Source organism: Liolophura sinensis, chromosome 9 (genome assembly GCF_032854445.1).
Source record: "Liolophura sinensis isolate JHLJ2023 chromosome 9, CUHK_Ljap_v2, whole genome shotgun sequence".
NCBI lineage: Eukaryota > Metazoa > Mollusca > Polyplacophora > Chitonida > Chitonidae > Liolophura > Liolophura sinensis.
The window spans coordinates 11,387,964-11,532,142 of record NC_088303.1 but is presented as its reverse complement, the minus strand read 5'-3'; the positions used below and the strand labels follow the sequence as shown (position 1 = coordinate 11,532,142).

General features: G+C 39.3%; 5 protein-coding genes across 11 annotated transcripts in view; 1 reads left to right on the top strand and 4 right to left on the bottom strand.

Annotated features, from left to right (window-relative positions):
* Window positions 1–11,091, bottom strand: part of LOC135474733 (chloride intracellular channel exl-1-like) — a 19,182-nt gene extending 8,091 nt beyond the window's left edge. For 2 of the 5 annotated variants that reach the window (XM_064754303.1, XM_064754308.1), the window contains exon 1: window positions 5,118–5,277. The gene's annotated coding sequence lies outside the window, so the exon portion shown is untranslated. Of the gene's footprint in view, window positions 1–522; window positions 618–5,117; window positions 5,278–11,060 lie in introns of those variants that run through there. The other 3 variants (XM_064754304.1, XM_064754307.1, XM_064754305.1) reach the window with 3 other exon arrangements.
* Window positions 11,092–30,315: 19,224 nt separating this feature from the next.
* Window positions 30,316–90,111, bottom strand: LOC135475273 (speract receptor-like). 2 transcript variants are annotated; one of them, XM_064755109.1, is made up of 6 exons: window positions 90,031–90,111; window positions 70,091–70,798; window positions 48,740–48,901; window positions 35,175–35,273; window positions 34,533–34,624; window positions 30,316–30,981 (listed from the first exon to the last, which is right to left on the bottom strand). In XM_064755109.1, the coding sequence occupies exons 2-6, from the start codon at window positions 70,644–70,646 to the stop codon at window positions 30,883–30,885; spliced, it is 1,008 nt and encodes a 335-aa protein (XP_064611179.1). In that variant the 5' UTR covers window positions 70,647–70,798; window positions 90,031–90,111; the 3' UTR covers window positions 30,316–30,882. The 2 variants fall into 2 exon arrangements, with proteins under 2 accessions (XP_064611179.1, XP_064611178.1); XM_064755108.1 differs by lacking the exon at window positions 90,031–90,111 and adding an exon at window positions 79,727–79,931.
* Window positions 90,112–93,126: 3,015 nt separating this feature from the next.
* LOC135475274 (solute carrier family 25 member 35-like) lies at window positions 93,127–96,819 on the bottom strand. The gene is made up of 3 exons (XM_064755110.1): window positions 96,224–96,819; window positions 94,662–94,880; window positions 93,127–93,468 (listed from the first exon to the last, which is right to left on the bottom strand). Exons 1-3 carry the CDS (start codon window positions 96,659–96,661, stop codon window positions 93,127–93,129), a joined length of 999 nt encoding a protein of 332 aa, XP_064611180.1. The 5' UTR covers window positions 96,662–96,819.
* A 3,194-nt stretch (window positions 96,820–100,013) lies between these two features.
* Window positions 100,014–108,382, top strand: LOC135475176 (coiled-coil domain-containing protein 63-like). The gene is made up of 11 exons (XM_064754965.1): window positions 100,014–100,096; window positions 100,896–101,114; window positions 101,501–101,631; window positions 102,054–102,235; window positions 102,773–102,954; window positions 103,409–103,596; window positions 103,901–104,115; window positions 104,403–104,571; window positions 104,933–105,096; window positions 105,437–105,534; window positions 105,791–108,382. Exons 2-11 carry the CDS (start codon window positions 100,951–100,953, stop codon window positions 105,984–105,986), a joined length of 1,689 nt encoding a protein of 562 aa, XP_064611035.1. The 5' UTR covers window positions 100,014–100,096; window positions 100,896–100,950; the 3' UTR covers window positions 105,987–108,382.
* Window positions 108,383–112,484: 4,102 nt separating this feature from the next.
* LOC135475154 (nephrocystin-4-like) lies at window positions 112,485–131,457 on the bottom strand. Of its 2 annotated transcripts, XM_064754928.1 has the most exons (20): window positions 131,326–131,457; window positions 130,252–130,485; window positions 129,465–129,592; window positions 128,541–128,630; window positions 126,963–127,188; window positions 126,470–126,567; window positions 125,355–125,543; window positions 122,734–122,829; window positions 122,364–122,478; window positions 122,030–122,173; window positions 121,153–121,369; window positions 120,648–120,746; window positions 120,229–120,449; window positions 119,258–119,484; window positions 118,174–118,366; window positions 117,053–117,154; window positions 116,523–116,679; window positions 116,140–116,255; window positions 115,678–115,844; window positions 112,485–114,644 (listed from the first exon to the last, which is right to left on the bottom strand). In XM_064754928.1, exons 2-20 carry the CDS (start codon window positions 130,483–130,485, stop codon window positions 114,116–114,118), a joined length of 3,348 nt encoding a protein of 1,115 aa, XP_064610998.1. In that variant the 5' UTR covers window positions 131,326–131,457; the 3' UTR covers window positions 112,485–114,115. The 2 variants fall into 2 exon arrangements, with proteins under 2 accessions (XP_064610998.1, XP_064610999.1); XM_064754929.1 differs by lacking the exon at window positions 128,541–128,630.
* Between the last annotated feature and the right edge of the window lie 12,722 nt (window positions 131,458–144,179).

Here is a 144,179-nt window from a genome sequence, read left to right as displayed (position 1 = left end):
ACACCCTTCACTGTTCTGTCTCCACAAAGACTTAGTACTCTAGCTGTCTACCAACTTACACATACCTTCACTGTTCTGTCTCTGCACAGACCTAGTATTCTGTTTACCATATTACACACACCTTCACTGTTCTATCTCCACACAGACCTAGCACTCTGTCTACCAAATTACACATACCTTTACTGTTCTGTCTCCACACAGACTTAATATTCTGTCTACCATATTACACACATCTTCACTGTTCTGTCTCCATACAGACCTAGTACTGTGTCTACCAAATTACCTACGCCTTCACTGTTCTGTCTCCACACAGACCTAGTATTCTGTCTACCAAATTACGCACACTTTCACTGTTTTATCTCCACACAGACCTAGTACTCTATCTGTCTAGCATATTACACATACCTTCACTGTTCTGTCTCCACACAGACCTAGTATTCTGTCTGCCATATTACACACATCCTCACTGTTCTGTCTCCACAAAGACTTAAGTACTCTAGATGTCTACCAAATTACACATACCTTCACTGTTCTGTTTCCACAAAGACCTGGTACTCTGCCTACCAAATTACACACATTCACTGTTCGCTTCCACAGACCTACATGTAGCCCCACCCACACAGATTCTGCCAGAATAAATCTGCTGCCCACTGAAGTAACTCACTGACATGTGGAATCAGGCCAGGCTTTGTGAGTGGCATTCTAATTACAGGTGGGGGGCCTACCTGTACATACCTCGGGTGTGCTGATCCGAATGCCTGCATCTCAACTGCACAATCAACCTAGTACACCTTTAGAGATGGAGATAAGTATTTTTATCTGGCTGTCATTGATCTCTACACGGATACCACACCTGATAAAGAGATACCTGACCAAATCACCGTGACACAGTACCTGGCTAGCATGTCCATATTTATGGATACACCTGATGGGTCACCCTATAAAAACACAGTTGTGTTCACCTTGACATCTACCTACAATACAGGTATTCTCCTGCCTATTATACATGTACATGTATGTCATGAAGCCATTCTCTCCACTGATTAACAGAAACACAATGAGTCATGTTTCCATCCTGTTAACAATTTATGCATACAATACACCATATGTGCATCTGTCCTAATTTTTAAAAAATATGACATGTGATTTATGTCCGTGACAAAATTTCTCAGGCACAGAAAAAAAATAAAACACTTTATACAGGTAACAGAATTTCATCTGATGAGAAATTTACATGTATTTTGGGAGTTTTTCCTGAAAATGTGTAGGGCCCTAGAAGCTAACAATAACTGTTAAGTATGAGTTTTCTTCTTTTCTTTTGTTTTTGTTTGTTTTTGCTCTGTTACAAACATGATCCTAAATATGATATATGAAATGTGCAGCAGCAGGAGACGTTAATACACAGTTACACATTACCAGCAGGTAAATGCACATGCACACATGTACACATGTACAGTAATGTGCATACATCATCTACATACATGTAACACCAGGCTGCAGAACTTGAACCTGCCAGGTGTATCAAATACCACTCAATGTACATGACACAAGCAGTAAAGCACCTTGAACTAGACATCTAATTTGTACTAAGGTGTCCAAATGTAAAGTTAGACAGAGGTAATTCAATTTAATGATTACATTGTATGATATTGGAATAAGCACCATTTAGTAATAAAGGCAGGCCATGGAGTAGTCCTCTCTGCAAAGGTACAGAATTTCGCACTAATGACATGTCAAAACTGCTCCACAGCATTAAACTACAGCAAACGAATAATGACATTTCCAATATTCTCCACATAACTGAATAATAAGTAGGCACTGATTTTTTTTTAATCTATTTTTTCCAAAGAGGCTACAAGTTAGTAGTACAGATTACTGCCAGGGCAAGGTGATCCACTCTAGTGATATAATGCTGCTTTTATGCGGCATGAACAGATGGAATGTAACAGGGAGGCTTCAGGGCTGAATTAGTACAAAAGTCTGTACAGGACCATTCATAGTCCCACTCCACAAGTTACAGGTATACTAAAACATCAGCACGATCACTTGGCTGATAGAATACATGTACATCATAGGTGTAGCCAGGGGGGTGGGGTCTTTGATGCACCCTACTCTGACAAAGTTAACATGGGAAATACAGGGAAATGGGAGAAAATTGTAAATGGGATGACCTGATTTCAAATTCTTTCTAAATCTATGATGTACATGTACTTACAAATATACAAGTACAATGTGGAACGTGTACACAACAATGGAGACTTGCTTAACCAGACAGCTAAATGGGCATGTACTGTTTTAATCAATACATTACATGTAAAGTTCTAGGAATATCAGAATCACCCTAATTCTTTTAATTTTTGGGACACCTGAGCTGCTCTTTTTAACTGATAAACATGTAATTGTAGCAGGAATATTTAGTTTTCCTTTTTTTCACATGGTCAGTACATCTAATGGCCAACATAATCATATCTTTACTTTCCCAAAAACTGAGAGAGAAGTGCACTTCTTTGCTTTCAGCACTACTTATATCTGTCATAGAAATTAGAAGAAATACGGTAAGAGGACATCCTTGTATATGATTTGATTTACTCGATTGGTGTTTTACGACGTACTCAAGAATATTTCAGTTATACAACAGCAGCCAGCATGATGGTCAGGGAAAACAGAGCAGAGCCCGCGGGAAACCCACAACCATCCGCAGGTTGCTGAAAGATCTTCCCACATACAGCCGAAGAGAAAGCCAGAATGAGCTGAACATGAGCTCACGGCGACCGCATTGGTGAGAGGCTGATTGTGCCTCGTTGGTCTGCTAACCACCTTGGCCACGGAGGCCCCCCACATGTACGTGTAGAAACTGTACAAGTCTTGATGTATTGATGGGAAACATGTACGTGTAGAAACTGTACAAGTCTTGATGTATTGATGCGAACTTGGACCACATACATGCATTTTATCAGCTGGACTTGATGTTTGAGGTTGGTCTTCTGGATAGCAGCAAATGGAACATGTGAGACTTACAGGGCAAATGATAGCTTCACATGTATATGTATCACCAGACAAAGGCCTCACAATTTACAGGGTACCTAATGTTCAGGGTTTAGGCTTTGTTTTCTGAACAACGTTAAGTATTTTAAAGGTTAAATTTTATACACTGATTTGAGAATTCTGAGAACAAAGAAGAATTTCATACACTTTATAATTGCAGGCACGACAGCTGTACAATGGCTAACCTTTAGACAATGCTCCCTCTGTGTGGTGAACAATTTCACTTAGTGCTTCAACAATGCATGTGCATGTATGATACAAAGGTAAAGTACTCTTGAACCTTCTAGTTTAACAGACAACGAGTCTTTTTTTAAATATCTTTTTGAGCACTGCAGAACTTAATTTTACCCCAGTATATGTTTTCTAACAAGACAAACGTTGTACGAGTACATTTCTGTTTCCGGCGATAAATCTACATTACAAATTTTTGTCAATACATCTACATGTGACTTGTGGCGTGAGCTAACTGCTTGTCATTATCTTTAATGTTGAAGGCTTATTCATATCCCTTAGTATTTACATACATGTAAATATAACTGCCCCACCTTTATGGTAAATGTTATTAATATGGAAGGATCTTGAAAAAATCTACTATTTTTTCTGCTATTTTCAATTCTTTTCAATTTTATAGGCAGGCAGAAAACATCACTAAAATGACCTTTAAAATGGCATTTCAGATCTCAAGGACATATTAAAGACATTTTACCCAAGTATTGTTACTCAAGGAATACCTGCTAAAGCTGCGTGGTATAGCAACGATCAATCAGAAGCATGCATAATTACATGTACATGTACAGTGTATTGTTTCTTTGCAGGGTGTAATTGATGGAAAGCTACAGCCTACACGTACTTGTATGCACCTGTTTTATACAGTACTATTACTTTGTCCTCATAGCAAAACCCTGGATATGTCATTGTACATGAAGTATGCAATCACAAGTCCTCTGATTTCTTTTTACATTGCATCCTTGTAACACTGATGTTAATTTGTTCACACATAATTGAGCCCGTTTATGTTGATCTGAGGTGCAGTCAAGCGGTTAATCTGTAGTTATATCTTAATAGCTGTCAGACAGGTAAGAGCCCTAAGGCAGGCACATCTTACCAACTGTTTACACTCAGATTACAGTACACCACACACCTGTCAGCTTCTAACTACACTCACTCCTTATCATACCTTGTGTCATGCTGACAGAGGTATATTTTGATATGTATACATGTATTGTAATGATGTATATGCTAAAAAACTTCAACGTTTTAATAAAGAGTTTACAAATATACATATACACATACATGTACACCAGTACATGAATTAATACTGAACTGGGGTACAAACAATACAATACAAATTATAAAGTTATCAATGTAAATGAACATTATCATTATACATTCTCTACCAGTGTGACCTCAGTCTATCAAAACAGTAAGCCCCATGATCTAGTGATTTACACTATGCAGACTGGAGTGTCATTATCCTCATGTCTCCAATTCCCTACAGACCGTCTCCACTTATATGAAGTATTACTGTTACAACGCTATTAGAATGCTGAGATTTACTCTGCCAGACTGCAGATGTTGTTATTCTGCCAGCAGCACTGACAGACAGGGGATTGGCTTCAAATATATACAAACAACTTATCCCAGCTGTATACTTAAGAACTATGTTCTGTTTCACTATTTTTACACCTGACTGTAAGGCAGCTAGCAAACTTATCGCAAACTTGGGTACATGTACATGCATGTTCCGTGTATTTGTGTAATATCTGTACATCGAATCACACTAGACATTTAATGTAAATTTTACACACCACAGACAAAAACGGATACTACAAGGCACTACCACAGAGTAACATTAACGATACAATAGGACATGTACACAGTATTGAGAAAGATAAATTGTAACTGATATATACACAAAGGGAAACGCAAAAGCAAATAGCCTAATGCTCATAAAGTGCCACTAAAATGCTTAAATGCATTATACTTACCGGAGGTATTCTACACAAGTGCATGACAACTGATTTCTTAGCTATTCACAACACGAAGTATATTGCATTATGGATTTCACTTACGCATATGAAAACACTGGTAATCCGTGCTTCAGTCTTTACTTTAGGCTAGGCAGATAACACCTGAAATTTCTGAATTGTCACCCCTGTAATGTTCACCCTCTGTGACAGCCAGGTAAAATGTGACAACACTATATATCCAGGAGATCTGTTATATAAGATGCGTAGTCCCTACCACAGTGCTCACTACTACACGATGTGATCGCCACAGCTCATCAGGTTATATAGCCAGCCGAGAATACGGCTGACTCACACAGACCTATACACGCATCCATGCCACACCAGGCTAGGTGAGGAAGACGCAAGTACCGCCTGGGGTGGGTGGAGTCTTAAAGTGGAGGTTCTTTCAGAGAAGGTCACCTGACATAACAGATACCTCTCAACAAGGTTTAATACAAGTATTGGCAGGAATCAGCATGTTAACATAACACTACACTTTATTCAGTACCGTACTGAATGCCAGAATGTTACAAAGCTGACAGTATAATATCTGACTTTTGTATGCTTTGTCCCAGCCTGACAACTTTAAACATTCTCTATTTGTGACGTTTGAAACCAGGGTTCAAAATTAGTATAGGTCCACTGGCCTGTGGCGAGTGAAAATAGCCATCGGGCTAGTATAGTTCTGAAACCACTAGCTTTGGCTAGTAAAAACTATGGTAGACAAAATTATGGTGATAAAAGGTTCGTAAAACTATACTGGAATACTTCCAATGCGTCCTATTTTTAGCAAGCTAAACGGAAAAGATTTTGTTCTCCATTCAACAGTGTTGAATGAAACACACACATACGCACCTTTCCTTCAAACTAACATATAAGGTACATCATAGAAAAGTACGGGTCTAGGTAAGAGCTGCGCAGAACACGATAGCAACTGCCTCCATGTTTGTCGGTAGCTAGCACCATTTGCAAAGTATGAATGAAGTTCGGTTAAGCTGAATTTCGCTATGTGGTGGTTTATTCCTGTGGCTGAACCGTCAAAGAAAAAGGGGGGTTGAGGTGTACTGACATAAAATTCTCAAGATGGCTACCTCAAGTCACAACATCCAATTGCTTAGTATTGTCAGTTTGTCTTACATTTTATTCAGTGAAATCTCATTGAAAAAATAAAGTATAACAAATTTTAGAGAGCTTGAGCGTTCAGATTTCCATTGAAATATGTTCTAGCCAGGTGATGTCTTTTACTTTAACAGTATGTACTACGTGCAACTTTTGCTATTTATGTTGATTTGCATTATCATACGTAATGTATAGTTTCAACTTGGAGCATTAACAGTGAAGTATTTAATTCACAAGGTGCTATCAGGGGTGTCTTGTGAAAGAGTTCATGTGAAACATTTACTGGCTTGCAAGGTTAGAACGAAGACCCTTTAGTAGTACCACTAGGATCTCGCTACATTATTATGGTGTGTTAACTGAAATTCCAGAATTTTTGAGGGCTGGTGAAATTTGATGAGGGCTAGTAATATCTGAAGACCACTAGCTCTACCTGGCCAGTGGGTTAAAATCCTTAAATTCAAGCCCTGGAAACATGAAAAATACACATGTAGATGGAACGTATATTGTAGATTTAGTCAGGCATGTGATTTTCCATCCTAACATTAACCACAACACTGAAGTCCAGCTCACATGTCACACTGATTCAATTTGGAGAGTTAAAAACTTAATACAGGTCAACTACATCCAACCTGATTTTATCTGCTCTCACTTGATTCAGCCTATATTGGGAAGAGGTTTCATGAAGGTTTAATGTAAAAACACTAGATGAAAGATAGTCTTATTTCAGCTGAATAAGACTACTGGTAGATCAATGTTTGATCAGGCTTCGCTTGAATTGAATATCTCATTCTGACCAAAAAAAAAAAAACCTTATTTCCAACTTTGCTTGCCATGGTTGCCATAGCTTACATAAACTTACAGTAAGTCAGCATGTATTTCAGCGAGCCTGTTACAGAATTCTGAGCATTTTCGGACCTCTAACATTTACACTGACATTTACAGAATCACATGAGTATTATATCATATATGTATTTATATGTTTTCGAAACAAATAATACAACAAATAATACAACAAATAATACAGCTGTGCCTCGCTACATGTGCCTAATACAAAACTTGCTTTACTTAATTTTCAATGGTTCTGTGGAATCACGACTTCACAAATAAGGTGTACATTTCAGTTCTCCCACCTCACACCGTTCCTACTGATTAACCATATATGTACCTCTGTGTTAAACTGTTAATTACCTATGCATGTTATCATAGCTGTGATAATAGCTATAATCTCTGAATGACAGCAGTCATAGCTATCATGCTTATCCAATCATTGCATTGTGGCACTAGTTAGGTTATTTCCTTGATATAGAAAACTTGTACATTACCTTTACATGTATAAGCAGCAGAAGTTATATTATTTTTGGATATGAACAGTTAATACTACGCAATGGCATAAAAATAATCAATTCACAGGGACCAGACCCCTGGGATGTTTTATAGTCAACAAGCAGAATCTTGGCTTATGAAGAAATACCAACTTGAGACTTTAAAATCTTGCTCTCACAATTCTCATGTTACACTTGCTGTGATATAGGCTGTACTCATACACTTGCTGTGATATAACCTGTACTCATACACTAGTTGCGATATAACCTGTACTCATACACTTGCTGCGATATAACCTGTACTCATACATTTGCTGTGATATAACCTGTACTCATAGGCTTTCTGAGATACAACCTGTACTCATACACCTGCTGCGATATAACCTGTAATCATACACTTGCTGAGATATAACCTGTACTCATACACTTACTCAGATATAACCTGTACTCGTACACTTACTCAGATATAACCTGCACTCATACACTAGCTGCGATATAACCTGTAATCATACACTTGCTGAGATATAACCTGTGCTCATACACTTGCTGAGATATAACCTGTACTCATACACTTACTCAGATATAACCTGCACCCATACACATGCTGCGATATAACCTGTACTTATACACTTGCTGTGATATAACCTGCACTCATACACTTGAGATACAACCTGTACGCATACACTTGCTGTGATATAACCTGCACTCATACACTTGAGATATAACCCGTACTCACACACTTGCTGTGATATAACCTGCACTCATACACTTGAGATATAACCTGTACTCGTACACTTGGTGAGATATAACCTGTACTCATACACTTGTTGCTATATAACCTGTAATCATACACTTGCTAAGATACAACCTGTGCTCATACACTTGCTGAGATATAACCTGTACTCATACACTTACTCAGATATAACCTGCACTCATACACACACTGCGATATAACCTGTACTCATACACTTACTCAGATTTAACCTGCACTCATACACATGCTGCGATATAACCTGTACTCATACACTTGCTGAGATATAACCTGTACTAATACATTTGAGGAGCAATCATCTACAATGCATACCAACCACAGATTACAAGCTAGTACATTCACAATCTGTAACTAATACATATACTCCCCACATAAGCTAACAGGATGTATAATTCATGTGTGCAAAGAAGGATTAATTAATACAGAGGCATCTGTATACTGATGTACTACACGTACTATTACAGTGGATGCTGCAAATTTTGACAACTCAAAGACACCTTCCTTTGGAAAATTTCTGAAGCTTCTGCTAACTGATACATGTGCTTCATGTGAACCTAGGTCAACAACTACAGTAAGTGAATAAAGTGTTCAAAAGGGCTAAGATATAGTATCTGTTGAAAGATTCTTTCCAGTTTTATCATTCTTCGAGCTTCTGTTTTCGTGACTGTAGGGGATATAAAGGGGTATGTTACATAGTGAATAAAAGTCATCCAAGATATGGTCATATTGTTCAAGATTAATAACCTGCTGTAGAATGTATTCTGCAATTAATTTTTTGTTATTACAGGGCCAACTTTTACAGACAAACTTTTATTATGAAGCTTTATCCATATGTATGTATAAAAATGTCACGTCCACATATCATGGTGTCTGAATAGCCCATTTACCAAAATATCACCTTGAGAACATTCAGTGCAATGAATACATCTTAAGCAATTTTAGCTCAATGTTGATCAGATAAGATTTTGAGACATGGACTTGGCAATGATTCATGGATGTCACTCATACTGTCAGCATGCAAAGGTGTGCATATCACTCACAGGCCCTTGTATCACTCATGCTGTCAGCATGCAAAGGTGTGCATATCACTCACAGGCCCTTGTATCACTCATGCTGTCAGCATGCAAAGGTGTGCATATCACTCGTACTGTCGGCATGCAAGGGTGTGCATATCACTCATACTGTCAGTATGCCAGGGTGTGCACACCACTCATACTGTCAGCATGCAAGGGTGTGCGTATCACTAATACTGTCAGCATGCAAGGGTGTGCACATCACTCATACTGTCAGCATGCAAAGGTGTGCATATCACTCGTACTGTCGGCATGCAAGGGTGTGCATATCACTCATACTGTCAGTATGCCAGGGTGTGCACACCACTCATACTGTCAGCACGCAAGGGTGTGCATATCACTAATACTGTCAGCATGCAAGGGTGTGCACATCACTCATACTGTCAGCATGCAAAGGTGTGCATATCACTCATACTGTCGGCATGCAAGGGAGTGCACATCACTCATACTGTCAGCATGCAAGGGTGTGCATATCACTCATACTGTCGGCATGCAAGGGTGTGCACATCACTCGTACTGTCGGCATGCAAGGGTGTGCACATCACTCATACTGTCAGCATGCAAGGGTGTGCACATCACTCACAGGCCCTTGTATCAAATCAGTAGATAACTGGTAATAACACTGGTAATTATAAACAATATGTAATTATAAAAAGGACATGTTGGAAACGCCGGTCAGCCTAACCACATCTAACTACACTGAATGGACTCAAAATAAAGCATTTTGCTGCCAATTTTGACGCACATCTACTCTACTGATGATATCAGACACGTTCTACCATTTAAACATCCAATCAACTAGTATTTTTCCAACAAAACAGCTTGACTAATGTTTGATTTAAATATAAAGATGTATGATATGATTATATACCTTACAAAGTATAATCTTTGACGAAATCACTCTTGGAAGATTTGACCCCAATCATACCTACACAAATTACTGTACTGTCCAACATTCAGTAAACAAAATTATGGATAACGAACTTCTAAGACATTCCAGTCTTTCTTATCTCGGGGCCTCTGTGGCTCAGTCGGTTAGCGCGCTAGCGCAGCGTAATGACCCAGGAGCCTCTCACCAATGCGGTCGCTGTGAGTCCAGCTCATGCTGGCTTCCTCTCCAGGCGTATGTGGTAAAGATCTGCCAGCAACCTGCGGATGGTCGTGGGTTTCCCCCAGGCTCTGCCCGGTTTCCACCCACCATAATGCTGCCCGCCGTCGTATAAGTGAAATATTCTTGAGTACGGCGTAAAACACCCATCAAATAAATAAATCTTTCTTATCTTTCAAGTCTTTACGCATGAATAATCAACTCTGTAGCCTATATTGTAAATATTAACAACTCGCCTATGACTTATCCTCTAATCGCGGCCACAATGCCGGATCTGCAAACCTAGTGGCTTGGAAATCACGACTTATCATTAACCCAGAGATCTTCACAGAAACAAACAAGTCCGGAAGATTCAGTGAGACTTTGATTTTTGTCATTTGCCAGCAACAACAACATGCCAAGACTGCTGCTGCTGTTGGCTAAGTACTGCCAGTGCTACTGAACGCGCTAGCGAAAACAGACACCTGCTGGTTTCAACGCTACGCTGTTGTCTTTAACACATACCATCATGAACACTTCTTATTCAAAGCTCAAAATTTTTAAGTACGGACGATGACCTTTACAATTCTATGCGGTAATCTATAAATTTGTAAAAATGAAAAGCATACGCACCCCAGCATTTCGCCAAGCACTCGGCTTTTACCAAAAATGGCGGTATGACAGAGTGACGTCATCCTTATCGGCACCTCAGCTATTCTGATTGGCTGAAAAACTCTGCATGGTTTATGAATGGGAATCAATATGCACGACATGAAAACTATATGTAGATGGCATGAGTTTCCTTTTCATTCAGATTTACGAGTTATTGACAAATTAAACTCCCCAAAATGGATAAGTAGGCCTATTGTATACCACTGATAATACTAATTTTAATATCATTACGCTTAAAAATGATAAAATGAACGTGTCAATAAGGGTCAGAACTGTAAGTATATTTATGGGATATTTGTTCACAAGTAGGGCCTACGATACACGTGTGTTTATTGAAGAATATAGCGAAAGTATAGACCGATTTAGTCAACACTCAGCTGTTAAGCTAAAATAATAAAGTGTAGATATGAGAAAACACGTTTAGAAAACAGATGTAAATGTAGGGATTGGTACGAAACGTCAGCTTGATTAGCATGTATGCACCAGAGGGTTGAAAATTTATATCACCTGTAGGCAAATATGCTTTTTCGTCTCCTCCTGTAGGCAAATATGCATTCGTTTCCACCTGTAGGCAAATATGCATTCGTCTCCTCCTGTAGGCAAATATGCATTCGTCTCCGCCTGTAGGCATATGCATGCATTCGTCTCCACCTGGAGGCAAATGCGCTTTCGTCTCCACCTGTAGGCAAATATGTATTCGTCTCCACTTGAAGGCAAATATGCATAAAGCAGTATGACGGATATGGTAGAATGACATGAGATTGTAACAAAAATGTGAATGAGAAGAAAACATAAAAATAATGCCAAAATCAGATGAAAGAGCGGCAAAACCTGTTTGCCAGTGTGGTCTTTTGTATTTTTTTTTTAGCGACTTTTTTTTCAGGAGACAAGGGTATTTGAAGATATTTGTGTATGATGGGTATTTGGGACCATCTTTTGGTATTTAATAATAATAATAATAATAATAATGCTTTAAATAAGGATGCGATGCATGTCAGATAAATTTATTTGAATGTGAAATTATTGTTTATATCCAAACATATGCAGTTAATCTGAATTATGGTAATATTTATGAATATATTAAAATTATAGATATGATCAAAATCCCAAATGAACACAGCTGAAAAGATGAAATTCTAGGGCAAATGTATATATTAAACATGTGTTACATCCTCTTTTATAAGATTATTACACAAAGACTGTACAAAGACACCAAAAGGTGGTCACATATACCCACCATGCAAACATTTTTTGTGTCTTTTTCTCTTTGAAAAACAACGAAAACATATATACCACATTCACAACTAATTTTCCGTACGCTTTCATCTGAACTTAAATGTAATGTTTATTTTTTATACACCTTAAAGATTTGATTTATTTATTTATTTGATTGGTGTTTTACGCCGTTCTCAAGAGCATTGCACTTATACGACGGCCGCCAGCATTATGATTAGTGGAAACTGGGCAGAGCCCGGGGGAAACCCACGACCATCCGCAGGTTGCAGAGGGACCTTCCCACGTACGACCTTAAAGGTTTGACATGCATCCATGCGCACCGGGATGTACAGAATTATAGACATATAGTTACACATCTCTAGATTTGTAACATTATTCACGAATATGGGATTAGCTTGAACGTACCTGTCTGTCTCCTACGTAAATGTAGGTTGGCGGAGAGGGAGGGGAAGTTTTGTGCTTTATGAATACGACTTGCTATGCGCACCAATATCGGTAAAATTCCATGCTATGGGGGCATTAAAAGAGTTTAAACAGATTCATTTGCCATTATTAAACTTACTGTAAAATGATACCCTTAAACCAATGTGTTTTTATTTTTTAATTTAGTTTTCATTTTAGCTTAGCGGGAGACTTTGTCAGCACTGAATGGGTTAGTATGCCTGCACGTTAAATCCACGTTTGGAAGACTGAGGGGGACTTAACTCCATCCTGAAAGGGAAATACGTTTACTGGCAGGGAGTTATCTCCCATGAATTACTTTTGCATGTGTTTAGGCGAGGGTACTCAATGATCTAAGAGAGTACAAAAAGATCAACTTGATCTTAAGCTTTTTCCAGAAATCCGAACTTGCAAGCTTCAGATTCACCTAAGGTCGACTGAAAACTAAGGGCATCCTTGATCGAATCATAGTTTGCATCGTATACATGACATTTTCAAGTCATATAGCGACGAGGAGTCATTAAGTACGTGTGTGTGTGTGTACGTATATTGTGTCTTGTGATCATGCCGCCCTAGTGCTGCCGCCGCTGAAGCATCATTCCAAAGACACCAGACATGACACCCCACCCAGTCACACTATACTGACCCTGAGCTAACCAGTCATGTTTCCTTCCTCTAACCTCTCAGTACTGAGCACCAAAGCGACCATTTTGTAAAGTCTTTTTTGGGTATGATCCGAGTTTGATCCCGGGGACTTCAGACTTCGAGGCGGGTGCCCTAATCATTAGGCCAACGCTGCGATCTGTAGACATATGTAGTTATGTATGGTGGTGCTGCGATGCAATTTCATGTAAAACAATAAAGTAATATTATGTCTAGCCCAGGCCTATATTTAGATACTGTAAACAGCTCTGGGAGGGGTAGGCTACTCGCCTTCAGCACTCTTTAATTCCTAAAAAATCCGGGACATTCTCTGGCAATCCATTACTCTCCCGTGGCCATTAGATATTGGCTACTAAAATATATAGTGTGTCTTACTTTTGAGGCCTTAATTAAAACAATTACAAGTGAGTGAGTGCTCGGGGTTTAACGTCGTGTTCAACAACTTTTCAGTCATATGATGACGAAGGAATCCGCAGGTGTATGTAATGTACCTCCTTGTCGCAGGACGGATTTCCACCGCTCTTTTATCTAATGCTGCTTCACTGAGACTTACCGAAGGCAAGTAAGCTGCATGTCTGCAGGATGAAGGCGTAGACGCATCGCCTCTGAATAGCCGGGATTTCACTTCCACAGTCCTTATAGTGCCCAACATACGCTCAGACTTCCTTGACTGTTAGTATTTTTCAAAACACTCTACATAATTATTCAACTTCAAGCTATACCTTATTGATCAGCTTCAAGTTACATATAAAATTCATATGTATATGTATAAGTCATACGCATGCGTAAATGTAATGGAGTAAATTTCAAGTCGGAGTTACATACCGAAACTTGTCATGGTGCGCAACTTTCGATCGATTGGTGAGCTCCTACAACCACATCACACTAGAAGATAGTGCTTTCGTTCAACAAAAGTTATTTGTCTATAGATTACATATTTGTGCAGAGTGATTGTATATCTATTTACTGTAACCCTTCATCAATAGTGGGACATCCAACTGTAATTTATGTCAGTTCGCTTGGATTACGTAGTCTGCAAATTCCACCTATTCATAACATTTTGATGCAACTGGTTAATGTTTTATCAAAAGCATGGACATACACTAGAACAGTAGCTTATGTTGTTTCTATTGTTTGTACAATTTTCACAAAATACGATTTGTTTAATTTGTATTTTTGTGAAGATTTATGCTTGAGTATTGTTAGAAATCCTAAATACAAGCACGTTTTGGCAAGTTTCAGATTCGGTACTGCTGGCTTTATTGTTGATGTTGGTAGATTTACAAATACCCCATGTTTAGAAACAAAATGTTCTGTTCGCAGTTGAAACTTTGTTAAAGGCCAGTTTCATTTCATTTTTTGTATTCCCAGTGTACGAGGACTTGCCTCGTGAACATTTACCATTGAAATTTGTGTCGAATAGAAAAGTACACCGTTTTGTTCTACAGACGACAAACGCTTTGAGACTGATAAATGGATAAGTTCTGTTAGGCCTACCTATCTCTAGAGCGGCGCGCTAAAACCCAAGAGTCGCTTGGTGTCAACAGAATCAGGTAAAATATTGTCGCAAAGATATAAAGTGTACAGACATTTTGAGTTACAAAATCAGCCTCTGTACTCAATACTGTAAATAAGTATGTACTTAATAGTGTACGAAATACATTTGTTATATTGCTATATTTTTTTCTTCAGTGATTGTACTTAAATATTCGATTATAGCTGTTATAGAATTATAAATGGTAAACCATATTAAAAACTCGCTGTAATTCATCAACTTTGAAGACTTCAGGCTATATTCTTGTTTTGTTTAGCTTAGCAATTCAAGCCACACACATTGCTAAATCTTTGCCCGGTTTGCAGCCATACATTTTCTCAGGGCTTTTTATGTCAGGTATATGGAGGCGACGCGTGGACCAGAAATCGGTAACTAGGGCGACAGAAATTGTTGGTACATTCAGTAAAAGTCTTTGGTACATGGTGATTGATGCGCCTGTACTAGGAGAGAGAAATGGTGATCGAGTGGCAGTTTGGGGAATGGAAGGTTCGGTACCCGTGATCTCAATGCATGTAATTTATAATAATTAACGCCCTGTAGAACAAAACACGGTTGATTGTAACTACCATGGAAACATATGTCTTTAGGATGTGTCGCCATTGTAATAACTAAGAACTTTGCATAAGATTGTTTCGTAAAGCATGTCCCTAGTGTACTATGCTATACATAACGCAGCCTTCTCATTAATCAAATAGGCTTCCATTAAATTACAACATAATAGCTAAAGGCTCGTATCTTAATATGCTATTGCAGCTTTTTACTCGGAACAGAGTTCCTTCAGACGTTTTCTTCGCCCCCAGCCTGGTTAAACATAATTAATGGCAGGCAGTCTTCTGCGGCCCTTGAACGTTGTTTCGCGGCCATTTGCAGGTATTGTCAAGACTTGACGGACACCAAGACTGTATCACCCAGAGATACGCCAAGCAACAATGAAGTGCTGGTTAAAATTTGCTTTAATTAGTCCTACTGATGTATGCGTCTGGAGGAGACAATCGGTTACATTCTTCCTGTCAACAAAAGTTGATACTTTCGAGTACATATAAAAGTTTCCAGAAGCCGCAGACGCAACTCTGTTTCCATCCTTTGACCGATCAGTATATATAAATTTTATATAATCCGGATAATTAGCCTTAATTTCTGCAAAATGTTCCTGAATTATTAGAGGATTTGTATTAGATTTATTATGTGTGCGTAAATCAAATATTAATTTGGGTTGTGGAAGAAGCCAGGGAAAAGACTCCGGAAAAGACACCGGAGCTATATCCTCTAGCTTTGATGTTGTTTTCCAGAATATGATCCCGTATACGAAGGCCAAACAAAGGGATCTTCTTCGGACACTTAATAAATTTATCGAGATATAATGAGTTGAAAACACAGTCTGCGTTTGTTGGATGAGTTTTAAGCTCTGTAGTATATTGAAGGCTCAGTTTAATACGTCGATTATAAAGGAAGGCTCATTGCCTCTATGTTTAAAGTATCTACTGGTGAGGTTCTCAAAGCACCACGTCTGAGCTTCAGATCCTGGTGGTGGACATTAACCAATATTTTAAGGTACGATATCCTTGTGGAACCGTAAATGACGGACCCATTGTCTGTCATCTTACCAAAGATGGGTTTAATAAAATAGATCGGTCAACACCCCAATCACTGCTAGACACGATCTTATTTATTTCGAGAGCCTTTGTAAATTTAGCTTTAATTGTTTTTGTACGGGGTATAAAAGAGAATTTATTATCAAATATTATACCCAAATATTTAGTTTCACCAAACAATCTTAATCTGTTTAGATGAAATGTTCTTCTATTACAGAAATGCTTACCAACGGTGTAGATATTGAAAACCTAAAACCCTGCAGCTGACGTTCGATGTTATTCATATTTTTAGCGCGGTAGCGTATAAGGGAAACATCCACATGAAAACCCTCTGTGTTAGACATTAATGTTTTGGCTAAGCTATTTATTTTTATGCTAAACAATACTGGCGATAATATACTGCCCTGAGGAGCACCCATGTCATGCTCATAGGAGTCAGAAAGAATGGACTCCACCGTACTTCAAACTGACCATCAGGTAAGAATTCAGAGATAAATAGTGATAAGCGACCTTTCAGACTCATCTGAAAGATCTTTCAGAATTCCATATTTCCATGTAGTGTCGAATGCTTTTTCAAGGTCAAAAAATATCAACACCACATGCTTGTTATGAACACAACCATCACGAATAAAAGGTTCAAATCGTACAAGGTGATCTAAAGTTGATCCACCTTGACGAAAACCACACTGTACATTAGAAAGTAACTTATTGGTTTCAAGAAGTCAAACAAGTCCATCATTTATCACCCTTTTCATAGTCTTACAGACACAGCTGGTAAGAGCTATAGGACGGTAATTAGACGGATCATTATGATCATTGCCCTGTTTTGGACCCAGGACAAGACACACCTCCCTCCACGAGGGTGGAAAATTACCAGTTATCCAAATATTATCAAATACGTCCTAGTGGCCCAGGTGGTAAATGATGTAGAAGCATAAAATAAATGTTATCAGGCCCACATGCAGTATCCTGAGCCTTTCTAAATGCAGTTTTCAGTTCATCAATACTAAACAGTTTAATATAGTTTTCCATATTTTTTGAAGAAAACGACTATTTTATTTTCCCTTTGTTATGATTTTTAATCTGCTGAAACTCTGAAGAATAATTCTCAGAAGAGGGTTCTGAGATATTGTTCCAGCGAGCCTACTAGCTATACTGACAGGAGACGTATTTTTAATGTCGAACTTTAGCTCTATTATATTTGCCCTTAAGTTTCTGAACCATATTCCAGAACTTCTGCGTGGGTGTTTTTGACGTAACTCCTGAAACGAATTTCCGCCAACATTATTATTATTTTACCTTAAGTAATCGACGAGACCTGGCTCTAAAAATACGAGCCTGGCTTAAATAATTATCGGGACAATGATTGGAACAGCGCTCAGCCTTTTTTCGGTCCTTTATGGCTTACGACAGTTATTATCATACCAGAGTTTACTTTTGGATTTTGGGTTTGTCGAGGTCTTAAGGATTTTTTTTTTTTTTTTTTGATTGGTGTTTTACGCCGTACTCAAGAATATTTCACTTATACGACGGCGCCAGCATTATGGTGGGTGGAAACCGGGCAGAGCCCAGGGGAAACCCACGACCATCCGCAGGTTGCTGGCAGACCTTCCCACTTACGGCCGGAGACTTAAGGATATTTCTATGAGCAGCTCGTAAAACAGGCTCATTAAATTTTAGTACACGATCATCTGCTGCATTGAGAGTCTCTGGAGTGATCTCAAATCGATCCAATCTACTTTGTCGAATTTCCACCTAGCTTCCCGTTCTTAAGAATTAGAAGTGTTATGTTCTAGGATAAGACGAAAATGGTCACTACCACAAAGATCATCATGCACTTTCCAAGAAAAATCAGGTAGAAGTGATGGACCAGTGATAGTGAGATCGATAGCAGAAAAAGTGCCATTACCCAAATCTGAACAGGTATTTGAACCATCATTGAAATAACACAGTTCCTCCTTTGATAAAAAGTCTTTTACTATTCTGGCCTTATCATTTATATTATTACTGTCCCATGGGTTATGGGAATTAAAATCTCCCATTATTATAAACGGTTCAGGTAATTGTTCTTTTAAATTATGTAAATGGGAAGCAGACAAATGTGTGCTCGAAGGAATATACACCGAACACAATATGATTGTTTCGGACAATGAAACACGCACGGCCACAGACCGGAAGCTCCGTATCCAGAGCAACAGGACTGTGAATGATATTGTTATTTATGAAGACAGAGGAGCCGCCTGTAGCTCGCTCTTCTTCATTTAAAAGGTACTATAAAGTGAATGATTTATAAGGGTTATTTTATCTTTGTCAAATGTTTTCAGGTGAGTTTCTTGACGACGAAGGGAAATATGATTTAATGATTGGAATAGATTTCAAGAAAATGTACATTAAAATCTCGACAACTCCATCGTGTTATTTTTCCTATGTAGACATTATGGAAGGGGACATATAGGAGACTTCTCATTGTATTTGAACCATGGACGACCCTTCGGTGGAGAACGGCTGGAAGATCTCCCTGGTGAGGGTGTTGTATACATCACGTTCGTTTCGGATGTCGAAGGAACATTATCCTCCAACGATCCAAACTTATTAAAAGTTTGAACCGGATGTGTAGTGGCCTTAGAGGGAGTTATTTGATTTATCAACATTACCAGTATTAACTGTTTTAGTAGATGCTTTCGTTATAATATTTAAAGTTTCTACATATCTACGTCTGAGTAGAAATGGTGCTACGAGCAGATAACTTGGATGACGGGTCACAGGAGGGAATCGGTTTGTCTGTGCACATGGGCCAAGTTTTGGCAGTCTGGGTGCCAACAGAGGTGGACATTTTCTTGAGCACACTGGCATAGGATGCATCTAAAAGATCAACAGAGGAGACTGTCAGTGTCCGTTCTTCTTTGTATAAAATATTACATATATCGGGCAATCTCGAGAACATGCCATGTGGTCTCCGTTGCAGTTCAAACACTTCACACTGTTTCTGCAGTCGAAGCCCTTATGGCCCTCCTCTGAACACGGAAAACAGACAACCTTATTCTTGCATTGGCCCTTACCGTGTCCGAATTTCTGACATCCAAAACAAGGAGTAGGATTTGGTATGTAGGGATTTACTCGAACACTATGAAGACCAATGAGAATAGATGACGGAAGTGAAGTTTTATTGAAACTCACCATATAAGTATTGAGTTTAAAAATTTTATCATCTCATTTTGATGTAAAACGTCTGACATTAGTTACTCCTTGGGATCATAATTCCAGGCAAATTTCCACCTCTGACAGATAATCCAAATCACCATCTCTGTCCCCAGTCACTCCTTGGTTACCGTCCAAGGGGTGATACCAAGAAAGGGATATTCGTACCATTTGTCAGGGAAAGCAGATTAACAGCCTGCTGTTTTCTGTAATACTCGGTCCGCACATCACCAGAGAGAAGGTTTATGAAGTGTTTCACATCGCCAACGTAGCCTTTAATAGATTTGCCTAAGGCAATTGCTTTAATGTTAGTAGCTGGGTGGTCAGTCCTTTTCGTGGATAGTATCAAGAAATCAAGTTTTACTAATTTTGTATCTAAAATGGCATGGCTTTTCCTCTTTCTTGCATCACTTCTAGAAGCAGACTGAGAGGAATCTGTAGTAAGTATAGTTGGAACACTGGAAGATATACATCTGGAAGACATAACAAATAGAGAGATAAGAAATCATAGCGCTATGTTTCTCAGCCGCCCTGGAGTTTCAGTTTTGACGAAAATCCTTCCTGCGAGTATCCAGCAGAAAGAGAGACGACAATTCCACCTTATCCTCGATACTGTGGATTTTTCACTCATACTCGAACAGGTCGAGTTTAAAAGAAACAACCCACTCGATTGACCCTACGGCCCCCGTTCAGACATTGAAAAACGTCACCAACATGAAAATAGTAATTAAGGTCACCATGAAATTCACCAAAATGGTATGTTCATATATCTAGACTACCGTGACCAGCTGATTGATCGGAGCGGGCCCACCCCGACCGCCTGCCTGTAGAGAAGTAAGTGGAGTGTTGGGCGTAAAGGTCATGTAAGACTTACCCGTCTTCAACCACCAGGACCCCATCATCCCCTATTACCGGTTGCAACCCAGGGCAAAAAGGTCGCTCCTCGGTTGCTTCTCACACAAACCGAAAAGATATGAGCCAATTATATCCACCGGACTCACACGGGAGAGTTCTAGGTTAGTCGCTTTACACGACAAGCTTGCCTGGAGTGCTGAGGTCCTATTCTTTTCACCCCGGAGACCCCACGCGGGGAACAAGTAGTGTAAAGTCACTGTACTATCAGGCAATGTCGGTGATAGCGAAAGAGGCCGAACAACCGATTAATGTAGCCTATATGTTGTTGTTTCGACATTAAATTCTATCAAGCTTATTTTGCCCCAAAATGACCGTCCTTCCGATAATCCTTAACACGTCAATGTGCAAGGAGTTATTTTTTGCGCCATCACATCTACATCTAGTGTGAAATAAATTTATTTCATACACCGCATACTTCTCACTACAGCCACATCCCATGTTGTTTAAGGACATAATGGAAATGTGATCATTAGGTGGGTTTTGTTTATTGTGCAGAATGAATTTTAACTACACCTCTAAGTAATTTAATTAAATATTGGTTCATCATTGGATTTCTTATTCACGTAATAACCCTTGGAAACTCCATATTGGGTTTCTTGAAATAATATCATATGGTTTATTAGCTAAAAAGTTTGATCTAATGTACTCGTTTACACACCCTACGCTAGGTGACATCAAATTTTATTTTAATTGGCCAGATGACACTGTGGTACGTGACTAAGGGGATTGCACCCAGTTGTTAAGTGAATAATCTATCTTTCACTGTTCCTGTCAATATGATGGCGTCCGGAAGGCCTCTAGATACTTTCTGTTTGAACTATCTATACCTTGGTATCGGGAATGTTAGATCGGAGATGAAAGCTAAATGCTCGGTGAAAAGAGTGGTAGGAAAAGTGAGGCAAAAATAATAAAACATAATGATGGTATCATCGTATTCTTTGAAGCTCTGACTTTTTGGAATTCTTCAGATGGAGGCATTCCTTGATCATTGCTATGGAATAGCAATGAGCACTCAGTCAGCCTTTATTCCCGTCAGCTTATGTGACAATTAAACTTTGATCCAGAGAGTAAATGGACAGCAAGATCAATTATTTGACGTATTGTCAATATGTACTGTCTTACTTCTTGCCAAAATCTTCAATAACATCAATGGTAGATGGTTCTAGTATGCTAATAGTACATTCTCTTCCCGTCTTTTTTTACGCTTGGTTAAACGTGTATAAGAATTCATTCTCCCACCCAATGAATACCACTGCAGATTTATTACAGGGTCAACCATGTAAATCCCCCAATTTCTTCTGGCTGCATAGAATAATTTAAGTTCATTTATAGATGTCATTTTTAATAACCTTCCAAGGACGTCTCAATTTTTCCTTTCTAAAACTGCTAAACGTGTGATCAAATAAATGCATTTTCCTGAGGAGAGATGAACTGGCACTTATTCTATTTTAAACATTGCCTGTAGCTACTTGCTTGTCGATCAAATCGTGGTTATATAAGGCCAACTTATCGAACGACTGAACAAAAGATCATCGACCAGTCATTAAAAATAAGATGATCAAAGGATCAAGCAATCAATAATATAGACTGATTTCACCCTACGTGTTAAATTGGCATTTTTTTTTAGCGATATCATATTATCATTTAGCAAGACCACAGTTTGCTAGTGAACAAATAAAACGAAAATTTGGTTTGTCATTTTTTAACAATACTGACAAACAATACTCGTGAGTTGGACAGTTCAAGGGCGGAGCTGTGTGAAGCATTTTCTTTACTCAAGGTAACACATTTGGTGGCGGATGGCAGCTTTCTATGGAAGCTTACAACTCGCTACCTCGTTACCTCGGCCTTTCTAACATAGGGCGAGACAGCGAGATAAAGACGTTTTAAAACTCGGTCGGCTAAAGATTATTCAGTTGAATTCATGGGTATTGGGTTGTTGTTTGAGCGCTTAACACTACACTTATGTCACAATAACGCACTTACTAAAGTAGGACAGTGTATTGTTTCGGGTGAACTGTCCGGGCTGTACGACACAAAACACGGTTCTCTTAGGCCTAAGACAAATGCCATTCTGACTTTACGTGATTTAGACAAACCTCAACACATCGAGCTTCGCCAATCGCCATTTCGTACCATATAACAGCTTGCGGTGCTCTCCCTCAAAACAGAAGCATTTTTTTTTATCCGCCAGCTAGAAATCAAAGCGTCAGGGGGAAAACGTGTACGCGCATTCTTCAATAAAGGTGACATGGTACCTGTCTATTATTTATCTATTTATTTGATTGGTGTTTAACGCCGTACTCAAGAATATTTTACTTATACGACGGCAGCCAGCATTATGGTGGGGAAGAAACCGGCCAAGGCCCGGGTGGAAGCCCATGACTATCCACAGGTTGCCTGTCTATTAACACTCGGGGTATGAGTGGGTACTAGTTGCATCTGGTTCATTATTTAAAACAAGATGAAATCAAAGATCCGACACCTTTGTGATGTTTATGGATACCCATTGCCATGTACTTTGTAGGGTAATGACTTCCTTTTCTTTTTTCCACTTCTTTTCTCTCCCGGTCCCTGACCAAATTCCTCCTCAGCTCAGTTCAGCTTCCACGGGAAATCTGTCGGATTCGCCTGTCATTACAACAGTATACATGTAGCTGACTGCAAGTACAATTTTCAGACCCAAGTTAGCGTGTTTGTAGGCTAATAAAACCGACAAGTGGGCGCACCATTCATATTAGAACTGAGCCGTATAATAATTATAACATAATAAAGATCTCGTGCGCAGGACGTAATAAAGTTCTCGAGAGCACAAGATAAATGATGTATAGTGCACACGACTTAACAATGATCTCATACTCACTACTTAACAAAGATCTCGTGCCCATGACATGATTATGCATTTCTATTGGCCAGTTATCTCGTGCACACGAGGTCTTTACGAGTCGAGCAAACAACTTACTTCAAAAAAAAAAAAAATAATAAATAGTAATAAAAAAAATAAAAAGCTGTAAAATTTGTGCTGTTATTTTTTTTCTATATTTACCTTTTTTTTAATCATGTCACTTTCACGGTTTCGAAAGTATTTATTGGTGAATGTAACCGTTTTTTTATGATTGGAAATCCACTCGTTCATCATTTTCCAGGCGATGCGGAATTCAGCCGATTCGGACTAAGCATCGGCTGTAGATGCCACGAAAAATATTTGTGTTAATCCTAAGATAATGATAATTTTTATGTCATACTGACGGATGTCTCAAATGATTTCATACGGACCGGTTTCCGTTTTCAATCTTCTGTGCGATAGTTCATGTAGGCTGTGTCGTATGTTGTATGGCATATCGGCAGAAGCCGGAAGTGGGAAGCCCGAAGTGTCATTTCAGTGACACTGCACATTCCACATTAGTGTCAACAGCGCGACATCACATTGGGTAGACCATATACGTCACAGATGAAACCGCAGCACGCAATATGTTTTGCGTCGCGCAACAAAAGACTTGTGACGTGCACGTCCTATATCACACTAGAGCCACTTTTTGTGAGAGGAAAATCTGCCGGTGCCCCATTAATGTATCTCGATTGTGATATGCCTTTGTTTCAGATTGTAAACACTACCCTTATTTTATGCACAGATAGCTTTGTCATAGTCATATCTTTATGTTATATGTTATCTTTTATCCCATGAGCCTTACGCTCGACGTTAGCCCTGTCATTATGCCACCCACCAGTCTTACGTCAGAATTTAGCCGTATCACTGTGACACCTACAAGTCTCACGTCAGATGCTGGCCGCGTTATGTAGACAACCACAACCCTTACGCCAGGTGTTAGTCGTGTCACTGTGACACCTTACGTCAGACGTTAAATGCGTTATCGTGATGCCGATCAGCCTGACCTCTATTGTTAGCTACCTCACTGTGACATCAATCAGCCTTACGTCAGACCTTGACAGCGTCACTGTAAACCTTGCGAATGGAAAATGTTGCCTGTCACAATAACCTAATTACACAGATTTAATAAGAGCTCTAATGGTCGGTAAACTGTTGTGTAGGGAGCTTCATCAAAATGATCGTACTCGGAAAAATCGTCAGCTAAAATCTTACATTCCAATGGTTTTGAGGAAATAAGAAGTTGTGAATCGACAGAGGACGGAACATAACGCTAAATTAATGAAAATGTCATGGACTGATTTGTATTTTGATCAAGTATGGAGAAAGATCAAACCAGAAAGGGCATTTGTCATCCAAAACAAGCCAAAGTACATCTAGGTCCCGTGTCAGTATCCTATGCCTGAGGCGTCAGTTCTGGTGTTTTTGGTGTGGTGTTTGGTATAAGCGAATAGAGCAAGTACTAGTCAGCCCGGTGTCAGTATAGCGTGGCTGCGGCGTCTTCTCGAATGGTTTTTGTTTGGCGTATGGTAAACGGGGATAGGCCAAGTACCGGTAGATCCGACGTCAGTATGCTTTGCCTAGGCTATTTTTCTAGTCTTTTTGGTTTGGTGATTTGTATAAGGGGATAGGCTAAGTACTGGTCGGTCTGGTGCCCGTATACTGTGGCTGGCGCGTCTTCTCTGATGTTTTTGGTTACTTGGAGTTTGGTATAAAGATCCGGCCTCAGTATACTGTACCTACGGTGTCTTCTCTGGTGTTGTTTGGTTTGGCGTTTTGATATAAGGGGATAGGCCAAGAACTAATCGATCCAGTGTCAGTATACTGTCGCTAGGCTTCTTCTCTGGTGTTACTGGTTTGGCGTTTGGTATAAGGTGATAGACTCAGAACAGGTAGATCCTGTGTCAGTATAATGTGTCTAGATCGTCTTTTCTGGTGTTTTGGGTTTAGCGTTTGGTATAAGGGGATACGCCAAGAACTGATCGATCAAGTGTCAGTGTACAGTGGCTGGGTTTCTTCTCTGGTGTTATTGGTTCGTGGTTTGGTATAAGGGGATAGGCCAAGCAGGGTTAGACCCGGTGTCAGTATACTGTGGCTGGGGCGTCTTTTCTCTTGTTTTTGGTTCGTCTTATGGTATAAGGGGATAGACTCAGTACAGGTAGACCTAGTTTCGGTAAACTCTGGCTGGGGCGTCTTTAGTGTTTTGGGATGGGTATCTGGCATAAGGGAATAGACCAAGTACTGGCTCGTCCGGGGTCAGTATACTGTGATAGGGACTTTTTCTCTGGTGTTTTTGCTTTGGCATTTGGTATATTTATTTATTTAATTGGTGTTTTACACTGTACTCAAGTATGTTTCACTTATACGATGGGGGCCAGCATTATGGTGGAGGTAGCCGGGCTCTGGGGAAACCCACGACAATCCGCAGGTTGCTGGCAGACCATCTCACGTACGACCAGAGAGGAAACCAGCATAAGCTTGACTCACAGAGAACGTATTAGTGGAAAGTTCCCAAGTTATTGCGCCACGCTGGCGTGCTATCCCCCAAAGCAACGAAGGCCAAGGCATTCGGTATAATGGTACAGTCCAAGTACTGGTAGATCCGGTGTTAGTATAACTGTGGTTAGGGCGTCTTCTTTGATGTTTTTGGTTTGGCGTATACGGAGATAGACGAAGCACTGGTGGATCCGGCCTCAGTATACCATGCCTGGACTTTTTCTCTGGTGTTTCTGGTTTGGTGCTTGGTATAAAGGGATACTGATTGGTACGGTGCTAGTATACTCTGGCTGGGTAAGATTTTTTCTCTGTTGATGGTTTGGGGCTTGGTATAAGTTGACTGGTATGACGATTGGTATAAGTCGGTCCAGCGTCAGTATACATATACTAAGGCTGGGTGGGATGTTTTCTTTGATGTGGCTGGGTGAGGTCTCTTTTATGTTGTTATTAACGTGGTTTTGAATTTCGGCTGCACCTCAGATTTATTCGACAGTGAGATCGATCAGCTACAGGAAACAATATTGTAACATGAGGATATCATTATCAAGGTTTACAGCAGCCGCATGTATTTCTTTATTTTTTTTTTATTAACCTTTGTGCTGAACACCAGCGGGGTTTTGCGAAATGACAGAAACAAGGTACTGGCCCTTCCCTCCTTACATCAACACCCATCCACACTCATCCATAAATATTCACACCCACCCACAACCATGTACGCCCACCCACATCCATCAACACTCATCAACCCCCATTAACACCCATCAACCCCCATTAACACCCATCCACCACTATTCACCATCATCGATATACAATCACCCCCATTAACATCCATTGACAACCATCAACACCCATCAACACTTTTTGACACCCATTCACACCCATCAAAACCCATTCACGATCATCCACAACAATTCACAACTACTGTTCCGGTGGCCTATTATTAGAGCGTCGGGAGACCCCGGGGTCAAACGTGGGTCGCGTTATACCAAAGACTTTGAAAATGGTGCGTGTTGCGGCCTGGCTTGGCGCTCAGCACTGGGAGGTAAATCATGGAAACAGGACTGATTGGCCCGGTGTCAGTATAATAGGACTGGGTGGTGTCTTCGGCATGATACTTCAGTGGCGACAGCACTTTGGCGGCATGAACTCGCACTGCCACAAGAAGACACAATATATGCACTCCTCATCGTCATATTACTGAAAAATTCTTAAATACAACATTAAACCCCAGGCATATATGCATACATACACACACACACATATGCATACATACGTGCCATTCACGTCCATCAACACTCATCTACTCCCGACCACAGCCAATCTCAATCATCAACACTCAACACATTCAAAAATCACTTACACACTCTGTAATGTCCATTTACGTTACAGATCTACAGATTCATTAACAACCAGTTCTGAACGATTCCAAGGATACACAGAGGCAGTTTCAAACCGGTGCCGCTTTATTCATACGTTAATCATTACAAGAATGTGATGGTCTTATTTGAACACTGGATAGATAATATCTACGGACTTCTGTGTCTTTACTTGTGCATAAAATTAAAATTAATCTAACACACGTGGTATACATGCTGTTTTAGTGAGGCAGCATTATATAGATGACATCACGTGGGAATGACATCTTCACGAAGACACCCTTGTGCTGCAACCTAAACGATGCTGAGAGAATGGTTACCGCCCGAAACAACCGAGCTGGACGAACCTACCGTAAGATTACAGGTTTTTTGAATAGTTAATTACCATTTTGAATAATGTGTAAAACAGAATGATTAGCATCAATGAGACAACTGTATGCGCCCACAAAAATTATTTCAAAGAAAGGATTTTATCCTGAAGTGCCTATATATTATAAGGGCTAAAAAAAATATGCAAGAAAATTGTATTAAGAAAATGCACAAAACGAGTGGTGAGAATTTCCATATTCTAATAAATTGAATGACAAAAGTTTTTCTTTCTCACATAAACCACGTTTCAGCGTGAAATTAGAGATGAATTTTCCGCGATGCTGCGAGTAGTCTTTCTAACCAGAGAAAGTTCAGGATACCTATTCGCTGGCAGAAGAGGGCGTAGTAGCGCAGGCACACGTCTTTGTTTGAATAGTTTACAACCAGTTTTGAAATTATCACTATTAGAGGGTACGTTATGACCCATAGCTCTAGGCCTACTGAAGTCAACATTTTGTACTGTACCAAGGAGTATTGCTGCATTTTGGAATGCCTTTATTGACTTTATTTCATGGCTGGTGACAAATCATGAAAGACTGAGGCGTATGAAACATTACTGATCCAAGGCTGTTAAGGTAATAAGAAGGAAATAATGGTGACGGTTCCGGTGACGGTTCCGGTGACGATTCCGGTACCGGTTCACTGCCCCCATGCACGGTTCGGTAAACGTTATCCGATGACTGCTGGTGGCAAATAAATACTTCATCATTAAGATAACTCGTAAAAAGGCCAGCCGCTTCCGATCCATTTCACTCGCTCGGCTGGTTCTGCGGCCACTATTCAATAATTAAATAAACCAATGAATGTTCATTTATATATGTATTCCTCAAATGTAACATATCCATGGAGGTCAGATGCCCATGGAAGTTGCTCTAATTTCTAGGTAACCTTGTTAGTAATTATTCAGGTGGAGTTGCTCTAACTGCCAAATAACCTTGTTAACACTTATTCGGGTGGAAGTTGCTGTAATTACCAGGTAACTTTGTTAACAATTATTTAGGTAGGTGGAAATTGCTCTAACTGCCAGGAAACCGTGTTAACAATTATTCAGTTTGAGACCGTTAACCGGAATATCATTTTCTTTTAGTTCCTTTAGCTTAGTACGCATGTCCTTATTCTCCATCATGAAATAAATGTGTTAATTCATGTATTTGCGATGAGCACGGATTGTTCAGTCACGTAGCCATGAAATATCGTTCATGTACGAAGCTCCTTTTGGTAACCGCCTTGGCATTTCTAAAGGAAACTGATCGTACAGTCAGTTAAAGCCAGCCAACAAGCCCAGTGGGTGTTGCTAGTTCTGTCAGGTAACGGGCCCCCTAGAGGCTTTACCTCTCCATCTGTTAACCACGTTGATATTTGCCCCTACGTTGCCCGTAATGTCGAGTAGAGTGCATTTCCCATGCCCGGTATCCGGGCTAACCTTTCCAATAGAAGTTGCTCCAAATGTTACGTAACCTTATGCACATTTCCCATGGATGTCGCTCCAAATGTTACGTAAGCTTATGCATATTTCCCTTGGCTGTCGCTCCAAGCATTACCTAACATTATGCACATTTCCCATCGATGTCGCTCCAAATGTTACGTAAGCTTATGCATATTTCCCTTGGCTGTCGCTCCAAGCATTACCTAACATTATGCACATATCCCATCGATGTCGCTCCAAATGTTACGTAAGCTTATGCATATTTCCCTTGGCTGTCGCTCCAAGCATTACCTAACATTATGCACATTTCCCATCGATGTCGCTCCAAATGTTACGTAAGCTTATGCATATTTCCCTTGGCTGTCGCTCCAAGCATTACCTAACATTATGAACATTTCCCATCGATGTCGCTCCAAATGTTACGTAAGCTTATGCATATTTCCCTTGGCTGTCGCTCCAAGCATTACCTAGCATTATGCACATTTCCCATCGATGTCGCTCCAAATGTTACGTAAGCTTATGCATATTTCCCTTGGCTGTCGCTCCAAGCATTACCTAACATTATGCACATTTCCCATCGATGTCGCTCCAAATGTTACGTAAGCTTATGCATATTTCCCTTGGCTGTCGCTCCAAGCATTACCTAACATTATGAACATTTCCCATCGATGTCGATCCAAATGTTACGTAAGCTTATGCATATTTCCCTTCGCTGTCGCTCCAAGCATTACCTAGCATTATGCACATATCCCATCGATGTCGCTCCAAATGTTACGTAAGCTTATGCATATTTCCCTTGGCTGTCGCTCCAAGCATTACCTAACATTATGAACATTTCCCATCGATGTCGCTCCAAATGTTACGTAAGCTTATGCATATTTCCCTTGGCTGTCGCTCCAAGCATTACCTAGCATTATGCACATTTCCCATCGATGTCGCTCCAAATGTTACGTAAGCTTATGCATATTTCCCTTGGCTGTCGCTCCAAGCATTACCTAACATTATGCACATTTCCCATCGATGTCGCTCCAAATGTTACGTAAGCTTATGCATATTTCCCTTGGCTGTCGCTCCAAGCATTACCTAACATTATGCACATTTCCCATCGATGTCGATCCAAATGTTACGTAAGCTTATGCATATTTCCCTTCGCTGTCGCTCCAAGCATTACCTAGCATTATGCACATTTTCGATGGAAGATGCTCCAAATGTTAGGTAGCCTTGTGGACATGTTACCATAAACACTTGCCATGGAAGTTGCTTCAATTGTCCATCAACCCCACGAACATTATTTTCCGTGGAAGTGGCTGCCTCAGTTAAATGAATCTTTTTACATTTTCCGAGGGAATTGCTGGTTCGGTTAAGTAGACACGTTAGCTTCTTCACGTTCGTTGCACAGCCTAACTTCTATGAATATATACTCACGGATTTCTGTGTCCTTATCACAACGTTTTACCGTGTTTCGTTTCATTCAGGCGGAAGTCATTGCCATGCCTATGGAAATCCATAATAATTAAGCACATTATGTAAAATCTCTGAAAGACGTTTGTACATTTCCCTCTTCAGCAGATCACGAAGATTAGACAAATTAGGACCAAGTATGTGAAGATGACGTGGGAACAATTCCCGCTAACTGTGCAAATTAGATGATGTCAAGTCAACAACTTCACGTTTCCCTGGTCCAGTATGCTTTCCCAGCAACCAAAATGTCTGCATGATTCCTTTGCCCTGCAAGTAATAAAAAACAAAGTAATGATACTAATAAAGAAAAGCACCGCATGGAAAATAAATCAAAAATCAATGAAAGCCATGTTAAAAATGTCTACTTGTTCATTTTTATTCTTTAGATTTTTTTCTTCAAACTTAATTCAGTGCAATTATATGATCAAATTGTTTTTGTGGGCTCAATGGCCCATGACAAGGAACTCTGACATACCTTTGTTTGATGGGTTCCACGGACTACTAATATTAGACACATGACAAGGTGATCTGAGGTCATACCTTTGTTTGGTGGGTTCTACGGGCTACTAGTATTAAACACATGACAAGGTACTCTGAGGCCACGCCTTTATTTGGTGGGTTCTACGGACTACTAGTATTGAGCACATGACAAAGTGCTCTTAGGTCACACCTTTGTTTGGTGGGTTCCACGGACTACTAATATTAAACGCATGACAAGGTGCTCTGAGGTCACATCTTCATTTGGTGGGTTCTACAGACTACTAGTATTAAGCACATGACAAGGTACTCTGAGGTCACACCTTTATGTGGTGGGTTCTACGGACAATTAAGTCCGCGACAAGGAACTCTGAGGTCACACCTTTATTTGTGACATATCTGGTCGGCTCTATGGACCACACTGGACACAACACGGTGCGATAAAGTCACACCTTTTTGGGCGGATCATATGGAACATACTGGCCATTGCGTCACACCATTGTTTGGTGGGCTCCAAGGACCGTACTGCAATGAGTTATTTCTCTTACACGAGGAAGCAGCTGTTTCCGGTTACGTCGCCCGAAGCAAGTTTTGCCTTTTAACTACATGTACCTGAGGTAAGAGTGACGCAACACCGTATTTCCGGCTGCTCTAGCATGACTTGGCTGAGGCCAGAAATAGTTTTGTAGAACCTACTTAGCTTTAATATAACACAAATATATAAATGTAAAATATTTTTTAGGAAAGATGCGACATGAACACGATTATAGTGGATTACTCTAAAGTTTAAGGTGATTCGCACGCAAATACTAATCAGGCTTATTTTTGTTGGCCTTTGTACTGTGGTAATGAGAATTAATGGAGCTCTTCCCATAAAAAGGAACAAAGACACCAGTGAATTAGTTTTTGCTTCGTGGATTATGTTTTGGTCATTACGAAAGAGGCACATATTTGCCGAGTTTTAGCTACAGACTGCCTACATATGTATCTACTCAGAAGCTTACTTTTGAAGCTGTAATCTTGAGATTATTAATAACAAATAGAAATAACGGTACATGCATCAAGATACTTAGTCATAACACCAGAGAGCCCTCATTGACGGAGAGTACAAAGCGGCTCTGCGAGTTGACCAATGAGATTGAAAGTTTGAATCTCGCTGGCGTCCTATGGGTCTGTCTAATGACTGGTGGACAGTCTTAGATATATTCGACCCATAAACCCAACTGACGTTATATGAGTAACGTATTCTTGGGAAAAAATCAAAAAAATAAAAAAGTGTCATAAACATCACCATTCTATGTATTTACAAGGAAGAACCCCAGTCGAGTATAACGTTTAAATTTATGGTCCGTCCATAATACATATATGTAACATTCAACACAATAAATGCCTTATCGCCAAAACCATCAACAGTCTCATAAATTCTGCGTACATCAGGGCAAGAAATCGTGTATTTCTTAATTACATAAAAACAATAATTGTGGTCATAGCTCTTGATCGTAACTGTAAACAATTTCAAACTGTTGTCACAGAAAATGGTTGACCGATTTCTTGTTGTCATATCCTGTCGACTGTCATGAGACAAAGCACGTTTGACGACAGACATCCGCCAATAATTAGGTAACTAATCAAATTATTTGACTGAATACTTCTTTAACAGTAATCAAAATGATTTAACGTTACCATGGATAGAATGTAAAAACACGATGGATCGAAATGCAACAGTTGATTCTGACTTCTGCTTTACTGTATGTACGAGGAAATACATAACCAATCAATACACAACGGTGTCAACAACGTTTACGACTAATGTAAAGTCAAAGAAATGTGTTAGTCACGCCTGTCCTCTATATATACTTCCACTTCTTCTATCCCAACGCATACAAAATATAAGTCATAAGATTACAAATTAGAGATTTTTCTTTGAAATTACAGCGCATTCTAGCTGTTCGAAGGTCCCTGACATATTGATACATGTGTTAATGTGATCCATCGAAACCTTTATTCCTTTTCAAGATATGAATTGATTGGTCACAGAAATGATTACATGCAGGACAATATCAACCTATTTAGCTGACTATGCGCATGTGCATTCTTCTGAGAGTCACCCAATATGGATGACGTCAGCAATAACATGTGGAACTGGCACGCCACTTATACCCCGGCTGAGGTTTGTTTTCTTGTCAGCGGTGAGAGATATTATCATTTACATAGGCCTTTCTTTGCTTTTGATCTGGGGAGCTTTTCCGCATGAAGGTAGTAATAGGCTACAGTTCGTCATTCTTGCTGCAAGTATGTTATATGACACATAATGCTTCGTGCCGCCATGATAAACAGAACTCAAGTGGTTGTTATTCTTAGACCTCATTACATAACACTGTCTTCCTAGGCAACTTGATTGGCCGATTCAGCATCTATGCGAATCCATTTTCAAACCAGGAATAGATGCTTTCTTAAATAAATGGCTATATACATCAAAATCACTAAAGCTTTAAACAGAGCACTTAACACGTTGGTCGAGTGGTTGCAATTCCTCAGTGTTTTGAGTGACAGCTACGATAACAGCTATAGTGTTAAATAAACGTTCAGTCTGGTGACGTTTGTAAAGGCGATCCATTACATTGTTTCAATATGATTGTATGTTAAATGTGATGACAATACGGTATTTTGAGTAATTCTCCACCAGTGACGTCTAATAAATTGAAATTAATATCACTGCATTCTTTCCTACCCAATTCTGCCTAAGCCATGGTGCCAGGGGCCTGTAAATTGCTACTATTCATGCATTTACATGAAGAGTTCAAATGAAACCTTGACTGAGGTAGATTTGACAAGACGCCATATCTCATCCTTATGTGTGACCATTTGACAGTCATCGCACTGTCTTCGCTGCTCTGGTTTTACTTTATGTGCTGTACGTCTTTAATTATATTTATATCCCCTTTAAGTGGCTTTGTCAACTAAGAAACAGAATAATCGTCGCTTAATCCATTTTTACTTTCTAGTTCATCATAGCTTGTCATAAACAAACGTAATGTCAAAAATATTCATATCTTAAAAGTAGAGATCATAAAAATAGAAGTAGGCATAACAACTATGGGCAGTGGTCCCAAGCTGCTGGGCGCGCTGTCAACTAGATCACAGTATGCGCTCATTCTTGGACACTGCAAATTTTTTGTGACAATAACTTTGTCACGGAAAACTCATACCGGTACTGTAACAGAAGGAACATCAAAATGGTCAGCATTAAATTTACATTGCTAAACTTGATGTTTATATGACAATCATAATTATATAACCTTTATATGCAGAAAGCAGGAAGGGGGGAGGGTTAGACTCACTTTAATTGAAATAAGTCCTCGTTCTGATACACTGAAACCGCCACATTTGTCCAGATACTCTTTGGTTGAAGTAGATATTTGAATTTTCATGGCTGAAAGGAAAACAGACAAGAGGGAATGAACAAAAAACGCCATAATCCTGTATATAGTGTGAGTTAGTCACTCTGAGCCTTAACTGCATGCTGTGAAATGAACGAAAAACATACATATTGACAACAACCATAAATCCACAGAAAAACAAGTAAATGAGTAGATGACGCCATGTTGTTTAATCCCGTGAGGTGGCCCTAGTGTTAGCAGGATATTAACCCATTTTTCTGTTAAAAATGGCATTGTGGCCGCACTTGTTACAAAATGTTACAATGTATCAGGTTCTGTTGTTATGTCATGCCGTTTTTAATGTGACGTCATCATGCTGAGCTGGGAACGGAACATGTGACGTCAACAAAATGAAGTCAAAGTTCTTCTGCTGGTTGTTTGACAGGTTCCGACTGGTATCAGGTAATGTGAACTGTTGGACACGTTTAGGGTGTTTTGGAAATGGATCTTGTGGTTATCGTGTTGGAAGGTCTTCACATCTTGTACAAATGGTATACAACTGCGGATATGAGGCAAAGATTTGAATCTGGAGTGAAAACTTACGTTCACTTGAAGATTCCATGCGGGAGGCTGTGTTGACCGTGTCTCCGAAGAGGCAGTACCGTGGCATTTTGTTGCCAACAATCCCGGCAACTACAGGACCTGTGAAAAGCAGAAAGATTGGTTGATTATGTCTCGTGTCAGCATGTGTGAATTATCTTTCACGACTTGACTCGCTGTTTCGGCCATGGCTCTGAGTCCTGAGGTTTGTCAGGTAACTGTCCAAGGACAATGGTTTACTCCATACGCTCCGGTTTCCACCACCTATAAACTTGACGACCGTCATGTAAGTGAAAAATTCTTGACTACGGCCTTACAGTGGGGAGGTGGCGCTAGTGTGATGCAGGACCTCGAACTATTGTTACGTCAAGAATGGATTGTAGCGTAACGTCTACACTGTTACAATGTATCAGTTTTTGTTGTAACGTCGTACTGTCTTTAATGTGACGTCATCATGATGTGCTGGGAAAGGAACACTTTCCGTCAATAAAATGACATCACAGTCCTGCTGCCGGTTGTTTGACAGATTCCCATTCACCAGTCAGTTTTCTGGGCATATCAATTTTAAAATGCTGAAGACTGGTTTTGAATTAAATTCTTCACATGTGTAATAAACCTTGTTTGCATTTGACAGACAACCGGAAAGACGGACATTATCACAGCACCTGACAAATGAAAGGACACAACCACTGAAAAGCATCACAACGCATGACAACCACAACGACGCAAACATTAGACAGCATCACAACACATGGCAACCACGCGACACAAACAACCGACAGCATCACAACATATGACAACCACAACATATGATAACCACAATGACACAAACACTGGACAGCATCACAACCCATGATAACCACAACGACACAAACATTGGACAGCATCCCAACACTTGAAAACCACAACGACACAAACACTGGACAGCATAACAACACATGGCAACCATAACGACACAGACATTGGATAGCATAACAACACAAATATTGGACAGCATCACAACACATGAAAAGCACGCAACACAAATATTGGACAGCATCACAACACATGAAAACCACAACGATTCAAACATTGGACAGCATCACAACATATGAAAACCACAACGATTCAAACATTGGACAGCATGACATCATATGAAAACCACGCGACACAAACACTGGACAGCATCACAACACATGACAACCACAACGGCACAAATATTGGACAGCATCACAACACATGACAACCACAACGATTCAAACATTGGACAGCATAACAACATATGAAAACCACGCGACACAAACATTGGACAGCATCACAACACATGACAACCACAACGACACAAAAATTGGACAGCATCACAACACATTGAAAACCACACCGACACAACCATTGGACAGCATAACAACACATGACAACCATAACGACACAGATAATGGACAGCATAACGACACAAATATTGGACAGCATCACAACACATGACAACCACAAAGACACAGACACTGGACAGCATAACGACACAAACATTGGACAGCATCACAACACATGAAAACCACAATGACACAAATATTGGACAGCATCCCGACACATGACAACTACAGCTACACACACTTTCCACAGCATCTCAACACATGACAACCACAATGGCACAAACATTGGACAGCATAACAACACATGAAAACCACAACAATACAAACATTGGATAGTATAACAACACATGACAACCATAACGACAAAGACATTGGATAGCATAACGACACAAATATTGGACAGCATCACAACACATGACAACTACAACGATTCAAACATTGGACAGCATCACAATATATGAAAACCACGCGACACAAACATTGGACAGCATCACAACACATGACAACCACAACGACTCAAACATTGGACAGCATCACAACACATTGAAAACCACAACGACACAAACATTGGACAGCATCACAACACATGACAAACCACAACGACTCAAACATTGGACAGCAACATAATATATGAAAACCACAATGACACAAACATTGGACAGCATAACAACACATGATAACCATAACGACACAGACATTGGACAGCATAATGACACAAATATTGGACAGGATCACAACACATGACAACCACAAAGACACAGACATTGGACAGCATAACGACACAAACATTGGACAACGTCACAACACATGAAAACCACAATGACACAAATATTAGACAGCATCACAACACATGACAACCACAACGATTCAAACATTGGACAGCATCACAACATATGAAAACCACGCGACACAAACACTGGACAGCATCACAACACATGACAATCATAATGGCACAAACATTGGACAGCATAACAACACATGAAAACCACAACGATACAAACATTGAACAGCATAAGAACACATGAAAACCAGAACGACACAAACATTGGACAGCATCACAACATATGACAACCACAATGACACAAACTTGCCACAGCATCACAACACATGACAACCACAACGACACAAACTTTCCACAGCATCACAACACATGAAAACCTCAACAACACAAACATTGGACAGCAACACAATACATGACAACCATAACAACACAAACATTGGACAGCATAACAACACATGATAACCATAACGACGCAGACATTGGATAGCATAACGACACAAATATTGGACAGCATCACAACACATGAAAACCACGCGACACAAACATTGGACAGCATCACAACACATGACAAGCACAACGACACAAACATTGGACAGCTTAACAACACATGACAACCATAACGGCACAGACATTGGACAGCATAACGACACAAACATTGGACAGCATCACAACACACGACAAGCATAACGACACAGACAATGGACACCATAACGACACATGATAACCACAAAGGCACAACACCACAGGTACAAATGGCAACCGAGTGAAAAGCACAAAAGTGGTATTGATCTTATTTTTGTTCACATTTTCTTTCGTCCACAACCTAAAGTCTGCAGCTTTTACAAGAATTGTCTATTGATCCGAGAATATATTATGTTTAACAGTACATTGAAGCTCATAACAATGTTTCATAGCAGCATCTGTCTTTGTTATCAAGGTCTTCAGAAATTCATCCTGTCAGTTTGATAGTGCAAGTATTATTTTTATGCGATACATCAAAATTCTTGTGCATCAAAAAACCATGAAATTAAAGTTGGGCCAGCATACATTAGTGCTGTACATTAGTCTTCTGAACGGTATTCTATTATTTGGTAGCAAATAAAGCCTTCCAAGTTGTTCATGGGTACATCAGAGCCATTCAGTAGATAGTGTGTTTGTACTACCCAGGAAACTTAAATAATTTAACTGTTACCTTTTAAAATGTCAACTGTTTGATAGTGGTCTTGCTTTAAGCAAATGTTGGGCACGCTTCCGCTTGCAAAGTCCAGTCAACTCAAAGTGAGATAAAATGTGAAACAAGAGATACATGGTTCGATGCGGTAAAAAATTGTCAATACGTTATCGAAAGACCTTACAGGCTGAAGGCCTTGGAGAAGCAACCGTTGCCATAGCTGTAAAATATTAACACTGTCTCCTTCTTTTCAAGATAACATGTTCATTTGTTTCTCTTTTGTGTTTGCCTTGTAACATGCAATCGACATTAACAGCTAGGTTTTTATCATCTCTCACAGACTTATGCGGACAGGTCCCGATACGGTTTGGCAGAGATTGCATGTCGATTGACCAGCTACCTAGACATCACTTATTCATAAGGCCTTGAATAAACCAGCCACATTTCTGGTACGAGTGCAAAGTATTCATTGTTCTCGTTCACAAAATGTACCAAAAGGATAATACTTCCAATAGATAGTCAGGCAAGTGCACTACAGAAAGTTTCTGCCCTTAAGTTCATGTTGTATTCATCCCTGACTGTTATCTAACCCAAGGCGCCTCCCTGGACCCTCTCCTTTTGTGCTGGGATTTTGTGCTGTAATTTCAGCCCCTCCCCCCTCATCCCCAACCATTTTCAAAATATATGATGTCTATATGCATTTCTTAACACGAAGAACTACCAAGACGTGTTTTTAAAATAACCTCACAAATATAAATGGCGAAATACACGGTAAAGTCGTTTACATCCCGTATAAAGAACTTTGTTAAATTTCAATAAGTTCGTAGTAACAACATCATTTGCTTCAAACTTATTTATTTATTTATTTTATTGGTGTTTTACGCCGTACTCGCTTCTAAACTTCTTGTCTTGTTTATTAACATTATACGACTTTGATGCCTTACTTCTTTTGGTGAACAGTCCACGAGAGTTTCTGTGGGCGAACCATGCATTAGTGAACAGTTCACGAGAGTTTCTGTTGGCGAACCACGTATTGGTGAACAGTTCACGAGAATTTCTGTTGGCGAACCACGTATTGGTGAACAGTTCACAAGGAATACTGATGTTGAAAAACGCACTGTCGTATTGCTGAGCAGATCATGAATCTTACACCTTACGTTTCTGATCGAAAAGCACGTATTGCCTTATGAGTTGCTGAACTGCTTATGAGTTTGAACCGTACGTCACTGATGGCTAACCACGTATTGTCTTGAACTGTTCACGGCTCTGTGGACTGTTTCTCAAAGGGATCGTAACGGTATAAAATACTACAGTGTAAAGAGTGAAACCAGAGAAGGCACGACAGAGTGATAATTGGTAAATGATCAAACGTAATCGGTGAAATTCAGCCTCGTCAATTTACCTTTTGAATTTGTTGTTGAACAGTTCAAGTAAATGCTTAAAAAGTAGCACCTTGCACGTTCTCTAACACCACGGCTTCAGCAGGACTTTGCCAAAAAAGCTGTTTGCAGTGATGCTAATTTTAATTTGTTATACGACACTGGTATAGAATTGCCCAAAACGCTGTGTAATCACGTTTAATAAGCAATCGCATGACAACAATGCAAAGGGACTTGGCCTCCGTCATGATCAAACTTCTGGGATGCCTGGTCTCATACCGTTGTATTGCGGAAGACATCACACTCTGGAGCCTACGTTTTCCGTGGCCTGCCACATACCACCGTATTGCGGAAAACATCACACTCTGAAGCCTAAGCGTCCCATGGCCAACCACATACCATCGTACTGCAGGAGACATCACGAACCACATAGCCTAAGCTTCCCATGGCCAACCACATACCATCATATTGCTGAAATGTTCGCAAGTTTGAAGCCTAAGCTTCCAATGGCCAACCACATACCACGGTACTGCGGAAGACATCACAATCTGAAGCCTCAGCGTCCCATGACCAACCACATACCATCGTAATGCAGGAGACATCACGATCTGAAGCATAATCCCCCTCCCCCTTGGCCAAACACATACCATCGTTTTGCTGAAATGTTCACAAGTCTGAAGCCTAAGCTTTCCATGGCCAACCACATACAGTGGTATTGCGGAAGATATCACAATCTCAAGCCTAACCGTCCCATGGTCAGTCACATGCTGTCGTGGTATTGCTGTAAACCTCACAAGTCTGATGTCTAAGATTTTGATGACGAATCAGATGGTTTGAACTTAGTCATCGATTTGATACTCAACAATGTTATGAGGAATAAGTCTCCTGAAGAAGGATGCTGAGTCATGTTTCTTTAAGAAACCTTGATGAAGCCACACACTGTCCGTCTTGAATTGACACAGCTCCCCTTTAAGTCCGTCAATGCATGTTCAACCTAAGCATAAATATCAATATCGAAAATAATTTCCAACAACACCTTCAATTTGTTTATCTACAAGAATCAGATAAATCTCTTTTCATACATGTTCGTATTTAGAAGATATAAGTATCAAATATCAGTGTGAGGAATGATTTTATTTATCAACTTAACGGTGAGGGATTCACATGGTAATTGGCATTCCAGCGTTGTGAGGAAGGCCTGTTTTTTTGCATCTGTGATGAGGAAAGCCCTACCACTACATAGCGAGATATACACCTAATTGGTCAGTAGCCTAGTCGACGGACTCATTAAGGAAAGCCTGTTCACCTTCAAACAGGTCGCCTGCTTAAAGCAATATCAGCATTAGAGCAGCTCGTGCCCTAGTATATATAAGTCATCACGATTGAAAACCACACTTACTCTGAGGCCTTGGTGACATTAAGTGGTTCATTGTGCTCGCCGCGCCGATAGCCGAGTCTTAGGTTCATAAGCGTCCATTTGTTGTCTGTCAACATTGCGTGCAAGTCTCCCCGTCGCAAGTGGGAAGGTTTGTCAGTAACTTGCCAACAATTTGGTGGTTTACACCGAGGCGCTCGGGTTTTATCCGATGAAAACAACTTACGTTATCGTTAAAATGGATAATTTTTGAGTTAACAACAGTCAAAAAGGTAAATAAATAAAAGATGATATTATGTTACCTCAGTGGGTAACATAATATGACGTCAGTGGGTAAGAAGAACCTCTGACGGGATACAACCCTACAATCTAGTGACAAACCGTATTACAATATCGCAAAATCCCTTATATATATATACATACCGATTATTATAAATAGACACCGAAAATTCATACTAAGTGAATGGTGTCCAAAATTCGGAGAAAGACGGCATTTCAGCAATCCATCTCAAGAGAATTTCAGAGAGAAATACAAATGTGATGGAAGTGCGTGATGTATCCGACCACGATCGGGGTATACACTAACAATGGACATCACAGAGATTGTCTAATGACTGACAGAATTCATTCAGACGTGCCATATTTCAACAAAATGCTGACAAAAATGGTATTGACTTTAATATTTTGCATGACTACGTACATGTACGATGGTCTGTGGGTTGGAATATTTTTATAGGATGTTTTTTTAATTTTTGAATTAACAATAATGTTAAGATTTCAAGAACTGTTCTCACCTGTAACGCAATGAAAAATTGTTGGCCCACACGTATATTGCTATATCCACAGAAAAAACGAAACAGTTTAATTGAGCCAGCGAGTGTAGTTATCATTGGTGCAAGCCGCGATGTCCCATTGCTATGGCGAACTATTTATAAGACTTTCCTGTCAGAGTTTGACATGGCATGCTTTTGCTTTGCATATTTCTCGATCGAAAACAAGTCTGGATTCATGTTTTCCGTAAGGATTATCACAGAATCTATTGATTCCCTTTGTTATTTCCATATAGATAGATAACCACTCAACAGGAACCGAGATTAAGTACGATCAGAGTAAAGCTTTTCCCAGTGACGCCATGACTAAATGTCAATAGTTTGTCGCTCGCAGTGGACAGGATAAAGGAGCTGTGACCTTTGTGGCGTGTACACAATGCCTATCAGAGTACACATGCAGCAATAATGTTATAAATGTAAATATTTATGAAATATTTGATGAACTAGCAATCACTGCAAGTATTAGTTCAAATCCTTTGGTGGAACGAGAGCGACGATGCTAAATGTTAGCAAAAAGGGTCACCATGTGAAATAAAGGTAGTCTGGATTATTTGTTGACAGGTAAAATGTGGGTGAAGGTGGAGCATGAGCACTGAATGCAATTTTATCTATCCTTTGATTTCTTTGAGTGTATTAACATAATGCCTTACGAAACAAAATACTGACATGTAATACCTCCGCAATATATGGTAACGTGTCTTTTTTATGTGTTCATCATCCGTTTTCCCTCGGGGCCAACAACAGTTTGTATTAGACTGTAGTATAAGCAGGCGGTAGATGTCCCGGAGAAACTAAGGTCAGGCCTGTACTTCAGCATTGTCAGGTGACCTATCCATACCACCTTAGTGCTTTGCCATGTATCCTGTTCATGGTACCTCAGTACTGTCGGGTAACCTATCCATAGCGAGTGAGTGAATGCTTGGAGTTTAACGTCGTACTCAACAAAGTTTCAGTCATATGACGACGAAGGAATCCTTAGAGTGCATGTAATGTGCCTCCTTTGTTCCAGGACGAATTTCCACCGCTGTTTTATTTTGTGCTGCTTCATTGAGATGCCTTACCGAAGGCATGTAAGCCGCCCCGCCCGAGCCATTATACTGGCAATTGTCAACTAGCCACTGCACTATCCCTGAACAACCAGTCGTTGAATGCTGAACACCAAGCGAGGCAGTTACAACGTCCTCTTTTAAGGTCTTAGGTGTGACTCGACCAAGGGTTGGCCCTGAATCTACCGCCTCCCGAAGAGGAGACCCTACCATCGGTGCTATCGGGGCCGATCCTATCCATAGGGCCTCAGTAACCATGTAACTTGTCCATGGTACCTCAGTGCTTTCACATGTAACCTGTCAATGATACCTCAGCACTTTGACATGTCAATGGTACTTGAGCACTTTGTCGTATAGACCTCTGAAGGTTAAGTATGCGTACACTGAAACTCTGAATCTTCTCACGTTTTTAAATACCCAGTACAGCTGTATTTTTCAACAAAGATTTCTGACTAGGCCAGAAAAAATATTTATATATGCAACTATTCCCAAAGTGTATTGCTCTGAAATAAAGGACAGCATGACGTAAATTACTTCCATTCTGGCTCTGTCTTCAGGAATAAAACGCTCACGGAGGTAAGTTGATACGAAGCTGAGTTTTACCGGTAAACCGTCTGACTACTTGGCAACTATCAAAATGTCGCCGCTGCCCTAGTTTTGCTCTCTATTGTAGTCTTTTATAAGTATAATATCCGAGGAAAAAATATGTCAACGGTTTCCTCGCTGCTGTGCTTCAAGAACAAGGGCTCTTTTTCGTTACCTGTATTTAGAATTGATAAACTGCAACTAAAATAAGGTGGCAGATATTCTTCTGGTAGTAAGGCTGGTAGTCATAAGATAGTGTAAATAAGTTAAACATTCCGTCTCTACATACGTACATGTATCAGTCAGTCATTCAGTAAGTATATATATATATATATATTTATACATATATTTATATATATATATATATTTATATATATTTATATATATATTTATATATATATATTTATACACTCCGTCATAGCTATACGAATCTTTCCGGTAGCTATCAATCCGAATGAATGATGAATGAATTTGGCCTAATGCCACATCTGCAACATGGCAGTTACCGAAGTATAAAATATTGACACAGCAATTAGCAATGCTTGTGGCGATTCCCTTCTGAGAAACGCTATGCTTTTATCAAGCTCTTATGTTAATGAAAGCATTCATGTTAACCCAGGTTATCTTTTCATCTTAGACTTACATCCAGTCATGTAGGCTCTACACTGGTTACAAGCTTAATTCTCTTCTCAGCCTTGGAGGTCGAAATATGCTCTAAAAAAATCGATATGATTTCCATGTCATTTTGTTGGCGGTGAATGGACGTTGGAAACGGTTTTTTTACAAGATATAGCCCTTTACACTGAAAGGCCATAGAGGATGGTTTTTCAAGAATTTTGTTCTGGTTTAAAACTGGCCACATAGCACGATAATCCTCTCGGATAGCACCGTGTCAAAATGAAAACAAATATATTGTCCAGGCATTGTTATAAGAAGATGATATTGATTAAGGAGAGGTTTTGTAGAAACCAGCTATAACCAAGTGGGATGGTAACACTGGCGCAGTTGCCAGTGACCACTCCTGAAGCCTTTAGTTACCTGTAGTGGTATATCCGGCTACATTTGGTCTCAGCTATTTGTCCATTTTGGTTGACTTGGGGCCACAGTGGTTTACTTAAGAGCATCAAGTGATCATGCTCCTATTTGTGCGGAATATAAATCCACATATAAAACCGATTACAGGTCAAGGGGCAGGGCATAACGGTAGAAACTGTCAATATGTCGCTGCTGTTTGATATATCTATATCTGTTTTTGTCATGTATATATCATGTTTATGTCATGTATATATCTGCCAAGTTTATATGTCAGTGTGTCAGTTATATTGTAATGATTCCTCGGCATATTAAAGCGGTGTTACGGAAGTCTCACGGAATGATTTCAGTCATATGCCTCAACCCCCTTACAAAAAGCATTAAAAGATTTAAATGTGTACAAATATCGAGGATTATGTGGAATGGATCGTGTCATACTTTTGGTTAATAAACTTAATTCTGACCAGAGAAAAATTTAATGTCAGGCAACAAAGCTTCGGGAAAACAGATAAAGAACGCATGGGTAATGAAGTTTTAAAATCTTGTTGGTCAATCAATAAGCTTAGATATGTCTTCTTCGAAAAAATACCTTGAGAAGTTTGAAATGTGAATTTCAATTGTCATCTTTAAAAGTATATGGTATATACAATGAAGAGAGCAATGAATGTCGAAGGTGGGTAGGTGGCGGACAGTGCGTCGTGAGTAGAGAATATATTACCCACAAAGACAATCTAGGGATGTTGTAATAAATGTCTCCCTTTGTAATCATGCAATGAGGCACAGAAACTAGCAGCAATCTTTGCCGATGAGATCAGAGGACTATTTATTTATTTATTTATTTGACTGGCGTTTTACGACGTACTCAAAAATATTTCATTTGTACGACGGCGGCCAGCATTATGGTGGGAGGAAACCGGACAGAACCCGGAGAAAGCCTACGACTATCCGCACGGTGCTGGCAGACTTTCCCACAAACGGTTATAGCGGTAAAAAATAAAATAAACGCACTGTTTATTAATTTATTTGATTGGTGTTTTACGCCGTACTCAAGAATATTTCACTTATACGACGGCGGCCAGCATTATGGTGGGTGGAAACCGGGCAGAGGCCGGGGGAAACCCACGACCATCCGCAGGCTGCTGGCAGACCTTCCCACGTACGGCCGGAGAGGAAGCCAAAATGAGCTGGACTTGAACTCACAGCGGCCGCATTGATCAGACTGCTGAGTCATCACGCTGCGCTAGCGCGCTAACCAATTGAGCCACGGAGGCACCTAAACGCATTGTAACAACAGCTTAATGACAGTTAGAACAGGGTAACACAGATTTCAGACGGAAGGTAAGGGTGTAGGATAAATGCAGTGATGCATTCCAATAAGCAGTGAGAGATATACACATAGATGGACGTATATAAGAGTTAACTAACTCACACAAAAGAAAATATAGTTAAATGATTTATGCTTCTGTATAGACACGAATTATTTCGACCAATAGCTAATGCTTCCTTAAATAACAGTATATCCCAGTTGCCAGCAGCATCAATTATGCTGGCGTTAAGCAATGAATAGTGGATTATTGCCTCACTGTATTTAAGAAGAATGGCTGAAAACGGGGAAACTCTTTCAGCGTATGATTTAGGGAAGGTCCAGGACCTTGGAAGCTTTCATAGGAGTACAAATAGGAGTAAATTTTTGTTAGGTAACGATGTACAAGTCTTTTTCTCCAACATAAGGAAAGATTAATCATATGTTATGGCAGTCATAGCTGTTTCGCTTCTCTAAGTTAGATGGACCAGATGGTGAATTGATTTTCTGATAAGTTTTTGGGGAAATCTATCTCACCGAATATATATTTTTAATTAGTCCTGGCTGTTTTATAGATGAAATCATCCTTTCTGCGCAGTTTGTAGGCCTTCATTAACAGGTCACGTTTTCATTCTCCTTTACTTTTCCATCGTTCAAAACCTATACAACGGACTTATCCTCTGTTTCGATTTGTTTTTCAGTAAATTGTTGGTCTGATAAAAAGTGATAACAGCACTGTATAATAAATGTATATAAACATAATTAAAAACAGGTTGTTGGTACAAAACAGAGATGAAGATACCATTTAAAAAAATGATGTGAAAATAGCATTGCAACAATAGTGCATGTAGGCATTGCAGCACCGATTTTTTGCCCAGAAAGCAAACATTTGTGTACAGGGGGAGCTCCCATTAGGTAAGCTTTACGATCGGATCAAATCGATTCAATTTGTTCAGAATCATTGGGTGGTTCTCAGATATGGCAAGAACAAATTTGTCATCGTGCGTCAGTCCTTTATAATTACTGAACCGCTGTCTTTTCTAATTCAGTAATGTTGATGTTAACAAGGGTGGGGTTTAATGGAGATCCTATGAAAACACCATCTATATGTTAATATAGGAGAGAGTAGAAGCAGAATGGTGCTTTTGTGCAATACTCCAATAACAGATTCTTCTGTGTGAATTTACGAAAAGGGGTGCGAATTACTTTTCCCAGAAACACATAATTAGTTTTCGTCTTTTGTAATATAGATGTTTTATCCGTTTTAATCTCCTAATTAGTGTCTTTGGCCTTTGTGTCGTGCATCTAGGCCTATGTGTAAACAGCCTTGGCCTGTTTTTGTGCACTTGACGCCCGCCAATGATTAGCAACTTTTCAAAAATGGAGATTGCCCACAAAATCTTATCGTATCTCCTCATGGTAGAACTCTGTCCACTCCACTCACAAGAGCTTCCCTTTTCACATCCCCTCTCAATCTGCCCGACGACAACAAATCGATATGATTGGCGACTCACACATGCACGCGTTAAAATCGTGTTACAGGATGTAAGATTTGACCATGAAGCGGCAGAACGCAACAGAATGTACAGCATTATGTTTAATGAGCCAGTGGTTGTCAATACACTTTTAGTAATCTGCGTTAACATATGTTAGGTCGACATACAATACAATAGGTGATGTAGCTTACACAGGCGCGGTCAGAAGAAAGCTGCTGCCTGAGGAAAGGTGTTGTAGCTTCTCGCGGAAATCGTGTAAACTGTGTATTATGTGTTATTTTTAGCGTACAAGTATATCGAATTTGACGTTAGCGGTGGATGAAACCAGTTGTTCAGCACTGATTTTTAGATAAGGAAGTCAATAACAGTTTGCTTAATTTTATCTGAGATTATATACCTGCAAGGCTATTATCTCTCCACACACGATGTTCAGATGCACATTTCGTGTGAATATACAGTCTACACATAGCAACTGTCTACACCGAGATACCAACACATTATATACACAGATAGGTAAACATAGAGAGACTAAATAGATGATAATGTTTAGTGAACATGTTAAAGGGTGGCCTCGCACGGAATCGATACGTAATTGACTGGTGCGGAAGAAGAATTTAGCGTCTTGTGTTAGGGGACAGAAGGTAACATAAAGTTGACTCATGTTGTCCAACAACAGTTGGGTGATCTTGGATAACGTTAACGGGGCTTCATGTCCGAGTTGACTCGTGTTTTTCAAGTTGGGTGATGTTGGATAATGTGGACGTGTTGACTAATAAAAGACTTTATGTAGTTTATGTAGGCGTTGATCACACGTTTTGTACATTTACACGCGTCAGTGTTAATAAATCTTAAGAACTCAGCCGCTAATATTTAAAATCTAGAAACACTCTAAAACTAAGTACGTGTCGGTGAAAAGGCTATTGAAAACTGTATAATTTCTGCTCGAAAGAATTTGATCCAAAGGTAAAAATAAAAATAAAACAACTCACATCACTGACATTCAGCTTTGTCAATTTGTTCCATAAATCCCATCATAGAATTCAAAGATTTAAGTTTTCTCTATCAAAAACAAAATCTAAAAAAGATTAAATAAACGTAGTTTGGAATATAGCTCTCGAAGGTCTGTTTTTGACGAATATTTTCATTTCGCTCCTCTAAACAAGTTACTTTTATGTTATATGGGAAAATTTAGTGTTAAATTAAATTAATTTATTAACATACCTGAATTAATTCCGACGCGTAATTTTAGCTTCTCTCCAGGTATGATAGGTATGACTAAATCGCTGATGGTTTCCATCACGTCCAAGGATAAACTGGCAATTTCTGCTGCGTGTCGGTCGCCATTCTTCTGAGGTAATCCAGAGGCCACCATATACCCGTCTCCTACAAATAAACACAGAAGCATATAAGCCTTCCCGTCTCCTTGAAGTAAACACAAAACCATACATCCGTCTCCTACAATTAAGCACAAAACCATAAACTCGTCTTCTACAAGTAAATACTAAAAATACATATGCCCATCTCCTTGACCATAAAACCATACACCCGTCTCCTACAAATAAACTTGAAACCATGACCAGTCTTCAGCAAAAAAACATGAAACTATACACCCATCTTCAACAAATAAACACAAAATATATATACCCGTCTCCTTCAAATACATATGAAACCATACACACGTCTTCTACAAGTAAACACAAAACCATATACCCATCTTCAACAAATAAACACAAAACCATATACCCATCTTCCATAAATAAACACAAAACCATATACCCGTCTTCAACAAATAAACATGAAACTATACACCCATCTTCTACAAATAAACACAAAACCATATACCCGTCTTCAACAAATAAACATGAAACTATACACCCATCTTCCACAAATAAACACAAAACCATATACCCGTCTTCAACAAATAAACATGAAACCATACACCCATCTTCCACAAATAAACACAAAACCATATACCCGTCTTCAACAAATAAACATGAAACCATACACCTGTCTTCTACAAATAAACACAAAACCATATACCCGTCTTCAACAAATAAACATGAAACCATACACCCATCTTCCACAAATAAACACAAAACCATATACCCGTCTTCAGCAAATAAACATGAAACTATACACCCATCTTCTACAAATAAACACAAAACCATATACCCGTCTTCAACAAATAAACACAAAACCATATACCCGTCTTCAACAAATAAACATGAAACCATACACCCATCTTCTACAAATAAACACAAAACCATATACCCGTCTTCAACAAATAAACACAAAACCATATACTCGTCTTCAACAAATAAACATGAAACCATACACCCATCTTCTACAAATAAACACAAAACCATATACCCGTATTCAACAGATAAACACAAAACCATATACCCGTCTTCAACAAATAAACATGAAACCATATACCCGTCTTCAACAAATAAACATGAAACCATACACCCATCTTCCACAAATAAACACAAAACCATATACCCGTCTTCAACAAATAAACATGAAACTATACACCCATCTTCTACAAATAAACATGAAACCATATACCCGTCTTCAACAAATAAACATGAAACTATACACCCATCTTCTACAAATAAACACAAAACCATATACCCGTCTTCAACAAATAAACATGAAACCATACACCTGTCTTCTACAAATAAACACAAAACCATATACCCGTCTTCAACAAATAAACATGAAACCATACACCCATCTTCCACAAATAAACACAAAACCATATACCCGTCTTCAACAAATAAACATGAAACTATACACCCATCTTCTACAAATAAACACAAAACCATATACCCGTCTTCAACAAATAAACACAAAACCATATACCCGTCTTCAACAAAAACACAAGAAACCATACACCCGTCTTCTACAAATAAACACAAAACCATATACCCGTCTTCAACAGATAAACACAAAACCATATACCCGTCTTCAACAAATCAACATGAAACCATATACCCGTCTTCAACAAATAAACATGAAACCATACACCCATCTTCCACAAATAAACACAAAACCATATACCCGTCTTCAACAAATAAACATGAAACTATACACCCATCCTCTACAAATAAACACAAAACCATATACCCGTCTTCAACAAATAAACATGAAACCATACACCCGTCTTCAACAAATAAACACAAAACCATACACCCGTCTCCTACAAATACACGCAAGGTCATGTACCTGTTTCCTATAAATAAACACAAAACTATATACCGGCATCCTACTAGTAACCACAAAACCATATGCTTGTCTTCCGCAAATAAACACAAAGAATATGTACGCTCCTTCAAGTGACCACAAAACCATATACTCCTCACCCACAAATAAACACAAAAATATACCTGTCTCCTAAAAGTAAACACCAAACAATATACGCCTACCAGTCTCCTTCAAGTAAACACAAACTTATATAGCCTTATATAACATAAACCCATACGTCCGCCTCCTACATGCACCAAATACATGTACCTATGTTCTACACATCAGCTAAAAATCATCTTGTCCCCGTCTCCTGCGTATGAATAAAGCACCATATACCTACGAATAAACCTACGAATAAACAAACATGCACAATATACCCACTTCCTGGGTATTAAGAACACGCACCGTATATAGATCTGCCCTAGGATATGGCATTAGACATACATATTTGGTCAATTCACTTAATAATTTAACATCAACAATAAAAAAAACATGCCCTGTATACATCTGATGTAGTTTTCATCGTGAAGTAATCAAGTTATCTTCAAGATGATAGTAATTACCTCGTTACATTCGACAATTGCAAATCTTCAACTGTCTTACTTGCTTTTCTTTATGTCGTTTATTTGAGTAAGTTTGTAGAAACATAAAGAAAAAGTAAACTAATCTCACAAAATGACTGACACACACACGGCATGCAATGACAGTGGTATATTGAAATATGCAAATGCTTTTCTGAATAATTTCCTGTTTTCACAAGCTGAGGGAACTCCATACCCACTTGTATACGAGTACACTCATTTATTGAACTCGTGAATACACTCACTGAACAGCAACAGGTGGCATGCGAGTGCACTTGTTCAATACCAAGTCGTGTTCGAGTACATTTATCCTGTGTCAACTCACTTCCATTCGTACGTCATCTCATCAGTTCGTACACGAGTCTGTTCGTACAATGTCAGCGCCTCCGCTCATGTAATGTCAGCTCACGTGCGAGTCTCTTCGTACAATGTCATCTCCTTTGCTCATGTAATTTCAACCCATACATGAGTGAGTGAGTGCTTGGGGTTTAACGTCGTACTCAACAATTTTTCAGTCATATGACGACGAAGGAATCTTTAGGGTGCATGTACGTGTAATGTGCCTCCTTGTAGCAGGACGGATTTCCACCGCTCTTTTCTTTCTCTAGTGCTGCTTCACTGAGACGACTTACCGAAGGTAAGTAAGTCGCCCCGCCCGAACCATTATACTGATACAGGTCAACCAGTCGTTGGTCGTTGCGCTATCCCCTTCATGCTGAACGCGAAGCGAGGAAGTTACAACTTCCTCTTAGGTGTGACTCGATCAAGGATTGATCCCGGATCTACCGGTCCCGAAATGGACGCTCTACCAACTGTGCTATCCGGGCCGGTAACCCATACATGAGTCTATTCGTACAATACCAAGGGATGTATGTCAACTAAGCCCTGTTTTATGGAAAACAGTTACGTTCTTACGCCACAGTTGTCTCAGCATACATGTTTTTTTATAACATACAATATATGCGTGCATAATCAATGAACGTTCCATTAAATAATAGAAATTCTAATAAATGTACATGAATAATTTAATACGCCCATGTAATTATCGTCTACAGCAGCGGCGGACATGCCTGTATTCGGTCAATATATAGTCGCTGATTAAAGAACATATCTCGAGGCGATAATCTATGTTTAATCCACACGTTGAGTGTTATTTGAACTATACCAGGGACACTATAAAATTCAGTTATTATATATAGCTGGGGGGTAGTCTGAGGGTTGCTATTGGAATCTCTGATTAGAGCATCGGAGTGACAAAATATCGGTATGTAATCTATTGCAACAAAACAGTTAAGAAGTCCGGACCATAGTGTGCTTCTGGAAGAATTACTAGGTTCTAGTTTTCACACTCATTCTTCCATGAGATACATGTGCAACAATAGACTAACCCTTTGAAGTATTTTACTCACACTTTAATAGCGCAGTTTATACACACATACAGTGAAGCGATGACAAAACTGTGTAGAATTACGACTGTTTGTATAAATCAGATCGGGTGAGTATACTGGACCTACTGTAACTGTACATACAAAGAATCTTCTGAATCAAGGTCTTAGATTGCAATTAATAATCGATAATTCGATTAAGCCAAAGTAAAAAAAAAACTGAAGGCCGGTACCGTTCTGGGGTCTGGACCAGAAAGTCCTCGCATTGCCCCAGTGAAATGTAGATTAAATTTTTCCACGTCCAGGATTTAGAGTACCAACTAGGCGAGATATGAACACAGCCTACGGACCTCGCAGAGATTTCTTTAGATGACAACATCAGGGTTACTCTGGTCTCGCTTATTGTCTATAATCAATAGGAAAGGAAGAAGTCCACTTAAGATATTTTATCCAAGGATTCTCTGCTGCTTCTTTCAATTCCCGTGAACAACGATAGATTCCTTCACGAGACTGAGTGTATGTGGATTCTTCACTATTAGTATTTATTCATTGTTGTTCAACGTAATAAAGACGTTATCAGTAAAGAGTATCAGTTTTACGGGTTTCGGAAACCGTGCTGGTTTAAGTAAAGCACTGAGTGGCTCCTGGCTGAAGACCTGACCATCGTGCTGCGACTTGCGTGGTTCGTTCGTTGGCCTGCTACTTCATTGGCTGATTCAGCCTTTAGGCTATGCGCGCCACGACTGAGCTTCATCAAAATTACACAGCAACACACAGGCTAGGCCAGTACATAAATACTAGCATTTACCTGTCACTTGTGGCGAGAATAAGTGAAATGAGTAATAGCAATTAATTTTGTTTGCTTGTTTGGCAAATCTGGTAACCGCCTAAAATACTTTTTTCCTGGGAGCGTGTCACGGTCTAGTGGTTAGAGGGGCTTGACTTTACTCGCTGGAACATATGAGGTCCGAGATCAAACTCGGCTATCCGCTGGAAATCTGCGGATATACCCGGTATCCCACCTCCATGGTGCTGGCTGCCGTCGTAGAAGTGAAATATTCTTGGGTAGGGCGTAAAACACCAATGAAATAAATAAACAAATAAATCAAACCTGGCCATGACTTGGAAATTTGTAGGTTTTCCCGCTCTCACAACCACGCTCAAGTGACCGTTCACACAGCCTAATGTACGATGAAGACCACCAACAATATGGTGCAGGTCACATAAAGGAAAATTTGTCAGCAATTTCCCAAAGGTCAGAGGAACCGGGCAGGGCCCGGGGGAAACCCACGACCATCCGCAGGTTGCTGACAGAACTTCCTACTTACGGCCGGAGACATTCTCAAATGGGGACTGACATATATCTAAATGCTGGAAGTCAGAAAAATTTTGGTTGGTGCACAAGAAATGAGTTAATGTGTCTTAGACTACACAGTTCTCACAGTTCCTATTGAGGTGGCGAGCAAAACGGAAAGACACTCATTTACAAGAAAGGTGTCCGAAAGCATTCGACAAATTGAAACATCTGCTTTCCCAGACGTTAGATTAAGTTAAGAGACAATTACTGGGCTTTAGGAGGAATCTTCCTTTATCTGTGATAACGTATTCCATCCTTCTTGCCATTTTCGGATGACGTAATCTTTAATAGCAGAGAAGGCAAAAAACAAAACAAATACGGATCAAAGCCTCGGCCTAATTTTGGTTGGTGTACTTTGTGAGCTTAGAAGTGTGGGGATTGCCTGTTGGAAAGACAATCAGGGAAAAAAAGAATAAATTAAATTTGGAAAGAAAAACAGACAGGGGCCTAAATAGATATTTCATAATGTTACATAATGTTGATGACTGTTGTGCAGAGTTGTCCGCCAGTCCATTCCTGTAAACACCAGAAGGACCAGGGATCCAATCAAAAACACGCAAAAGCGCTCCCCTTTATATACATGTATGACTTACTGGAGGAAGACATGTGTTTGTCAACAAACGTGCATTGACACAAAGGCCCAACGATCAATGGGACTGAAGGAATGAATTGCTAATAAGTCTGGTAATCTATATTGCGTTAAACAATTGTCTAAAATCCCCAAACAGCTCTCTGCTTTTCATAAGCTTCTATTTTTGTTCAAAAGATTCTTTTAAAATATAGCATTTAAATATTTAAAATTGCATTCAAGTATTTATTTATATGCAAAAATGCAACCCTAAAGAACGTTCAGTCGTTTGGCTTCTGGCATATAGTGCCAGAGGTATATTTTAGGACTCTGTATGAGTTGTAAACTTTGCCTAAAAGATTATTTATTCCTCATGAATGGTATAAATAACAACAATGAGAAAACGATATGTATAATCAAACGTGTATGGCTAAAATCTATTTGTGTTCACGGTGTGAAAAAGGCGGATAGAGATTCTATCCTCAATTTAGACAACGCACACGTCAGTCTAGGAATGAAGAAAGTAATCTATGTCAGCGCTTTCCAACAGGCAATCCCCACACTTCTAAGCTCACTAAGTACACCAACCAAAATTAGGCCGAGGCTTTGATCCGTATTTGTTTTGTTTTAATTTGTAGTAGAAATTTGTATTTCCTAAGAATTTCTTAATGTTTTCATTTTCACCTGTACATTTATTCGCGTCACCAAAGTCATAAACCAGAAGAATTATGAATCCACAACAACGAGTAACCTGAACACATAGATGCTTTTGAAATTATATAATTTGGCAGATGGCTGAAGCAATTTTGAAAGCAGTATTCCTCAGTCCACCGTAAAAGCACAGGGAAAAAACGACATAAGGGGTTCATCCGTCTTAGACAGCTATCGAATTTGTTAAGGTGAAGGAATGTCTTACAGACAAGCAGGTTGTTCCAATCAAGAAAGGTATCTGGGAAAAGGTAACTCCTGTACAATTCCATATGACACCTCAACGTGGGAAAATGTCATGCCGACAAATGTTGTAGGATTCCTGAATCAAAGTATTAAGGAAGCCTTTGCTTCAATGAGCTCGGCGTAGTTTCCTTGACTACCGAGGCCACAATGGATTTATTTCTTGTGAGGTAGCTTATCAAAATCAGAGTCGAATTACACGCAATCGCACGACTTACTTCCTGTTGTCCCACAAAAAATCTTTGTCACTGTCTTCAAATTTATTAGGCCTACATAGACAGACTTCAATATTGTCCCGAACAAGATCTGCATTCTCTAAGCTACGTCTCACAAAATCATGTAATAATTTCTTTTTAATGAATAGTCCAAGATCCACATCAACTTTCTGAGAATCGACAGTTTTCCTTGCGCTTTGGAAACGAGGCGTTTACAATTTTAAGTCAGAGTTATCTAAGCTTTTGGAACTTTTAATAGGAGGTTTTACTAAGCTTTCCCTGGTGTAAAATTGCCGCACCATAAAATTTGCGATACTAAAGATATGCGGGGAGTTATTAAATTATTAGTGTGTTTAGATCTTCTTAAAGTTTCACTGATTGCAGTGTTAGCTGTGACATTAGTTCAGCGTTGATTGACAGTTGCGGAGAGCAAGACTCGGGATGTTGGGCTATCTTTAATGGTTACAGGTCTTATTATAATGGTAACAGTGCATACTAAAATTATTACAGGGCATACTATAATGGTTACAGGTCATGCTATAATGGTTACAGGTTATACAATATTAGTTACATGTCTTATTTTAATGGTTACAGGCCTTACTACGAAAGGCAACATGTCATGCTAAAATTATTACGGGTTATACTGTTATGGTTACAAGCCCTACTATAATGATAACAGGTCATATTCAGATAGTTACAGGTCATTCAATAATGACTACATGTCATGCAATAATGGCTACAGGCTATGCTTTAATGGTTACAGTTCACACTATACTGGTTACAGGTAATGCTATAATGATCGTCAGTATGGCAAGGAATAGACTTTAATGGTCTTACATTTGTGGAGAAACTTATTTTGAATCAAAGGGTTAATTTTCTTTTACAATTATTACAGATTTCACTATCAATTCTGGTATTGAGTCCATTACTAGTTATTGTATTTTTGTCATGAAACAGCACTCAGTTTAAAGCTCAACACATACCTGGTACAAACAATTGTATAACGGCGGCTATATCTTGTTTCCATTGGAACCGCTCCCAGGTGCGCACCCACACCTTGTTGGACGATTCTATTTCTCAAATCATATCAAAGCTCTTGCCAGCATAGCAAAATGTTGGTCAACATTTCAACGCGAAGATGTATGGCTGATACCGTTAGATGACGTAGCTTGATTCATCGACTCCGTGCTGACAAATTATGAATCGTAATTAACAGCAAAATCTTGTTTCCACAGTTGCGTAAATCGGATCTCCGTGACAAGGTTTTTATAGTTAAGATCATGTTTGAAGGTACAAGGCAATCGAAGTAAAGCCGAGGCATCAGATTCCAAATCAATGCAAAGTTCTTATGCATAACTGCAAGAGTGTGCCCTTCTCAATATGAGGCAGGCCTCTTTACATCTGCCTTTTTTCTTAACATTTCATATCTTTTTGCCAGTATGCATTCAACACTAGGGAGAAGTTCACACGCATGTGTAGTGGAATTTGTAGCGATTTATTTCTAATCAACTTGCTCAAAATATTTCATTGTCCGACCGCCGATCACTAATCCTCTTTATTCTCATATTGAGTGGAGATCTGTTTTACAAGATACCATTTTAAAATTATCAGGGGTTGGGACTGTAAATCATTTGCATTACATTCTTTTCTGATCGGAACAGCTACGACAGCATCAATGAGAAGTATATGCGACAACAGCATTGAACACATCAGAAATTGGTCAATACATTCCTATTCCAGGTGGGGGTAAATATTACACAGCCTTACATTAACCACTCTTAACATTTTAAAGGGAAGCTCATCCTTGTGTGGGTCGTAGGCTCTCCAATCATTCGGAACATTTTTGCGCACGTGCGGTGGGGAGCAGATAAATCTAGGACTGGAGAGACCGGATTTATCCAGTTGGCGACAAAGGAAAGGTCCGATATCCAACTTGAAATAATGGTAGATTAGCAGCGGACATTTGCGGGTGACCCTTCAGGCCTCGCCATTCATTACTGAGCCAGTGATCTTGGCATGTAAGCCTTATTGAGGAAAGGGCAATAAATTCATTTATTTATTTATCTGATTGGTGTTTTACGCCATACTTAAGAATATTTCACTTGTGCGACGACAACCAGCATTATGGTGGGAGGAAACCAGGCAGAGCCCGGGGGAAACACACGGCCATCCGCAGGTTGCTGAAACACCTTCCCACGTACGGCTGAGAGGCTCCTGGGTCATTACGCTGCGCCAGCGCGCAAACCAACTGAGCCACGGAGGCCCCGAATGGCGATAAATGAAAATTCCATTTTTACATATTTTGATTACATGTTTTAAAATTATGTTCCCCATCCACTCCAATGTTTGAAGTGGGACTACAGTAACAACGTCCAAAACTGAACAGCGGCATTGCTACTCACATAATCAGTGCAGGTGGAACCTACCTCAAATACCCTCACATATCGTCCTCTTACCCTGAACAGATCATGCTTGCATGATGGCTATCATTTGACAGGCAATGGCATTTTCCTCTAAACTGTGTAGGGAATCCTCATCATGTGTGTATTTACCAATGCTAGTTTAACATTGGTTTTATATTAAAAACACTATCTGAAATGTTTATATAATCTTGGGCGCGACTTTATTAAACTGAATTAGTCGGGTTAAATTTTGCGGGTGTCTAATGACATTGTCTGGTCATTTGGCGAAAGTCGCTACCGTAAGCAGCGTTTGTGGTTTTGCATCATTTATTACGACCTTGAATTTCGCCGTTATGTGAGTTTGACATTGAACGGTATTGACCCTGAACTGAATGGAGGGATCTATAACTGGCTGGTCCATTTTGGATCAATGATAATATTTCTTCTGATAAAGTAGAAAGCTTGAAAAAAAACAGGTGGTAAAGCTATTGATGTCCAATAATAACTGATTTTGACGGTCAGAGTGCATTAATTCTAACGAAAGTTCTTTTATGTGGAATTCGCAACTAAGAAGTTGTGATCCGACAGATCTGCTGGTTTCCGTGTGCCTTGATGCCTCCATTCTCCGATTGTTATTTCCATCTACGGTCTGTCACAGCTTGACAGTGCTGGTATTGCCCTGCTTCCGCCATACTAGCAAACATCATACACACCCTCCAGCACAGAATCGATAGCGCTTTCAGTACAATTGCCAGTAATTATAAGACAGAACAGAGACACTAAAAGCAGTTAACAATACCAGGTAATTTGCCTATAGGGTACAATTGTTTCTGCTCACTTCTGCATGCTTGCTATATCTGACCTCGTATTCCTTAGATCATGAAATCATGAACACATGGCGTTAAACCACAATCAATCATTCATTCATGAACACATTCCCGTACTGACCATGCATTTCCCATGTCCTGGGGGGAAATCCTCAGCACTGCTGAATGAAGTACTAAGCACAATTAAACTAAACTTTTGTTTAATTTAGCTTTGGTCTGGGAGAAGAGGCATTGTTAAACGATCTCTTCCACCTTTTTTGTCACGACCTGACAAAGCCTGAATCAGGCGGTTTTTACAAGACATTTATGTTCCCCTCGCGCCTTTCTTTGTCGTTAGGGATAATGTCGAGAATCCCTCATATATTTCGTATCTAGACCCAGACTACAATGTAACTCTCACGCCAGCGTAAAACTGGTTTCGGAACAGAAGTCAAAGCTCATTACCACTAGAAGTTTCCTAGTTATCACCAGTTCATTACCACTGAAAAGCCTCCTGGCTAACACCAGCTCATTACCACGGGAAAGTTTCCTGGCTAACATGGATTCCTTACCACAGGGAAGTTTCCTGGTTAACACCAGATCATTACCACGGGAAAGTTTCCTGGTTAACACCAGATCATTGCCACTGGAAAGTTTCTTGGCTACCATGGATTCATTACCACTGGAAAGTTTCCTGGTTAACACCAGTTCATTACCACTGGAAAGTTTCCTGGCTAACATGGATTCCTTACCACTAGAATGCTTCCTGGTTAACACTAGTTCATTACCACCGGAAGGTTTCCTGGCTAACATGGATTCATTATCACTGAAAAGTTTTCTGGTTAACACCAGTTCATTCCCATTGGAAAGTTTACTGGCTAACATGGATTCATTACCACTGGGAAGTTTCCTGGTTAACACCAGTTCATTACCACTGGAAAGTTTCCTGGCTAATATGGATTTATTACCACTGGATTCATTACACGTATATGTAAGCTTCAGCTCGTTAACACCAATTCATTATCACCGGGAAGTTTCCTGGCTAACATGGATTCGTTACCAATAGAAAGTCTCTTGGCTAAAACCACTTCATTACTACTGGAAGGTTTCCTGTCTAACTTAGATTCATTACTACTGGAAAGTCTCCTGCCTAACACCAGTTCATCACCTGTTGGAAGTTTCCTGGCTAACAGATTCATTATCACTGGCAAGTCTCCTACCTGACATCAAGTCATTACCACTAGAAAGCCTCCTGGCTAAAACCACTTCATTACCACTTGAAAGCCTCCTGGTTAACAGCAGGTTCATTACCACCGGAAGGTTCCCTGGCTAACAGATTCATCACCACTGGAAAGTCTCCTGGCTAAAATCACTTCATTACCACCGAAATATCCTGGCTAACATAGATTCATTACCACTGGAAAGTTTCCTGGTTAACACCAGTTCATCACCACTTGGAAATTTCCTGGCTAACATTGATTCATTACCACTGGAAAGTCTCTTGGCTAACACCAGTTCATCACCACTTGGAAATTTCCTGGCTAACATTGATTCATTACCACTGGAAAGTCTCCTGGCTAACACTAGTTCATTACCACTTGAAAGTTTCCTGGCTAACATATTTATTACCATTGTTTCCTCAGCAAACGAGACGTGACATGGTATCAATAACGCCTTGCCAAGCGGAACCTATCAATCGTAAAGGGAATTAATATATACAGAGATCGAATATCATGCAGAGAAGATTGTGAATATGGTCTGAGTATCACAGAGTGAAACGGCCCACAGTATAAGAGCATATAGAGAGTTCAAGCATTCTTAACTCAACGCACTTGTTGAAGCCAACATCCCTTGACCAGTGCATGATGTCACGTGGTCAAATACAACCCCCATTACTTCAGCTGCGGCGTTATTTCAGGTGAGCGCTACACGTATATGTAAGATTCAGTCACCGCGGAAGGCTGTTCAGTAACACCAAACTTTTCGTCAGGTTAATTCCGTCAAAGAAATACGATTAGGAGTACGTTAATGTTTTTATTCATTCTCACAGGCAAAATACCCAAACACAAGGCACGCTTCCATACTAAATTGCTAGCTTTACCTATACCTATTTTCCGATTAATCAGAAGTAATCAGTAAAGTGTACGTAGAGTTCTACAATCGATTGGTTAATATATGCCTGAGCCTGATATATTTCGCTTTCAGGAAGGAAATGACCTGTTCCCTAATGGTTATGTTAAACGACCTTGATGTCGACTCACTGGCAAGAAATCAAAGGGGAATCCCCTTACGTCACCCACAGAATGCAGATCGCATTCACAATAGGGGTAGGTATAGTCATCGAAAAAAGAAGCGAGGCAGAAAGAATACGAGCAGACAATCAACGTAAATCACTGAGTTCATCCGCTTACTGTATATGAGTTATTGTATACCGATAATTGCACAAAGCGCTAACGATGGACCCCCCTGGAGTCTGCATAAAAGTAGCAAAGGCGCCAATGGTTTGGTCAGCCATACCACGCAACGAAACAGCGATATATCATAACGCTAAATGAGGTGGAAGCGGTAGCTGAGAGAAGGAGTCGCTTAATGAGTAGTCAACACACTACCAGCTTCAGTTCGTTCACACTGTTTTTGCTGAGAACAGTTTGCATGATAACTCAAGGTAAACAACGATAGGCCATACAAGAAGTACAACATCTGCCAGTGTCACCGCAGATTAGTCCAGGATAGCACTGTTTGTACAGAAAAGAGTTTTGATGCACTTAATAAACACAGATATGTTTATTGGACTGCTTATGTTTATTGAAAACGTCCACAACATTACTAGGTAAACATGTCACATGTGTAAAGGAACGTGTTTCCTTTTTGTGATTTACAACTAAACACTTATATTAAGACTGTAATGAAAGCAGGTAAAAAGATGTTGAAAACAAAGATAACGAGTATGTACATTTACTCATGAAGAACACACACTGTAGCCGATGTGGTGTTAAGCCATAATTATTCATTCATTCGTTCATTCACATGGAGTAGGCCTTACTGATGTGATCACGTGGCCTCAGCTGTTACCGGGAGCACACATATCGAGGGAAACTGCGTACCGTAGAGGACTATATGTCCCTAAAGCCAGGGTTATCAAATTTATTTACCCCAAGGGCAAAGAGCAGAACAATGAGATAATTGGATCGGCAGCAGTCTGCTTCTAATGTAGGTTAACTCCATTGATCAAATAAAGTGATATAAAATTGAGGGATATAATGTCCTAAAACCATTGGGTGAGATTCAGTTCGATTTGGACACAGATTACAATGATCATTTCCTGGTTAGGTAAATCCCAAGACTCCTTCGGGGTGTTTGTTTTCGCTTGGCTTTTTGTCATGTGCCAATTTCTAAACTACGTTCTGGAGTTTGCTGTTACGTGTGTACTGACTGGAATCATCTGAAAATCGGATTTTTTTTGTATATCGGAGACCGTATGTCTAATTTCCTATCACCTCACCGATACGAGACTTTCATATATGTAATGTGTCGGAGATCGGTTAACATGAAGGTAGTTGTAATGAGATATGAAATCCTGGTAAACTTGCTTCCTTGCTTTTATTTTTTTGTATCAAATATACACTGGTATGTAAACAAAGTAGTGTTCTTAAAATAAATAACATATGATATATTTGCTCAATAAATCTTAATAAAATTTTTGATAAAATTATATACAGTTTATTAGTACCGGTAACAGTTGTTAATAATTGCTTGAGAAAAAAGCTTATAATTATCGGTACGTAATTACTTCCATTTGTTATAAAGCTTCTCCGAAGATATGGGATTTAACACACCAGCAATTGACGAAAAAAAACCTTTATGAAACTTGCTTGTGGCTCTTTCCCAGATGGAAGCTACTGTTACATATACCTATTACTGCCATATCCACCCACTGTCTGGACGCCAACCGCCATGGTACATACCAGAACATCATCACTTTAGGTACAATTTGCGAAACGGCCCAAGGCAAGTTTCTATTAAAGGTTTTAAAACGGATGTGTGCACATTGTAGGGGTTAGTGCTCAGAACAAAGCCATGTATAATATCATAACGGATGATAACACATGTATCCTCTACATCAGTTAAGTATAATGGAGTGTTCGACGAGTAGCTACCAATTAAAGGTCAATGATGACCTACACCAGAAGTACTCCTTTAGGAATGGACAAATGTTAATTGTCCGTTTTCATGAGGAGCTATTGTTGTCAGAGTTGGACAAACAACTATAATGAAGAACAACGCATTCCGAAAACACTTCTGGGTATAAACAAAATGCAACAAGGCCATACACAGAGCTGGACAAAGAGTTCAGGATGTGCATCAAATGAAATGTCATCCAAATGCCCATGATCATTAGGGGTCGGTTATAACAGATGATTAGTCTTTTCAAAGGCCAATAAGGCGATGACCTTTGCAGCATATGGGTGAAAGTCGCAGAGATTGACACACCTATTTTCTTTACAAAGACGTCTGTTTGCGTGATGTGGGTATCAAGTGCTTCCTAACGTCCGCACTTGTTCTGTTTGAGTGAAGGCTGCGAGGATTTTCTGGTAACAAAGCGATTTTACATGTTACAGGGGAAATGAAAGACATGTATGCTATCAACCTAATAGCATACCGTACCTTCAAATGAAAGTTACTCACTTTGGCCTCTGGAATATTATGACCAGAGGGAAAAGCGGTGTTTAGTTCCGTAAGGGCATAAATAATGGCAGAGACTAGATATCTCTACTAGCTCATCAAAGTCTTTATAGTGGCACAAGATCACCCACAGAGCAGTGTTCAAAAGGAGGCCAGTACAGTTTAAAAACAAGCTTCAGTCGTATTATGTGGATCCGGAAGTCCACGTCTGGGAAGAGTGCTCATATTGAGAGTCTGCCAAAAAGCTGACAAAGAGAAATTTTAGATCAAGTCTGATGGTATACCAAATATATCGACAGTTATCGAGACGATGGAGAAGAGAGGTGATGAATAACTTCTGCTGAATCAAACGTTAGGCTGCGTGACCATGAGTGCAAATGGCACGCTAAGGCTTTTTCCATGTACGAGCAGACAGTGTGACGTTTTTCATGTCCGAGCAGACAATGTGACCAAGCGATCACAACATGAACGGAGAATTATATAATGGTGTAATGGGAGAATTTAACAGCCGGAAAAGGTGTCAAAACACGAAGTTTTCTCGCTACTGTAACATCAGAATGTTATAGTGACAGACAATCAGGACAGACGTCAATCAGAGAAACTATACACCAATCTCCAATGCATGGAAAATATCTAAAGATGTGTTTTCTTTACAGATCAAGTACATAAAAAGTATATATATGTAACTTAAACAGAGGCAGCATTTATCGATAGTGAGCTATGTATATAATGGCGTCTTCTTGATCAGTGTTGCCGCGTGTGTTTGGATTATATGTAGTTTGTTGTGTGCTTGGGGGATTTATACGTAGCTAGGGTTTGTGTCAGTGATTTTCTCAGGGCTCGACTAGGATTCCTGATAGTACCAACCTAGCCCCTGCCCCTTAACTAAAATGCTCTTAAGCAGGACGCAAAACACCTTACTACAACTATACTTATGTGTTACAATACAAGCAACATTTTTGTCTTTGGTCCATGAGGAGAAAGGGTATGTTTATAGGTCACTTTCTACATTAAAATGCTGACCTAGCTTTCTCGAGGAGGATTGTATATTACAGCACAACACACGCCTCCACAAAAAAGTATGAAAATGTCTCAGAAAAGGCTCCGTTTCAGAACACCTTGAATATACGCTGCGTTGAAATTTGGTCAATATATAAGCACCGGTTTTACCAAGAGTGAAAAACGCATTGTTGCTCGTCGACCGATACTGGGCAATAATGTTACCAAGTAAGTGTTTCATTTCCATTATTTAGTTATTTATTTGATTCAATGTACTCTCCTTGTCTGTTACCTAATAAAGCCACTGACTTACAGCCGAAGTCCATTCATATGAAGATGGATTACAGCGAACAACCTCGCTGGTCGAAGGTCGTTCATTTTTTGCCAAGGAGAACATTTCGTCGAGTCATATGTATAGAACCTGAAAATCTTTAAGTAACCATCGTTATCTGAATCACAAAAATAAGTAGCTCATGGTAGATCGTTTTGGACACGAGACGGGACGGATTTGAGGTGTAGAAATGAGTAGTCAAAAAGTGACGGCTTTCAAGATACCTGTGCATGAGCTTCATAAAATCTGGGAAAAATCGATAATTTTACAGCTGTGAAGAAAATGTACACAGTATGCAAATAAAGATAAGAACATCATAGAAAATGATATTTGGAAGTCAAACTTTCCTGCTAGTCTGTAACAGTGTTTCGAAATCAATAGATTACTGGTATTTTCGCACAGAATTACATGAATAACACACAAAGGGGGTTCATGTAATGATGCTCAACTTCGAGGCAAGAGATGAACACTACGGAAGCTGATGACTGCTGTGATATACCCACACCGGAATGGTTCAGGAAATCTTTTCTTTTCTATTCAATGTTACTCATTAAAGTGAGCATAAAGTCAGCCGCTAAAGCTGAATTAATTAATAAAGTAGTATTGAAGAAATTTTCCAAAAATATTTTAAAAATTCTACACCGCTTATCAACAAAATAAATAGCAAACAGTCCTCAGCACCTAGCCACTCATTTAGTAACGACATTTTGCCATGCTATAGCTATCTTGGGTGACGTCACAAAACCTAATAGCTCTCCCATACCATTGGTAATAAACAATGTGACAATGGGAAAATACATACAAAAACCTAATATCCAACCAAAGGGAATCAGATCTGTTCCGTGTTCAACGGGTCGATGTTTATTTTAGTTTGGCGCTCGGTCAGGGCGATGTTCGTGGGACACAAGCGTCGTGTTTTAGCGGTCCTATCCGTCCTCGTCCTGCCTGGCTAAGCATTTGGCCTCGCTGGCTGTGTCGACTTCACGCAACTTACCGAACATAGCAGGACCCTCTGATTGATAACAGACTCTTTCATTCAGATTTTGGGAAGATATTTTAGTCATAAAACTGACCCTCCTTAGAAAAAATTATGTAGTCACAATATTTCTCTTCCAGCAACGACCCTCTCGAGGTGGTTTTCTTACTCAGTATCCCGCCCAACATGTAAACATGGTGACATGGGCAGCCGTTCTCAGATCCCTGCTCATAAATGTGTGGTCCAAAATGCATCATATTAACAATTAAACTAACCTCAAAATCCAATTTATTGAGTCAATATCTGTCTGTCTACTATAAAAAACCACACTGACATAGGTTTTTAGCGCTATTGTTCGCCAAGTTCATGAGGGCCTCTTCATCATGGTTACTCGAAGTGAACTGTCGGTGAGTACCATATCCCCAATAATGAACTTCATCTTCTCGGCTTTCAAAACTTTGTAGAATTTTTTGCATATTTTTCTGGGATAATTGTGTCCTATATGACTTTCTATCTGTATATATGGTGGCAGACTTTATGTTATCTTTCACTTTAACAGAGAGCACGTTTGTTTTATTAAATTATCAAATGTTTAACTGCTCATTTGGTTACAACAAATTACAGGAAAACAGCAGTTGCAAGCAGGCTACATGTAAATGAACTTGTGCTAGTCTCATTCGTTGAAAATGTTGGTGCCCCTGTCGTGGTGTCACGGTGTATTACTGGTTAATGGTACGTACTTACGGTGTATTACCGGTTAACAGTACGCTTTCACGGTGGATTACTGGTTAATGGTACGTACTCACGGTGGATTACTGGTTAATGATACATTGTCACGGTGTATTACTGGTTAATGGTACGTACTCACGATGGATACTGGCTAATGGTGCGTTCTCACGGTGGATTACTGGTTAATGGTGCGTTGTCACGGTGTATTACTGGTTAATAGTACGTACTCACGGTGTATTACTGGTTAATAATACGTTCGCGAATAATCTGCTTGCGACTGGTCATAACAAGCAAGCTTATTTGTCATAGATCGATATTATATGTCGCACCGAGAGATAATTGATTTAACTCCCTTTTGTCATGCTTTCTCATCCCACTTTTTGTGATGCTGTATCGTATCGTTACGAACAGGCTTTCACCCCATTCAAGAATTAGTGAAGTAATCAAGACACTGATGTATGAAATATTTTTACCCAGCACAGACTGCTGCCAATGCATTAGTGAGATTATAGTGAACACTTATCTAAGATAAAAAAACTCAGTCGAAACCAAGTCTTAGGAGGCAAAAAAGAAAAGTTTTTTCTTGTATTTTTTTCACATTTCAACAGTACTATTCTTTTCCTGCTTGTCTCCCATTTTAAGAAAAATCTTGATTTCACTCGTTTAAGAAAATAAGAAATGATTTGTCAAATTACAAGAAGTTAAAACTGTAGCTTTTATATTTGTGTGGCAATGTTCACGACACTAATGACTATAATCGCTTTCAGATACGGTTTAAGCAGAAACCCCTGGGCTGAGTCCGGATTCCTCCCAGCGCCGTAAAAGCGAATTATTCATGAAAACCAGTGGAATTCATGAATAAATCTAAGTTAGGTCAATCCATGTTTACTCAGACAAGAACTGGTAGGAGATATATCAAGTGGGAAATTTCTAGAGTTCTTTGTGTCAGTTATCAGTACTACGAACACATACATACATCCAAAAAGGTTAACCTTGTCATGCGGTGACAATGACAAGGAACCTACCGGGTGGGTATGTGTGTGAAGGGGGGAGTGGGTGGGAGGCCCCAAAGCGCTGTCTCTGGTCCGTTTTATGGCTGAGTCCGATGTGATTTGAAAACATAAATACTTGTGGTCGATCTGTATCCTTCCTGCATCTCTGCTTGAAACATCGGACACCTTTGCTCTCTCGAATTAATAACAAAATAATGCCAGTTTATGAGGAGAATTTCATACTATTGCACAAACTCTAAAATGTTACAGGTTTGTTCTCATATGCGTTTCTATTGTCTGTCCTTGTTTCGGAAAGCCACATTTAAATGAAATCGATGTTTCTCTAGTCTGGATGATTTAGCGTAACAATATACTTCCCACAGCTACAACCATAAAAATCTTGACGAGGGCTACTCAGTGACAATGTAGAGGCCGACGTGACACAGGACCGTTTCGCACCGGCATTGACATCTTGGTAAATTATCAATGGTGGACTCCTGTGACCAACCTCTTCTGCCAGACTGAGGTATCACAGACTGATTGCTCTCTTTTTAAAAAAATCTCCCTGTTTTGGTTTAATTCCCAAAAAGCTGATACATGTATCTCCATGGAGGTGTCCAAAAACCCTATCAAGGCTTTGATACAAAAGCTGTGCGTGCTCAAACGTGATTTAGAACAAAGCGCCAACATTAGAAATGTGCTTTTTGTAGCTGAATTCAATATTAAATTAATTGAAATTAAAGGAGGAATCCAGAATACTAGAACTAAACCACCAAACTTTGGTAAGTTGCTGGGGAAATTTTGGCACGTGAGATATACCACATATATCACACATTGGCGTAATAAGGTAACATTCCCTCATAATGGTGGCTCGTGCCCAGGCGGAATTGACGATTGTGGTATTCTAAGCCGTAAGCCCATAAAACAGTTGGCCCATGAAAATCCTTCGACCGGAAAGTTTTTTGATCATGTGAACTTTATGGAAGACCATATACAAGACAACGACGTCGGCCGCTTCCTGTTTTCAGCTCTGTGTAACAGCGGTCATTCTCGCTGGGATAATTGCCTTCCGTTGGTGACACGAAAAACCACAAGCTCTATGCACGTCGATATGGCGAATATTTCAGTTTAGCCAATAAGTCTCCCGACCTTGAGACTTCACACTCACTGAATTAAACAAATCTGTTTTCATATTCACCGTTTTCACTCGAGGAACATTGTTCACTGTCCTTCAACACTCCTTCGTGTGGTTTTCAAAACAGTAAGCAGAAAAGATTAGAAAACCTCAATTCAATTTGACGACCGACCGCATTTTCATAACGTAAAAAAAACAGTCAAATCCGTTCTGTACAGATCCCAGATATTGCAATGTCAGTTGTGGGCCTTTTCACAATTGTTTTTTTTTTTTCAATACAACGGATGTAGACTGCAAAAGCTAAGGATGGTGTTAATATATTTTCTTCCCACTCGTCATAATCATTTGTCATTTTCCAAGTAAGAGATTTTGAACCAGATATCTAATGCTTGTTTCTTATTTCTGACACTGGCTATCAATTGTCCTACTGGTGTATTATACCACAGACACCAGTACACACTATATACATATTATTCATGTGAATGTTATGAAGAGGGCATCTGCAGCAGTGATTAACCCCACTCGGTGTTAAGCACCTTACAATACAGAGCTTCTTAGCTCCACAACAGGACAAGGATTCTCAGGGCGGTTGCACGGTTTGTTGGGTCGTCCGGAAGATTTTGATATTGTTTTCTACACAATAACCCGAAACAATATATAGAATTTTCGTACACGCCCATACAGTTGTGATGTAAGTCACTTCCATCAGGTGACTGACAGCAACCAACCAGTTATGAACAGGGGTGAGGGCTAAAATGGGATTTGGACAACCCAGCTCACTTTCTGAATGTTTTCACACAACGTTTGTGAGGCTCATTCTGCACATATGTGGATAAACTATGGTGGCTGATAGCTTTCATGGCGGTTCGACGGGAAGCACTAAGGTCGCTGTTCCCTGGGGATCCTCGCCTTGCGCACCCTCCACGTCTTTCACGCCCTCCGCGCCTAGCGCACCCTCCACGTCTTTCGTGTGAGTACAAATATTGTGGTTTTAACACTGTGCCACTAACACCATGTGCCTCAAAGGATGGTATGACTTACAAAACCTTAAGTTTACGATTTTATATACACAATTCCGTTACTTATATGTTAAGGTATTTTTCTGTCGTAGTGGATGAGTTCTTACTAAGACTCTTAAAGCACAAACAAAATATCACATAGTACATTGAATCTAAAACCAAGAACAAGGTATGAAGAGAAAATCAGAACTCACCAATAGTTTCCACTTTGTAGACGTCATACAGCTCAAGGCGGTCGTCAAAAGCCTCGTAGAGATAACTTAGTAAACGAACAACCTCTAATGGTGTGCACTTTGAAGAGATAGCCGTAAAGCTGACAATGTCAGAAAAGAATATTGTCACTGCTTCGAAACTTTCTGGTGGAACAGACTGTTTGCTAACTAAGGACCTGGCCACTGAGGCTGGTAACATTTGATTTAAGAGTCCTTCTGTTTTCTTCCGCTCCTTTTCCAAGTCAAGAGTTTTGGTTCTGAGATTATGAGCAAATCGGTGGATTTTGCTGGTCATCCGATGTACACCGAGCACGATGACAGGAGTGAGAACCAGGCTGACCACCATCAAAATAATTGACACTGTCAATTGGCTTTGGAAGGTGGCAACGTCTTCTTCTAGGCGGTCTACAATTTTCTGGGCAAGTGAATCTTGGATACCTTTGAGAATATTGATGTAAAGGGTCATGTTGTCGAACCACCACGTCCCGGCCTCGACGGATACTGCAGTGTTGTTATTTTCCTGTATTTCGTGACGCATACGTGCGATAGTCTTTTGCAAAGGTGTGCTCCTGTATTCCTTGTCGAGGGTTAGCTTGACGTCTTCAGCGTACTGTTCGCATTGTTCCAGGAAAGCAACGCCTTTAGTGTATTTTTCAGTATACCAGAGGAGTTCGCTGTGTGTGAAACCTCCTGGTGACAAGAAAAAAAACAGTAATTAACAACAAAATAAGTTATTATGGGTACATTATAAGGTGGTTATACAAGGCGTGTGTTAATCGCCGAGATCATCAAAGCTACCGCGTTCAGATGACATACGTCTTGTTTAGCCAAGATTACCTCATTTTCCCATGATTATCCTAAATGTTAACTTGTTTAGGGACTGCTTGGTTGACTGCTATACACACAGGTTATTTTGTCTTTTGTTTTACGCCCCGCGGTTCCTGACGCACGGCCTGGTAGCGGAATATAATATTTAAAAAGTTGACTGAGCTTAGGGAACAAATAGCAGTTATGGTCGCTAGAAGTGCATACCAGAACTAAATGAAAAGCATATGTCATTCAAATGAGAAAAAAGACAACAACCACACATATTTTGTTGTGTGAAATAGTCATTTCTTGTTTGGACTTCAATTACTGCATATGTATTCGACATAAATCATTCGCAGTGATGATCCAACAACATAAATATCCTTGAACAATAAAGGGGCCATGCCAACAGGGCATTTAAGTGGACGCTCAAGTTTCCTTAAGCTCTTTTAATTTAATGAGTAAAATTAGAGCTTTAATGCCACGTGTACCATACTGTGTATTTGTTTTGTTTTTTGTTTGTTTGTTTTTTTCGTTTGCTTTCTTTTTATTTTTTGATCGGTGAGGGGGTGTAATTTTTCCGATTGAAGAAGAAAATCTCTGGTAAACTGACACTGAAGATAATAAATGTCACGTTTGTAAGACAGCCGTCCATTAGTAAACAACAAGGCGCTTCACTGACACCACTGGTAAATCACCTGTTCTCTTTTTGGGTAGAAGGCTGGTTTCTGGGTGGATGAATCCAGACTATCTGGGGTAAACTACCGATCTTTGGCAACTTACAGAGGGCTTTCACCACGTTACATATTGTCATGTTGATCGTGGGCAAAAAGTCATCGAACTTCACAGATACTATACAAGGTAGTGACACTGACTGTCTCTTTCCATAAGGCCCCTGGAAGAATGGAATTTAGAGAGTCTGGACATCCCCCTGTCCGTCAATGACCTTTAAACAATGCAAATATATAACTATATGTAACCTATTGTTTGGGCTACTTTTGGAAATTTTGATAAAACTGAGTTTCCACCAAGCCTCTGCCGTTTTCATTTAAGTCGGGGTTGTGGATTTCGTCAACTGTCCAGCTGCTTCAAGACAGCAAATGGTGCCCAGAAGAAAGATTGCGGAAGTCCTGGGAGAGCAATAAACTGAACGGGCAGAATAATAGTTATTTTAAAGGCAAACAATCAACGAGAACATGCCAAGACAACATATTAACAACTCCGTGATAATGACATCCTTCAAGTTTAACTGACGAAAACGAAGTGCCGATTGTCTACCACATCGAACTACGCTTAACAGTCATGCCTAAATGTGGGTAATAATACACCGTGTAATGGGGAAGCAGCTAAGTACAAAACATTACGGTCGTTGAGCACCATCTGACATAAATATTAGGCCAGTCGTAGTGTTAAGCCATATTCATTCATTCATTTGTATTTAATTTGCCTGATGTCAGTTTTTCACAGGTGGCTGAATCCAGACCCTAATTTACAGAAAATTTCTTCGCCCACCGTAAAGCAGACATCGTTAATTTCAAATTACGTTTCTTTAAAACTTTTTATCATAGTGCAAAGAAAAGGAAAACAGTAGTACGGAGTCTAAAAGTTTCATTCTCTAAGGACGATGTTTGCAATCTCCCTCAAACAAATATCACAACAGAAACAAACGCTATCAAATTCTGTGTCCAAGAAAGGACCTGGTTCGGTAAGGAGAAGAATCAACCCCAGAGAGGTACGATAAGATAGTACAAATTTTCGTTCAAACGAGTCACTATATTTTTGATTAATAGTATGAAGATCAACGTTAACCAGAAAAATATCTGTACTGAAACTTCTGTAGGTGTATTTCTAAGTGCTGTCAGTGTTTCGTTTGGTTAACATAAACTTTATAATGTGATCGGTTTTGTCATATTTTAGCAAGTTTAAAATCCGTATTTCTGCCGTTTTCTCACAGGCATCCTTCACAGTACAGCAGACTAACGAAGTCAGTGTGGAGAAAAAATTCAGCCTCTAGGAAGAGTTCGAGTCTCCGTGCTACTTTTTCTCATATTTGGAAACATACTTTTGTGCGAGTAAAGATATAGACCGCCATTAATTAAATAAGTATTATCATGAATTAGAGTGGATAAGCTGTGGTATTACGTATCATTTGGCAACAATAACGAAATAATACGTGAATCCTGGTTGAGTGAGTGAGTAAGTGCTTGGGGTTTAACGTCGTACTTAACAATTTTTCAGTCATATGACGATGAAGGAATCCTTAGGGTGTTTGTAATGTGCCTTTATGTTGCAGGACGGATTTCCACCGCTCTTTTATCTAGTGCTGCTTCACTGAGACGACTTACGGAAGGCAAGTAAGCCGCCCCGCCCGAGCCATTATACCGATACAGGTCAACCAGTCGTTGCACTACCCCCCTCATGCTGAACGCCAAGCGTGGAAGTTACAACTTTCTCTTTTAAAGTCTTAGGTGGTGACTCGACCCAGGGTTGATAGTGGATCTACCGCTCCCGAATCGGACGCTCTACCAACTGTGATATCCTGGCCGGTGAATCCTGGTTGAGAGCACATGTGGTCCTCTAGCGATCACTAACATTAACATGTTATGCGTAGCGAAAATATAAGCCTGAAAGTTACATTTGTTAAATGTTTATTCAACTGACTGGTGGTTAACAGCGTGCTCAAGTGTTTCGGGGATTTCCCCATCACTCTACAGTGTCCAATGCAAAAAAGAGCTATATAAGTGTGACTGGAGTGTGACTGGAGCAGGCTACCATTTTTGGATTTTATGACCTATACATCGCTTCAGTGTTTGTTTTGAGCTTTGTAAGTCACATACTTGCCAAATAAAGAAAGGGAGAGTAAAACAGAACTGAAAACAGAAGTTGCCATACGAGTGTGTCACTCACAACTATAGTTAGTTTTGCTTGTTGAAGTGCACAGTTTCTTGGGATCGGGCCGATTCCAGGTCTTACCATACCAGGTGCTTTGTGGGAACAGCCACTGCACCAGTGAGTTACTGTCGATGGGCCGAAGCTCTGTAATGCGCGAGGTCAATAAAACTGAACCCAACTATACTCAAAACAAGAAACAGTTTCGAGTTATGAGCCGAAGCTTTGCAAATTGGGGTAATAAGATTGGGTTCTTTTTACCCTTTTATATACATAGTGTTATTTCAACAAATGATTATGGGTTTATTTCAGGCCGTATGAAGACCAAGTTTGTGACAAATGGCGAACAACATAGACAACTTTTACCATGATATTAAAATATAATCTATTTGAACATAAACATGCATAAAAAATTGAGCCCTGTATATCCACCTGGGCAGAAAAGCTTGCGATATGGATATAGAAGAGAGTAAACGTTGTAGTAGAGAACGGTGTCCTACCTGCTTGTGGTTGGTCAGCGAGGGGTGGCCTAACTAAACACACAATCATTTGCAAACATGGTTACACTAACAACATGACAAGTGCGAATAAAAGTAGAAAAACTCGTATTACTGGTATGCAAATGACATGCCAGTTTGGTTCACACAATTAGCATTAAGATTACAAACATTCGACTTACATTAAGTCAAAAAAGTACAGAAGTGAAAGTAGTTCCAGATATAGTTTTCAATGGCCTTTTCTTGGATTCAAGCATGTTAACTTTATGACACTAGTAGAGGTGAACCAATGGCGATGCAATTCGTCAAGGAACAAAGCCATTAGGAATAATATCACCTCAGAATAGGCAGAGCTGACGAAAATTATGCCAGACCATGATTGCATTTCACCAAATAGAAACATTTACAAAGGTATAAATATCAACATGTACACAGGTTTCAAACAACAGTGAGAAGACAGTGAGCATAGTGTATGACAACGAACAACTGAATTTCCAGGTCTACGATTTCGAGTGGCAGCAATGCAATCGCTGTGAGTTCAAATCCAGTTCAGGCTGAATTCCTCTCCCGTCGCACGTGGAAGACCTGCCAGCAACATGCGGTAATAGGTTTCTCCAGGGCTCTGCCCGAGAATCCTACCACCATAATGCTGGTCACTGTCGTATAAGCGAAATACTCTTGAAAATATGGCCTAAAATTCCAATGAAATAAATACAAAAAACAAAGCCATGTTTGTCTGTAAATGGGATAGACAGCATCACTGATAATGGAACAGTGTGATCCCCTCCATTTTAATTCTTCTGAAAACTGCATCCGTGCAAATGTACACGTCTCGATAATACCATAACACGGTTAAAACCGCCATGAACGCATGTCTGATTCCTATGAGATACGAATTGAGGCACAGTAGTTATATTAGAATGGATGACAGGAAAATACACTAATATTCATGCAGGCACGCTTCACAGAGATCAGAGTGCATCGTGCGAACAATCGACAACCACATCATGGTGAAGTACGAGTAAGTATATCTCAGTTGGGATAACTCAAATGTGCCATTGGTGTTCTTCCTTTTTTGTACAATATATGCCTACTTTGGATATAATTCAAGAATACGCATTTTGTTTATTTTTTTTCGAATATAACATTGATGGTGTCTATTATAACTTTGGAAATACCATTGATCTTTCACAGAATTGCAAACATAGTATCGAATTAGTAAGAAGTTAAGCCGCAATGTTGTGGCAAGGCGAATCTCTAATGAACAATATAATCAACGAATACTTGATTGTCCGCATATTTCAGAAACGATCAAGCAATAAAATCAATTATTTTTTAGTCCTTTTATGACTAGAATTTACGTCCCTAAATGTACATAAATCAGAGAGTAAAATCTCATTTCCTGTGGTTGATCAATTTAATTCACCATGAGTTTACCAAGAAACTGGAATCGGTTGATTTTCGCAATAAGGTTTTAGCGATCATCGCATGGAATTGAGTTGAAATTGTATTATGACATATGGTATGTTTTTTATGATACAAATCATAGGCTACAGATGCGTTTGTCAGATTTGTTAATGTTGTTATGGAGAAAATAACATGGCACATTTGAAGTTATACGTGAGATAGTGAGACACAACCCTTACCCCTTGCGGCGTTCGCGACTGATTGGTTGTCTCCTGGCTTTTGTACGACGTTTTCATCACCCCCAACACAAGCGTCACCACAGTCTGTCAATTGGAGTAAGTCAAGGTGAGAAGCTCAGGGAGGTGGAGGTGGAGTGGGGGGGGGGGGGGGGGGGGGGAGTGGATTAAAAAATGTTAGCGTGCATGGGGGTTATTGACAGTTAGAAAATGGGGAGCAAAGAGTTTCACACAACCAAGAGACAAAGTAAGCAAATCTTGTAAAGCACCCCAATTATTAAATTAAAACAAAATAAATAAATTACATTTTAAAAAAAACCCAGTACATACTGTGTGGGTTTTGTTTGAGTTCTTTGGGTTTTTTTTTTCATCCATGACGATAAACGTCAAATTTTAACCTTTTTAGCGGCTTTCGATCTTTGTATAATTTAAGCTTGTATAATTTAAGCGGGTCTCACACGAAGCAGTGCCGCTAGTGAAAATACTACCAGCGATCGCAGATTTGTGGCCGTAGCCAAAACATTAGCGAAAGCTGGAAGAGTGAGAACCACTGCCTTCTGCAAGCTTTGCTCTCACATCATTGCAGTGTATACGTTGCAATATGCTCGAAAAAGACTCGCTCTGTCTCGCCGACCGAAACTCGCTTCTTGTGATTCTCGCGTCGTGTGATACCCGCTTTAAGAACTGTTCTTCTTACAGGCATTCAGATGTAAGAATAATTTGCTCATGACTTAGTTAATAATCCAAGGTTTGTGGAAATTAACTGGCACCTAACGATAAAAGCACTATGCAACAGAGTAGCCTTGACACCTTGGCAGCATTTTTTCTGTTGAAAAGAAACTCAAGTCATGTCTCATCTTGCTTTTACACATTCAGTTATGGATTCTGTCTCAGATTTATATTCCCTCCCAGAATGCAGTTTGAACTCATTCGATTATCGATTCTGACCACATGTATTCACATATCCCCAGCGTGCCATATGTTAAACTTCTGTGTTTCTGTGTTTCCAACGATCGGGTAACCTAAGCGTTCAGCAAATTTCCCATTAACCGCATTGGACTGGTGTATATACTGGCTCTGTGTGAAGGGGGAATCAAGGCTGGTGAACATGTGTTTACGTTATCGGTTTTTCATGTAAAATATTAAATGGCCCCAATTATCCAGATTATATGTGTGATGAAATAAGCACACAAAACATTTTTCTCCGTGCTTTAAACTCGCAGCCCTTTGTTTTTTGCATTTTACTTTGGAAGATGAAATACATCTTGTCATCAATACCTGACAGCCTTGAGGAATAGCATCGCGTGTAGCAAGAAATAATGATGAAGGCGATAGGATCCGAGCAGTTACTGACATAATATATCTTTATTATCTTACTATAAAGCAAGCTATTAAGAGACTAAATCTGATTAACCATAAAACACAAGGAATGACCAAACATCAAAACAGAATTTATAAGCAGAAACATCAGAGCGTTTAGGGCCATGAATTGATAATTTGTCTTGCCTTTATGTGCAAAGCATATATAATTTATGGACTATCAGTCTACAGAGGGAGTATGGGTAATAACAACATTAACAAAAGTGCTGTTGCGATCTAAAAGGATTCTCAGTGTCAATTCTCATATCTTATGTCGTGTACTCAAGTCATGCAGATTCAGATTACGGATTAACACAGTTTGTGTCCGAGGACTGAGTAAGTACTTGGGACTTTTTCAGTCATATGACGATGAAGGAATCCTTAGACTGAGTGTATGTAATGTGCCACTTAGTTGCATGCCGGATCTCTACCACTCTTTTATCTAGTGCAGTTTCATTGAGACGCCTTACCGAAGGCAAGTAAGGCGCCCCACCCGAGCCATTATACTGATACGGGTCAACCAGTCCTTGAACTATCACCTAAATGCTGGAGCCCAAGCGAGGAAGTTAAAGCTTCCTCTTTTAAGGTCTTGACCCTAGATCTACCACTCCCGAATCGGACGCTCTACCAACTGTGCTATCGAGAGCAGAAACCTACTCAACACCAAGAGTACAACTCGCCATCATGTCTACTAAATAAAGTCTGTGCCATATATCGGATATTTATTCATCAGAATTAATGTCATTAAAACACGTGAAAATGTAAATATCAACCATTTCCAGTGGACAACTTTAAAATGAATAGAAAGTTAATTGTGAGGAAACTTGAGCTTAAACCAGTGTTTCTACGTCTCTTTGGTTCATGTCTATTTATGACCTTTAGTTTCTTTATTTTCACATGGTTAGTCCATCTAATGACCAACATATTCATTACTTTTTCGAAAAATTGGGAGACAAATGTAATTCTTCCTTTCAGCACTACTAATATTTTAAAAATTAGAAGAAATAAGATATCACGGGGTGTATTACAAAACAAAGCCAGTTGTACCCTGGCTATGGACTGTATATGTTCTAATTCAAACAAGGAAAGGCAGTAAAAACATCGTTGTTTATAACAAATACTACACTTGGGTATGAGAAGCCGAATGTTGCAATATTCAAAAACAAACAAAAAAGTCATTCAATCTGAAAGGAACATCATGCAATAAAAATCACGCTTAATCGAATGAATATGACGTATCAACATATTTCTCAACCTGCTAGTCAGTGTATTCGTGCTTGGGAGTAGGGGATGAACATATGCGGCTAGAATAAATGCAGACTGAAAATGTGCATAATTCAAGAAGAAAACACCTTTTGAAATAAAACCTTCCTCCATCTGTTGTACAATTTATTTTTAAAATGTTTCTTGGGCAATAAAAGAAAAACTTGAAAAAAAGCCCTCTAGACTGAAGGAATATACGTTACGTCAGACTTTATCCGTTTTATGTAGTTTAGAAATGCAGTTTTATGTCTTTTACTTCGTAGTGCACTTGAGTATTTAACATAACAATAATGCTAATGAGCATAGTTTGCAAAGATAATTTTGAACACATTATATTTTTCAGCTCATACGCAATTGAACTTCATTATAAAATCGATATCTATTCTTATTTGAATGCAGAAACAATTACTTTCTTTAACTTTGTGAATATAGGCCTAACGTTAGAGCAAGAAGTACACACCCACGTGGCTTATTCAGCCTTCCGTGTGTGTGTTTTTTTATACACTCCTTACAATTATTCCCGTGGCCTTAAACATGCTAATTTGAAACCTATGGGTAACATGGTTCTATAAAACTACCTTATATATAGACTAGATTATACGTATAATAGACTGGGGATATACATAGCTCTCGTCTTTGCCGTATTATGGAACTCCCTAACTGAATTATGACAATAAAGAAACAAGAAATGACAAGTGTATCGTCAGCTTAGTTACAGTGTTCTTGTTCCACGTTATGATGAATTGCTCAACAAAAACTCAACAAAACAGATTTCACCTCACTTTACGGGAACCGTTTAGCGTTTTACTAGTATCCACAAAATAAAGGTTGCTAACATTGAAATGTTAGTGACAGAATGATACAAGGGCGTCAGAAGCAAGTGAGTATTACTTGAATAACTATTCACAATTTAGGGCTCTCTGAGTGATAGCTAATCTTGCCAACGCCTACAAAAGTACAAAGTCCAAGATTTCTCAAAGGATAAACTTCAGTTATGTCTTGATCTAGGCTGCCTTACATTAGATTTACAAATGACTTGCATTTCCGACCATACTGGATCTCTTATAAAAGAAGCCTATTTACAAGTGTAATAATAATATTTATTTATTTATTTATTTATTTATTTATGTACCTGTACAACAATCTAAAAAGGTACTAACCTTGAGCATAAAATGTACTGCCAAGGGCCCTTTCAATTCCTGCCTGTTCCTTACTCAAAATGAGCATGTGGTAACTGACAAGCGTCGGCCAAAGATCACTGTTTCTGGAAAATTGTATACTGTCTACTACCCAGCTGATGATAACTGCGATGTCCGTCGAGTAGAAGTCAATCACATCCTTCACAGTAGTATTGGAAAGATCTAGGGAAGCTCTGAAGGCCTTGATACGGTCGTGGAAAGTCTCTCTCGTAATGAAATATTCGGGAGAATCCCTCAGTTCCGGCCACCTTGTCAGGGAAGCGATGGACGCGTCTGTGTCGTTGTACTTCTGTTTCAGTTTGCTGTACACGCTGGGGTCTCCATTAGAGCCCACGTATAAGGCCGTGTTTCCCCTCTCCAGTTGCGCTGTGTGTACGACACTGGCCGTCTCGATGCTAAATAGAATGTTTTCTCTGATTACAGCGGTTCCTTCCACCTTTGTTGATGTCTCTGACAAGGTGATCGCGTTTTGGACGGTCAGAATAATCACAGGTAGCATTGCGACAGCTATTAGTTTGATCATCTGTGAGTACTTGGCATGGCCGACTCCGTGGTCATCACTACATCGTCCGTACTTCAGGGGAATTAGGTTCCCCCAGTGACCAACCTCCAGGGTTTCCTGGACCGTAGATAAATCATCCATGTCCTGCATTTCCGAACTGCGAGTCATAAAAATATTTGATCCCCCGGGCAATTTCCCATTCGTTTCTATATCCATGATGTCAGAATTACGAAGTTTTGTGAAACTTGACACCGAAACCAAAAGCACTTTTCAGTAAACAGAAGAAAATATTCCAGTGAAGATCCCCTAACCGATGTTATTTTTTCTTTTCAAGTTGAGGAAAACGCTACAGAAAAGCGTTTACCAAAGTCACAAAAGGTTGTTGAATCAGCTTCATGCCGTCAGGTACACCTAGATTTGTTAAACCCCACTCGACCGTCTCGTGAAAATGCTGTAGCAGTGAGAGAGAATGAAGGTCTCGCTATTCTCTGGTGCACATCTGTTATTGGCAGTGGCTAGCTGTCGTGTCCGCTCGTGGTAGCATGAAGAAAGATACTGATCGAATGAACTTCACTTTTGATCTTACACTGAAGTTTTGTGTGACGGAACCTGCTCGAACTCTGGGACCTACAGCACGAAGTGGAGGCAGTGAGGAAGTTTTTATGTCATGCAACCCTATGATCCGTTATACCTGTGCGGTCGGCTGCATGGTGGGAGGTAGACTACCTGCGATTGGATTGATGGGCGGGCGTGAGTGAGAGACAGCTGAACTCTTCCTTATAATCAATACCATACCGTCTAATGACACATCACTGGCTGACAGTTTCAAGCTCGAATATCCTGTTTCACTGAAGCTGTTCTTTTTACATCGCGTTAATACACCGTTGAGGTAGATACCGCTGTTCGCCGCTCTGCTCGCCCGCCACAGACACAATGTCCCGCCTAACTACAGAGAATAGTACTCATTAGAAGTTGCTACATGCGCACAATATGAACAATGTTACCATAATATGTTCGATTCCTGAACAGACATTTCTGGGAGATAAGGGGAAGCTACGACAACATGCTACTATTCCGACTGGTATCTGTCACATCGCATTATAGGTCGTCAAAATAGTTCCCTGCAATGAATATCAAGAGATATATGTATAGGAATATATCAACAGCCAGGTAATGTAAAGGAGCTCCCTGTGTTCACGGGATGGACAGGGTTAAACATCTTTTCAGCCTCCATAAGGTTTATTTATACTCAGGAAGTTCTCATTTATTTGATGGCGGCCTCAATAACAGCTTAGTGACTTAAAGTCGTGCGTTCTAACGCAGCACTCGCTAAAATGTCTGTCGCAGTATATCGAGTAAAATTGAAGGAGGTGGCCGAGTTGTTAAACATACTTACTTTTCCATAGCTAAGTCACAAGACCGGTTTCAACAGATTGTAACATCTGGGAGCCTCCGTTGTCAGAGTGTCATCATCTATATCCATCTTCAAAGTTGAGATGAAGAAAGCCTATACTGCACATTTTGGCACAACTTTAGTTTTTGGATCGCTTCCATACTTTGCACGTGTATACTTGCTTTCTGTTGAGATCCCGATACGCGCTGTGTGAGTTGTGAAATATTTACTTTAATAGGGCATGCGGATAAAATGAACAACGTTTATTATGCACTGACCACAGTAATCAGGCTTGACAGCAGGGAGGTGGAGAGATGGTGGGATTGTACATAGGTAAGCGGAACGACTATCCCAGTCAATTATAGGCGAGGGTTCTTGACTCCGTTATTCAAAAGAGTTTTAAGACTTAATACCAGGTTTAACTTTTAATAAGTTTCAAGTTTGTATTGAACCCACAAATCAATTGCGAAACAGTATATTAAACATGAACTATATCTGCAGCTGTTATACTCTGACTTTAGACAACTGCACTGGCTGCTGAGTTTGGCTAAAATTTAGAATTTAAATTATGCCTTAATACAGATAATAGCTAATTAACTTTCGAACAACTCGGCCCAGGAGAACAATGTTCAGAACATCACGTCACATTTCCCACGTCATATCACATTATCACGTTACATGGCTCACGCTACATCACATCATCACGTATCTCCTAGTGGCTTTTGTTAGTCAAAATTACGCGTCTCAGCCACACCCATCATAGTAGCAATAACTTGTGATGTTCACTGAAATCGTCACACGCATTAGATCTAACCCATTGCGAGATTGCTGAGGCACTCAGTGCGGTCGTTCTTCAGACCAGAGTTGAACGACTAGTTGAGTGCAGCCGTGCATCAAACCAGAGCTGAACCGCTGGGTTCGGCCGTTCGTCAAACCAGAGTTGAACCGCTGGTTGCGGCCGTTCGTCAAACCAGAGTTGAACCGCTGGGTGCGGCCTTTCGTCAAACCAGAGTTGAACGACTAGTTGAGTGCAGCCGTGCATCAAACCAGAGCTGAACCGCTGGGTTCGGCCGCTCGTCAAACCAGAGTTGAACCGCTGGGTGCGGCCGTTCGTCAAACCAGAATTGAACCACTGGTAACGGCCTTTCATCAAGCCACATGAATTTTCAAGCTGCGATCATCGTTTATCAAAAGGTGCACCATGTCTTTAGCTCACTAACCCCATTGTCTATGCGCAGTCAAAGGCCATTTTAACCGCAATTGACGTTTCACCTATACGGGACTTCCACAAATAAGTTCGAACGTCTCATGCAATCTCAAAGCTTTTCATAGTCTGACATGGCATCAATGTTGATCAAACAAAACTTTTACAACGAAGTTTTACTTTGTAAATCCTTTACAAAACCTCGAACGTAATATTCTATTTACTGCCTATGGAGAAAATTGACTGTTGGCAAACGTCGTGTCAGAAGATCTTCAGGTCAACAATTACATGATGTCACTCGGTCGGTAACACCATGTCTAGCGCTAAGGAATTTAAGAAAGGTACTTTTCCCTTCGAACCACTCCACATACACTATCAAGCTTACTTGTGTCATAGAAGGGCTATGTCAGTGTTTATACTTGCTTAGTGGGAATTTCCGTTTAGTTCAGTTGTTAGAGCCGTGGACATTGGCTGTGCAGGCTTTGGAGGTCCAGTAGGAAACCGTAGGAAATATGAACGCATAGTACTTAGCTTAATTACTTCACAATAGGAACATTCTCAGCAAATTTAAAAGCAATCGTTCCAATTCAATCATCAGTCTCAAGATCAGTAACTAATGTATTGCCCTGTCACATACTCATTGTACGAGTTATTATTTTTGAAGTTCGGCGAAGAGCCAAACTGCTGCAAACTCATCACACATTTATGTTAACACCTGTATAGAATATGAGTATATTAAAACTCTAAGTTAAATGTAAAAACAGTTTGCTTAAAGATTACATATAAAACTCAAATTTAAACGGCATCAGACTGAACATCTGCATTAATTTTCTCATCTTCCATCTGAAACACAGTAACTTCACAGTCAGTTGCCGAAGAACTTGAACTTGCGTCACAACGCAACGGTTTAACACGTCCATCCGGACATATATAAGAACGATAAGGAACACAACACAGACACGGGACAATTCGATTTTCAGACATGTCCTTACAGATACATTAATACCTCCACTTGAACACTTTAAAAACTTCGAATCATGTTTTAATTCAATGCAACAGCGCTCAATTCTGGACCCAAGAAGTGCAGCTTTTCCAGCCTCCTGATCAGTGTGCACGAATCGTGGAAAATCGTCCGTGCTACAAACAGAAAGTAAACATCACTGCCACAAACCGAAGTAAACATCCGTGTCGCTAATCGAAAGTAAATATCAGCACCACAAATCGAAATAAACATCTCTACCACAAACTAAAACTAATTCCACAAACCGAAAGTAAACATCCTTGACATAAACCAATAGTAAACATTCATGTTGCAAACCAGAAGTAGACAAGCATCTACATCGCAAACCAAAGCAAATATCCATGCCACAAGCTTAGAGTAAAGACGAAAGTCACAAAATGAAAATAAAACATCCTTGTCAAAAACCGGAAGTAAACATCCAGGCCACGAACCGAAAGTAAACAACAATGTCGCTAATCGAAAGTAAACATCACTGCCACAAACCAAAAGTAAACACACAGGCCGCAAATCAAAAGTAAACATTTCTGCCACAAATCAAAAGCAAACACCTCTGCCACAAACCAAAAGTAAACATCTCTTTCACAAACCAAAAGTAAATATTTTCGCCACAAACCAAAAATACAAATCCCCGCCACAAACCAAAGTAAACATCTCCGCCACAAACCAAAGTGAACATCCCCGCCACAAATCAAAAAGTAAACATTTTTGCCACAAACCAAAAGTAAACATTTTTGCCACAAACCGAAGTGAACATCTCCGCCACAAAGCAAAGGTAAACATTTCCGCCACAAACCAAAAATAAACATCTTTGCCACAAACCAAAAGAAAACATCTCCGCCACAAACTGAACGTAAACATTTCCGTCACAAACCAAAAGCAAACATCTCTGCCACAAAGCAAAGGAAAGCCCCTCCGCAACAAACCAAAAGCCAACATCTACCCCACTTACCAACGGTAAACACCTCCGCCACAAACAAAAAGTAAACACCCCCGCCACAAACCGAATGTGAACTTCCCTCCAACAAACTAAAACTAAAGCCACATGCCGAAAATAAACATTTTAGCCGCTAACCAAAAGTAAACCATCCTTCCTGCAGAGGCTGTGGCGCCGGAAGCTGAACTACAGCCGGCGCAAGTCTGTTATCATGAGTTGTAGATTTGCAGACCTTCAAACTGAAGTAAGGGAGGTGAGCAGATTGTTGTCGGCACCAAATCTAGATCTGATTAGCAGAATGTTTAGATTAGATCATTGTTTGTGTCAGCTGGACAGACGATGAAAGTGTATGGGCTGTTTGATACATGTATAGCTGGAGGGGACATTCATGCAAGCAATAGAAAATGGCCTTTCGTTAGTGACACGTGACAAACCAAGCTCTACACATTTATATGTTGTATGTCTATATTTTTTTCCAGGAAAATGCAGTTAGAACACGTTTTCTAATATATATTGTTAAGCTTCATAAGCCTTGTTTCAACACCAGTAACTCATTGCCTCAGGTGACGATTTTTAGACCTTTTCTAAACATCATACAGCTACACAACAGCTATGTGTACTGCAAGATGATCACGTTTTTGTGGGATGTGTTGCCTTCTTTTCTTGACTTTTGTATGTAACACTGAATCCCCTATACTTTCTCGCTAACAAAAAGAGAAACAACAATTTCTCATGCGAATTTAAGGCCTATTTCTTCCGCGAATGTGTCCCATTTTCACCATTTCTACGAACATTTTGACATGTAGAAAAAATATCTGTTCGAAAAAACTCACCACGCACAGATAATTGAAATTTTTGCCAGATGTACTGTCTTTGGTTCTGACGCACCGAATTTCAAACTTCTTAATCATTCCCTGACGCGTGTATGGTGGATTAGCATCCAGTTGTTAGTTATCCTTTCACATTCTGAGCTGTCGTTCTACTTGTAATCAACCGAATAAAGATTTCTGTTCCATCACAGACAAGCCAACCTTACTCGAATAAAACGCGTGACAGTCTAGCTTTTCCGGTGGTACCAAATAACAAAGATAACGTGATCCATTATAAACATCGTCAGTGACAGATTTATTAAGATATCACGCATGCCAAGCTTACTGACTGAATTGTAGACATGCAGGCTGAATTTCAACGTGAAAAAAAAAAAAAAAAAAACACCACAGGACACCAAATAACCGTCTGGTCGCAGAGGAAACCCTGTCTCCACTGTCATGTCAGTCGGTGTCGATTCTGCATTCAAAAATATAAGTAATCGTACCCAGTTGTCGCGTATCGAGTAATGAGGTCTTTGAATGGAAATATCGGCTCCTAAGGAATCATCTTCAAGTAAAACCCTGTTAAGTTCGAGCCTGTAATGTCCCAAATCTGCACACTTTCAGAGGACCAAATATGAAATCATGTTTTATTCCATACAACTGCGCAATTTTAAGGATCTGTGATTTAACCGATGTATCCGAAAGACTTCGGCCTACTTTCATAAAGCTTCATGTCAGTTTTTCGTAACTTTCCCCGAAATCTCTTTACGGTGGCATAACTTGGACAATGCTATTTGTACAAGTAAATAGACTTAGGAAGTCTTGTGAAAATGTCCTTAACCTATACACATAGTTCCGGCCGTGAAAACGCCATGTATATCATACCTATATTTTTTAAACTTATTTCATTAGAGCGTCTATGCCCAAAATATGCCAATTATTCGGTCGCGTGTGAGTCCACCACTCGTGAGCCTCGCTAATGTCTTTGCTGTTGTACAGGTTTCTTGACCCTTGCAGAGCTTTGACGTAAGTTTCTACAAAACTACTTACTCTTTATGAAAAATGCTTTTAGACCTTGTTGCTAAATATATTGAGGTATATTTAGAGCTGATATAAAGTTGTAATTCGCTGTCGTTTAGGGTACAGAAATTTGTTAAGATGCATATATACATCGCAATCGATCGATGTCCGACATGTTATGAGTGAACTTCATTTACCGCCAGTTATGAAGTCGGAACCACAAAATCAGTTAAGTCAGGAAATGTATCCTAGTTTCTACAACTCCAGATTTTACTTATCTGAAGTCGTAAATTCCCTTGTGTTATCGCTTTGGACAGAAGAAATCCACTATTTTGACGAGCGTTTCTATCGGTAGGGGAGGTGCAGATTTGACAAGAGCGGAACGACTATCACAGTCTATTAGACGAGGGTCCAGAGGCCGCCTAGGCCCCGGAAGCTCCAGGATATTAGATTGCCGGAGTGGGAAGCTGAGTGATTTCGAAATGTTTCGAATGCAGATTTGGCCGGTGTGTACACATTCATTTTCACATTAAAAAAAAAAACAAAAAAAAAAACAAAACAAAACAAAAAAACCCCCCAAAACAACTCAAGTTCAGTTTAGGTGGGGTTGAAAACAGACTGTCCCTGAATATATAGTATTTATTGTCATGGGTTTCAGTACAAGTAAAACTGCGGCAGTACAAGTCAAAACTGCGGCATCTGTCTTTTCCACCAGACGGAAATGGCTACTGCTGCCTGCGCGGTACGATTCAAGAGCGGTAATTCTGTAAAAAAAAGTCGTCTTTCACTGGGAACAGTATGGAACGGTTCACATAACACGTCTAAATAGGCCTATATATTATTTAGTAAACTGGTACGAAATTGAGATAATGGTCTGTATAGGCTACAGCAAATATCAGTCGAATGAATGTTAATGCGTCCGCCCCCTCCGGGGGGCATGGACTGGCGGTACTAAGAACCGCGCAGCACGGTTTAGTGTTCATGGATTGGCGGTACTGGATACCCCGCACCAGATGTTTTAGTGCAAATGGACTGGCGATACTGAATACAGCACAACATAAAGGAAATACATAGTAGATTGGAGCAATGAAATAACGTAAGACTTCTCATGACACATACAATCGACCTGACGAAGTTTAAATTATTTTAATAAACTCTTGCTTTATTGTTGAACCTGAAACATTTGGGAGTGTTTTGTGATATAGTACACATTCTCCTATAAACTGTTGAGTTGTACAACGAAGACGTAGCAGTATTTGGATTAACGAACCTGCTGGTAGCGGCGTCTCCAAAGAAACAGTGAAGTACATCAGATTCCGCGAAACCATGACTACCAAGGAAACCGGATGTATTTACTACTTGTATGGAGAAGCTTTTTATTCTTTTAAGTTAACAGTGATAGATCCCAACCTGTAAGGCATTGTATTCACTGTTTGGTGGCAGTTTCCTATTATTAGTATTATTATCCAGATAAATGACAAAACGACAGTTTTGAATTATGTATTTTTCGTATGTATTAGATAATATTAATGTGGTCCTCGCAACTTTTTCCTCAAGTATATATATATATATATATATATATATATATATATATATATATATATATATATATATATACACAATGCATCTGCCCATTAATTAATGTTAACAGGGTATGCCACATCAATATAAAATAGTCACCATATTCAAAAGCATGATTCACTTCTTTCTGTAATACGTACAAGTATACATGAAAAGAACAAATGCATTTCTATTTCAGTCCATGATATGTAGATCTACTTAAAAGGCTATATATATGCTTGCTCACATAATTCAAATACCCAATGCCCCCCACATCTCTATATACCTACAGGGCCAACCTTCTATAATAGTTATCGTGTTTATGAACAGCTACTGTTTCTTTTTAAAACAGCAGTAATTATTTTTTAGATCTACCTGCGAAAGTCGAGATTCTGTTAATACAGGTTAGGCCTATATATCACATCGAATATTTATCTATAGACTAATAATATGACCCACCCATCTAAGGTTCTTGCGATATGCTTATAAATGTGCTGCCAATTATATACCAAAATACCAAAAGATACTCGTGCACATCCTGTCTCTGAATACAGTTTATACAGAAGAAAAAAAAACTATTGTCTTTTCATGAATTATATACATATTGTCCATATGCCGTATCAAGTACAGAGAAATGCAATGTACAAAGCAGGCTAGACCCTAGTTCGTCTCACCACATAAAATAATCTGTCCATGCAAATATCCGTCCACAACTCCCCGAACACAATACGCTGCACTCGAACTGGCACTTCCATTTCAACAGATGATATCAACACTGTTAGTACAAATGCACTATGTACAGTCTCACTGTACATAGATGTATGCAAGTCGCTTTATGTACCGACATGTTTCGCTGAAGTAAAGTTACGGTAGGACGATTCAGCAATACGAGCAGCCACTATTTATTTCTCAGCGATATTATCTTGTTCGTGTGTGTACATTGTGCCTTACAGGCCTACACGTCTCTTTATTCCTAGATTAACCATTGACATATTGCAAGAACACATACATCCAATTTATTTTCGTTACCGTAAGATAATGATCTTGCATACACGTGCATTAACTAGACCCGCATCAACCAATATCATAGGGGGTAAAATAGATTTGTAATATGGAGGTATAAGAGTCATATTCAAGCGTATTCTTCACATACACGGGAGCCAGTTAATTTACAATTGCAATATCTCTATGTACAAGGGCGTTCATAATCTGGGATTATATTTATGAATATGCATCCTGTGAGCTCCAAGATTCAGACAAATTTCAGCTGCAAAAAATGCATTGTCCATGCATTGATATTTTTTTCCGAACACATTCTACGACAAAGACATGAAACTTAAAAATTCAGGGAACTTGTAAGTATCATCAGAAGTGAACACGAAGTATTTCCAGAAAGCAAGAGACATTTTCTTTGTCCAGAAGAAGGCACCTTCGCTTACACCGGAGACATGTCACAGGTTTTTCTCCACACAGAAGAGATGTGTTTCTATCTTCAGGCTAATATTTTAGGTCAACTTGAAACGCACTTATTCATCAATGGTACTCAACGTTGTCACCGTGCATAGCTTGCAATTCAAAAATTTGCATTCCCTTCCTTAATTAACATACCATAATATTATTTCGAATAATACGGCTTAGTACAATAAGTCTAATGGTAATTTCTTCAGTTCTGAATAAAGTACTGATATTGGACAAAGCATATACTCTTCATGTGAGATAAACTATGCAATATGTCTAACAAATATATGGACCGACACAGCGGATTCATAAAGGGCTTAACACAGTACACATTTACAAAAACATATTAAAAATGTTTTACCTTGTAACTCGATAAAAGTTGTCCAGGAGACCTCTTGAACTATAGAGAGTTATATGTGAATATCGGATACGCTGCCTCTTGACATGCAAAATTCTGAAGAAAAAAAAGCTACAACAAAAACACCAGATTCTTAACTTGACGCAGTGGGATTAAATAGTCCTCACTTATGTTACTATGTAAATATAATGCAAAAGGTGTAAAAATGTGGAAGGCTCTGCATTTAAATATACAAGATGGCAACAAATAATACTGGTATTTAATATCTAGTTTTGGTACAGTATGAATAATAAACCTCATGCCCCAGACAGGTTTTGCGTTAAAACAATCTGACATAACACGTACCTGAAGAATTATATTACAACCTTTTTTTGAAACTTACTTGATGAACAGATGCATGTTATCTTCTGTTAATGGTCGAATGAGACAATGTACTAAGGAAATACACTTTGCCACAAATGCCTGATTCTGTTAGGTGTGTATTCATTTCAGTGACGTTCTACTAACAATTCAATAATATTCTACTTATTACAGCGACCAGACACAAAGCTGGGAGACCAAAAATGGACAGAACCAGGCTGTGCAAACAACCTGATACCAATTCGACTTTCAAAACTATTATATTTGATACATATTCTTGTTTATTTTTGTTTATCCTTATGAGTTAATTTGGAAAGATATCACGAGTGTTAAATGATACAACAAATCTATCAATATAAATTATGGTCAACTTCTTTGACTTTTTAACACTTAAATCAGTATTGCCCCAGGATATTTAACAAAACTAGACATTTCAAGAAGTTTTGTACAGCAAAAAATGTTAAGCGCCAGTAAAACTAGAAGTGTATAGATCTTTGGTCAGAGTAAAAGGTAAAGCTGATTAACCTAATGATACAGGCATCCTTCCGCAGGTCCTTGTCGTATATACAAGAAAAGAAAAAGTTGTCCACTACTGAAAAATGGAGAATAATGGGCAATGCTGGAATGTCATGCAGATGTATTGTGCTAAAGTTTGAGTATCACCACGGTGACATCTCTTGTACAAGCTACGTCCAGAAGTCAAAGACCGCACAAGGTACCAAAGACCCAGACTAACACGTAACCATGAGGATCTTTCTTTGGTAGAGAAACATGCTGAAAGTAATGACGTCAAAGACCATATAAAGTACCAAAGACCAAGAGTAACACGTAACTGTGAGGACCTTTGGCTGATAAAGAAACATGGTCAAAATAATGACCTCAAAGACCGTACGAGGTATTAAAGACTAAGAGTAACACCTAACCATGAGGACCTTTGGCTGGTACAGAAACATGCACGAATTAACGCATCAAAGAACGTACAAGGTATCAAAGCCCAAGAGTAACACCTACCCGTGAGGGCCTCTGGTACAGAAAAATGCCCGAATTAATGACGTCAAAGACCATAAAATGCACCAAAGACCAAGAGTAACACCTAACCGTGAGGACCTCTCGTTGGTACAGAAACATGCCAAACTTAATGACGTCAAAAACCGCACAAGGTAAACAAGAACAAGGGTGTCCTCTAATCGTGAAAATCGGGCATGGCTGTGGGCTGAGACTTGTAGGACGGTTTCTTCTTTACCAGTGTCCCAATGCTGAGGATCCATTGAGATAACCTCAGAAGACTTTCTTCGATGAGGGTCAGGAGTTGCCTCAAGGCGACAGAACTTACTACTCGACCGATGTAAAGGCTCGACGGCACAGACCAATGGCTATTACTAAAAATAGGCCATACAAACTCCGTGGCCGCCATGCAGGTCGGATTTGAACCCAGCTGAGCATCTGTGGGACATTTTTTGACATAGTATGCGTCCAAAGGATGATCTGGTGCAAACTGGATCAAAATTTGATACTGCTCTACACCAGGAATGGCAGTGAGTGTCACAACAGTCCATTATGAGACTTATTCCTAACATGCAACGAATGTTACAGGCAGTGAATGATTAATGGACCTCACACAGGTCAATGACTGATCTGAAGTAAGCTCACTTCTCATGTGTGAAAAAGGAACTCTCTGTTTGTTGATATATGCAGCCACATATCACGGATGGTGGCCGTTTTTCAGCCCGAAAACGGGACTCACAGTTTTCCATAACCACATCAGTTAACATAAAACTGCAATGATCCAAACAATTTTCATCATTCTGTAAAGTCTATTAACTTTTTCACAGATTTCTGTCTCTTCACATATGGACACCAGCTTTCATATTGTTGGGTGGCCCTTAACATTGTTTTCCATATGTACATTTGGACTTTGCTGCTAGAACGATCTCGTTTTGACAAATGAGCAATCCAATGACTGGATCCACGAGGCACAGGTTAGTGTCGACTGTAGCTTACAGTGACCTGGGTACAACATTGTGGTTATGGCAAAACTTAATATTGCGGACATTAACATGGAATAATATACAGTAAAAAAATTCACAACAATAGCTTATGATAATAAATGAAATTTCAATTCTTTCCTTTACAGTGCAAACCCTTGATAATACAGAGTACACATTCTCATTCCTAAAAATATTAGTTGATTTATTTATTTGATTTATTTGATTGGTGTTTTTTGCCGTATTCAAGAATATTTGAATTATATGAGGGCGTCCAACATTATGGTGGGAGGAAACCGGACAGAGCCCGGGTGAAACTCGCCACCATCCGCAGGTTGCTGGCAAAAATATTCCCTGAAACTGTGCTTATATGCTATGCTTTCATAACTGTTTGCACGATTATTTGAGATTATCGTAATTTTGACAAGAACTTATCCTAAATTCCTTGCACATTTGTACAGTTGTCTTGGCATGTGGAGAGTTTTTTTAAAAAATAGATAAAACTGCTGAATCTTTATCATGTTTATTCGTACTACTTTTAATTCATGTGATTTTTTGGATGTTATGTACAAACTGACAGTGAATTAAAAATAAGCCAAACTAAACCCTTCTCTTAAACTTTATGTTTATCATTACTGGTATATGATAATATATTTACTACACCGCAATCAAAAAAAAATTAATAGATTTATTTTGAAGTTATGTAAGTTAATTATATATGTAGAGGCTGTCATAAGACTATTTGCCTCTCTTTTTATCCAGTATCTACTGAGCTTTTTTTGTTGGCCTTATTCTGAAGTTTGAAGTAGAGTTTTCTCCCTTCATTCCAGAAGACAAGGCTGAGGATTGTATGAGGTCCAAGTCGAAAGAATGAAGCTGCCCAACCCTTGTAGAATCCCCAGACTCCTTCAGCACGAAATATCTTAGTGAAACAGTCGAAAAAGCCTGAGTAGTAGAGGCCTCTGCCTTTGGCATCTGTACCCTGGTTATACATCCGAGTGGAGACCACATCAAAAGGCGTCATAAACACTGTCACTGCTACGGCACTGACCATGGCAGCACTGAAACTATTCAGCCAGCTACCATGAGGAAACATCTGTGCACAGAAAGGAAACAATAAATTAAAAAATAACCAAATTAATGATTACAATAACTGCTAGTAATAGTAAATTTACACAAACAAATTTTTTTATTGAAATTAACAATGATCAAAGAATACTGAATTTTTTTTATAATCTGATGTAGATCCTAACCATCAGTCAAATATAAATTATAACAAATATAAATTATGACAACGATAAATTATGACTAAGATAAATCATGACAAAGACAAATCATGACACATAAGTTTCTACCCTGAATACCACTATCATGCAGACAAGTTTCCTGCACCAAATAGTATTTTTAGAGAAGAAAACTGAACATTGCCAAATTTTCCACTTACTCACATTATTAAAAATGTTACAATCATCTTATACACACACAAAAAAATGAATTCCAGGTGTTATGTGAACAACTGCTGTCAGCTTCTAAATTTAGCTTGCCACTGTTTACATATGCTGAGTTCAGGGCCTGCTGTCTGCCTCTGCCTTAGAATGTTCCAGAATACCCTCTGTTTGTTTACAAGTGTTCAAGAATTTTCTTACTCTAGAAAACTCCACCAGTCTATACAAGACCTATGAAAGTAGGTCAAAAGAGGGAAAAAGGAGAATTATTGAGAGTTTTGGATGCTTTCGCTGTGTATTACTTTAGTAGGCCTTTTGTGCTAAATTTTGGTATCTTTATAGCCTCTGGCTTTGTTATATCATATCTCCACCGAGCACTTGTTCAGTTTGAACTTGTATATTTAATTTGTGCTCTTGTGCACACAGTGCTTATTAGTACAAGGACCCTGTCTGTGGAATTTTGTGTATATTTCGTCATACACTCAGTTATACTGTGGATTTTCTCTCTTATTTGTGCATTTATGCCTGTATGGTTTTCCGTATTGTGGAATATATGCGTCCGTTTGGACTTGGCACCGTTGTACATGTAAATACTTTAGTATTTGTATAGATACTGCTATACTTTCTTGTTAAACTTAAGTACTTTAGTATTTGTAAAAGCCTTGTTATCTGTTCTTGTTAAACCTAATAAATTGTTGCAAAACAAAATCTGCTAGTTTTGGTTACTTTTTTGTGTGGCTAAACTGTCGTGTATTTCGAGCAAGCCATCTCTTTATAATACAGACAGTTTGGGTCGTAACACAGGCTTGAAAGATAATATCTCAAATGTGAATGTTGAACCTACCTCTGTTGTTTCAATATAATTTTTGGAGTTTGAAAAAGTTGAGAGTTGTGATGCAGAGCCAACCATCACCCGAGGAATAGCTGCACTAACACCACGCCAAAGGCCTAAAATCCCAAACTTTGAGTGTATCTGAAGAAGGCCTTGTGTCATGCTCTGGTGGGCATGTTGATGACCCACAGCAATCTCCTCTACAGCTCGTGACTGAAGATGGGTCTTTATCTGTAACAACAAAAGTTTTCTCAAAATGACAATTTTCAACAAGTGTCTGGTCTAGCCGAGATATGACTGACAATTTTGATTTTCGCAAGGTTACAGCCCAGAACACCCCCATAGCTATAATGTGATATAACTTTCAGGTTTCCATGAATTAATAATAAAAGCGTAATTATCTCCTGAATTTAAAAGTGAGGCCTTTTAATTCACACACCTAGAATGACTAAACAATAAGGAATGTCATGGTCCCGGTTAGTGTGTCACAGCATTAAGCTAATAAAGCAAAACCAAATGTTATTACATGCATGTGCATGCCATTGCTCACAAGAGTTCAAATGTTTTTACGGGTGAAACATCAGTTGTGCATATGATAGGTGACATGACTTCTCCAGTTCCTTATATGAAAATAAAGTCTCAACTTTTACAGGTTAACCATTTCTACACATGGTAAAAATGAATCTGACAGTCAACATGGCAGTAATTAGACATTTATCTTACTTTCTGAAATCTTCCACATTTGAGAAGTGACATCTACTCCTAAGGAATGCATTTGAATTTGGATCACTGATGTGCTCTGAGACTTTTCTTCACATTTAGCAGCCAACACAGACTTTATCAATAATCATCAGATGAAATATTCGAATGTGTGCAGTCATATTTAATTGATAGATGACATATTCATTGAGATGTATTGCTTGCAGGTCACCCTAGTGATCCACACTACACTGAGTGAGGGCTTGGAGTTTAACGACATACTTAACAATTTTTCAGTCATATGATGACGAAAGAGTCCTTAGAGTGCATATAATGTGCCTCCTTGATGCGATGGATTTTCACCGCTCTTTTGTCTAGTGCTGCTTCACTGGGATGACTTACCAAAAGCATGTAAGCCGTCCCAATCAAGCCATCATACTGATATTGGTCAACCAGTCCTTGCACTTCACATAAATGATGAACATCAAGTGAAAAAGTTACAACTTCATCTTTTAAGGTTTTAGGTGTGACCCGACCCAGGATTGACCCGGGATCTATCGCCCCAGAAGCAGACGCTCTACCAAGGGAGCCATGGGAGCCGATTACACTATAGATTACCAGTCAGATGAATTCTGTCAGTAAAGAAACAGGAATTTACAGGCCTGTCACATTCACTTTCAATGGCTAATGGTTAAATACTGTAATATAGCTCTTTCCAAATAAGCTTAAATGCACACAGAATTTCATCTGAACACAAACTCGCCAACCTGTCAAGTTGATGCTAATGCTGACATTCACTCCAAAACCTTGGCAAAGAGGAGTTGTCATAAGACATTACTGGTATATAAATGTCTCTATGTTATAATTGATCTTACCATGTAAATTGGACTGCCAACAAAAGCCCCCATACTGCCCGACACCGCACCAGCGAGAACACTCCGGGGTAAACTGAGTTCACCCTGTGAGTCCTTGGTTAGCCCTAAGTTGTTTATAATCTGATAGGTTCCCAGTCGAAACCCATTCATTAGAAACTGATACCACAGGGCTGGTACCAAACCTTTTTGAATGGCTATGAACCCATCGGCTTTTGCAACAGTGTAAAACGCATGGAAGACATTGCGATAGTGAACGGCATACTGTCCCCTGGCCTTAAGTTCTCCTTGCAATTGCATACGCGTCTTAACAACTTCAAGGGGGTTAGAGAAAAACCCAGCCCCGCAAGCAGCTATGCCAGCCAAAAGGAACTCCACTGGATCGACGCCAGTCAGTAAGCCCGGGCGCTTCGGTGAAAAACAAGTAGGAGAGTCTGACATTTTTCAAACAACAAATATCGTTCACAATACGCACACACGTCAAAACAGCGTGTCAATTCATTTCATTCCATAGTATCAAGTATCAAAGTAATACACTGAAAAACATGCATGATTTTTCCGGAGAAAGCAGAAGACACACGGAACCGAAAAAAATCTCACAGAAGAGCTAAATCAGGGGAGACTATTCTAATTTCCAAGCTCTTTTCTATACTTTCGTAATAGTTCAATGTGTGAGTCATGCTTGTTTGATCTAGATACCATTTTGATTTTGTACTAAAGCTAAGCGCTGATAAACTATTTATTTGATATAGTTTCAATTACAAATACTATCCCTTTATATTACCAATTAAGGTATTAAGACTTATCAAGGCCACTATTAAAAATAATAGGGCCTACAGGGCGCCTCCGTGGCTCAGCCGATTAGCGCGCTAGCGCAGCGTACCGGTACTGACCTAGAAGCCTCTCGGTCGCTGTGAGTTCAAGTCTAGCTCATGCTGCCTTCCTCTCCGGCTATACGTGAGAAGGTCTGCAGCAGCCTGCGGATGGTCGTGGGTTTCTTCCAGGCCCCGCGCGGTTTCCTTCCATCCTAATGCTGGCCGCGGTCATATAAATGAAGTATTCCTGAGTACGGCGTAAGAAACCAATGAAATGAATAAAAATAATGTATTATGTATTTTTCAATAAATTTTAAATATATTCTGGAAATTACTAGTGATGGTAAAAATATAGTTCTAGAAATTTTCCTGCTCCTCGAGCATGGGCAGGTAAGGCTTAGAAAAATGTACTTAAAAGCTGAAGTTTAAGGTGTACATAAAATTAAAAATAATAAGTGCCTCAGCTGAAATATAGTAAAGAACTGTGTTTAATAGAAAGAACTAGAATTGACTTCATATTATTGCACAGAAAGTAGCTATTTTCAAAATGTTACCTGTGAAGAAATAAATATCTTCAGTTGAAACAAAAGAGTAGTTGCCTCATTGATAGGAATTATCCCTTCTCTATTTAGAGTTAACTTGTGTCATGTGAAGCTGACTTAAAATATCTTAATTCATTTAATCTTCAGATGTCTGCTCTTGTTTTATGGACAAAAATGGCAAGATTTCAACATGGACTACAGACAGCAAAACTGTTGTAGTCGCAAAAGAAATCAAAACATGTGAGAATGTTCCAAATAATATGTTTGCGTGTTAAGCTGTAAGACGAACTACCCTTAATATGGCTCTTCTCGGTGGTTGCATTGTTCAGTCGTTTGCACTATTTCACCAGTGTTCAGAGGGCAACGGCACATGTGGGTTGGTGTGAAGGAAAACTGTGGAACTCAGGAAAGATAGCAGTTGTCCATCATTAAGGCAGAATATAAATGCAATTTAAATCAAAATGTTTATTATGTCAATAGATTCTTCTATAGATTTTAAATCAACAGAGGATATTGCACAGTGAAAGCTGCAAATGATACCCTACTCATGGGTTATCATTTTCACCTCTCACTCGAAAAATATGTGAGATATTCAACCTTCACTGTGCAGTATTCTCTTTATTATTTTATATTTTGACAATAACATGATTTTGTGTATTTGAACAAGATTGAGCAATGTTTTAGCTGTAGGCCTTCACAGACTTGTGTATACAGCATAACCTCGCACGTGACATCCTGTATGACGTCGTGTCTTGTTGCGTGACGTAAGAAATGTTAACGTTGACTGCACTTCTATTATGACTTCATTTTGCTAAGCTTGAATTGGAACGTCATGAAACAAAATACTTCTCTGTGACGTCATGGCGTCGGAGTGTGTAATAACCAGAGTGATATTTAACTTTAGTTAGTGAGATATCACTGTTATCGGTAACGGGAATCTCGACATTTCACCTTTATATAAATAATAAATGTAAATTAATTCATGGTTTGTGTTGGACATAGATTGTAGCTTGAGTTGAAGTTAATGCATAGTCTACATGTAAATAAATATTGTAAGCTTTACCCAACTGTTCATACTGCGTGCTCGCTATTCTGCGCTGTATCGTAGATGCGCACGCATCATGTTTACTAGGCCTTTCGGTAAGGATGTCAACTTCAGGGAGCTTATTGTGTTTAGTGCTGAAGACCAGTGGAAGGATTGAAACACCATTTTCATATAGCGTTGCTAATAGACAGAATGCATTGTTGCAAACTGGGTCGTGTAACTCTGCTAAAGGACAGTTTTTAGTTTGATGAATCCTACACATGTTAAGCAGATCGGAAACTTTTGACTATAGTTTTTAACTGCTTTTATGCTAACTGAATAAAAGCACACTGTTTTTCTTTCTCTTAACATGGAGTATAATAAAACTGTATAATAAAAAGATTTCCGAAATCAGATCTTTTTTGTTATTTTCATTCAGTTTAGTTTTCCAATATAAGCGTATGCATATACAGTTAAGCATATGCCTACGGCACAAAAACATACTGTATGTCTAACAGTGTATATTTATTTCATTCTTTAACGCCGTACACATGAATTTTTCACTTGTACGATGACAATCTTTATGTTTGGAGGAAACGGTGCAGTGCCTGGGGCTACCTAAACTCCAAACATTTTGTTAAATTACTGAGGAACTTCCCCTCGTGTAACGTACATGTACTAATGTGCACACCACATTGGTGGAAGACTTAAACAAATGACTTTAACCTCCCAAAAGGCTAAGTGAATCGCAGGCCAATGTGCGTTCTATGCATGGATATATCGACTCTGTAGGCAGTGGTTGGAGCCCATATGGTTTTCATCCCTAGAATTAGACATTTTCTTTGTATTTAACAAAAATATATTTTTATGGCATTCAGGGAAATAATTTGAAACAAATTTCAAAAGGAATAAAAAATGTATTTCCACCATATAAAAAAAATATATTCAGCTTTACATTAAAAATGCATTCCCGTGAATCTATTTAAAATGTGTATGCAATTATTTATTTATAGTATATTGCTGATGAACAATTATTTCTAAATTATTTACAAAACGGGTTAACAAATAAAGTTTCGAAAAATTTGTCATTAATATATTGACTAATGTATAAAAAATGTAATTTCAGAAATCAATTTAAAATGTCTTGGAAAATGATTTTTTAAGTATTTACAGAATACATTTAAGAAAAAATTTTCTCAAAACTTCACAAGCGTAATTCACAAGCGAGCCAAAATGAAAGATGCGTTTATTATGCTGTGTAGGCCTATATTCACTGCTGTATGCTTACTCATTACATGATACAAGTTGGTGTGACAGGAGGGAACTGGAAATATAAATGGGACATGCAGAAACGCGTTCATCAGGTTGGTTACCTCCCTTTAGCGTCTCTACCACTGTTGCCCTTGGCGACGGTCTCAAACATCGTCAGACCGCAGGCCAAATAAGAGAGCAAGGTGCGTTCTTTTACAAGAAGAAAGTGGCGAAGCAGTTGAAGGTTTGTAAAGTAATTATTTATTTACAAGATTGCTAGTTTACGAGACATAATAACAGTAATTTGCGCTACTAACGAAAGCTATGCCTCACGCAATGACGGCCATTCTCACAACATGAGATTCATGAAGTGTACCAGTGAAATAACAACAACAACATAATATATGATTGGTTTACGCTGTCCATACCCTACTGTTGTGCATTTATATTTAACTGGTATCAGTTAAAAATATTGAATTTTAGTTTAGCATTCAATGAGAAACTTCGATACGTATGTGTGTGGCGTAAATCTGAATTAAGACTGATTTGTGTTTTATTTTAATTAATTTCATGGCGATATGGTACTTTAATAACAATAAATTCAGGTCTTATTACACTACCATGCGTTTTTTTCACAATATTGATGTTGTGTTACACGAGTTCTAGTACTACATGGGTATATAGTTATGTATATATGCCTACTTTTAATTATTGAATATTTTCATCAATAGTGATGTTGTGTTACATGAGTTCTAGTACTACATGGGTATAGTTATGTATATATGCCTACTTTTAATTTGGCTGTAGGCTATAAATTAAATCTGATGGTTTTTGTCAGTTCGTGTGAACTGCATGATGATACTACTACATATATATGCTGTATACATATAGCTCAGTAATTGTGAAAAAATGATGTGGAATTCTTTGAAATGCTAGCTCAATGCTAATTGGTTACCATATGGTCATTCATGCATGTATTTCAAGTTTCATGTACATGCCAGTACAATATTTCTAATTTCATTTATTATTTTCATATTTTTCAGATAGGGAGTTACACAAATTAATTGTTTTTCGGCACAAATTACACATTCCTAGACAATGCCCCGCCCACGTTCACCAGGTGCTCGCTCAGATGTGAGTGATGGCGATATGGAGGGCCTGGCTGAGGCTGAGTTGGTCAAGCTGCAAAGACAGTACAGAATAATGGAGGGTGACAGGTCTGCTTATTGTGAAGAGTCACAGAATGTCATCCGCAAACAAAAGTAGGATTTTGTTTCTTCCAAATCATTTGAAAAAAATTGTTGTACCAATCATAGTTTTTAATGAAAGTGAACCTGGTTCATATTTTATGTATGATTAAATAATTATTGTGTTCTTCTAGAAACCAATTGCATTGCTGAAAATAATTCTGAGCTAAATGTTCATGCTTTGTTTTTGATGCTGTAGTGATCTAAATTAAAGTTAGAAACCTGACTGTTACTTGTAGTGGTTAATTTTTTGATTTTTTGAACTCTATTTAACTATATTATATCAATGAGTGAATCAAAATGTTTGTGAATGTAAATCAAGTTGCAGAAATCAGTATGTGGTAACTACTGGCAAGCTTAATGCATAATGTTAGTAACTAAATTATGACTGTCTATAATAGGGCGGAAATGCTTCAACTTGAAAGTGAAAAGAAGGAGTTGTTAAAGGAATTGCGATTGGCTGAGAGCAGAACCAACCAGGTGCATGATGAGGAGCACATTGAAATCTTAACAGGATTGTCAGAAGTGAAAGGTACCAATAATTAAAGTTACTGTTTTAAAATAATCTTCAAATATCACTGATACTTCCACTTCATGCTGGCTTCCTCTCTGGTGCTACGTGGGAAAGTCTGTCAGCAACCTGCAGATGGTTGTGGGTTTCTGCCTTGTTTTCTCCCACCATAAGGCTGGCTGCCATCAAGTTTTGTGTTTTTAGATTTAAATTCTAGACTTTCAGGATGCTTTGAATATATTTCTTTGTGTAGTGTTGTTACTGTGGATCTGATTATAGTTTCTAAACTTCTACATATATCTGATGATGTCTCTTTTTAACCTGCTATCCCAGTAAACAATATATCTGTCTCTCCTTATCACTGAGAATTTGAATGTCAGGTACTTTTGATTTCTGTAGTGCTTTATGGAGTTATTCCAGAAATAAATTTCTGATTGTTTTAGATGAGAAAGATAATGAGATTGAGGAGGAAAAGAGGGCAATGGCAGACTTGGATGTGCAGATAAAGGAATGGGAAAAGAAGGTTAGACAGCAGCATAAGAAAATGGGTGGAGTTCACATGAGCACTGGTCATACAGTGCAGACTCAGAAAACGATAAACACCTTAGAGAATCGACTTGATCAGGTAAGACATTCATGAGTTTGAACAAGACACTGATGCTGAGCTTACATCATGAAATAAGGGCTTTGATTTCCTTGTTCCTAACATTAATCATGATTATTCATATGCTTGTGGTCACTAGAAGAGCTGGCAGCCACTGATGTATTGATTCATTTGGCCATCACTGGCCATGGAATCAGCAGTCAGATTGACAAATGAGGCTTACCCATTGGTCATGGTGTATACATGTATATACATGTAAATACCACTGTACAATCTCCTCCCATCACGATCTTGGCCGTTTCTTTTGGGTGATAGTAATTCTATAGTAAACCAAATAAGATGTACATTAATCATTCTCTTGATCCAGTCTATCTTCTGAAAAGATTGGTTGATGAAAATGGATTTTATAATGAAAGCAAAATGGAAGACAGGATGACTGATTAAAAAGCCAATCTGACACATTTGTATTGCCTTTGCAATAATTTTCCCTTTATGAATCTAGCACTATGAAATGTTTTGTTAAGCAATGTTATTCAATTCACTTAATATTTACCCCAGGGATTAAGGAAATTCAATGGCCTGCTGACAGAAAACAAGAAGTTGCGGGAGGAAATTGAGAACCTCAGGGTAGAGCGAGCCCGATTTGATCAGATCAATCGTCGCCTTGATTCGGAGCTTATTCGACTGAGACGAGAGATCGGAGAAGTGATTGAGAACTCCACGCAGGCATATGATGCAAGGTAAACGTCAATGTTATTTACAGCAGTGCATTCAGTTGCAGCTAGATGTTCTACCTGTTGTCTGCTTTTGTATCAACTGTATTTACGAATGTTCTTCTTCAGATACCTTAGTACATTGAGGTGTGAGCTTTGATACACTGATTAATGCACTGAGTTTTAGTGATACATGGACCTAATTTATGACAGCTTTTAATACATACCAATCTATGCAGCCAGTTAGTAGTCCTTAAATGACACAGAGGTTCAGATGAGCCGCCATTTTCACAGATACATTAGCACCTGAATATTTGTCTTCCTTCCGTGAACTTGGTGGCTCATGCGTGCTGATACCAACTCAGTTTACACTAATACATAAACCCTAATAATTCAATTTTGATAAAGCTTATCCTGATAAAATACATCATTTGAATAACTAATCAATTTATAAAAGCAATTGTGTCCAATTATTTGACAGAGATGAGGCTCAGGCCAAGATGATCTTACTGAAGGAGAAGGCTGACAAAGACTTACAACAACACAATGCTGAGATGAAGGAGCTGGTCAGGGTAATCGACCACGATCGTAAACTGAAGGAGTTCATGGGGGTGAAAGGTCAGGAGAGACAGGAAGACCCACAGCTGGTGGCCTGGAGGCAGAAACGAGGTAAATTCACATAATTGAAATGTCCTAGCTAGTACAAGGGTAATCATGTATCGAAAGTACCAATTTTGCTATTATCTTCTACCTTTTCTCAAACATGTACATGTATTAATAGAGTCCAGGATAATATTTGAGCTACAAGTATTTTCATGTTCCAAGCAAACATGCCTTCACCATTATGCGCCAGCCTTGTTTCAACACAGATCAGGTTGCTGAGTATCTTATTTTTCCATGTTATTCCTGACATATACCACCAAGACAAAATATACTGTCATTTGCCACTGATGTTAATGATTCTTGTGGACAGAGACCCTGGAATCTGAACGTAAGAAGGCCAGCCAGACAGACTCAGTGGAATCATATGAAGCTGCTTTTGAGAGGATAAAAGAAATGACCGGTGAAAGTGATCTTGATACTTTGGTGAAACATTTCATCGAAGTAGAGGATCGTAACTTTGCTCTTTTCAATTATGTCAATGAGCAAAATAATGAGCTGGAAATTCTTCAAGACCAAATCCAAGATGTGAGTACAAAAATACATATAAAGTTTTTAAGATTTTAAAGTTGATATTAAAATAGTTATACAATTTATATATTGCACATTTGAAATTTTTCTCTTCATTGTGGATTGTGAAACATTCTTTCTTACATCGTATTTCATTTAAATATTTTCTATTATTTACAACTTTACCAAAGGCTTAAAATTTCAAAACTGTTAAAAAAAAGCAAATTGAAATCCATAACCTGAACTTTCCTCTAAATTTCTTGATGGTACATGCTAATGCAAGTGTGTTATGTTATTGTCCATAGATTTACAATGAGATTGACAAGTTCCGGGCACAGGGAGTAGAGATGGAATCTCAGAGGAAGCACATACTGAAACAGTTGGAGGAGCGACAGGTCGTGGCTTCCAAGGAGGCTGATGAGCATGAACAGAAAAACAAAGAAATCTCGAAAATCCTGGATCAGTTACGAGATGGTGAGTGTGCCAGCAGTCAAATGAGATCTTGAGCTCTTCATTTCCAGTTCTGCTTTTCTCAAGGTTTGTTCTAGGATATCTCAAACATGGCTGTATCCTTGAGAAGTTTTACCATGATTTTGGCCGATTTACCTGTAAATGTGCCTAAAGTTTTGATTTATTGTTACTGCATTGAAACAATACCAAAAGAACAAGAAAACTGGAACCTGTATATTTGATTAATTTAAACAATATTTGGTTGAGCAAACAAAGGCAATATGAATTTGACCAGATGAAGATTTACGGATTTATCACCAAATAATTGTGATGGTCTTATTTTTGGAAAAAGTCTTAAAGGAACTATGGGTGTTTGCTTTTACAGGTATCGATTCATTATTTAACAAAATTAACTGTGACCGGTCGGCAATAGACGACATGTTAGGAGCGGCAACAGGGGTGACAGATGGCAACATGATACAGTACCTGGGTCTTATAGAACAGAGGACTAATGAACTGCTGGCTGTGCAGACCTATGTCAGTACAAAGGTAAATTCTAAATGCATTGTACTGATTTGTATCTAGAACTTGTTTTTAAAGTAAGAGTAGTTTTGATTCATTGCAGTAAGAGCTTTCACCAGGTATGCGAGTGATCATTATGACAGGCCTTGAAGACATTAAAATTGTCAATTTTCAATAACTTGCTTATTTGCTTGCTATGTTCTGTCCAAACCTGTTTCACGTGGCTTTCTGGTGAAGCAGCACCACAAATGGGATCATTGGGTGTGGACTGCCAAAGGGGACATTATTTAGATATGATTAAAGTAATGTTAAGTTCTGTGCATGATATTTATTAATCTGTGATATGGTGGGGTTTTTTTTATTGTAGGACCTAGAGAAGTATGAACAACCAAAGACGTTGAGTTTACTGGGAGAAGGACCTCCTCCCCCGCCACAACCTCTTCCCATAATGCCTCCTTCTGTTGGGTAAGTCAGATTTCAACTCCATTTTGATAGCTTGTACATCAAAGGTACATGCATGACTTCGTGACAGACAGATCATCATTAAATGGTATCTGCCATTCAGGCGCCAGTTCTCTTTGGGCTGGCCTAATTAATAGAACATCAGCTTATATAGTATCCTACTTGAGCCAGCTGCATGTAGTTGTCAGTGTCTACTTGTGTCTTTGCATTTATTGATACATTCCTTTACAACCCTTTTCACTTACTTTTACATTGACAGTGACGAGTATGACAGCGATGGCAGTGATGCAGAGGCCGATGATGGCCGACCATTTACAAGAACAGAGTTACAGTCCAAAGTTATGAAAACGGTGAAAAAGAGAGAATCTGCAGCCAAGAAAGAAGGATTTAAGTATGACTTGTCAAATGCCAGAGAAAAGGCACAGAAAAAAGAAAAGAAGGATGTTAGGAAGTGATTTGTTGTGACTTTGAGAATGTCGGATCCAGAAATGTACCATTTTTTTGGAATCATGAGAGTATCATGTTTTAAGTGACATTTAATTTTCTCCAATGAAGGAACACCCAGTGCTACTGAGCAAGTCCATTTGTACATCACACTGACTTTAAAATTCATTACTCTGTAGGAATCATATTTATATACAATGCCAGTGTACCAGTATTTGGTGGCCATGTGGTTATCTGAGCAATCTGTGTATTTGTATTGTAAGACTATACGTGTATATCTGATTGCCTTTAAGACTTAAAGTGAACATAAAGCCTGCTGCTTTATATACATAGGAAAAAGGACATAGGACAGTTTTCACAGAAAAATATGTAAAAAATTCTAGAAAGTTTTGAAATCTGACAAGATGAAGTTCAACTTTGGGGATATGGCAGTGACGGACAATTCACACCAAGTAGCTGTGTTGAACTTGGCTAATGACTAGCGCTGAAAACATGTGATAATTGGCTGTCACGACAAAAAAGCTGTATTAGCTGTCGATTGTCAGTGTGGTTTCTTATAGTGGATAGTCAAATATTGATGCAATAAATCGAATTTTGCAGTTAGTTTAAGTTAAGTTTAAACTGATGCATTGTGGACCACATATTTATGAACCAGATGAGAACGGCTGCCTGTGTCACAATGCGTACATGTTTGGCAGGAGACTGCTAACTTGCCAGGAGACTGCTAACTCAGGGTGAACTGGCAATAAAACTGCCTTTGGAGAGTCATTGCTGGAAAAATATATTGTGGCGTTGCATTGTTTTTCCCTTAGCAAAGTCAGATTTATTACGAAAATATCTTCCCGAAACCTGCATGAAAGTGTCTCTTATAAATGAGAAAGTCCTGCTATGTTCAGTAGATTCCCTGATGTCGGTACAGCCAGCTAGGTCTAATGCTTACAAACATGCAGGTCGAAGACGTGGACGAGCAGGACTGGTAAACACGATGCTTGTGCCCACAAAAATCCCCAGACCGAGAGACAGGCTCTGTTTATGTTATCTCATTGGCATTGTTTAATACCGACGGTACGGGACAGCAGCTAGGTTTTATAACGCCACTCTAGACAGCTATAACATGGCACTGATGATCACTTGCTATTTATTTTGTTGACAGGAGGTGTAGAATTTTAAAGTATTTTTAGAACATTTCTGGAATACTACTTTATTAATCAATTCAGCTTTAGTGGCTGACTTTATGTTCACCAACTTTGCATGATACATATGTTTATTATAGTGTTTGTGTTTCCTGTTAAAGTTTTTTGTGTAGTGTTGGAAAGGATGTAAAAAGCTAAAATGCTAAAAATTATGTTATTGGGTCAAAGTTGATATGGGATTATAGTACAGTACTTTGACATTACAGTTTATTACAATTTTTACAATTTAGGAAAGCAACTTACGCCAGCTCAATCTTTATAATTTCATTTTACGTTTAAGACACAAAGATTTTGACTCATCTTGTTACAATATGGCGTTATGTATCATATGTAAAACTGCACAGTCAAACTTAAGTATCAGTTCAGTATGTTACCTTATTCACCAAAATGAAGACATTAATGATTAACTGAAGTCAACTGTTCTATTTTGTTAGTGATACGGAGCAAGTAGTAATATGCAGTTGTATTATGTACAGTTTCTTACTAATCTGATGTAGTATATAAGAGCAATGTTTTAGAGTCAGTATTCGTCATAAATGTGGTAATATTCAAGCCAAGATTTCATACCAGTGTTCAATTGGAATGAAATTAAGTAATTATTTCATTATGCAGTTCTGTTTCACTGTGTCATTTTTAACATCTGATTTAGTATCATTAACAGCATCAGAGGTGTGTATATGTACAGTACATGTTTTCAGTTTCTGTATACATACCAAAGCTTTCTACTTAATCACATTCTAGATGTGACTCCTAATTTATGTGTACATACCTGAAGGCATGTCAAGCATCCAGGAATTGTCTTCACAGATTACATTTTATTGTAAATGTGTTCTCTTCCAGAATTTCGAGTAAGAAAGTTCTTACAAAGTTTAATAAGTCAAATAGCTAGTGGCAAATTAAAACCTTCAGTGTCAGATGGAAAAAAGTGTTTGTAAGGTGTACCATTGTGTATTGCCCTTACTTACTAAGGTGGTGGTACACAAACAAATATTTTGAAAGTTTGCATGTGTATTGAAGGCGTGCGTACATGTTTGTACTTGTTGCCATGTACATGTATATGTATATATGGATAAGACTAAATTACTGTAGATAAAACTGTATATTTTTGCATGTAGAATGTATAGAATGTTAAGAATATATCAGAGAGAATTCCAAGAGGCCCAAAGTGAATTAAGCCAGAAATGGCTATGATAAATTGTAAATTGGCAATTTGACTTGAGTGATAATAATAAATCTTATTTGAAATATATGTACATTGTGTTACCTTTGTGCTATACTTTCTTAAATGTATCATCATGTCTCATTTGGCTAGAGCTTCTCTCTCTTTGTGGCAAAGGGTGCATCTTTTAATCTTTCCCAGGCTCATAGCACATCTAGCGGAAGGCAGTGATTTTCTCTGATTTGATTTCCTCCACCATAAGCCATACCGCTTTCATATAAGAGAACTGTGTAAATAATAATCTATGCAGCGACTGTTGCCGAGAATGTCTGTTGTTAAACCCCACTTGGTTGTTAGTAGGCCTACTAATGGATTGCTCTTTACTTTGGAATTTATATGTTAGTGCTAAGCGCTAAGTGAGTTTTAATAGACTTGAAAGCTGTAAAATCTTTGACTGTGAGGTCGAAGAAGCCTACCGGACTACAGAAACCCTTGGTGGTGGGGCCCTTCATTCATTTATATTTGACCTGGAAAGTCATACATATCACGAATCTGCATCTTTAAACAAATTTTGTGGCCACTGAAGACAAAGACTTAATTAGTGCTAATTAGGGATTTAATTGACCTAAAACACTGAATCTGCATGTGAAATGTTGAGCATGGTCTAAACAGCAAGAATCACAAACTTAAGATTATGTGGTCGAAAGGTCACTTACACTTAAAGACGCGCAACATAGAGAGTATAACCGGGGTAGTGACGGCAGTGTGATAGCTGGCAAGTCGTCACAAGTAACCTGGTAAGCTGTGAAATACGACCTCTTGTCAATTTACCTCAGCGTTTTATTCTAACTGTGAGTCAAGACTCACCTTTAAAAGACAATGTACGTGGTGGAAAGGTCACTTACGACAAGGTCAACATGAACGGAATAACCTTTTATTCTGCTTTGCTTGACACAGGATCTGCAAAAATGAAAAGCGGGTCGCGTTGGCGCAGTGAACAGGGCGTTTTTGTCGCAGATTGTAGATCCGGAGTTTAATCCCGAAGTGAGCCATACCTTAGACTTTAAAGTCTTAACATACTTAACAATTTTCATACCACTACTACGGAGTCCCTAGAGTATATGTAATGTGCCTCCTTTGTTGCAGGACGGATCTCCACCGCTCTTTTATCTAGTGCTGCTTCACTGGCAAGTAAGCCGTCCCGAGCCATTATACTGATGCGGGTCTACCAGTCGTTGCACTATTCCCTTTATAGTGAACGCCAAGCGAGGAAGTTACAACTTCGTCTTTTTTAAGGTCTTAGGCGTGACCCGACCCAAGATTAACCCAGGATCTACCTCCACCGAATCGGACTCTCTGCCATCTGTGCTGTAGGCGCCGGTGATGTTCGAGTGAGGCAGCACTAAAAACATGTCTTAATTGGACACGGCCCGCTTCCTTGAGACACCATGGTGATATGACCGAAATATTGTTAATAATGTTACAACCCGATCAAAATATCAAAACTCAGTTGAAACTAGTGAAAAATGCAAAGCCTGACTTCGTCGTCAAGAGTAATTTGGCATCAAATTTGGGATCTTCAAGCTACGGCAATTAGTTTTTTGAAGATGTCAGATCATTTGTGTTGAGTTATTGAGTTGTTTTATCTCCTGGGACTTTGTGCCATATTTTGGGAATATAGTCATATATATTACATTTCCTCATCTTCTGGGGATGACATATCTTCTTCATCTGAGGAGCTGGGATCAAAGTCAATCAGATCTTCGTCATCCTCTGGACCTGTGTCGGTCTTCTGGGCTTCTTAAGCTCCCATCCATCTTTTTTGAAGGATGTTATTGGATAATTTTCTCGTGTGAATCTGCCCACATTTTTCTTCTCACAGTTTCTTGAGGGGATTCTTTGCTCTAGCTTTCGTTGCATACTTCTTTTGAAAGCTATTGAAACGATGCTTGTTCAGCGGATGCGTTTGGTTTGCCTTGGTACCATACATTCTTGCTGTCAAGAACACAACTGATTTGAAGGCACCTGTTCCTAATTTTCCTTGAACTATTTCTCCAAATGCGATTCGGATGTCGCTGTTTTCCACTAGGACTTTAAACAGCCATATGTTCTCTTTCTTGTAGAATGCTGAAGTATAGTCGAGAACCAAGAACCCAGAAGTAATGCAACTCAGTAACTCAATACAAACATCTCGACATCTTCAAAAAGAAAAAAAGAAAACTAATTGCCATATGGCATAGCCTGGAGACAATGTGAGGTCCGAGGTTTTGCGTGGACCCCAATTCCTGATGCTAATGGCCATGCAGTCTAATATGTTCTTCTTGAAGAGGACCAGGCCTTGACCAGTCAGGCCTTGTGTTGACCTGTTGATCCGAGCTCCTGACCATGTATACTAATGAGTTCTAGAAGAGAACGCCTTGACCCAATGAGGCCTTGTGTGGACCCCAGTCAAAGCTCTTGGCCTGTGACAAATGGGGTCTTGGCCCAGCTCCTGACTGTGAATTCTAATGGGTTCCCGTAGAAGAGGACCAAGCCTTGACCAATGAGACCTTGTGTGGAGTCCAGACACAGCCTTGGCTCTTGAATAACGCGGTCTTGTGTTGACCTGAGATCCTGATGCCACCGATCATGTAATCTAATGAGTTCTCCCAGAAGAGAACTAGACCTGGAACAATGACGTTTTGTGTGGACCCACCTTCTGACTATGTAGTCTAATGGGTTCTCCTAAACGACAACCAAGCCGACCAACAAGGTCTTGTGTGGACCCCATCTCCTGATTCTCTAACTGGATGTGTAGTCCTAGAAGAGTAACAAGCCTGGAACAGTGAGGTTTTGTGTGAACACCACCTCCTGACCATGTAGTCTAATGGGTTCTCCTAGAAGGTTACCATGCCTTGACCAATGAGATCTTGTGCTGACCACAGCTCTGACTCCTAAGGTTGCAAGTTTACAATGATAATGCCTGGTAAATCAGTGCAGTGGTTTACAGTCTTTCTATGCACAAAAAAAGCTTGATGGTTAAACATTCTTGTGTATGCTGTAAAACATCACCCAAATAAACTCCAGCCGGCGGTACATACCAAGGATCAAGATTTTGTTTTCAAGACCACTAATCCACAATTTTGACCCAAGACAATCCAAACCATTTACATGTATCGAAATACAAGCTGAACACAAAACAATGACAACTGTTGCTTGCTTAAAAATTAATTGTATATATAGGTATGAACAAGGCACAGATAAGTACACCCTACAGGACATGTCCATCTATCTAATAATATGTGTGTACCAGTTTAATTTTTCTTTCAAAATATATATAACAATATGCAAAGCATCTTTGGTGAAATTCATGCTGACCCTAATATGTGGCTATTTTATAGCCACATGCAATGTTCTGTGTGTAGGCCTTGAATAGTCTTAGTCACATCTGTAAGTCTGAAAAATTCAGATATATCCCATCAACATTTTATCAGCCTGCTGGAATTGCCATTGGTTTTTCCAGATTTACCATTAGGGTACAGTTATGAAACACTTGTGTGGATTTTCAGTTCACCTGCAGGGCAACAGTGTATTAACATGTTCCATTAAATGTAAGTCCTGGAAACATGCAGCAATATGTCAGGTTGTTTCCTCAATCATAAAGATGACAAGGGTCAACAAGGGGCTTAAGTCTCCACATAAAGACTGGACATGTTGACACTCTGATTGATGAATGAGAGTTAAATCTTCTTATCTACACATTAAAACTGACATTGTTACCATTTGTTCTAGATTTCTACACACTTTGTTATGTACATATAACTATTCATCTCTCAATAACAATAATACCACAGGCCGAGTCTTAAAACAGAGATTATAAAACATTTCGAAATGGACAAGGCTTATGAAGTAGGACATACAATGCATAAGTAAATAAGTGCAAACTATATAAAGAAAGCACCTGCCATGGCCATATTAAACAGTATTAATATTATAATGGCCTGCTGCTCTAGTACTAACAAAAGTATTGTTTATATTTTGCCTTAATTTTAGCCAGTACCTAATTAAGACACATTTAACAATGAAACAATCCCACATGTGTGTCTTAAAATGTGTTAACTAACTACATCGTCACACCATTGTATGTACATGAATAAATAAATAAATAAATACCCAGCAATTGGAAATGTTTAAATACAGGTTAACATGCATACAAGACTGAGTCTAACATAAATATTAAAAAATGCATGCCCTGACAAAGCACATGTAGACATGAAAATGCATGATGCACGTCATATTCTCCAAGCCACAAACAACAGTGGAGAGACAGCAAAGTACAAAGACATTGGCCAGACCATGCTCTACTCTGTGCAGTCATGGGTTGGACTTCTCCGAGGTACTTCTTAAAGTTATGCAATTCTTTTTCTTTTAGTAAGCATGTACATGTAGGTGATGTGTACAAGTATTATGAGTGTGTTCACATCCAGAACCAATCATAGTAATCCCCACATCATAACAGTTATTGTTCAGATATCTTTATCTGGGATTTTGTGAGTGACATGTACCCACTGTAACTGTTGTATCTTTGTAACATTATTGTTACTATTGATATGCTAAAATAAGTGGTTAAATTCACTTGTACAATAATTTGCAAATAATCTACCCAACTTGAGATTCCTCTAGAAACATGACAAATGGTAACTCTAAAACTGTAGCTCTACCACTATTGCATAACAAACAACTTACCCATATACATGATATCAAAATATTACACTACTGTAATTTGTAAAAACTAAATTATAAAGAATCCACAGTTATCACATTTAGACGTATACAGCTGAGTAACACTGCACCAAAATGCTGACCGGGCAACAGCCCAGTAAAGCTACACGCTCGTGGACGGCAAGAGTGCAAATGTTTTGCAGGACGGATTTCATCAACCTGTACGGATTCTTGAGGTGAAGATAACCTGGGGCGATCTGTTCAAAAGTGTATGAAAAGTTAAGCCAGGCTTAAATCTTCATACCAGCCTTGGCCTAATATAAAACTAATGGCCGTTTAGTCCAGACTAAAGTTAATACCAGTCTAAACTGCTAATACAATTTTGAACAACTGGGCCCTGGGGCAGATTACACAAGTCTCAGGTGATAATAAAATGGTCTTGTCACTGTGATTCCCACAGGCTATTATAAACATTGCCTTAAGCTCATGTCACATTCCACATCGATATATCAAACAATGTTACAGATGAAGATAAGAAAAAGTTCATCATCCATTTGGTCACCTGTTTGTGTATGTACAAGTCAAAACAAATTCATTTGGTAGAGTTAAAATTACCTTACAATTAACTGTCCAAACGACATACAAAGATATCGTTCAAATCCATGCAAAGTCAGTTGTCCAGATTACAACAGATTGTAGATGTAGCCAGTCCTTTAGCGCTTGTTACATTTCTTTTCCAGGGGCCTGTTCTTTGAAGGAGCAAATCTCTCCTGAACTACTGATACAACTCATGTTGTAAGCAACTTTCCAGATTTTTGTCCTCATGTTGGTTTGACTAATGTCCAAATTAAATATGATTCAAATGCTTATATGCTGAGGTCAAGAATTAAAATTCCTACAACCAAACATTTTCAAGTGTCACAATGAGACATACATATATCTTTCACTTGTTGAACTCTTGAGGCTACTGAACTCTAGAATACTAACTAAAGTCAAACACTGTTTTGTGGCTTCAGCATAGCACCCTGAAATAGAACTGGCTTTGGGTGCATCAGATACCAGTGAGGTTCTCTGTTCCCGAAGTTCTCTATTCCAGGGAATATGAGGCTTTGATGCAGAAGGTTTCTTCATTCTTTTCTTCTTCGTCATTTATAAAGATGAGGATTTCAGTAACACCTGGGCGCATACAGGGAGCAAAGCGAAGCCCAATATTTTGCGTTGCGCCACCGTCAATTTCCAGGCGTGTGTCTTTAAACTGCAGTAAATCATCACGGTTTGACCGTAAGAGGAAGGTCTTTTTGTAAGGGTAAGGATTGGTAAAGGTGATTCGCTTGTTGGAGCCTTTGCCACCACCTATGGGAAGATTCAGCTCAAATGCACGAGAAATCATCGGGGCCCGACAATTGACACAGACTAGCCATGTTCTTAACAACTGATGGTACTCTGTGTCGACAACGTTGATATAGAAGAATTTGTTGCCGACTCTCATTGGACGGACGGCCACCCTGAGCTCATGGACAGTGCTGGCTGCTAACATGAATGGCTCAGCAGGCTGCAGAATCATCTCATTTGGGTGCGAGGAATAGCAACGTACCAGTCTAGAGGACTGTGTACCCCTGAAATAAATAATACCCAAAACATAATTTCTCCAAACGCATAATACTATAACACGTTATATGTTTTTAATCTAGTGATCTCATAGATGACATTCTAGACAGAAATGTCAGCAACTTCTAATATTATTGTTATCACATGTAGTTATTATAAGCTAATCAGTCCCTTTTGTCCCTTACAAAATCAGACCAATATGACTATATTTATACTGATCTAGGAAATACTGCTTAAGAAATTGTTTTGGTGGAACACAATAACTCCACTTTTAAGCTCAGAATGAAATAAATAATAAATTTCAACTTATGTCTTTCACATTTTCTTGATTACATATGTCTTGATGAAGAAGAACAAACGATAAAACATACTGATGCCAAATAATATGTTAAACCATTATTAAAGTCATATGTACATGTAGGTACAATGTATCTTTTTATCTTTTTAAATGGCTTACTACACTGGACTAGGAATGCAACAAATGCTGTCTCCCCACTCCCCCACCCCCCTCCCAATGCAAAAGTCATTCAAATGTATCAGTTTCTTCCCTAAATCCTCATGATGACACTGAGTACACATCGTAGCTTGCTGCTCAAGCAGTTCGGTAATCAAAAAGCCTTGTCATCTGGGTTATTCTGGCAGTCAATCTTATCATGGCCATTTTAAAGTTTTTGTTAATGGCAATGTGTGCGCTATGTAACTTTCCAAAATGATGTCAGAATGATGCGTTGTTGGTAGACAGCCAGAAGTACTGGCAATTTAAGCAACCTGGCCATGCTTTTGGATTACTGGAGTATTCGTGTGGCAAGCTACACTGTACCCTATGTACTCCTGGTTGGGTCCAGCAAGTATGTTAACCATGTCTGAACACAGAATTTATCATGAGTAAGCAATCAGTAAGGAAACTGGTTGACTTGGCTGGCAGGCTCATAGAGTTCCTCAGCCAAAGTGCCAGCATCTGTTACGTTCAATATACAGCAAGTCGCTATAGATGCACAACATCTAATTAATATCAATGCTAGTGTCACTGTTATAACCTACCTCAGTATGAGTGAGAACTGGTTAGTCTGTCCTTCCACACTTGCCACATCCACCCTCTGAAGGGCATGGATGTAAAACTGCCACAACTGCGAGGGTCGTGTGAAGTAATGGTCCGTGTAGATAGCTATGAAAAACTTCTTTATTTGTGGTGATGGGCCGCAGGCGACCTGAAAGATACAAAAGCTTTGTTAAAAGATTTATTAAATACTTGCTTTTTTGCTGGTGTTTTGACCTTTACTCGTTAAATCTGGCGATGTTAATCGACTGAACGCTGTCTATTACATACTTTTCCCAAAAGAAGTGAGCACTGATTTACTTATATTTCAGGGAAAAGACTGCAACTAATTGCAAAACACTACCATAATACGCATTTCAGACATTGGTGTTTTATGGAAAATTGGGAATTGTTTAAACTTTTGCAGAAACACATGCCTTCTGGGTTCATCACACAAGCCAACTCACCTTGAGAAAGACATCCTGAGGTTCTCCAGCCTGAGTTTTCTTACTCTCACAGATCACGTTTGGGTCACTACACCGGACATACAACTTTTGAGAGTCTGTCCCACCCACTGGGGCACCTGGGGAAGATCAGAAGCACTGAATTGAGCATAATTGTGCTGTCCAGTGTTAATAGATTGTTATTCAGTTCACTTTGTTAATCCTTTCAAAATGTCAACATTAAATGCAATTCATAAAATTCTGAAATGAGTTTTTGATACTTTTAACCATTTTTATAAGCATATTCCAAACATGGGTACACACGTATCAGGACTGCATATTCAAACATTTGTAGAACCAAATCTAAATTGATACAGAAGGTACTGTGTCTTGCTTTCATGCCTGACCTGGTAGAGCATGGAATGGAGGCAGCCTGATGGATTTCTTTAGGAAGGCTTGTTCTGGGTGGTGGAACCGGAACGTCTGGTCTATGATGTGGGGTTGTGGCTCTACCTTCAGCTTTAACACAGACAGAGGCTTGTTGTCCTCAGATTTGAAGTAAACCTTGCAGACAAGACACAGAATAAATTGTAAAACATAAACTATGAATGTAATTCCTCACTTATTAAATAGGCAGAACTTGCCTTGGTTATATTAAAGTAGTCTTTTTCGTTCATCCCTTCACACGTTCACATGTCCACTGACTTTAAGAAACTTTGTCGAGTATGTGTGCTTCTCTTACTCTTAAAACAGGCATAGATACAGGCTCCTCAGGATAATACAAATAAAAGGACATTACCTCAAAAGGTTAAAAGCTAGCTAACATACTGGTGATTATCATTTTATTTTATGGTATCTGACAATCTGTTTGTAAACTTGTTGGATGTACATATACATGTAATTGTATGTGTCTGCAATCTAACATTTAAACCAATACCTTGATTAGGCGTGACAAAGCACTTCCTGTCTCTCCTAGACTGGATTTATCCTTCAGTGTGTTCCGTTCATTTCTCTCCTTGTTAAATGGGTCAAGCGGTCCCTGAAAGTATGGACACACCCAGGGTTTAGCAGGTGTGGTACACAGCATGGTTCAGACACTGCAGGTTTACCTACTAAAATGTGTAGTACATGCGCATCTCACCTAAAGCTTAGCCTGCAAAAATGCACATTCACCTGCACGTGTAGGCCATAAAATAATACTTTTGATGCTAATGCTTCAGTTTTTCAGAAAGTAAATTAATCACACTTCATTAAATACTCTCATGGGACCAAAAAGGTGGATAAATAAATCAGAATCAAGCAAAATCTGCCATCTGAAAAAATATAGTAGTTCCATTTATGCTGTTATAGGAGAGAAATTGTACAAAAATCGTTTCATCCTTGTAACCATTTGCTTTGCAAATAAAGATGAAAGGTGCATTAAATTCAATCACACTGTGTTAGCAGGATTAACATGATGTCAAACCCCTCTTTTTATCCTTCTGCCTAACTATACATTGTTAACAAAAAGACTATTAGCTGAATGGACACTGTCTGTAATACAAGAAACTGCAAACATTAGCTTCTATGAATACCACATGAAACTAGTGACTTTTAGTATGATTGCCTTGGTGACATCTAATAAGCAGTATTCAAACGAAAATGTCATTGGAGCCATAGGTTTTGCCTGTAGGGGTAACAGATTTTAAGAAGGCTTCTCACTTTTCTCACTCCCACTCTTCTAACTCTTTATGAAGGACAGTTGCTGCATGTGTGGTGTTGATTACTATTATATTTTGATGCTTATACATATTTATGAGGTCATGTCAATATAAAAGTTCATCATGCACTTTGTAGACACATACATGAAGACCACAGATGATTTATTTTTCAATATAAGTTCATAGCTGGTTGTTCATTGGTGTCAAACAGAAAAATCAAGAGTAAAATTAGAGGTATTCCCATAATCTTTACTACTATGCAACTCGCATTATTCTGTTCCTCTCATGCATGAAAGTCGAATCATGCTTTTTCTTCTGGTTTCCCCTTGTCCATCTTTCCTCTCCAATTGAGCCTCACCTGAGGTTGAACTGACTGATCAGCAGAAAACATGACAAACTTGAACGGGATGTTGACAGTCTCCTTGGGCCGGAGGAAGATCTCTGGCAACTGACTGGTCTCCGCAGACTTACTGAACATGCCTTCCTCCACAGGGGTGTTTACCTGATGAACCTGTTTGAAGTGGCGCCACTCTCGTGTGTCCATGATCACTCTGGTACAACATCAAGAAATGAACAATTCATGAAAACATCACAAATATGAACATGATCATGACAAAAGGTATGAATTATATAAACATCAGGGAAGAAAAAGATGAAAACATGCATTGAAGGGTGATAAAATATACACATGGTTACCACTCAGTAGATGAGTGGTCACATGAGCATTGCATTTGCCCTTATCATACTCTCCTTTCAGTATGCTGACAGTTTGTTGCCGTTCCAAAGGGTAACTTATTTGACTGTATACACAAGTGAAAGTGCCTGTGAGTATTTATTTATTTATTGGATTGGTGTTTTACGCCGTACTCAAGAATATTTCACTTATACGACAGCGGCCAGCATTATGGTGGGAGGGAACCGGGCAGCACCCGGGGAAACCCCATGACCATCCACAGGTTGCTGGCAGACCTTCCCACGTACAGCCGCCTGTGAGTAAAGGCATTTAAAAATATGGATAGGTACATACACAGATATGTATGGCTGGCAATTAACATAGGCTAAGTTTCAAATGTATTTTATATATTTATTTGATTGGTGAAATCCACGACAATCCGCAAGTTACTGCCAGACCTTCCCACGTACGGCTGGAGAGGAAGCCTGCATGACCTGGACTTGAACTCACAGTGACCGCATTGGTGAGAGGCTCCTGAGTGATTATGCTATGCTAACCCACAAACCAAATGAGCCACAGAAGCCCCCAGTTTCAAATGTAATTACGTGTGAATAAAGCTTCAAATCAAATTTCATCAGATTTGTCCCACAAGTTCACAACAAAGTTTACTGAGCTTATGATGAAAATAATGAAAAATCAAAAACCTGAAAAGAAAAAAAAAAGAAAACTGAAAATCCGTAACGAAAATGGAATTATTTTGTGGACTTGCCTTAATTCTGGATCATTACATTCAACAACCACTGTGTGCTGAATGTTGTATGGGTTACGTAACACAAACTCAAAGAACTCTGTTGTGCCAAATGATGGATATATTGTGTGCTCTGTTGTCATGTTTTGACTCAGCATGTTCAGGATTCCATCTCGCTTTGTCTGCTGTCGATAAAAGTCAATCGTCTTCAGATCTCGCATCCGTTCAGCCTTCTCCTGTTTCACTCCCTGCCAGAAAATAAATCATACAAGGACAGCATGTCAATGATGAATAAAAATGCAGCCTAATGTGCGCTTGAACATGATGAGTTCTCTTGGCACTGACAGCTGACCATACAGTAGCATTCCCTATTAGACTGGACTGATCCCTGACCAATGAGGGCATGTGGAGGAACATACATACTAGGTACAGAGAATTGTTAGAAGTGCTCATGTTAAGTAAAATCATACCTGACCAATGATGGCATGCATTTCATTAAATGCTTTATTTATTGATTCATATTTTGTTTTGTGTCCAACCCCATACTCAGGACTTTTTCATATAAGAAAACGCAGTGCCCACAGTAAATCAACCGACATTCACCAAGTACAATCTCTTTACTTCTTAAAAGTTGCGGCTGAGGTCAAGGGTCTGAATATTACTTCCACTCAACACCGTACGTGGGAAGGTCTGCCAGCAATGTGCGGATGGTTGTGAGTTTTTCCTGCGCTCTAACCGGTTTGTTCTCATCATAATGCTGGTTGTCGTTGTATAAGAGAAATATTCTTGAATATGGCGTAAAACACTTATGAAATAAATCCCACTGGACAGCTTCACATCTGAAAGGGTATCAGGTATTTGACTACATGTACATGTAGGACTAGGTGCCGACCTCTTTTCTCCGCTCACACACCTACATGTACAGGTAGAGACTTGGCACCAGCATAGAAAATGAACAAATACAAAACTCCCGCTAATGTTGTGTGACATACCAGGATGTTCAGTGGTTTGTTCTCCAGCTCTTCTTGCTCCTCCTTGGTCCTAGACCTCACTACCTGCATCCTGGACAACTTCCTCTGTCGCTCCGCATCTCCTTCCCGATTAGTCTTCTCTGTGGTGGCCAGGTTACCACGCTGGGAAGCCACAAGGGAGGCAACCTCTCTGTTATTCTCCACCAAGTTCTGCGCACGCACTACATTGCTTTTCTTTGAGCCTATGTAAGCAAAACACACAGACAATATTTCATCATGAAAAATTTCACCAAAAATGTATCTATGCTTCTCATGTATTATCTGTCTTTCATTATAGTTTAGTAACTCTGCTTGCTATCATACAGGGAACTTCTGCAAGTATTCATCCAGAGATGCATGTTAGGATCTAATTATTGTGAGGTTCGTGGAGGTGAATCTACCTGTTCCAGTTCCTGAGGTCAAACTGCCTCCGATGTACGCTGATTTGCCAGCAGTCTCTGACACAAGCACGTTTGTCTTACAACCGTCAACCAGTGGCACTAAAACAAAAACAGTCCCTTGATCATCTTAAGGAATACTTACATTTAGACACAGCGGTGTGTATTAAAATGCATGAACTACATTTGTATATCCACAGAATACAGATGTTCACATGGACCAAGCACTTGAAAACAATCACCGAGTACATGTACTTCATCTCACTGTTGTTTTAACCAAAAGCAAACACTCACTGTTTCATGTTTATCCCCGACAAACCTCAAAATGACAAAGCTCTTCTTTCAATATCTCAACACAACAGTAATTTTTACCTTTCATATAAACATATATGACTTATATGATGCATCTTCAGATAGGAAAACTAAATAGAAACTAAACATTCCCTTGCTATTTGATATACATGTAGCCAGTGCTGATACATTGGTTGATAAGGCTACACACACTCACCTTGTTTAATGGCCTTCATGTCAGGGAGGTGACCCACATTAGCCATTCTCAGGTGAAGTCGACCCTTAACTAGGGTGTTGACCCCAACTGGGCGCACGCTGCCCCCACGGTGGAGGTCGCCCGTCATGTTAGAGGTCAGGTCATCCTCATATTCCATCAGCATGACATCCAGCTCATACGTCGTCTGAACGGCCTCATAGCCACGACGTAACAAACACTGGAACAGCAGCCGCAGATTGACAAATCAGGTACTTGTATACATCTAGCTATTGGTATTCTTTTCACTTACATGTACAGCACTCAAGTTTGTGGGTAGAGGAAACTGGAGTGCCTGGAGCAGACTAATCTGATACCTGACAAACCTCCTCTATACTTTAATAAAAGGTTCACTTTAAAGAAGATTGTCTTCTATTCATACTATGTCACAGTTGCGTGTACAAGTATACTACAAACGGCCATGCAGCTATAGACGTCTACCCACTTCATAAATGTTCCACCTGTTCTGAAAAACAGAACCCTCCACATTTAAGTGAAAGGAAGCAGGAAATGAAGTATAAAAGCCTAAGAAAGAAAACCACATTTTTTTTTGTTAAATTTACATGCATTCAATTCAGTGGAAAAATCTAAAAGAAACATGTAGAAGTAGTTTCAGGCATATTTTAGTTGTTTTTGTTGACACTTTAATTCTGTACTTGTTTTTTTGCGACTTTAAACACTGAACTTAAATTCAGAACAGACATTTATTAATATTTGACTGATGATGTGATACCTGATTTATCAGTAGTTTGCAGTGGTGCATTATTATTCTAAATTCCACCTTTTGTTCAAATTTACTGACTCCACCACAACACTTTGATTTAATACTCTAATATCACACCTTGAGCTCCACAGATGCGGAGCCTATCAACAGAAGGGAATCTCCGTCCCACACATCAATGTGTAGGGTCTGCTGGGAAAGGTGCTGGAGGAAAAGAGAGCGTTCACCTGGCTTCAGGAATCCAGGGTCAACCAAGTAACGTATCTGAAATATGCAACAAACACATGACGTCAGCAACTGGAGTAGTGGTCAAAGGTTAGTCCACACCTTTGATCACTGAGCCAACAAGTGCCAGCTGAGTACAATCACTGTTCTGGTTATAAAATAAAGCATAACACTTAGTAAATGCATGTAGGTTTTTACTTTTTACTGACTAACTGAAGGCTTACAGTACCTGGTACCCAGGCGACCCTTTCAATATGGAGCCATCTTTGTCCAGTCTCTGCAGTACAAATGGCATGGCGCTCGGATCATTGGTCATCTCAGACTGAGGTTTAGACAGCAGTAATCTAAACAGCAACAAAGATCATCTACAATGCTATTACTCCACTGATTTTGCAACTTATTCAAAGAAGACCCCAACACCAGGTACTTTACTTTACTTTTCTTTACTCAGTCGCATCATTATGTCAGGAATAAGCCATACATAAAACATAGGAGGAAACTACTATCCTGAATAAAACATCTATCATCCTCTGACCCTCCGATGCAATCAATCTGTATATGCCAGAAATGTCTAAGTAGTTTGTATGATGTGTTGTTACCTCTCGGTGGTCAGCTGTGGGTATCTGTAGAAGTTGAAAGTGAAGAAGACAGTGCCACTCTGGCTGGCTGGGCCACTGGGTTGGTAAGACAGCATCCTGTGTGGAGACAACAATGCAACCATGTTCTGAAAGCTCTGGCATTTCTTAGTGTTATCTCATCATGCGGTATAACCATTTCATCATGCAGTATAACCATATTATTTGTCCATTTATTTATTTGATTGTTGTTTTGTGGGTGGAGGAGACAGAAATCCACTAACCTTTGGTAAAAAACATATAAGGTACAATCAGGCTAACATAACTGGGGCACAGGTAGCATCCTTTTTTGGAGGCAGAGAAAAAAAATTTTCATTTACTACAGTCTAAAGTTTTATCAAAGCATAATGATTAGCTCAATTAGTTTTATTACTTATAAGGGACCGTCCCCTTACATTATTTGCATTCGTTTAGTTTTTTTCTCTCTGAAAAACCAAACTCGATCTCCACCCTTCATTTGCCAACTCTCTCCGAAAAACCAAACTCGATCTACACCCTTCGTTTGCCAACTCTCTCCGAAAAACCAAACTCGATCTTCACCCTTCGTTTGCCAACTCTCTCCGAAAAACCAAACTCGATCTTCACCCTTCGTTTGCCAACTCTCTCCGAAAAACCAAACTCGATCTACATCCTTCGTTTGCCAACTCTCTCCGAAAAACCAAACTCGATCTTCACCCTTCGTTTGCCAACTCTCTCCGAAAACCAAACTCGATATTCACCCTTCGTTTGCCAACTCTCTCCCAAAAACCAAACTCGATCTTCACCCTTCGTTTGCCAACTCTCTCCCAAAAACCAAACTCGATCTTCACCCTTCGTTTGCCAACTCTCTCCGAAAAACCAAACTCGATATTCACCCTTCGTTTGCCAACTCTCTCCCAAAAACCAAACTCGATCTTCACCCTTCATTTGCCAACTCGGTTTAAACAATTTAAGGGAATCAAACGAATCCCCACATAAGCTGATCCAAACAGACCCAAACAAACAACAACAACAGTGGTTCCACGCGTGAAACCTTTCCAAAAGAAGGCTCAAGTTTTGCACTTACATATTTTCACAATATTCGCGAATCTACTGATACCCAATATATAGGTCGGACATATATGCCAGAAATTCATACAGGTCTCAGCTACACCGTACAAGTACACTTTGTCGGGATATACCAGGTCCTGCAGGTTTTGTTCCAGTCGATGTTGAGTGCTGCTAACTATATTTTGCGATGGGTGTTTGTCCAAATCTGCACATGAGATCTAATAAAGAATATTTGAATCATTTCATGTGAAATGTACGTTATATCCAGCCTTGGCACTCGGGGTGTGACCGGGGCCGTCATGCAGGTGTTGAGGATTCCTGCTGATCAAGCCCAGCCTCCCGTTGATTAAAAGTTTTAAATGTCAAACATAATCAGGTGTCAGTATTTACTCACACCGAGTCTTGGGCAAACAAAGTGTGCATATTTCTTTATTTCACAGTGGGTACTCTTTCCTTCACAAAGATAAGTAGGCCTACCAGCAGGCGTACAGATGATTACAGAAAGCCACTTAAAAATCTCCAAAAGAAACTATTATTCTTTACTTCTGTTTGTTTTGTAAGTAGTTTGTAAAGTTAAATAATATTCAGCGAATAAGTAGGCCTACCAGCAGGCGTACAGATGATTACACAAAGCCACTTAAAAATCTCCAAAAGAAACTATTATTCTTTACTTCTGTTTGTTTTGTAGGTAGTTTGTAAAGTTAAATAATATTCAGCGAATAAGTAGGCCTACCAGCAGGCGTACAGATGATTACAGAAAGCCACTTAAAAATTTCCAAAAGAAACTATTATTCTTTACTTCTGTTTGTTTTGTAAGTAGTTTGTAAAGTTAAATAATATTCAGCGAATTGATGTTCTCCCAGTGAGCCTCCTCACCCTCTCTATTTTTGAGAATGGGCTGTCAGATTGATGTCATTCTCCCACCAAGGCAGACATGTGGCCAGTAAGGGGATGCCTGTTCTGTGTTAGGGCACAATTGTTTTACGCTCCCAGGTGTTTTTCAAAAGCTTATTAACATGAAAGCAGCATTATTCATTGATGAAACGACATTTCTTCCACTCCCAATCACATGCAGGCCCCATACAAGAGATGCAACTGAGATAAGCAGTCAGTAAATTCGAAACACGCCGGGTGAAGAGTTCACTGTAAATCATGCTACATAACAATCAGTAAGGGGAGTATGATTTTTATACTAATTTGGTATTTAATTTACTGCTTTGTCACTGTGTCGCATAGAAAACATTTACATGGGTAATACAGCTGAGAGATATACTGCCAGTTCTGATCAGTGAAGCGTGTTGTTGTTGTAGTTGGCATTCCCTGCTGTGCTAGCAGGACTACTTTGGCCAGTCCTGCACCGTCTTTGGCCGTATCCAATAATCAGCTTCAAGGAAAAAAAAAAACGAACAAACTCGACACCCATCATTGGAGTGTTTGTTTGTTTCATTTGTTTTAACCGAACCAAACGATTTATGGGGACGGTTCCTAAATGTACTCATAAAAACCACTGGTTTTGATATCACTAGTCTAACTTGTCCCACCTATGACTAACTTACTTGGAGAAAGCGAGGAACTGGAAGGTGATCTCATTGCAGGAGAGGGGGTCCATCTCCTCTTTGGCCAGGTCCACGCTGATGTGAGCCTGCGGGTCAATGACCTCAGGGGGGTCGCCATTACGGTCCAGGATTGGAGGGAATCCCACGGAATAGAGCCGAGCGTAGGCAGCACGTGACAGTCCATGACCGCTGTGGGGGTGTTCACAAAATGTCATGATGTATCAATAAGATGGTCACAAAATGTCATGCTGTATCAATAAAATGTTAACAAAATGTCATGTTGTATCAATAAGATGGTCACAAAATGTCATGTTTTATCAATAAAATGTTAAGAAAATGTCATGTTGTATCAATAAAATGTTAAGAAAATGTCATGTTGTATCAATAAAATGTTAACAAAATGTCATGTTGTATCAATAAAATGTTAACAAAATGTCATGTATCAATAAGATGGTCACAAAATGTCACGTTTTATCAATAAAATGTTAAGAAAATGTCATGATGTATCAATAAAATGGACACAAAATGTCATGTTGTATCAATAAAATGGTCACAAAATGTCATGTTGTATCAATAAAATAGTCACAAAATGTCATGTTGTATCAATAAGATGGTCACAAAATGTCATGTTGTATCAATAAGATGGTCACAAAATGTCACAAAATGTCATGTTGCATCAATAAGATGGTCACAAAATGTCATGTTGTATCAATAAAATGGTCACAAAATGTCATGTTGTATCAATAAAATGTTAACAAAATGTCATGCTGTACCAATAAAATGGTCACAAAATGTCATGTTGTATCAATAAAATCCCAAGGATGTGGATCAAAAGCTTGTGAAACCTTTTACAATTACTTAGTCATGCCTCCACTTGATTATTATTACTACTGAACCCACATACAACAATGTGTCTCAAGCAGTGTATAACATGTAAACTTGTAAAACTAAGTCAACAGCTGATGAATGCACTTTGCATGATAGATATACATATGGCTAATGACATACAGCCAAATCTTAACAGAGTGATATGAATTTGGCAAGTTAGGAAAAATTCTAGTGAGATGACAAATGGGTAATCTAACAGCAGGGTATGAGAAAGCTTATGCACTCACGTGACTGTTGGTCCAGTCAACATGATTGGCGCATGGACGGGTGTAAAGGGTAACTCGTGAAGATCAGGGCCTGCCGCTCCTACCACATTGGATGGCCGCTACAAGTCAACAGAGAAACAAGCTATATCAGCATGCATGGTGAGTATCCTATGTACTCTGTTTAGTTTCTTAATTCCAGGTCAACATGGGTTCAATGCTGTTTCAGTCATATCACAATTTCTCTCTCCCCGAAATGAGGCTATTACAGCTGGGGTTCCTATAAGCAATCATATCTCTCTGGGAAAGACACAGTATGTATACACACCAAATGACTCCTTGTTCATGTTGTCACATGAATGAAAAATTGATAGGTACGCTGAAAGTTTACATACATATATGTACATATATACATATTCTCTGCCTATGGCAAACATACCTGACACAAATTGCATGTAGTTTATAAACTGTACGTAACACTTATTTACCTGTACACATAAACCCACAATGTCTTTACCTCATGAAGGTGTCCAATCTCCACAGGGTACGGCACTGACTGGTATGCTACTGGGTAGCCCATATGGTGGTAGCTCATGGCATGGTGAGACATGGCTGGCATCATATGTTGGTGGCTCATGGCTCTGGGTGTCAAACCATGCTGTCCATACGCCATGCTTGCCGCCTGGGGTAATATCAGCTCCTGCTGGCTCCCTGAAGTCTTTGCTCGTGGGGACAACATTGCCCTGCAACATGATTAGTGCAAATATGTCTTAATACTAAATAAAATAACCAGTCAAAATTGCTGAGACACAAAAGAAATACTAAAATAAAACATATGTAATGTAAATACATACATACACACGAGTGTTATGACTACACTGATTATGTATGTACAACAGTACATTGTATGTATTCAACCAAACCTTCTCTTTGGGATAACATTTCGAAATTTAAGCAATGTCTTTTTCCACACATATTGCCTAAAAATTAAAATCTGACAAATTTAACAGCTAGCCCTCACAATATAAAACATTCCGTACTTTCTGTTACAAATGAGGAATGACAATTAACACTGATAAATGTTTCAAATATTATCAAATCAAATATCAAATATTACCTTTGTAAAGATATTTGAATCCAGTATGTACAATTCGCCCAGTCAAGCTTATGTCAAGTCAGCAGGCATAGCCCTGTGACAGGCTAGCACATAAACTATAGGGTTCATACAATATGTGTTATACCAGTCTGCCCTTAATCACAGCTGTCTACATATAAACCTCGCGTTATAAACTTACTGCAAAACACTGATTAACAGGGGCGTTACTTAATCACGCTGTGAAGTAAAATGACACTTTACATTTATGTATGTGGTCAAGATGGTAATTAACAGCAAACAAGAAAATTTCTTCCATTCACACTTTTTGTGCTGTAATGAAGTTTATGCAAACTTTAATTTTTTCAACATTTCAGTTCAATATAGTGCATATAAAGAAATTTCTGTGATACCACCCTGAACAATTACCTTAATATGGGTGTCATTTTTATTTATAGTAAATATTAACACTAAGCAAACAAAATCTGTCAGATGATGGCGAATCTCCTGCATGCTATACTCAACAGACTAACTGCACAATGACGTTTCCATGTGCACACACTAAGCAGTGTGGTCTTAAATTGGGTCAGATCTGTCTACAAGATAGTGACTGTAAGATTACAGAGATTTAAACTGTTCCAAACATTAATATAATAACCATTAATGTTAACGAAAACCCATTCAATACTCTGACAACAGTTATTACATGTAGGTAAATATACAGTATTAATGTGAAGAACGACGAAGGAGAACATGTGTAACTTGAAAATCAAGAGGTAAAACATACAATGGAAATCATACAAGACAAGCAAACATAATCAAATCAAACAAATAATCTAAATAAACTATAAACCCACATACGTCACAGATAAACCATAAACCCACACATATGTCAACAAATAAACCATAAGCCCACACACATATCAACACTCCAGAGCAACTTCAGAGGGTGTTGGTAAGAAACTGAGTTAGGCTACAAAAGCACCACCACAATTGCCTTACGCTGAGTTTGAAGCAACAACACTGATGTCTCCCACACTGTGGCGAGGTACATGTTGGGCAACTGAAGGTCGTCGGCTGCCATCTCCGGGACTAGAAATGGATCATTGACATTAGGATATGTGACTTTTTATTTAATCCATTCATTTTCCTGTTGGTATCTCATTTGCAAATTATCAGTTTGCTGTTTACCCTTTTAGAACCATGTGATCTCTGGTCATGAGTTTGATTGAAAGGTACAGTCATTTAGATGTGTACGCTCTATTTCTTCCATAGAAAACTACATGCCACAAGAAAAGCCATGACCACACTGAACATTACCTCGTGACATCATGCCACACACTGTTAACACAGGAATACTGGTACAGACCACTGATGTATGTCTGCCGTGCACAGGCCACCACCATTAACAAGACATTACACATCATTTATGTAGCTTCCTTTCTCCTGGGCTGATGTGGTAAATGGTGATTATGGAATTTGTTAACTTTGATATCTGGTAAAATTTTACCTTTGAAAATCTGTGAAAATTTTAAACTGCTATATCTGAGGTCAATATTGAATATTTCTTAAGAATTCCTAAGCATGTTAGATGTATGCCGTTTAAATTTGTAATTTTCATGAGGCAGACTAGTGTCACAATTCAGCGGGCTCCTATTCTATGTCATAAATTGAAAGCGACTCAAGTTATTACCTACACTGGGAGAATCGGCTCTCAAGTTATGAATACAAATGAATAAACTTCTAAGCAAAGTTACCATTTCTCTTTATAAACAATTACATTGTGTATGCAAAACATGCTTTGTGTAATTCAGCAACATGCTCATGCACAAACTCCGTCCTAGGCCTACAGCCTACGTTTCTGGTCTACATGCTCTGATCCACAAGGACTACTGTTCAGAGGGACATTAACTGAAGCACGCTTACCTTCCCTTGTTTACAGGAATGGGTGGCTTCCCATGAGATACATCCATCATGTGCTCAGCGACGTCCTCAAAGGATGGCAAGTGGTGGGACATGGCAGAGCCATGAGGCAGTCCCAGGAGTTCTCCCCCCTGAACAGAAAGCAGAGACAGATCATGAATAGCTATCTCACTGACTTCCTATATTTGGTCAATGTGTACATCTACATGGATGAGCACAGGCAACGTTTCACAGCAGGAGTTGTCACAAGCATGCGGCTAGAGAAGTACAGGTACAGCTGTTCCTTCCAGCTTTTCCTCCGTATTCCTAATCCTTACACTTGGGTCGGAACATGTCCTTACAATGATATGGATGAAATATTGCTGTATTTGACATACAACCTTAATTTACCTTATTGTTACTTATTGCCATACTGAAGAACATTTCATTTATCTGACGGCAATCAGTTTTATGAGTGCAGAAAACTGAAGCACCTGTAGTAAGCAACCAACACTTTACAAGTTACTGGCCAACTTTCTCACATGTGACATAATCAGCCAGGCATAGTGATGAAATGTAAGTGGGTTCTCAATTTCATGCAAAAGTCCGCAAGAGAGCATCATCAACACTTTTCTCTGCAAATGTAAGAAGAGGAATCCAGATTTCATCAGTCTCATGTGACATTAACCACCTGGGTAAAACCTTGTCCTCAAACAAACAAGAAATACATTCACCAGGATGATGTCATCTGAGGTCAAAGAAGTCAAATATCTATGCGTGCATATGAGATTAGTGTTGTGATTGGCTGTACCTTCCTCATGTCTGACCAATAGAAACTGATGGCTCCCGGAGCAACTCTAGCCAATGTTTTGTCCTGCATGTCTGTAGGTGGGACACGGTAGACCAGCGTGTCATCAGGCATCACGCCTGGGCCCCCAACCAGACTGATATTGACATCTGGGCTGGTGAAGTCCAGGAAGGGGTTCCAGGCTGCCCAGCGTATTGTCACGTTACGGGAAAGGGTGCGAGCCATGTTCAAAGCCATCTGCTGGGCACAAAAAGTATATGAAACAAAAAAATAATAAATAACCGTACACACACAATGTTACCTGTTTTTCAAGACAAGACGTTTGTACTAGTCTGTTTCTCAACTCTGTGTTAATGTCTGTTAATGTATTCAGCTTTCAAGCATGAAGATGAGTATTATTACTGATCATTCATGCATTCCAAAAGTACCATAGAAAACGGTATGAGACCCTTGGGTAAAGATCCCCAACTCTACCACAATCGCAGCACTCTTTCAATAGTATTTCCAGGCAAAATATTATTTCATTTCACCAAGAGGTTTCTTGATCATTTGTACAGACAGTTACATTATTATCCCAATCTCACCAAATCTGACCTAGTGTAATATGCTGCTGCTTCCTACATGTCTCCTCACAAACCAGATCTAGAGAATTTATTTATTAGACTGGTCCTTTACAGCGTACTGAAGATTATTTCACTTATATGACGGGACAACATTATGGTGGGAGAAACACAAAGCCAATCACAAAGTGCAGATCTTCCCACATACGACCAGGGAGAAAGACAGCATGTTAGCCGAATCAAATTCTTTCTCCTGTATTTTGGGAGATAAAAAGACAGCTCCCTCCCTTATTTCTGTAATGACATGGTGAGGCAAGGTTTGACAGCTCCATGATTGTCTAACGGTGTGACATCTCTAATGGCTGGGAGTTTATTCTACAGATTCAGAATGTGACAAACAGTACACGTATTAAAACGGGATCAGAATTTTGACAGATTAATAATAATCCTTGCTAGAATTTGTCATTTTATTCATTCTAGTGATGCAAGGTCTGTTTGAGATCAAGTATGTACTGACCTTCCTGTCCTCCTTCTGTAGGGGTACCCCATCACATACTCCAGAGTGAAGACAATAGAGAACATGGGATCCTCCACGAGGTCATTGAGCTGTATGCTGTTCCGACTGGTCAGGTGGGTTACCGTGGAGGAGGAGCTGGCACTGAAGCAAAGAGATAATGGACTTGAACATGGAAGAATACATACATGTACTAAGACAACAGTTAGGTTAGGTATTCAAGAGAGGCTACCTTGGCAGCTGTTCAGTTACCGGACAGATCTGCTGACACAGGGATAATCAACAATGTATTTCATTACAGATTTAGAATTTTTCAAGTGACACATTTTGCTTGATTTTCATTGATTCATCCAAGTTAAAGGATCATTTAAGTATGTTTTCTGAAGTTTGATTGACTTTTTTATCAGAAAAACTTGAGTGCCGGCATCAATAATTTCATATTAAAGCTCCAAAAGCATCTGAAAGTGCATTTTCAAATGCAATATTTTAAATGAAATACAGCATGTTGCCTCAGCAGATTAAATAAGAGTTGGAGTTCAACAATCAACCTGAGGCATCAAGTGCTTATTGCCAGTACGGATAATGTGTTGGCAGTCTAGGATGTTGATGATGGATAAGCAAGGCACTCATCTTTTAACTGTTCACGGTGGTAATGCTAAGCACATTTGGTAGAAGCCACAAAACTAAGGTGAAGCTGTTTACTGGTAAAATGGTCCCAAAGGTAACAAATGACAGAGGTTTCACAAATATCCAATGTGCTGTATATATACATATCACTGGTTTACATGTTACTGTTTTGTACTGTATAATGTACTGACAAACAAGAATGAATTATACTACATTAGCATAATCCTTCTATAAAATAAAAGGTGTACATGTAAGTATAATACAGGTTATTTTAAGAGAAAAAAAGAAATTTTAAAATCACTAATCGGATAATATTGGGTGAGATATGAAAGCCTAAGCTAAGCTGATTTTAAATCACTGAAAATTTATTTCTTTTACCATGGTTAAAGACAAATGTCAAATTCTTAGCCCTTTAAACCTGGTTCTTCAATCTCCCCTGTCAGCATCAATTTTATATCCCTGTAAAAAAACTTTTCTGGTCTACAAATGTGAACAGAACAGTTTGGGTCTAAGGAAAGAATATGAAAGTTTCAAAATCATTAATTCCAATTCATCCAGGTTTGTATTGAAAATATAATATCAGACAAAATAAGTAAGCCCCTTACAGTGAACTTCCAGATGGTGTCCTTTGGTGGGTAAGCTTAGCAGATCTTCTCATGGTTGGGCTCATGCCGATTTTCCTTACGCCGCCTCCAGAGGTCTCTGTCACTAGGTGGATGGTCTGTGGCTTGTCTACATACCCCCAGCCATTGTGAACGCCCACCTGATTAGAACAACATACTTTCTCAAGCCTCACAACTAAATGTACACACGTATGTTTATGTATGGCAATTACTGAAAACATTTAACCCATTTAATCAATGAAATACCAGCACAGTACACACTAAACAAGTTCTAAACCAAAATTTGAAATTCCTCATTAAAATGACACTATTTTTATCTAGATTCATACCGCTGAACTCATTTTTACTACACCGGCTACATCACATAGGCATGTATCTTTGCACAACACTGACTTTCTCAAAAATTTTATCTGAAAACCCTATTTCAAGAAGCTGGGCCACTTTCATGTTCACAACATTCCTACGGACATGCTAAAAAAGGCAAACAGAAAGTTGATTTGATAATTTGAATGTAGTTCAGAACATTTGATACAACATCACAAACAGAAAACTACTTTCACTTTTTTGGAATGTTTTGTCTCTGATTTCATTTGTATCCATTGTAAATAAGAAAGTTTTGCAATAATATCCAGGAATTATCCAACAGGAATTGTGACAGCAGGCCTTTTTCGTGCCATTTTTACTGATATCAAACATTCCTTTCCCAGCTCAACATAATGATGTCACATGAAAGATAGTATGGCATTACATTAGAAACTTATACATTGTAACAAAACTGACATTTTGCAACATGTTATTTCTGATGTAACTTAGGCTCGAGGTAATACATGTACTTCCTTCTAGTGCCACCTCAGAGGATCATATTATCTGCTGCCTCTCCACTGTCCCAGCCTTCTACAGGTCATCCTACCATATTTTTTGACCCATCGATATTCTAAGAAACCTGTGAGAATAATCATGTTACCTGCCGATGTTACCTGTATTTAATGAGGAGTTCACATCTGAGTAGGAACTGCATGAGAATGATTTCTTGCATATTTCCTTCTCCGTTGTCTGAGAACTTACGTTTATTCTACGTTCCAGTATGGAGACGGAGCTGCCGTCTGCTGAATGGCGCTCACGGTTATTCTTGTCCTCTGTCAGGTACTGGCACAATTCCTCCTCAAACTTGTCAATGTTTGGTGGCAATGTGATGCTCAGGCGGTCCAGATGACAGGAAAATGTCTTCAGAATTCTTGGCTTCTTCAATATGTCTGAAAGAAATACAAGAAATTACACATGAAAAAGAAATAGTCAATGTATTTCTCCAAATGTGGAGGTTTTTGTGTACACTTGTCACTTAAATGGTCAGGGATTGGTTTTGAATAAGCTCGTCCTTACCTGGTCAGGGGTGGTGGTTTTATATAAGTTTATCCTTACCTGGTCAGGGGTGAATGGTTTTGTATATGTTTATCCTTACCTGGTGAGCGGTGGTGGTTTTGAATAAGCTCGTCCTTTCCTGGTCAGGTGTGGTGGTTCTGTATATGTTTATCCTTACCTGGTCAGGGGTGAATGGCTTTGTATAAGCTTGTCTTTTCCTGGTCAGGGGTGGTGGTTTTACATAAGTTCATTCTTACCTGGTCAGGGGTAAACGGTTTTGTATAAGCTTGTCACCTAACCTGGTCAGGTGTGGTGGTTTTGAATAAGCTCGTCCTTTCCTGGTCAGGTGTGGTGGTTTTGTATATGTTTATCCTTACCTGGTCAGGGGTAAATGGTGTTGTATAAGCTCGTCCTTACCTGGTCAGGGGTGGTGGTTTTGAATAAGCTCGTCCTTTCCTGGTCAGGTGTGGTGGTTTTGTATATGTTTATCTTTACCTGGTCAGGGTTGTTGTGGTGTTGTATAAGCTTGTCACCTTACCTGGTCAGGTGTGGTGGTTTTGTATATGTTTATCCTTACCTGGCCAGGTGTGGTGGTTTTGTATATGTTTATCCTTACCTGGTCAGGGGTAAATGGTGTTGTATAAGCTTGTCCTTACCTGGTCAGGTGTCGTGGTTTTGAATAAGCTCGTCCTTACCTGGTCAGGTGTGGTGGTTTTGTATATGTTTATCCTTACCTGGTCAGGGGTAAATGGTGTTGTATAAGCTTGTCCTTACCTGGTCAGGGGTGGTGGTTTTGAATAACCTCGTCCTTTCCTGGTCAGGTGTGGTGGTTTTGTATATGTTTATCTTTACCTGGTCAGGGTTGTTGTGGTGTTGTATAAGCTTGTCACCTTACCTGGTCAGGTGTGGTGGTTTTGTATATGTTTATCCTTACCTGGTCAGGGTTGTTGTGGTGTTGTATAAGCCTGTCAACTTACCTGATCAGGTGTGGTGGATTTGTATATGTTTATCCTTACCTGGTCAGGGTTGTTGTGGTGTTGTATAAGCTTTTCACCTTACCTGGCCAGGTGTGGTGGTTTTGTATAGGCTTGTCACTTACCTGGTCAGGTATGGAGGTTTTCAACTGAGATATGCTCAAATCAAATTAAACTTGACAGACATCATACAAGGCTTGTCTTGACATAGCATCATTACATCTGCAATGGAGGTCTTAACTATTATAGTTGTTGTTCTCAAACGGCATCATTGCCTCAATCAACATGTCGCATAATCACCTGCACTGTTAGAGTCCCAATACTCAAACAGCAGACATGACACTATGTCATTCCCTGGTCTGTTGGGGTCAGGTTATGCAGACAGCAGACATGACACTATGCCATTACCTGTACTGTTTGGGCCATGTTATGCAGACAGGAGATCTAGGGCAGCTCTACAGCGGACCTTGGGCTATGTCAGTACCTGTACTGTTGGCGTCGGGTTATGCCGACAGCAGACCTGGGACTACGTCATTACCTGTACTGTCGGGGCCATGTTAGGCAGACAGCAGACCTAGGGCTCTGTCATTACCTGTACTGCTGGGGTCCTGTTGTGCAGAAAGCAGACCTAAGGGCTCTGTCATTACCTGTACTGTTAGCATCAGGTTATGCAGATAGCAGACCTGGGCAATGTCACTACCTGTACTGTTGGGGCCATGTTATGCAGACAGCAGACCTAAGGGCTCTGTCATTACCTGTACTGATGGGTCCTTTTGTGCAGACAACAAACTTGGGACTATGTCATTACCTGAATTGTTTGGCTCCTGTGTAAAGAACAGGTCTGGGACTATGTTATTACCTGTACTTGGGGTTTTGTTGTGCACACAGCAGACATGGGACTATGTCATTACCTTTATTGTTTGAGTCCTGTGTAGAAAGCAGACCTGGGACTATGTTATTACCTACACTTGTTGGGGTTTTGTTGTGCACACAGCAGACTTGGGACTATGTCATTACCTGTATTGTTTGGGTCCTGTGTAGACAGTAGACCTGGGACTATGTTATTACCTGCACCTGTTGGGGTTTTGTTGTGCACACAGCAGACTTGGGACTATGTCATTACCTGTATTGTTTGGGTCCTGTGTAGAAAGCAGACCTGGGACTATGTTATTACCTACACTTGTTGGGGTTTTGTTGTGCACACAGCAGACTTGGGACTATGTCATTACCTGTATTGTTTGGGTCCTGTGTAGACAGTAGACCTGGGACTATGTCGTCACTGCCCAGTATGATGTTTTCTGGCATCAGATGGATAGCCTTCAGCAAGGCCCTGTGAGTCTGGATCGAGTAGGTCATTTGACAGCCAGATGGTTTCAGAAACTGACTACCTGTGACAACATAATAACACATTGTTTTCATACCTGTAACTTCATGTATATTTAACATTCAAACCCAGGTTTCTACTTCGAGCTAATTTAACATTATGCATACCAATCTGTCAATCATGTGTTCTTTACTTCCAGGCCATGCACACACCTAAAGACATTTCATTTTAGACCTGCATGGTAAGGAACAAACAATTCACAACAATTCAAAAAATGAAAAAAAAAAAGAACAAAAAAAAAACTGATTTTGGCAAACAGTAGGCAAAGCAATCTGTTTAGTATTTTTTTTTTAAGTTTTTAAAACCATACTCAAGAAATGTTTGCATATTATAATGCATATTAGGCTGACAGGTAGACTACACTGAAGAGTAATAATAAATCGTCTCACATCAATTCCCAGACAAACCAGAAAGATTTATATTCGTGCATGCAAACTTATTGGACAAGAGCCACTTAGGAAAACTTCACCAACAGAGACAGAAGTTATTTGGCTTTTGTATTACAGGTACAATGAGCTGTTTATTATGAATTATGACACAGCTGTCAACACGACACTATGTTCACATTTGATAACAAAGCTATTGCTAACCTTCAATGTGGTCGTCCAAGAAATAGAGAGCTCTCGGTGACCCATGATAGAGTTCCATCCTTCCAAAACAAATGAGAAGACTTCATATCACTGAGGCATAATACATGTATGTTCATAACCTGTAATTCTTTGACAATCAAATATGACACTCCAAAAAGTGACAACAGGTTAAAGGTCTCTTAATTTAATACTCTCAATTTATACCAGCACAACTATGGATGGAGAGCTTGTTACAAATGTATGGACAGTGAGCCTCTTACTTACAAATGTATGGACAGTGAGCCTGTTACTTGAGCTTGGGTGATGAACTAATTACTAACACGTGTATGGGTAGTAAGCCTGTTAGGCATGTATGGTGATGAGTGAGTTACTTGTGTACGGATGATGAGCCTGTTACTTACATGTGTATGGACAGTGAGTCTGTTACTTGAGCTTGGGTGATGAACTAATTACTAACACGTGTATGGGTAGTAAGCCTGTTACGCGTGTATGGTGATGAGTGAGTTACTTGTGTACGGATGGTGAGCCTGTTACTTACATGTGTATGGACAGTGAGTCTGTTACTTGAGCTTGGGTGATGAACTAATTACTAACACGTGTATGGGTAGTAAGCCTGTTACGCGTGTATGGTGATGAGTGAGTTACTTGTGTACGGATGGTGAGCCTGTTACTTACATGTGTATGGACAGTGAGTCTGTTACTTGAGCTTGGGTGATGAACTAATTACTAACACGTGTATGGGTAGTAAGCCTGTTATGCGTGTATGGTGATGAGTGAGTTATTTGTGTATGGATGGTGAGCCTGTTACTTACATATGTATGGATATTGAGCCTGTTACTTGGGTATGGGTGGTCAGTCTGTTACTTGTGTATGGATGGTGAGCTTGTTACTTAGTTGTGTATGGACAATGGGACTGTTACTTGGGTATGGGTGATGAGCCTGTTACTTGTGTACGGATGGTGAGCCTGTTACTTACATGTGTATGGACAGTGAGTCTGTTACTTGAGTATGGGTGGTGAACTAATTACTAACATGTGTATGGGTAGCGAGTCTGTTCCATGTGTAGGGTGGTGAACCTGTTACTTGTGTACAAGTGGAGAGTCTATTACTTGTGTACGGATGGTGAGGCTATTATTTACATGTCTATGGACAGTGAGCCTGTTACTTGGGTATGGGTGATGAGTCTGTTACTTGTGTATGGATGGTGAGCCTGTTACTTAGATGTGTATGGACAGGGAGCTTGTTACTTGGGTATCTGTGGTGAGTCTGTTGCTTGTGTACGTGAACCTGTTACTTGGGTATCTGTGGTGAGTCTGTTCCATGTGTAGGGTGGTGAACCTGTTACTTGTGTACAAGTGGAGAGTCTGTTACTTGTGTATGGATGGTGAGGCTGTTATTTACATGTCTATGGACAGGGAGCTTGTTACTTGGGTATGGGTGGTGAGTCTGTTGCTTGTGTACGGATGGTGAGCCTGTTACTTAGATGTGTATGGACAGTGAGTCTGTTACTTAGATGTGTATGGAAAGTGAACCTGTTACTTGGGTATCTGTGGTGAGTCTGTTGCTTGTGTATGGATGGTGAGCTTGTTACTTAGATGTGTATGGAAAGTGAACCTGTTACTTGGGTACGTGTGGTGAGTCTGTTACTTGTGTATGGATGGTGAGCTTGTTACTTAGATGTGTATGGAAAGTGAACCTGTTACTTGGGTATCTGTGGTGAGTCTGTTGCTTGTGTACGGATGGTGAGCCTGTTACTTACATGTGTATGGACAGTGAACTTCTTACTTGGGTATGGGTGGTGAGTCTGTTGCTTGTGTACGGATGGTGAGCCTGTTACTTAGATGTGTATGGAAAGTGAACCTGTTACTTGGGTATGTGTGGTGAGTCTGTTACTTAGATGTGTATGGACAGAGAGCCTGTTACTTAGATGTGTATGTTACTTGGGTATGTGTGGTGAGTCTGTTACTTGTGTACGGATGGTGAGCCTGTTGCTTAGATGTGTATGGAAAGTGAACCTGTTACTTGGGTATCTGTGGTGAGTCTGTTGCTTGTGTACGGATGGTGAGCCTGTTACTTACATGTGTATGGACAGTGAGCCTGCTACTTGAGTATGGGAGGCGACTTACTTGTGTATCGGTGGTGAGCCTGGCTGAGAAGTGTCCGGCATCTCCCCCTCATACTTGAAGACCCGTAGAATTCCCCACCCACAGGACACACTCTTCTTCCGGTCCTTCTCTCCGACATTCACAGCGACCAGCTCCACCACTAGGACAAGGTGCATGTCATGGATACCAGTGTGGAAGTAAATGTTCTGAAAAATAGACACAAGGCAAATAGGCTGACGAAAACAAAATGTGAAGAATGTGCATTAAAGCCAACTTTCCTTCAGCTGTTTTAATGTGACATATTATTTTATGCCAAAATTTTGTAAATAACCTATAAATATATTTTTAGGGGTGTTCCTGTTCAGGATGTTACAGATCAACCAACAGAACATGTATGTGCAAATAATAAGAAGGGAAAATGTGGAAAAGTCAAAAAACATAGTGCAGGTAATAATAAACTAAAAAATAGTAGAATTACCCAAATAAATATTTCACTTAAATGACGGCAGTTAGCATTATAATGGGAGGAAACCCTGTAGTGGTGAGGGAAGCCCACCACAATCCGCAGGTTGCTGACAGACCTTACCACATATGCAGGCTGAGAACAGTCAGTGTGACTCTCGCATCCTTGACCTGAACTCACAGCGACCGCATTGGTGAGAGGCTTCTGAGTTATTGCACCGCACTGGCTTGCTTGGCATTGTTGATTGGCGTTTTACACTGTATTCAAGAATATTTTACTTATACAATACAACAGCAGCCAGCATTATGATGGGAGGAAACCGTGTAGTGCCTAGGGGAAACCCACGACCATCTGCAGGTTCCTACACATGATGTGACATACACATGATAGTCTTCCAATGTCACAAGCAATATTCCATGTACAATGTGGATTCTGATAATAAATGTACATGTAGGTGTCTGAATACATGTAAAGCAAGGAGTAAGGTACACTATGTACAGTACCTGGTTATACTGCAGCCTGGGTTTTTGTCCCACAGAGGAGCGAGATGCCATGAGGGGGCCCACCCACTGCCGACCAAAGAACTGCTTGTAAGCCACATCATACAGGCTAACATACAGCTGATATTCCGTGCCATCTGTGTCATTCTGAAATGAGAGTAATTATACAACTTTTCCTCCATTTGCCCTCGCTTCAGCCTCATTTTTGCAACCATACCCCCCACACAAAACAAAAAAAAAAGAAAAGAAAAGAAAAGAAAATTGACTGATTTACTCAGCTACATGTACATGTACATATATTATGTGGTTTTTGACTAGTAATGCGTTGATGACAGCATGAAGGAGAGGGACGTTGGGGTGGGATGGGATGAGGTACACAATCAGCAAGATTACACTGTTGATATTACATTCTTTGACAACGGTTGTCATGAACGGTTGTATGTTTATATTCAAATATCCATGGCAAGACCATGAGTTATCAACCTTCCTACATTTTTCTGCCATCGCACAAGTTTACCAGTGTAGATTACATACACCTACTGTACAATTACACTTTGATTCTTTCACATCAACATTTCTAACTCTTGTTACCTGCATCACATACATGTTACTGTACACAGCAGGAGACAGTTGCAGTCATCAGCCAGGGCAAGAAATTTGTCTCTGGTCTGCAGGGTAATATTGTGTTTACGACTAACTGTCCTAATTAAACTCAACTACATAACTGTCTATACACTGTAGGTGTATGCATACAGCTAGCAATTACAAACAAACATGAAAAAGTTACATATTATTGGAATATACTCTATGTAGCCTGTAAATGTCAAATGAATCATTACTCTCAGTTTGATATATGAACATGTGGATAAGTCATTGATAGTACAAGGAGAGTTTCAGAAAGGTAAAAGTACATGCAACCTCATGATTGTCGCCGCACTAAAATATTATTGTCCCTCATATATGAATGATATTACTGTATAGATTTATTGTTGGAGAACAGATTTTATAGCACTCCTTCAAACATGTCAAACAATTTTTTTGTCAACAGTCAACACGGAATAATGCCTTCAGAATATGCTTGAATAAACACCTTTCAATCATGGAAATAGGCTGAAGAATTACAGTAGCTATACACAGGATTTTACTTTAAAAGAGTCATGAAATGTGATTTGTTTCTTTATTTCATATTTTATTTGTGACCTACCCTAAGATGTATGGTAGAAATGAGATTTTAGACATTAGAGTGTAAATTACAATGAGTTTAAATGTAAGGCTGAATTCATCAGTTCTCAACTAAATAGCTGAAGTGCCCAAGTTGTATACATTTAGATAATATAAACTTTGTCCAAAATAAGTAATGGAGTGTCTATATGTACAGGAGCCACACCTGCCTGTAGCTATAATGACCCCAAATTGCCTCTCACATCACTTCTGAAAAATAATTGCATAAATGGGCAATGTAAATTCTTACAGGTCAATAAAATAGTGAAGATTTTATAAAAGAATCATCACACTTTCACAGTTACATCTGCATGTATGCTTCATGTATCCATTTAACATCTTTTGCAATATTTTATATCTTGTCATCCACAGTATATCTTGCCTGTCCACAAAGCCATTTTTGTACAAAGGATAATTGTACATGTAGTTTTTTGCCTGACAGTCTTAAGCTGTACAAGTTACATGTAGGAGTACTGCACTAGTACCACACTGGTAAAGTTTGGCCCTTAATTCATCAAGTATTTTAAAAAAACTTGTTTGCTGATGTACATGTAATATCAGATTCTTATCAATAGAAGACAGATTCAAATATGCCCTTGGTGGTAAAAAGTCTGCAATCTGCAGAGAGAGTGACACCTTTAATAGCTGGCAAATAAACTACTAAGAAAACGGATTTATTTCTATATTTATTTATTTGAATTGGTGTTTAACGCCGTACTCAAGAATATTTCACTTATACAACGGTGGCCAGCATTATGGTGGGTGGAAACCGGGCATAGCCCGGGGGAAACCCATGACCATCCTCAGGATGCTGACAGACCTTCCCACGTACAGCCGGAGAGGAAGCCAGCATGAGCTGGACTTGAACTCACAGCGACCGCATTGCTGAGAGACTCCTGGGTCATTACGCTGCGCTAGCGCGCTAACCAACTGAGCCACGGAGGCCCCTGCAACGGATTTACTTTTGACACTAGAATTATACTACAAGGGAAATAACACCCAAATCCTCCTGGAGTCTTTTTTTTTTTGATGAACATTGTACACTACAAGGGGTATAGATATATAATGCAACAAGGTACTAAGAAGTAAACATATCCATTTTACAAGATGGTACACCAAGAACACAGACCTCTGTCAAAAGCCAATTGTTGAAATTTCACCACTACAGAGAGCTGAACAATAAACTGTATTTCTATTTTATCTTTGAGTGGTGAAGAATTGTTAGAAACAATCATTACCAAAATGTAACCATGGTAACGTTCCTGAGCCCTAGACCAACCTGTACATGCACAAAATGTCATCCAAAACCCTGCTTAACTTTTCCTGTAAGTCAGACAAATAAAAACACTGGCAGAAACTAACATAACCTCCTTGGAAAACATAAGAAATCACAATACCCTCAGGCCTGGGGGCAGATCTATCCCTCGTCTATCCCCGATGTTTTCCACACTGATGAGTTTCACATGGAAAGGTACAGAGGGCCACCCTCGTTTTTTAGCACTTTTTTCATCACTTGCCGCAAGTTGTCGACTCAAGGAAGGAGGGAGACTCAGGTGTGAGCGGTAAGCCACTCGCAATCTCTCCCAGTGGGGAAGTGTTGGTGGCAAATCACGAGTACTGTGCTGTGTTATCTTATCATCCTGTGTTACCACAAGATCTGGAAGTGTTGTGGATGATGCAGCCATCACCTTAGTTTAAGCTCTGGATAATGATATGAATGGACAAAACATACCATGCCATCTCCAGGAGAACATCGCCTCACAAAATAAATGCACCAGATGTGACCTTCTGAATAAAATGCAGACACATGTATGCTAACAGACAAATGTACATGTAACAATCAGTTTCTGCACTAATTTCACATTTGAAATTTAGCCCACTGTCTCACAGACTGCATCAAAACAGCACTGATATATGAAGGCCACACAAAGTCTGAAAGAGAGTTTGAGTTCACCAGTTGACCCAATGTTAACCAAACACAATGTTGTTGTCCTGAGCACATGTACATGTACACTGTATATACAGTAACGAGGATTCCGAGGAGTACTGTAAGGCCTAGTTACCCTGGTCTTGCAAATAGATGAACAGAAGCATGCAAAAATGGCACTGTGAGCAGAGACAATTTAATAACCCCACCTCCAAGTGCTGTGAACATGTCGTTAAACTTGAGTCACACTTGTTTAGGGTAAACAGGTAAACCACACCTTATTGTTAAGGTGCAATAAAATAACCTGCGCACAGGTAACAATGAACTGGAATCTCTTGAACAGCCTACTTATTCTAAAGGAAATTCAGTTGCCGATAGACATGTCCACTGGGGATACATGTACAAAAATAGACGTTAATTAATTTTTAACATTAGTCATGAGCTTGTCTGTTTATACCCCAGTCAAAAGTCCATATACACATGCATGCACATGTACAGCAATGTGGCTTCGTTCTTCTTCAGTGCTATAGCTAATGAATTAAACAGAGGTTCACAAGGATGGCCTTAGGAAATAATCAGTGGTTCATAGCCGATAACCATGTCCACAATTTGGTCACGGAGTGCTGAGCTCAATTCGATCAAATGCCCAACTTTCCATCAGCGATGAATTTTCTCGAAAGTTTAGACAGGGTTCAGTTCCTCTTGTTCATGTATCAAAGTTCCAGCTTTTGAATCAGTGGTGAGTTTTCTCCGATGTTCAGACACAGCTCAGAGGCTCAGACACAGCTCAGCGGTTCAGACATAGCTCAATTCCTCTTTCATCAAAGTCTCAGTTTTTCATACTCAATGAGTTGTGTACTCAGTTCATACATGACCTGTATCAAACTCCCTGCATTTGATCAGTGGTGAGTTTTCTCAGAGGACCAGGTACAAGTTGTCAGGACTGCTGACACAAAACTCCTATCTAAGGGCTGGCTCTGCCCTACATACTTTCACCAATCGAGCAGCCACATTAACCAGTGATCCTTACTTTGCCTTCAGAGCTGCATGTCTTGGCAGGCTACACTCAGGTATGCTGGACAAT

What these genes read in the sequence shown, in the direction of transcription:
- LOC135475273 (XM_064755108.1), bottom strand. Translation starts at nt 79,793, where the DNA reads ATGCTCATTTTGAGTAAGGAACAGGCAGGAATTGAAAGGGCCCTTGGC. An exon ending in CAGTACATTTTATGCTCAAG is followed by an intron (nt 70,799 to 79,726) that starts GTTAGTACCTTT and finishes TCTTGTCACCAG; the next exon opens with GAGGTTTCACACACAGCGAA. An exon ending in GAGGACTTATTTCAATTAAA is followed by an intron (nt 30,982 to 34,532) that starts GTGAGTCTAACC and finishes TATTACTTGCAG; the next exon opens with GGCAAAGGAATCATGCAGAC.
- LOC135475274 (XM_064755110.1), bottom strand. Translation starts at nt 96,661, where the DNA reads ATGTCAGACTCTCCTACTTGTTTTTCACCGAAGCGCCCGGGCTTACTG. An exon ending in TTGGCAGTCCAATTTACATG is followed by an intron (nt 94,881 to 96,223) that starts GTAAGATCAATT and finishes TTGTTGTTACAG; the next exon opens with ATAAAGACCCATCTTCAGTC. An exon ending in ATTATATTGAAACAACAGAG is followed by an intron (nt 93,469 to 94,661) that starts GTAGGTTCAACA and finishes TTCTGTGCACAG; the next exon opens with ATGTTTCCTCATGGTAGCTG.
- LOC135475176 (XM_064754965.1), top strand. Translation starts at nt 100,951, where the DNA reads ATGCCCCGCCCACGTTCACCAGGTGCTCGCTCAGATGTGAGTGATGGC. An exon ending in ACGCAGGCATATGATGCAAG is followed by an intron (nt 102,955 to 103,408) that starts GTAAACGTCAAT and finishes ATTATTTGACAG; the next exon opens with AGATGAGGCTCAGGCCAAGA. An exon ending in AGACCTATGTCAGTACAAAG is followed by an intron (nt 105,097 to 105,436) that starts GTAAATTCTAAA and finishes TTTTTATTGTAG; the next exon opens with GACCTAGAGAAGTATGAACA.
- LOC135475154 (XM_064754928.1), bottom strand. Translation starts at nt 130,485, where the DNA reads ATGGCTTTGAACATGGCTCGCACCCTTTCCCGTAACGTGACAATACGC. An exon ending in GTTGTTGCTTCAAACTCAGC is followed by an intron (nt 127,189 to 128,540) that starts GTAAGGCAATTG and finishes ATCATGTTGCAG; the next exon opens with GGCAATGTTGTCCCCACGAG. An exon ending in AGATTGGACACCTTCATGAG is followed by an intron (nt 126,568 to 126,962) that starts GTAAAGACATTG and finishes GTTGACTTGTAG; the next exon opens with CGGCCATCCAATGTGGTAGG.